This window comes from Strix uralensis, chromosome 6 (genome assembly GCF_047716275.1).
Source record: "Strix uralensis isolate ZFMK-TIS-50842 chromosome 6, bStrUra1, whole genome shotgun sequence".
NCBI classification, from domain to species: Eukaryota; Metazoa; Chordata; class Aves; order Strigiformes; family Strigidae; genus Strix; species Strix uralensis.
The window spans coordinates 16,058,034-16,202,212 of record NC_133977.1 but is presented as its reverse complement, the minus strand read 5'-3'; the positions used below and the strand labels follow the sequence as shown (position 1 = coordinate 16,202,212).

General features: G+C 45.4%; 1 protein-coding gene across 5 annotated transcripts; it reads right to left on the bottom strand.

Annotated features, from left to right (window-relative positions):
- Nucleotides 1-28,853: 28,853 nt before the first annotated feature.
- KLF7 (KLF transcription factor 7) lies at nt 28,854-94,507 on the bottom strand. 5 transcript variants are annotated; one of them, XR_012629442.1, is made up of 5 exons: nt 94,177-94,507; nt 63,453-64,065; nt 44,985-45,108; nt 32,809-38,062; nt 28,901-28,940 (listed from the first exon to the last, which is right to left on the bottom strand). XR_012629442.1 is itself a non-coding variant. In XM_074872956.1 (4 exons), the coding sequence occupies exons 1-4, from the start codon at nt 94,276-94,278 to the stop codon at nt 28,937-28,939; spliced, it is 843 nt and encodes a 280-aa protein (XP_074729057.1). In that variant the 5' UTR covers nt 94,279-94,507; the 3' UTR covers nt 28,854-28,936. The 5 variants fall into 5 exon arrangements, 2 of the variants coding, with proteins under 2 accessions (XP_074729057.1, XP_074729055.1); XR_012629444.1 differs by lacking the exon at nt 28,901-28,940 and having other exon boundaries at nt 29,918-33,095; nt 36,943-38,062; XR_012629443.1 differs by lacking the exon at nt 28,901-28,940 and having other exon boundaries at nt 29,918-37,027; nt 37,669-38,062.
- Nucleotides 94,508-144,179: the final 49,672 nt, after the last annotated feature.

The following is a 144,179-nucleotide window of genomic DNA, read 5'->3' as shown; positions in this document are numbered from 1 at the left end:
GGAAAGAGCAGGGGGGGGGAACTCTCCAAGAGGAGAGCAGAGGAAATTGAGGGTGTTTTTTGGCACACTTATGATGGAAATTGAGGAGAAGTGGGTTACAGACTGTGTGTGGGCGGGGACACAATTTCAAAGGAAACTAGACTTCATTAATTCTGCTGTTCGGTTGTATTATTGTTTTCTGTGAAAATTATGAGAATTATTAGACATCGCTGACTCAATTGCATTACCAACATGAAAAGGCCTCAACCAAACCACAAGAAGACGATGAGAAAAGAAGCTCGAATGCTGAGGAGCTGTGTAATATGTAGTCATACACAATAACAACCAGTATCAACATATAACTTACACTGCATGTTACTTAAAGTAATGTACATGCTGAAAGCCCTCAAAAATAGCACAGAACCTGCAGGGCAGTTAGAGCAAGGGTGGCACCCGCATAAATCGCTGTGTGTTTTTGGACATACCCGAGTTCAGCCAAAGGTTGTTCTGAGAGTTCTTTGATCCTTTGGGAAATTGGACAAATCAAAACACCTTATTATTGCACTGCAGCTTCCTGTGGAAGTGTTATCTCAGAACTGACCATTGCACTCTCTAGAAACACACTTGAACAACTTTCTGGTTTGTAGGAGTATGCTTAGAGCATCAGCATAAATGCTTAGAGATAAAGCAAGTGTCAGCCCTAAAAACCCACATCCTTCAGATAGAAAAGATCTCAGACAAGGCCTGTGTAAAGAAATGAGGAAGCTGCCCTTATGGAAGTGACTAAAGAGTCAGATTCTGCTTCCATTTGTGGCTTGAAAAGCAAGCGCAAGTCTGTAGAAATGGCAGGCTTTTCTTCCCATTTCAAGCCAGTCTGGGAATAAAATCTGGTTTCTGTGTGAATTTAGCTCCTGCTGAAAAGAGGACTGTCTCACTCTTCAATTGTTACAATACTGCTTTTTTAAAAGCAAGCAGAAGGCAAGGCAAGAAGGGAGTTTCGCTCTACAATTAGGAAGACCCATTAAGCACATACCCCACATCTTCACCAGGTCACAGGATGATAATCTTAAACAACTTCTGTTGAATAAGTGTCACAAGGCTCAAGGGGACTGCTAATTCCCTTTCCTACAATGACTCAGGCTGGGATTTCCCCTAGTTTTGTTATTAGCCTAGTTGCTATTTTTCCTCCTACCCATTTTGTTGCTTAGGAGACTGCTAGTCATGAAAAAAAAAACACAAACAAAACAAAATGAAAAAACCTAAGGCCCAGTCCTGTCACTATAATCCCAAGTTACAGAATGCTCTTGCCTCCTGGGATCTGCCTGCACAGAAGGAACATGGTTTGTTAGTATAAAGAGTTGCCAGGGAAGGCATTTTCCAGGCACAGCCTCCGTTTGCTTCTAAAAGCCAGGTAGTATAGATTTATTTTTTATGTTTTCAGGGCAGTAACAGAAGTTCTCCAGCAGAACAATGTAACTGGGCAATGATTTATGGGGCAGAGGGTTGGTTATATGACAGAGTCATAGAAGAGAACAATTTCTCTGTCATTACATCAGGACTGTGCAGTCCTACAATAATTACAGTTACATTCCTGTGTAAATATAGTAACAAATTCAAGGACTCCTTTTCCTGGGGAGGCTCTCCCAAGCCTATTTACACACATTCTAGTCCAGTATGAATATGGTGCCCCATAATAACTGCTGGCTCTTCTGTCCCATTTTCATCATAGAATCATAGAATGGTTTGGGTTGGAAGGGATCTTAAAGGTCATCTAGTTCCAACCCCCCTGCCATGGGCAGGGACACCTTCCACTAGACCAGGTTGCTCAAAGCCCCGTCCAACCTGGCCTTGAACACTGCCAGGGAGGGGGCAGCCACAGCTTCTCTGGGCAACTTGTGCCAGTGCCTCACCACTCTCAGAGGAAAGAATTTCTTCCTTATATCTAATCTAAATCTACCCTCTTTCAGTTTAAAACCCTTACCCTTTGTCCTATCCCTACACTCCCTGATGCAGAGTCCCTCCCCATCTTTCCTGTAGCCCCCTTTAAGTACCGGAAGGCCTCTATAGGGTCTCCCTGGAGCCTTCTCTTCTCCGGGCTGAACAACCCCAACTCTCTCAGCCTGTCCTCACAGGGGAGGTGCTCCAGCCCCTGATCATCTTCGTGGCCTCCTCTGGACCCTCTCAAGCAGGTCCATGTCCTTCTTATGTTGGGGGCCCCAGAGCTGGACACAGCACTGCAGGTGGGCTCTCAGGAGAGTGGAGTAGAGGGGGAGAATCCCCTCCCTCGACCTGCTGGCCACACTTCTCTTGATGCAGCCCAGGACACGGTTGGCTTTCTGGGCTGTGAGCGCACATTGCTGGCTCACAGTCAGTTTTCCATCCACCAACACCCAGAAGTCCTTCTCCGCAGGGCTGCTCTCAATCCACTCCTTGTCCAGCCTGTATTTGTGCTTGGGATTGCCCCGACCCATGTGCAGGACCTTGCCCTTGGCCTTGTTGAACTTCATGAGGTTTGCACGGTCACACCTTTCCAGCCTGTCCAGGTCCCTCTGGATGGCACATCCCTTCCCAGCACTGACCCCTAAGGAATGTCACTCATCACTGCTCTCCCCTTGGACACTGAGCCATTGACCACAACTCTTTGAGTGTGACCATCCAGCCAATTCCTTATCCACTGAGTGGTCCATCCATCAAATCCATGCCTCTCCAATTTAGAGACAAGGATGTCATGCAGGGCAGTGTCAAATGCTTTGCACAAGTTCAGGTAGAAGACATCAGTTACTCTTCCCTTATCCACTAGCACTGTAACCCCATCATAGAAGGTCACCAAATTTGTCAGGTATGATTTGCCCTTAGTGAAGCCAGGTTGGCTGTCACCAATGACCTCCTTATGTGCCCTAGCATATCTTCCCTATTTCTGTGCATGTGCCCTAGCATATTTTCCAGGAAGATTCACTCCATGATCTTTCTGGACACAGAGGTGAGACTGACTGGCCTGCAGCTCCCTGGGTCCTCTTTATTTCAGGAGATCTCAATCTGCTTCATAAATCTGGTCACCATAATCTTTTCCCCTTACATTTTTATCCTCCCTCCCCACCTTTCATTTTATAGAAGGTGAAACTGCAGCCGAGAGAACAGGTCAACAATAAGAGGTGCTGAAATTTGCTGGACCCTGATCCGGTCATCTAAGGGATGGATATCATTCTAAAGAGAAACTAGTTTAAAATGCTGTAAAACACTTCACACAAGCTAGAAAATGAGCCCTGCATTACAAGCCCTGTCTCTTGTTATTTTCTGCTTTCTAAAAGGACCAAATACATAATTTCTTGTTGTTGGATTAAAGCTATTTAGATTTCATCCCTCTTGAAAATTCTGATGCTTATTTTTAGGATCTCAACCACAGGTTTAAGAACTTAATGTCAAGCTCCTGTGCTTGACATGCTGAACGTGTGGGTTTCTGGCACATGTATTTAAAAAGAGATGTGTTATAAATTGGCTTCCTAGGGCCTGAGGACTTTGGAAAAAGACTTATTAAAAGACATGCGGCATTAGAGAGCAGAACACCTTCAAAAACTGCTGCTGTACAAGATGACTCATAAGGTGATACCAGCAGTTTTACTAGTAACACCAAAGGAAAATTATGTCCTAGATCAAAAACACTCAGATGTTGTGGACTTGTTCCTGGGGAAGACATATGACACGTTTTACCAGGCTTGTTTCCTCAGCTGAATAAAGTGACTGAGAAAGTAGATAATACCAGCATATTCAATGCAAGTGGTAGGCAATGAGGGGATAAGTTCTCATGTCTTGATGTTGCTCTTATTTGTAGACACTGACACATCTCCCTTGGACTTTAGGAAAGTAGGACTCACACCAATATAGCTGTCCTTAATTTTCTTCTTTCTCCCCCAATCTGTTGTTCCTGTCTCCTGCTCCTTATGACTGGTCTTTTCAGATTCCCTCTCCAGGAAGCTTCTTCATGTCTTATCATCTGTTTGCCTAAGCCAGCAGAGCAGTCTATGTAGCTCTTCACCTTTACATAACATTTGCTTACTGTCCAGCGGTATCTTTGGAAGAGCTGGCACTTTCATTGATCTATCTGAAGCACGTATGAAATGACAGACCGTTAATGCCCTTTCAAAATTACTGCCCTCCCTCTGGCAGAGGCAAGGACATAAGAGGGGCTGTATGTGAACCAAAATATATAATCAAGAAAGAACAAAGAGACAGAGGCACTTTCCCACAAGGAGAAAGCTGGTGAGGTTACATTCAAAAGATGGTAATAAGATGGTAATATGTGTTCCATCATGGAGAGACAACCTAGGCTTGAAGACTCTTAGGGAGGCTGGGAATATGCATCATGGGGTCATGACCAGCCCACCCTTCTTTTATTGTTAAGGTGGGAGGATTTATGTATCAATTTCTATTTCTGTAGCTCTTAAGACAAATACCAAGAGGTCAGGGCCATGCTGGACAAGGTATAGTGAAATTTAAAACAAAGTGCCTTTTCCACAGTGCACATACCTTGTTACCTAGACAGTATGCAGCACAAGGAGAGGGTGACACATAATGGGGAAACAAATGGGGGGCAAAGCAAGAGCCAAGCCAGGGGCACTAGAGCAGGCTTGCTGCTCAGTCACAGGCAGAGGCAAACATCCTGATTGATGTCTGCTGCAAGCTAACTGGGTCATGCTGGCTGAGGGCATGAAGAAGATTTCATTTTCAGTGCCTTCCTACTCCTGCTCCAGACAGCAGTAATAGCACAATTCAGCTTATGTGAGTTCAGAAGCCCACAGATAACTGCCTGAAGCCCCCAGCACAATCCCCTTGCCTCCATCAAGTACAGGTGCTTTAATTCCCCATCATTTCAACATGAGTGAGAACAGCTGAGTCAGATTTGCAAGTCAGGTCTTCTGGCTCCAGCTCCTGGACTTTGAGCTCTTGTCTCTTACCTCCCTCAGTTGGGAATGGCTCAGCTCAGCTGGGAACACTTCACATTCATTTTCTCCACTGATTTCCTTTGTAAACCTGTTGTGCCTCATCTCTTTAGATAATAAGCTCTTCAGCATCCTCATTATAATCTGTACATACAGCACCAAGCATGACATAGCACCAGATCCCTGCTTGGAGTGTCCATATTTTACCAAAATCTAAATGTAGCCATAGGAAAGGCAGAACTAGGAGAAACAACTCCAAGAGGTTATGTGGAGCATAAAAAGGATCAGATTTACCAGTGTCCCATTAGCTTCTGTCATGAGGAAAGGGGCAACGGCTTCTGTGGCAGCAGCTACCAGACATGTCCCTTGGTAAAGGAGGGGAGATGGTAATTGTGGTTGTTGGTAAACTGCAGGGACCAGTATATCTCACAGCAACATTCCTTTTCTATTCACTTTAGCTTCTCTTTTGACAGCTTCTAGCTTTTTTCCTTTTATTTTAATCAAATAGAAGCAGTTGGAACTGGGGCCACTTCTGAGTGCTGGATGCTGTATTTTGGAAAGCTCAGGAAATACAGTGTCACCTCCATCTTGTCTGAAAAGGATAAAAGACATCACAGACCTTACATAGGCTCCTGCATCCTTGTGGATTGTTATTGCAGGGTTAAGCCCTGTGTTTTAAAATTGAAGGAAAACTTGTATTAAAAGTGCCTTGGGCTTTTGAACTGGTTTATAAAAATAGCTGTCTGAAGAAGAAAAAAGGAAAAAAGATATCTGAAAAACAAATTCAACACCAAATAGTTTCTAGTGTGCCTATCTATTTCAACTAGTGTGATATTAATAGAACACACAGCAGGGAGTGTGAAAATAAACATATTTTCACTCACATAAAGGGACTGCCTAAATGTCTCACAAATGCAAAAATAAATAAATGGCTCCCCATGACAATCTGAAACTATATTATAGCTACAGAAACAACCCAGCTTCTTAACTGTAACCTAAAGTGTTAAATTCACTCAGTTTTATTGGAGGCCATGGACAGATTGAGTGATCAATCTCTATTACCCTGAGCTTTTTTTTTATCCCATCCTTACAGTGCCATTTTTCTTCTCACTAGACATTTCAGTTCATTTCCCTGAGCCTCCTTCAGCTTAATAGCTGAATTTCAGACTTACAGGAAAAAAAATTTCTCTCAAACTTCCAGCGGGAAGTAAGCAAGTAAGTGTGTGTTCTGCATGGGAGGGGGGAATATAGCAAAGAAAGGGGGGGGGGAAGGCAATTGTTAGCATTGCATGTGCTGTACTTAGTGGATAAAAGTTATGTATTCTACTTTCATACTGGAGGTGTTCAGGGTCGAACAGGTGCTGGCTTCAGATGCTGTGAAATCGAGGCGGGGGCTTTTTTTGTCTCCTAGAATTGGCAAACAGGTATTCCCCTAGAGAAATGGAATGAGGACATAGCAATTAACTCTCCCCCTCCTGCAATCGAAGTGCTAATCACATCCTTAGCAACTGCATGGTCACTATGGTACCAACACCATCTTTTGCTCAAATCCTTTCTGATTCATTCTCCTGGTAACTTTGGTGATGGTCAGAGCAGAGGTTACATACACTTGCTGACACTGTGCTGAATGGTTCCATCAATCTCTATTCTGCAATATTACTCTGTTGCAAATGAAAATCAGCTGGGAGGCTAGAAAGGAAGCCAGTAAGTGTCCGGGGAATCTATGCTGTTTGCTTTTCAGAAACACTGCAAATGACAAACACAATGCTTCACTACAGTCTCTCTGCTCTAATAGTCTTAAATGTGAGGCTAATGAACTTTAGCTTTCAACTCCATTGAACCTCATTATACTGTAAATACCCTTTGTGTAACATCTTCTTGTGACTCAGCTGCCAAAAACAATAAAGAAGGTATCAGAAAAGAAGGAAAAGAAAACACTATGGTCTTAAAACCCAGCCAATCGGATTCATCTTTCCACAGCAAATATTTGTCCTGGGAGAAGCAGTGACAAATTATAGAGGCTGTAATGGAAAAAAATGCTAGATGTTGAGACATTTGTGAATGCTAACAGAATCAGAAAATAGCATACAGGAAACAGACTAACAAGCTGTCCCTGATGGAGTAGCTTAGAGCGGTCACTGAATCTCTCCTGTAAGAAGTTCTATCCTATGCATTGCAAACACAAACTACTGGAAGCAGCTTTCATTCACTGAACATTTGGGGACTGAGTCACTGATCTCCTGTAACTGCTTTGAGTCCTCCAGTGACACTGAAGAGCTGGAACTCCAGGCCTCAGTGCATGAAGAAGGACTGCTGACTCCCTTGCCTCACTAGTGGTATAAAGTGGCAGAGAACTTACTCAAGACTCCAGCCCTTTATTTTCAAATCTCAATGTTTTGGTACACGGGAAAGCTAACCTTAGCATCAGTCAAGCAGAGAGAAGGAAACAAGTGTTTACAGGAAGAAGACTGAGGTTATGTAATCAAACTATATGAAGTCTATGTCATGACACCATGCAGTTAATGGGAATAAAAGAAAACATTCCCTGGGAGCATATTTTCAGCATCTCCTCAGCTGCAAGATTATGTCCTCTGATAAAGCCAGTGCTAATCTTTTTTGGAGGTAGAACAGGTGGTTGCTGTGTGGATCTAGGGTGACAAACACCTATTTTCACATGCAGGAGATAATGTTAAAATGGAAGGTATGGATACTGGGAGTTACTCATCTGGAGGGGGAGTTTCAAGTGGTACCCACTGAGAAGCAGACAAATGCATAGCTTCAGAAAGATTCGCACAGTGGACATTTTCAATAAAGTCAGCGTTTATTACATACTTCTAATTGGAGGACGTCAGTTCTCCATTTTCCTAATTGACTCCTATAACAAAGACACCCAGAGTGCTGTATACCGTTCACTGATTGCTGGGCAAACATTACTGGAGTGTCAATATTTGCTTTTTCCTAGAGCTATCATTGTCTGAGAGGGTATAAGTCATTTAGGATAATGTTCTACACTAGTGCTCTATTAAACACACATGAAAAGCATCTGGTATGCTCACTCTGTGTTTTTTTCACTTTTTGTTTTACTTTGCAGTGAAAATAACTGCTAGTCAGTTGATAGAGCCAGAAGACAAGGCAAGGCATTACAAAGGAACACACTTTTACCTGTCTTATTGGTATCCCATTACTGGGGCCTTAGGTTCAGAAAGGGGAAGAATTCAAAATATTTACCCATCTTACATTCTCAAAGCTGGTCTCTATAACCATGTGTTCCCCTAACTCCCCACCTCCTTCTACCCTGGATGCTGATGCTTTGTCTTAAACTAGAAGTCAATACCCTTTATCCCATACTATTTCCTTCAGAAGTTTGTGCAGCACCTAGCGTAATGGGCACCCTGCCCCTAATCAGTTCTTCTTGGTGCTACTATAACACAAACATACGTTTTCATGTTAGAGGTGAAGGTTCTATTTCCTGAATGGGTAAAATAAAGCCTGACTCTGTATCTGGACAGAATGAGGAGAAAAGTATATGGTGGTTTCTTGTTAAATAAGAAGAATTATTTTCTGCTCTAGCCAATGTATAATGAGGCCTTCCAGTTCTTCCAGGGGCTCATCTTTTCAAATACCACATAGATTTCTTGGTAGCCCAAGAACTTGAGTAATAATCAGTGTAGTGCAGCTGGAGAAAACCCCATACTTGCAAGTTTGGCCAGCTTACCCAAAGCCTTCACCACAAACTTTATGAAAAGTACTGCTCACTATTTACGTGAAAGTTGCAGTACACCGAGTATGGTACTTTTGATGGTGTGAATGAGCTGCACAGCTGTGGATGATACTTCAGATGATCCTAATGGCCCTTTGGTCATTCAATATACAGGTAACTGCATTTCATATAATGGTCCCCCAAGGCAGACAGAGGATCACTATGATTTCTGGCAATAAAATTCCTGGGGAGTCTCCTGCTGCTCTTGGAAAGAAGACAGAAGAAAAGTGGATTGCAAAATCCAAATGCTATGGTCTTGGCTCCGTGACACAGTCAAGAAGAGGTTGTTTGGAAGTTGACCGCATATTTTAGATCCAGAAATGCACACCACAGGACCAGAAGTTTTGAAAGGATGGCTTTGTTACCCATGGTTGTTTTGCTAACTTCAATGTTTTTCCTTCATGCTGCTCTATAATCAGGATAGAATTTGACCTTGTATATAAAAAAAATGTGCCTTTCACTGTGTGTTTAAACTACGTGATTATTCTTGTGCAAGTCAGTTGGGAAGGTGTCTAAATCCACTACACGTGTCTTTTTACATGTGCAGAAATTTGGTTTCATGAATAGGAACTCCAGGCATCTGGAGTAGATAAAAATCTATGGTAAGGATCTGAGAAGAAACTTTAGAACTTATATTTATATGAAATATTTCCAAGATCCTGCTGAATAGGAATTTATCTTTTCATTAAACTGACTATTCGGTAACTGCTGGTCAGCATAAGTCATGTTTTTCCTTTCTGCATAATCTGAAGAGAGTAAGAGCCTTTCACAGCTCCAGTAGCAGAAGATAAGTTCAAATATAAAAGCTCGTATTTTCAGCTCTCTGTACATTCTTGGAACATTCCCCAATGGATTAGCTATTTCAGTGGCCATGATAACACCACAAAGCTCCTTGCTTCCTCTTTTTTCACTTCTGATGAAACTTCCTCTAATACAGAGCAGAGCTAATGGTCCAGATGTAATCAACAAAAGCATTTACATTTCAAAATAATGAGACCCACTCAGCTGGTAACTTGTTAATTAGTTCTCAAGCATTCTCCCTTTATCCTCTTGCATTGCAGCTTCAAATAGAGGTCGAAATCCTTCCAGACAACCCTTCAAATAATAAGGGAGGTAACTTGAGCAAATGTTATCTTGGAGTACTATCTTGCTCCAGGCTCAGTTTACACCAATCTGTTGATTTCAGGAGAATTACTCCTGATTTACCTAGGGGTAAATGTCTTTATGTATCACACTGTCTTACTTTTCCTAACAAGTTTTTGCCTTCTGTTTTTGCGTGATGAATGCCTGCAAAGCAATTACACGCCTGAACTTAAGCCCTTCTGCCCCTTTATTTTTTAAAAATGCTATTCTTTCACTCTGGAGCTCCTAATACTTGAGGTCAGATTCACATTTACAGAAAAGCTATTTATACCACTTTATAATTCAGTGCCATTTTTTTTCTTGATTCTCACATGAAGGCCCTTCTACCCAGCTATACAAAGGTAGCAGAATATAAATAAGAATCAGTCCATCAATTTTTTTTCTAGCACCCAAATACTTGCAAGTGAGGATGAATGTAAAGAATCTATTCCCAATTCCTGTCCCCGTACTAATAAAATCAGTAATACATATGCTGGGTTTCAGTCTTCTCCAGCAGATTCCTTAACAACTGGAAAACTCCACCAATTAGTCCCCAACACAGGATATGATTCATCTGACCCGCTGGCAATCAGTTGCTCCAGAGCCTAGATCGATTTTGTCCTGTGATTATCAATTCTCTGGTCAGGCAGAACAGACAAGATCTTGAAGACAAGAAGACCTTTTAGGAAATAAAATCAGGATGTTCTACTCCGCACACAATTTCCTCCTATATCCCAATTTTGCAAGGCACATAAGTGTGTGCTTAACTTCAAGTACATGATTAATAACCTCTTTGTGAACAGGAAGGTTTTCCTGAACTGGAGGCTATGTCTTCTCTTCTGCAGCTCTATAGATAGGTGCTGCCTTTTTTTCTGTTTTCTTTTTCTTTCTTCTTCCCCCCCCACTTTTCCCATTCCCTCTTTTTTTTTTTTTTTTTTTTAAACATTTCCCCTGTCATACAGAATGCATCTGTGCAAAGTTCTTCTCTTACCTAAATATGATGGGTGGGCAAGGAGGTAATTATTTAAATAATAAGGTGGGGGAATAAGTTATAAAAGCAGCAGCACTTCCCAACATTTTAATAGGAATTTGTACTTCTGAACCATTTTAATTTCTCTGGAAGCCTGAGGACTAAGTACACATAAGACTGAACCTGGCTTTTTTATTGATGTCTGTCTTCTATAAATGAACTAATTAACTATGTTTCTGAAAACCATAAATTAGCTCCAAGGAGCTGCACAAATAGCAAGTAAAACAAAAGAGGAAGAAATAAAACTGCCATGTAATACTTTATGCTTCCTAAGTCTCCAGGACATCTTTTGAACATCCATCTAATTTTAAGTGTTTGTGACCATGGCAAAAAATGTTCCCACATGTGGCAAATCTGGAAAAATGTTGACAATACTTTAAAAAATATTTTAATAAATAAGTCCACGTTTTAATCAGACATTTAGAGCCTGCACGTGTTGCCTGTAAAGCCAATGCAATGATTCTTATTTTCACAGAAATGTGATCCAGCCCTAGGGTTGGCAGAAGTTGTGATTTTGGATCTGAGCTCCAAGGAAACAAAATTCTAGGAATGCAATTCATGAATTGGAGAATCTCAGATTGAGTGTATTTCACTTGAAATACTTGAAAGGAATCTAATCACTTCCTTAAAGATAATCTCATGTGCTTACAAGGCTTACTCATGAAAGTTCATTCTATCACAAGGTTTCCAGATTGATAGTCTATAGGAGGTATAAATCCTGAAGTGTCACTTGATAGCCAAACTTGTGACAAGCAGCGTACTAATTGCCTGTATCTGCAAAAAACACTCATCTGATTAAAACTCGCTGATTAAATAGATGGTTCCCTAGAAGAAAGAGAAGAACAACCAACCAGGGAAGGGAGTTAATTCAATATTTTTTCATGCTACCACTATTTCTATTCTTCCTGACTCCCTTTTCCATACTTTTAAAAAACATTCATCCTCCTAGTTGTCTATCAATAGCACAAGCATTCACAACAGATTAGCCCAGAGGGAGTCTATTCCACTTTCACTGTTCAGACAAAACTTCCATTGATATCAATGAGTTTGACCCTGGAACATGCATTTGTGGTTGACTTGTCAGAGCTCAGCTTTGTTGCCCACTTGGTGTGACACACACCATGCACTTATTTACTTAGGACCCAGAATGAGAAATGAGAGTTACAGAAAATCTGTTCTGAACTACTTTAGTTTAATTTGGATACATTGGATTCGTCAAAGAGCCAGCAAGACTAACCTAGTTATGGAATAAGAATATTAGCCATTGCAAGTCAGGCTCTGGCCAAATTATTTTTCAAATATAAATAATCTTTGCTGTGACTTTGAATATGCAGCTGGGTTGGTTTTTTTTTACTTTTGCCTGACATTTGGAGACTCTATCCCTACAAAGACTCGTGCATATGTTTGACCTAAACTTCTGTGGAGCAGCTCCTCCCTCCCTTAATTCCTTGATTTCAGCATGTGCAAGGTATAATGTTCAGCAGCTCAGGCATGTTTTGAGTCATTCTGGTCTATCATCTGTACAATGGTGTGGGAGTCTTCTGCATATATTCACAGCAGCAAGAAAACAGCTGGATTATTGCTATCAGTTTTGTGGGACGAAGATATAAAGGGGAACAGCAGAAGGAAGAATATCTTGGAAAATATTGCAGTGTAACATTAGGGTGTCAGGTGGGAAGGTAGAGAAGTCTTTAAAATGTACTGTATCTGGTTTGCGATCACTGAGTTACTCAGAAAAAAAACTCCTTGCTCAGCCTAAGGCTCTGAATATCCTTCCTCACAGCTCTATGGCTTGTTTACTAGCTTCTCTATTTGATTTTGTATTTTTGACAAGAAAATTCCCCCTTTCCAAATTTTAACATTGGCAAGCTACTTGTCGGTATGCTTCTCACCAGAGGAGGTTGCTCAGAGTTATGCTGCAGTCCCTTTTATTTACTCCTAATATATAGTTGCTTCTTGTCAGCCATTAATAGATAAATATTTTAGTATCTGGTTTTCTTCACCTACTAAAATCTTATCTATATAGATCCAATGGTGTCTTGCAGCTGCAGAGTCCCCTTCCTCCCCCTCACTCTGTGACCTAACCTGTCCTTGCTCTAGAGATTATAGTAAGTATTACAATATCCCATTGATTTTTGACACTCTCTCATTCTTCAGAAATACCCATTACGTCAAGTTCTCCTTCCACTGTCATACACTGTGCTTTCACCTGTTATTACTTTTAAGCTTGAGGTATACAGACATTGATAGTATTTATTTTTGGCCATATACCTATTTTTAAACAACTCCTCTGCCTAGCTCCCTACTTCAGAATATACCACTGTGATTTCAGTTTAGTTATCCTCAAGGTCATCCGTCATCCCTGTTCCCATCTTTTAGAACTGGATACAGAGTCAATGTGCTGATGGCGGAAAAAGAAGGTATGTGTTAATGCAGGCACATTTTTAACCAAAGACTTGACTACCCACTTCCTACCCAGTGCAGACAATGCGCTGCCTGATTCTGCATGGTGTGATGAGGTCAGAGCTGTGTGGCTGCAAACCCCTTTCCATAATTAGATCAGGGCTGCATTTTCCCTTAGAAATGTTCCCTCTTTATCATCAAGACATTTCAAAGCTCACTCTTCTTTTTTTTTTTTTTTTTTTTAAAGCAGTGGGAGAGCTGACTTTTCCTAGCGATTTTTTCCCTGTCATGAAAATGATAATGAAAAACAATTTCTACTTTGAATTTTTCTCAGCTATTCCATTACTGATCTTTCCATTGGCTCACTGGAAACTGTGAGAGAGGTTTTGATTCTTTTCTGTGGAAAGAACATGGGAAAACCTTGTTCGGCTTTTTGTAGAAAAAGAACAATTTTTCTTTTACCCAGCATTTCGCTTGCAATTCTGTATAATATTTGTTTGAAAATACATGTCCCAGTTTCCTTTTAAATTTCTTTATTCTGTTCTGCTACTGAAAAGGCTGCAGATGGAAGGGGGGAACTAGGAACTCCCTGTGTCAATCAGCTCTATTCATTCAATGGCTGTATTTATTAGTTTCATTAAAAACATATTGAGCAGCCCCAGTTCCTCAGTTCTGCACGCCTACACAATCCCGACTGCCTTGCTGTCCCCCTGTCAGTCAGTGCTCTATCCTGAGGCCTCTCTCAGCTTGAGATTCCACATGAAACATGAATCCAAAAGGATATCACATGTTTTTAGGTCTTGCTGGAAATATTTCACACAGCTTGATGGGTGGGGAAGGGGCTGGGGGTGGTTAAATGAGAAAAAAAAAAGTGCTAGAGGTGGATTGATAATTAAATTTTCTCTAAAAAAAAAAAAAAAAAAAAAAGAGAAACAGAAAGAAAATGTCTGTATAAAGCCTGGAAAATATCTCCATTGTTACTGCCATTTGGTAATCTGTGACATGAATGTATGTGTAACATCTGACCAGCATATTAGTCATAAACCATGGTTTTGTAGGAAATACAGCACACTGGGCTGTCATCATACAAAGGAGCAGTTAATAGAGAAGACTGTTAATTTGCTACATTATTAATGCTGAGGCATGGACCGGTCCCCTGCAGAAAGTGTTACGCTCTCTATATGTCTCCTCCTGTTCTTATTAAAATCAGAACTATGTGGAAGAGCTGAACCATGGCAGGAATCTGCTCCTTTTGGGGCCAAAAGAATGGGTGCCAACAGAAATATTATAATTAGATTGGCTGTCTTTTAGCACTTTTGTTGTGGGTTTTTTTTTTTTTTTAAATCTATTTTATTGTATAACAAAATAAAAAAGTTTGGCATGAATCAAAAATCTCCATACTCAGAACTGAGAATTAAGGTCGCAGTCTAAATTCTGCAGTCTAAATTTAATTTGAAAACCTGCCTAGTAGCTTTAATGGTCTTTAGATCAGACAACAGGCTACAGTTAACTTTTCAGAAAAGGGAATTTTTTTTTTTATTCAGCCCTGAAGAGTGATCCATAAAAATCTATCTGCTCAGACACACTGGAACTTAACATCTTCCTCTCTTTGAAGATGACTTCTTTTCCAAAAACATCAGATTGAATAACTGCTACCTAAATACCCTAATTTCCTTTTTCCTCCCCTATATATCTACAGACCATGAACTTTAACGCCTGCACCCTACAATTCTCCAAAAAAGGAAGAAACTGGAGTATTCACTGATGCTGCTCTCAAGCACTCCCAAGGATACATAGCATACGACCTCTTCCATACATATCTTCTTTTTTTTCTTAAGCAGGTCACAGTGCATTAGCATTGATCTCAGAGTCTTATAGAACCACGGTACATTTTTGTCTTTTATGGCAATAGAGATTCAGGGATATAGAAAAAAAAAAAATCTGCTTACTAGCAAAACAAATAATATTCTTAACAGTTACTTCCCCCCTTCAAAATGCTTGATCCTCACAATCACCCTTGACAAGAATTTTTAGTATTGCTTCCAGTTTCCAGATGAGAGAGTAAAGATGCACTGGCATCACAAAATATGTATCAGTATCACACAGCATACATCTGTATGGCCTCAGCCAAGACACAAATACATATGCTCCCTTTTACATGTCTTTGTGTGAAAAGAAACAAGTCCTACTGAGATGGAGAACTCACCCAGCTCACAAGCACACGCTTGGCCCTTCCTAGAACACAGACAGCTATTGTGTGACATATCACACAAATCCAATAAAGAACACAATGCAGGGAAGGAGGAGAACCATGGTAATGCAGTACTTTCACCTACTGTATTTGAATATCATGGTGTTGCCACTGAAGATATTACTTCATGGTTTGGCAGTCAACTAAGGAGAAGTTGGTGTTTAATAGGATATAACTTGATTGAAGGCAATGTTAACCAGGAACAACATGGTGTTATAAACAGATTAGCAGACAGGTGAGACCAGGGAAGTCAGTCTGGGACCTCTGTCTCTTTGGAATCTGGTAATCTCATTAATGCAGGTACTCCTGCGTGGTAGATAAATACTATCATTCCTGGTTTAGGGAGTTATTATGCATTGAATTCCACTTGTGAATCTGAACCAAAGTGACAGGTTTACAGTGTCACAGGAGTGTCTGGCTTGGCAGACAAGGCCAACTTAACACCACACTAGTATTAGACTCAGAAGAGCTTTGTTCCTCTCCTCCTTCCACATCGCTTAAGTATAGGGGTGGGGGTAGGAGAATGTTCTTAAGGATTGTGTTATGGTACCACCAGAAAGGTCAGGAGGGAATGTAAGAACTTGAATATCCCTAAATACATGTATAAATACATATGCATGTGTGTGGGACAACACAAAGCGGTAATCATGCTGATGGTGATTACCTGTTCACACTGACAGTTGCCAGCGCACAGAATAGATGTTAGTCTGATTCTTAACAGATGTGTATCCACCTCCACAGCTGGCGATGCTTGGCACAGCTAAAGGCAGTTATAGTCAATAAGCCTTGAATTTAAGTGGTGCAGAGACTTAGTCCTCCATTTCAAATAGTTCTTCTGGGTCAGGTGTGAGGCACAAGGCATGTGAAGGAAGAATCATAAATCTCCTTGATTTATCTAGTATGTTCACCAGCCATAATATTTCCCCAAACAAAGCAAAACCAAAAACATCATGAGCAGAAAGTGATTTTGGAATCAGACTCTTCTTGTTTTCAGCCCTATCACACTGTAAGATAATTGGCACCATAATCGAATGAAAATTACGGAGCTGAGGGTCATATCCTTCTACTGGAATAACGGATTTTTCTGAAACTATTTACAAATTCTTTTCAGAAAAATCAACACACGAAGTAAAGAAGTCATTCTGTGCCTTAGAAAAAATTGGTTGCTGTACTTATAAGGGTATTGCAACCAACAGCTACAGTTACGTGGATTTGTTTTTGGTTAAGGAGAGATGCCTTTCCCAACTTGGTGTCAAAGTCAATATGAGTCCTCTGCAGACTAGGCTGTAAATTCCTAGAATCTGGATTTAGCACAGAATTCAGTAATAACAAATGATAGTTCAAACCATCCTCCTTGGGCTTGGCTACTATCAGTAAAAACCCTCTGCTCACTGCTTATTGCTAACATTTGAACTTCTATCAAGCAGACCATCTCTACTCTCCCCATGGAAAGAGGAAACCAGCATTAGCCTTTCACAGCAGAATTACCCAGGCAAAATGTCTTACACAGATATTAACACCTTGCTGTGTGTCTGCTAGAATCATGGAGCAAGTGAATTCCATGGGAATACCATACTTGCGATTCCTATGTAGCATACAGAAGAAAAAAGGGTGCACATCACTAAAACTGAGCCAATACAAGATGAAGATATTTAGTTAAATTTACCTTAAATGTCTGCTGTGGTATAGGTACAATCTGGCACTTCCAAATCCCGATCATACAGCTCACCATACACCTCCACTAACATCTTGCTCTATTTAAAACCAAACTTCAGTTGAGGCTTTCTTTACATGTTTTGTCTTCAGTGTCCTCTTCATCCCTTTCTCTTCTGTAAAAAAAACAAAAATAAATCAAGAAGGCATTTAGATCTGAGTGTATATTTCTCTATTAAATTGACACAAACATATAGGCAATTTTCTCAGAGTTGTTGTCTTTCATCTGTTCAAGCTGCTTCCAAGCGAGCCCTTCCCTGTGTAGAAATGGGGCCCTTCTGAAGAGTGAGGGACAAGTGTCCAAACACCTTTTGACACACTGACTCACTGCCAGTGATTTCCAATTAATTAGGGACACATTCTCCCCTTGGTATGCATACAATGTAATTCCCACTAACATGAAAGGGAAAACTGCCCTCCCTAAGCTTGTCAGGCAGCAACTATCCAGGAGCTGGTCTTTTGTTCATAGGCTGAACAAAATTGCTCAGCTTGTTGATGTTTTTTAACCCTGCCCACCATAGTGGCAGTTCCTTCTGGAGCATGCACTTACCTCGCTGCCCAGCACCATCAGCCACATGCAGCAACAGGGGAAGGAAGAGGCCTGCCCAGCCTGGCAGTCATCCCAGCTACTGCTGGCACAGCCACCATTTTGAAGCTTCTGTGCCATGGCAGATATCTGAGACGCTAAGCCGGAGCAACCTGGCTGCCAGGGTCTATGTTCAGAGAGCAACACAGCTACCTTCTCACCCCACTTGCCCAATTAATTTCAGGAAACACCTGATCACAGTGACACAGCTCCCATGAGCCCATAGCTCTCTCCTCACAGCCGCTGTGGTCATCAAAAGAGCCCAACAGCAGCTGCTGGAGGGAATGGCGCTGTGTGGGAGTGCTGGAGGCATTCATACAGACAAGTAAACACACCTGGTGCCTTCTCTGGTCCTGAGGCGGACTGGCTCAGCATTGCTTATGTCTCACACCACTGAAATCTCTTACCTCTCCCCACATGATCTCCAAAAACAGTACCCATGTCTGGGCTGCCTTTGGACACCTGTTAGCCCTGAGTCATACCCAGGTGGTGTTGGGGGGGGTGTCTGACAGGGTCATACCAGCAATTTAATGGCGTGGACAACTGGGCTCTGTCCCTGTTAACTTTACTAATGGAAATGTGACCCGTGGATGCCTAGGTAGCTGGTTTATATCCACACCATGGCTTGGGAGTACAGGCATCCAGCATCACAGACGCTGAGAGAAAAGCAGATAGGGGTTATTTGCAGTCCCCACCATGAAGAACATGGTGGTGTTTTATAGTTCTTTTGTTACCAGCACTGTGAAAAGAAAACCCTCATGGTTCAGTAGAAAGCATGGCCAGCTCTGCAAGAGGGACCCCAAACAGTGAAGTATGGGATGGGGACAGAAGGGTGACAGAATCAATGTACGGGGAGAGGGTGGCATGGCTTCCACGTGCAGGGAAAGGACCCACCTGAGGGGAGGAGAACATTTCCTCCTGCACTTCCTTCATCCTTAGTGCTCCTGCTGTTGCTGCCATAATTTCCAGCTGCTCAGGCACACAGCAGGGATGGCTCTTGGAGTCAGTGCCAAAAGGTGCCTGTGGGGATAGGCCGGCTGCTGCCAGGAGACCTGAGGGGAGAGAGGCGCCATTTTGAGGGGCCCTGTGCCTCTCCTCAGGGCCTCAGCCGTGTAGCAGCCTGTGAGGTCCCCGCCTTGATCCCTGCCTCTCCGAAGGGCAGCAGACTGGTCTCGGAGGGGCAGGGAAGAGCATTTTGCCCCCTCTCTACTAACTCAGGCTGGGCTGTGCTGGGGCCCAGGCCCAGCGCCTAACTAACTTTATAGGAATGGGGCCTCTGGGCAAGGCGAGGACTATTATGGCAGTGTTCCCTTCCCGCCATCATAATGGATGCATCTGGTTGTGATGGCTGTATCCTACTCAAAGCGGATCTGGGGGAAAACAGATGACAATACAATAGCCAAGGGCTAATTTGAACAATGCGTCCACCTAACCACAGTGCTGGTCAATGTCCCAACTCAAGCCAAATTTGGAAGAAACTAACTTTTGTAGTCGCTATGTAAATATGACTATGAGTCAATTATCTCACTCCATAAGTAGCAGACAGCCCAGGGCCCGTTGAGCTCTCCTACGTGGCATCAGGCTGCACGCCAGGATCACCCCTTGAGTAGGGACACCTCTCAAGGTTACTCCTCAAGGTTGAGAGATTTCTTGCTGCAACGGATTCTCAGTAAGTGATTAAGAGCATGCTAAACTTTGAAATCTTAGCTAAGTGGTATAAAGGATCGATTGCACATACATAATCCTTTAGACATAAACCGTTGACCAAGTCTGGGACTAGGAATGGATCCAGCCGCACCTAGACTCCTCTCTAAGAAGGAGTTTAGAAGGCATGAGTGTCCATTCTGAACCTTGTGACTCAACGGGAAGGTCTCCTTGAGAGTTTTGCCTGACCCTGTCCTCTGTGCAGTAAATATCAAGTGAACCGTGCCATCAAATCTTGTTAAACCACTGTTGCATCTACTATCAAACTTTGTTAAATTGCTGGTTTATATGAATAAACATATTGCTACTTCTCTCTTACAAGTGAAGTGCATCACTACATCCACAACAAATCATAGTCAGCAGGATGGCAAGTAGTATCACCGACTATTTATGGAGGCATGGAGTGAATCTTAAATTCTCTTAAGACGAGGCTCATAGCCATTGGCGTAATTGGGAAGCCATTGAAGAGCACCTAAAAGTAACTAGTGGCCTTACAAAAGATGGAACAGGGAAAGGAGTTATCTGCATAGATACAAAATGACCACAAGCAACTCCTTACATAGGCAGATTTAATGCATGACATTGTTAACTCCAGCTGAAATGAGCTGGGACAATGCATCAGCTGAAGAACAAAACCTGAAGCCCCAGGGAGGAGATCACAAAGTAAGATCCCTGAAACAGGGAACAGAAACTACATCAAAGGTAAACAAATTTAAAAACTGGCAAACAGACTCTTGAGAAGGGAGGAATGGATTATGCAGGAATGGATTATGGAGGAATGGATTAACCCTGGGCATTCCCAGAGCCAACCTTCCAGGTCAGCCTATGGGCATTGTCTTGAGTCTGGTTTCAACTCCTCCGGTGCCAGTCCCCAGAAAGGGACATAATCCCTTCCTCCCTAGGGAAGAATTGCAGGGCATGAAACAAAAAAATGAGTAATGTCCAGACAGTGATTGGGCCTGCCTGTCATTTTAATGACAGTTTAATTCCAGTTTGTCCTCAGAGACAATTGGTGAAGTTTTTAATAAATACGGGAGCACAAATGTCCATACTAACACAATAAGGTGCTGAGAAGCTGGGTGTGCGATCCGGACAGCAAAGAGTTAAGATGAGCGTTGTGAACGGGGGAGTGTTACTGCCAAGCTGCCAAGGTCAATTGATGGCTCCCGGGCCAGAAGCACATGGAGACTACTCGCTTTGCGAGTATATTTTCATCACCATGAAAATATTTTAGGTTTGGATGTTTCAGAGGGCCGGCCCTGGCACTGCCGAGCGGCAGCGTGTGCTCCTTCGGCTCGGGCACTGGCCCCAGCCCCGGCAAACACCGGGGGCGACAGCGCGGGTACTTCGCTCAGCCCCTGCGCTCTCTGGTTCAAAAATTACCAACGTGCTGCAATATCCCATCTCTGCTGCGGCACGAAATGAAATTTCTGAAATCATAGCTGATTTGGAGAAACGACAAATTCTCTCCAGAACCCACTCCCCGTATCACTCACCTGTCTGGCCAGTTCGGAAACCGGACGGGAGGTGGCGTTTAACAATTGATTATCAGCGCCTGAGCGCCAGTACAGCCCCATTTGCTGTTCCAAACACTGTAAACTTAACAGCTACTTTGCAAGCAGATGTACACCCATGGATGGCGGCGCGAGATGTGAAGGATATGTTCTTTATGGTTCTCTTAAAGGAGGAGGATAAAGTGAAGTTTGCTTTCACTTTGGAGGGAATACAATATACCTTTAACAGACTCCCACTGGAGTATAAACATTCACCCGCAATTGTTCATGAACTTGCTGAACTTCTACAGACAGTCTCATTCCCCCAAGGTGTGAAACTGTACCAATGTATAGATGATATTCTGATTGGGGGAACTTCCCCTGAGAAGATGGGGGAAGCAGCGGCAGCAGCAGCACGGCAAACACTAAATAAAGCAGAAATTGAGATTCCACCCAGAAAATGTCAGGGACCAAGTAAAGAAGTAAAATTTTTAGGTACTTGGTTGATAGCAGGCAGTGCAGTGATTCCTTCAGATACCTCAAGAAAAATCAAAGAGCTGCAAATGCCCGATCAAGGAAGGAGCTACAACAATTAACGGGAACTTTAAGACACTGGAGAAAGCGTGTACCTGGACTTTCTATAATTTCCCATCCACTATACTCACTCTTATGGAAGGGCAAACCTGGGAGTGGAAACGAGGACATAAAAAGGTGGACAAAACTCTAACAAAGAATTAAAAACATATCAGTCACTGGCACCAGTCACCCCTGCCACCCTATTACAGCCAAATGGGGTTTCTCCAAACACTCTACTTACTGTAACCTGTTCCAAACTGGCCCTGATGGGCCAAAAAGACCTTTATTGTTTAGCTCAACTGCATTTAAAGAAACAAAACAACAATAATCTGAATGGGAAAAGGGACTTTTATCTTTAGTCCAAGCAGTTAAAACAAGTTGAGAAAATACATCAGGGACAACCCGTGCAAACTAGTGGACCATTTAATTTACTAGAAGCAATCCTAAGTGGGACTGTTTCCCCAGAAGGAATTGCACAAAAACCCTCTATCAGAAAATGGTATGCCTACCTAACAGGAGTTGCAGAAATTATGCAATTAATTGAAGGACACACTAAGATTTTCAAATTACAGCTGCCCATAAACACAGATCCTTTAGTATTACAACAGCCTTTTAAACCTTCACCCATTCTGGATGCACTGCCCCTCACTGAGGGTACAACCACAGAAAACATCTGTTTTACGGATGCTTCAGCCAAAAGGATAAATGGTAAATGGCAATATAAGGCTGTTGCATTAGATATTACCACCAGCAAACAAGTAATAGAAGAAGGTGAAGGCAGTGCACAAGTAGGAGAAATAAGAGCAGTTGTTTTGGCAGCACAGAATGGAGCAAAAATCATGTATGTAAACTCTAATGCTGTGTGGGCTTGTGCCACACAGTGGCTCTGTCAGTGGCAAACCTTGGGTTGGGAATTAAATAGATCCCAGTCTGGAGAAGCAAAGATTGGCAATTATTACTAGATATATGCAGGAAAACACCTTTCAAGATGGGATGGGTAAAAGCTCATGCTAAGGACAATCAACCATCCTCAAAGTGGAATCAAAAGGTAGATGAGCTAACTAAAATTAGGAAAATCACCTTAAATCCTGAATGGTATTGACTGGGTTACATCAAAACCTAGGCCACACAGGTAAAGATGTACTCTGCTGCACAAAGTAAAGGCTGGCCTATAAACAGAAAAACTTGTGAAACTATTTTTACAAAATGTCCCCAGTGTAGATTGAAATTACAAGCAGATCATCCTGTTAAAGAACCATCTCTACATATCAATGAAGGGAAAACTTTATGGTCTACCTGGCAAATCGATTATATAGGACCATTTAAATCCTCTGTGGGATGTCAATACATCCTCACATGGGTGGAGGCAGGCTCCAGCTTGCTTGTGGCAACTAAGTGTTGGAAAGCCAATGGGCTAAATACAGTGTGAGGGCTATTATTCTGGTTCTCAAATCTACCTACTCCTGATGTTATCCAAAGTGATAATGCCTCACATATTTTGTGTAAGAAAGCACAAGATTCAGCAAAACAAGAGGGAATTAAATGCGTGTTCCATACCCCATACTACCCTCAATCAAATGTGATGGTAGAAAGAGCTAATGTCTTATTGAAGAGGAATCTCAAACCATGTGAGACTCAATGGGATATGAGACTTGCCAAAGTACTCCATCAGGTAACTAATCTGGGATACAGACGCACTGGAAGCCGTGTAAGCCAAGCATTGTTTGCTAAAACTGAGTTTAGTGCTCCACTTACTGGGAAGAGAGAGTATCCGATGACATTACAGACAGGACAGCCTGTGATGGTCATTCTACCACCCACTGGTAATGTGCCTATGACTTTAACTAAACCTCATGGCCCACTTGCCTGGGAAGCTACCAATAGCAGTGGTGCAACACACAGAATTAGCACATGATGGATTTTTCCTTCTTTTTAACGGGGTAACCTGTTCATACTTTCTCCACCAAAACAAGTCTCTATTGTCTCTTACAGCACCCCACAGGATGGCAAATGGAAATGCTGTGTTCATGTTACTATAAAATAAGCACAACAAGAAGTGATTTAAACAAATTGAACACCCATTGCAGTCTTTACTATTAGCATTGGGAACTAACCAATGGCTCTTATCTGATATATTGCCTCAATAGGAAAGAATTAATAGAAGGGACCACCGATTGATTGTGGATGCACTTGGTGTAGTCCAAAATAATGTCTCTCTAGCTCTTAGCTGTACTCAAACTCAACTGTGAATGTAATCTATGATAGCAGCAATTATAAGAGTAGGTGAAGATGGCACCTTACCCACTGGAATTCGAAAGGGAATTTGGGATAACGCAACTACATTTGAAAAAGAATTCCAATCTTGGTGGTATTTTGTCAATTTTGCTTATGACCCCATCAACAATAAGGCCACAGCTTTTGTCTTAACAATACGTAATGCTTTGGTATACACCGTATACCAAGTCATTGCGCTAGGATTAAATCACAATGGAGCTATGCTCTATCCATTAGAACATTGAGTATGGGCTCAACAAAACAGAAACAGATGGCAAACTACTGATGTTAATGAATGCGTTATATGGGAACAACAAGGATTTATTTGTGAGAGTAACACCATCAAAGCCCAAGACATTTGTCTTGACACTGAACAAAATGTTTGTCATTTTTAAATACATCCTGATGAAGGCCCTGAAACTGTACTTGTATATATTGTGTGAGAACCCTTTGTGATTTTATGTTCGTACATAACATTATTGTAGATACAAGTACTCACTCAAATATTTGTGTTTATAACTTTACTAAAATTATGGAATGTGACTTTAATTATTGAGTTCCTGTTACATCTTATCAATTGTTATAATCTAATTATACATTGAGTCAAGATTTATTGCCTACCCCCATGGGGATGAATCTTACATTGGTAAAGAAGCTACTACAACATGATGACTTGTGTCAACTGCTAGAACACGTCCAAAACAATGGACACAAAACTCTAATCACTGTTCATCACGATACAGAAGAGATACATCATGTCTTGGAAAGAGTAAAAAAGGATGGAGAACACCATTGGTGGGAAACTCTTCTTGGATGGTCCCTGATAGCAACGGAATTTTTAAATTTCACGCTTCACCCAGTTGTGATTTTATCAACTCTAACTTTAATATGTCTATTGCTTACAATTATATTGTATATAAAAGTTTGGTACATGATAAAACAAATAATCCAACTCCAACCACCCAAAACATACAAGCCAATACATAGTAAATAGCAGTGCTTCACTACTACTTACTGTGGATCTCTTAAGTGCACAAACTACCAATATACCATTTATGGCACGGAGACTAGAGGTGATCGTACCACCACTCTATGAGGGTAAGATGAACTGACTATAGCCACAAGGTGGGGTGTGGCAGTGTGCTCCCGCCCTGTCCCCAACCTGACCTGTATTTCCCATAACCCTATTCAACTGATAACCACCAGTGGTGATCATAACGGATGCATCTGGTTGTGATGGCTGTATCCTACTCAAAGCGGATCTGGGGGAAAACAGATAACAATACAATAGCCAAGGGCTAATTTGAACAATGCGTCCACCTAACCACAGTGCTGGTCAATGTCCCAACTCAAGCCAAATTTGGAAGAAACTAACTTTTGTAGTCGCTATGTAAATATGACTATGAGTCAATTATCTCACTCCATAAGTAGCAGACAGCCCAGGGCCCGTTGAGCTCTCCTACGTGGCATCAGGCTGCACGCCAGGATCACCCCTTGAGTAGGGACACCTCTCAAGGTTACTCCTCAAGGTTGAGAGATTTCTTGCTGCAACGGATTCTCAGTAAGTGATTAAGAGCATGCTAAACTTTGAAATTTTAGCTAAGTGGTATAAAGGATCGATTGCACGTATATAGTCCTTTAGACATAAACTGTTGACCAAGTCTGGGACTAGGAATGGATCCAGCTGCACCTAGACTCCTCTCTAAGAAGGAGTTTAGAAAGCAAGGGGGTCCATTCTGAACCTTGTGACTCAACGGGAAGGTCTCCTTGAGAGTTTTGCCTGACCCTGTCCTCTGTGCAGTAAATATCAAGTGAACCGTGCCATCAAATCTTGTTAAACCACTGTTGCATCTACTATCAAACTTTGTTAAATTGCTGGTTTATATGAATAAACGTATTGCTACTTCTCTCTTACAAGTGAAGTGCATCACTACATCCATGACAACTATACTTGACAAGCACTTATGTTCCTTGGGTGTCATACCATTGACTCATCAGTACGTAGCTATATTCTCCGAGGTGCAGAGTAACCCAGCCACAATTTTATTTCTTGGGTCTCTGAACAGTGATCACTTTAGCTCCCTGTAATTCATCCTTCACAATGAAGAAAATGTAATTTATCATTTAATAATAATTTAATCATTATCAATTAATCAGTTAAATGTAAAGGGGTGATGATGGTCTTGGGCTAAGAAGGGAAATTGTCATCTGGAAGCATAAAAACCTGAAAAAGGAGAGAGATGAGGAGGTTCAGAGTGGGCTGAGAGAATTTAGGGAAATGTTTGCAAGATAAGCATCAGAAAAGAAAAGAAGAATGGAAACAGTTAAGGTTTATTAATAACACTTGGGATTTTGGCATGTTTGTGGTGATGCCTTGGAGCTAGTCATGTGATTTTACATGGAGATAAAGATCTGTAGCCAAGACCTTCCATTCTGTGCCACAGCTCATGAACCATACTTAGGTTATACTCTGGCAGCTCTTGCTGTGTCCCAGAGCATTAGGAATTGTTCTGATTAAGAGAGCTGTGTCCTCCTTCCTCTTCCAAATTACCTTCCTTGTAGCGGCTCTTTCTGCACCATCAGCTAGCCACAGTATTTCAGGGTCACAGGAAAGAGGTGGAAAGGAATGTATATTTTAGGGATCAAAATATTCACCTCAGAAGGCCAATGATCTCATCACTGAATTTTAGGAACTTGTATTTATTTTGCAGCTTTCTGTCAAAAGGGTAAGGGCAGGAAAGTTCCTGTTTCTCAGAGATCCTTCCTGAATATCCAAAAATACTTTTAAAATGGTATCACGTGACCATACTTCTCTTTACTTATGGGATTAGTACTAGTACTAGGTTTGCTAACACTAGCTAGACTGTATCCTGATGGGGAAAGTGCCTTCCGATCACTTCAGTAAATTACAAGTATTAGATTGGAACCTTGGACCAGAAGGTGTTCGTCTGTACTGGGACTCTGGTTTCTAGTCCCCACACTCCATATTATTTGGGGAACTCAAGCTGAATTTGAAGTACACCTATCCTGTTCCACACGTTTGAGATGCTTTTGTTCAGTCTGCACTCCCAAAAAGTCCAGTGGAAATCCAGCAGATAAATTTGACTGAGTTTGGAAGAGCCTCCAAAGCCCTGAGGAATTTTAAACTCAAGACTAATTAGGTAACTAAGGTACAGCACAGCTTCATCTTGCTCAGTTTTATTGCCTCTCCATCACTGAACATTAACCATCCAGAACATAAGCAGACAATGAATCTGAAACCATGTGCAGGGGTACATGAGGAAGGGTTTCTGAAAATAGGATGCGTCCGTTACGGTTTCAGACAAAAGATCTCCAGAAAACTGAAATCAATGGACAAGCCATGGACACAGAAGGCCCCTAGAAGCAATAGTTCCAATAACCCTCATCAGCTCTCAGCACCACTGAGGTACATGAGGAGGCACACGAGCTCTTAGTCAGCAGACATGGTTTGAGACTGGACCTCTGGAAAGACTTCCAGCCAGGTGGTCAGGAACTGTTCATGAAAAATTGTTTATTTTATATCAAAACTTATTGACATCTTTAAAAAATAATTAAACACAGGAGTATTACAAATATTTTTTAAAAGCACTAAAATAGCATAATTCTGGTGGCCAACCCTCACTTTCATTCACTTTTAATTCTGTTCTCATTATTTACTCTCACTAGGAAAAGGTGAGGTAAAGCCAAAAATAGAGAGGAAAGAAAAATCTACATTTCTAAGTTTCATAGGAAGCATTTTTTTTTTTCAGCTCAATTAGCTTGGAAAAGAAGATACTTAAGGAAACTAATGCAGCTGGCAAAATCTTTCTATTAGAGAGCTGCCCACCAGATAGCCACGTGTTGCAGAGTCATTCCTGGACAGTGCTGAGCTTGCTCAGTCTCCTACAGCCTGAGAAAGGGGTAAGGACACCTCAGCCCTTCTCTGCTTCAGCTGAGATGCATTTGAAGGAGAGGAACCATGTCTGAAAAGTCATGCGAAGTTTGCACATGGTGAGTTTGCATCAGATGAGCTCAACAGGATGTCATATGCAGCCTAACCCTAGAAATGAATACATTTTTCTTTTCTTTCCTTAGAGAACTCTGCACTGCATCAGTGGGAGATGCCCAAGGTGTGTGACTGTGTGTTACCTGAACAATTTCAGAAGGAAGGAGTTCTTTCACAGTACATCTTTTCCCTGGCCTCCAGCCCGGGGAAGTGTCTGACAGCTATTCCTGCAGACTATTAACCTACTTGCTTCTAAGAGGGATTGTATGATAGTAAAGAATTGTATTTTCTGAAAGTTCCTGGAAAACAAACTGGTTATATGTTGACCTGTAATTGCTAATCCTCCCTCCAATTCATGCCAGTTGAACACAGGCCAAAAAACCAGCCATGCTGCCCCAAAGTTTCCTTCAAAAAGGTTGTTCCAGAGCTCTCTGGAAGCCTCTCTCATGGGTGAAGAGCAGAGGACTAATTTATGCTAGAAGTATCTTTGTCTAGACATATAACTGTCAGAAAGCTCAAGGTAGGTGAGATGCTAAAAGCTTCCAGAGGTTTTCAAGGAAGACAGCAAGTGAAGGAACCTGGACCTTGTCTTTACAAGAAAAAAGCTATGAAGTCAAAATTCTATTTGCAGAAAGAATTCTGTGTCATACATAACTCCATTCATACCTACATCATACAAATACTTCAATCTACAACAAAGAGACCGTCTTGTCTCTTGAGTCTTGTATTTTCATTTTATGACAACTGACTGCCTCAGTCTCTCATGCTCTGTAAGAGTGACACCAAGATATCACTGCCACACTGAAGCAGCCAGAGCACTGTGCATTTTGACCACTTGGAACACAAGCCCAAAATTTTGACCTGTGCTGAGCCTTTTCCAGTGCTCAAGAGCTGTTTGTTAACATACACCCAAACACTACTGATTATGTCCATCATCAAACATCTGATACAACCTGAGTGACCAGAGCAGCCATGGGCATCACTGGGACTTTTGTCTTCCAACTTACCATGGGGCTTTCCAGAAATGCTTGGTATCACCTCAGCTCCTTTTGCATTCAACTCATCCCCTGGAGTGAGTCACCTCTGGATATGTCTCTCTTCATTAGCTATAGAGGGAGTATAAATGAGTAGGTTAGAACGGTCATTGGGCTTCTAGATGCAGATGTCAGGAGGTGAATCCTACCCTCTGCCTGCCTAACATAAACAGTCCTAGCAGGTTTCCCAACAGAGCAAGTGAGGCATGTTGTTCCAGAAATAAAAGCTAGCAAGTTGGCATCAGATGAGCCCTATAGGATGTTCACATGCAATGCCCACTGAGGTTGCTGCAGTGTGTGAGCACAAGACAGCAAAAAGCTAAAGGGATACCAGCCTGACTTGAAAAAGTAATTTCATTTTCTGCCATGACACTGCAGAGTAATTGTTCTCAGAATGACTGTTTTTACTGCCTAAATACATATTTAGTACTTGAGCATCCAGGTGGATTCAATTGTGCTTGCAATTTTGCAGACATTAAAGAAGGAGACTAAATGACTGAGGTGGGGGAAAGAGAACAATACTGCGCTCCTGCGAGACAGCCTGATACACAGACTAGAGCATAGCACTAGTGCTCAGGAGCCTCAAAGTCTAGTCCTGTTTTGACCACTGGCTGACAAATGTTTTAAAGCTAGGCATGGAAAATGCAATGCAAGTGTTCTCTGTATCTTTTACAAAAGTAATACTGGCTGAAATCTTCAACCAGTGTAAACTGTCAAATAACAGAGGTCACTGACTCCAACAGAAGCAGTATTACAAGCCAAATCTGGTCAGCTTTTAAGAATAAGAACTTTCTTCTTGAGCATCTTTTCCAAAAGCAACATGTGATACAGCATGAATATAATCAACACCTGAACTGTTATAAAATACATTAAAAAAGAAACTATTTAAATCCAAAAATGTGATTCTAATAAGCTAAAGCATACTTAGAAGTTATATACTTTATGTAAATAACTGTTTACAGAACCATAGCCTTAAACGATATTCAAAAGCCATTTCACTTTTAACAGAAGTTTTCATAAAGAAATAATATACAAGGCACACTAAACACTGTCGGGCCAAACACATTCTACTGTTTATTACACATATTACATTCTTAAATAAAAATGCGTCACATAACATTTTTGCATAGATATCTTACAATATACCAATTTAAAAAAGAATTATGAAACAGACCAGTAACAAAAATAAATTTTTTCTTCATTAATAATTTTGTAACATTAACATACCACCATCATATAATACAAATAATATTTTTAAATCTTAAGACTTTTTGTACAGCAAAAAAACTGACAAAGTAATATATTTATATATATATATATATATAAAAAGCTTAAAAAAAATAAAATGTCAAAAAAAGGCAGAACTGAGGGCTACAAGATTGGGTACTTCTGTGATATATTAGAAATACCAGAGTAGGCCTGAGAGAACGTGACCGAGGGCATCTCCAAAATGCACTTGTCAGACACATCTGGTAAAAGAAAAATTATAGTGCAAAATGAAAGTCCTTCAAGCAATGTTGTTTTTTATTTTAAATAGGGAGCATTCATACTTTTTTTTGTTGTTGCTAAAAAAAAAATCCCCCAAACAAAAGTCTAAATGTGTAGTAGAGAGCAAGAAAGGTTTCAAAGGATAAGAAAGAAAACAGGCCACTTTGCAAAGCAAGAAAAAAAATCTCAGCCTGCATTATTATTGTTTCAACTAGATGAGTAGACATGCTAAACTAAGGCCTTGTTTCTAAGAGAAAAGTTGTCACGGTTTATATGCAGTGATTTCAAAACCAGGTACTTAAATTGGTGCAAGAACCTTCCTGTAGAGGTATCTTAATTGGTTGAAGCATTTCTTACACTTCAGCTTAACTGCATAGCATGCCAATGCAAACTCAATCCAGGCAATCAAGTAATAGGTGCAGCTAAAAAGTGATTTTAACTAGACTGATATTTTAATGTAGGGCAACTTCCTGGTAGAGACATGGCCTTGGTAACATAGTAGTGTTTAAACCAGTGTTTTGATCTGCTTCCAGAATCTGACAGGCCTGGGGTTTAAAATACAGAGTGATGGGTAAAATGTATGTTGCAAAATACAAAGTAAAGATCAGCCCTTCAGCCATCAGGCCTTTCAGGGACTGCGTGTTAGCTTTTAATTTCCCCGAGAGCCCAACAATAAAGGCTAAAATTGTCACCTTTCTGTCCATTCTAGTTCACTTATAGTGTGTACATGCTAAGCCCTCATCCCCCTCCCTTCCCACCTCCCCTCCCAATCCCCAAATTTGCAGCCTACTCATTCACAGTACACAGCAACATGTATTTTCCAGCATCGTTGAAAACTTTCCTAGAGAAGCTGACATGATTCCTAAAATGCAGTGGCAACAGCAAGGGCCCTCCCTAAATCAAAGCAATAGGCACGGTTGGCTACTACAAAGTGTAAGTCAGTAGCTCAGTTTCCTCTTCTGTGTAGGTATATACAGTATACTGTTGTACATCCACACCCACAGAGATAGGGTAGAGAACCTGTTTTCTGGCAATATATAGAAGTTAGGACGAAAGCACTTAAAAAAAATCATCAACGCTTTCATTTTGAAAATCGCAAAGAGTTCCAACTTCAATTATTACACAAAAAATGCCATTAACAAGCATTAAGGAAAACTATAAAACCCTGTTTGAAAAATGACGCCTGCATTTGAAAGTTTTCAGGTAGGGAAATCCATTCTTGAGGTGATAAAGGCAGCCTACTCCCCATCTCCACATTTTTATGTATATAATTCATATATACAATTATATCATTATATATATAACTTATATAGCACAAGTGTGTCTTGGGCTTCTTCCTCTAAGGGAGGAGGAAAGTCTCAACTTTATGAGACAGATCTTAGTACCTGGTAGGCCAGATCCTACAGTGCTTACAATGCTAAATCTTGCCACTGAAGCCAGTGTAGAGCTGTGGAGGAGAAAGACTGCAGTAGTCATCCCTAAACTATTAATAAAAAGTGACACATATGTGACAAAAGGAAGAAGAATATCCAAGCTTGATCTGGAAATGATCATTCAAGAAGGCGTAGATTTAATGCTAATGAAAGACAGGCAAAATTTGTCAATGAGTAGTTCTAGTATCTTGGGAGGAAATAATTTTCATCTTTCAAGACAGAGTTAAATAGAGTTATTGTCAAGTATTGGTTTTGTTCTTGGTATGTGGGGATCTTTGCAAGTGCAATTCTATCTGAAATCAGCAAAAAGAACTTTAGAAGAGTGTTGGGTTAGAGGCATCACCCAGGATATGAAAGCTTAAAAGCAGTCTTACCGGATGGAATGACAGGATGTGCCAAGTCCTGAATGAAATCAGGAATAAAAGCCCTTGATCCATGGGTGCTGGCCTAATAACATTAAATTATTTACAAAATTTTCCTCTTTTTTTTTTTTTTTTTGATTTAAATATTTTGACACATATTAAGGGAACAGGCAGAGAAAAGGAAACACTTAAGCAAGTTGGATTTTCATCAGTTTTGTCAAAAGCACCAATTATGACCTCTTTTGTACACAGATAAACAAACTGTGTTAAATAGGAGGAGCAACCTTTATGTTGGAGACAGCTAAAAAGCTCAAATTGTCTAGGGGCAGGTAAAAATGAGGGAAAAAGCCTGATTCTGTAGATATCAGAAAGGTCACAGGTAAGATACAGTCAGTCACTGCAACTATCATATTGATCAACTCCATTTTAGCCATACACTCTAGTGTTTAGTTATCTTTTTACTCCTGAAGTTAAAACAGATCCAAAAGCAGGGACCTGGGGGGGTCCTCTTGCATTCAGGTTCTTCTTCCCCACCTGCGTTTGGTCAGTGCTTTCCACGTATTAAGTGGAAATGTGCTAGCTAAAAAACCAGTAAACCCAATTCCAAAAAGTCTGAGAAAAATAAGAATGAATGAAAGAAAAATATTTAATGTTCACCTTTGTAGAAATCTATGTTGGCTTAGATTTCAGGTCCTGGAAACCATTTCTGAGACATCACATGGGTCATTCGGGCTAGCAAACTTGTTTCCATAGTATCTGGTTGGTCCCTGCAGCTGTGACACATCTCATGGTATGATACTGCTTCAAACTGGTTTGCCAAGGGTTTTGGTTTATTTTAAGATTTCCTCCTAAGTCTCCCTCATGAAGAAACCTCATGAAGTTCTGTTCCACCAGCACAAGACTGGGAATAACTAGAACCAGTACACATTTAATCAGCGAGAGCTCTGAAATGAATCATAGAAACACAGAAAAAATAATGTTTGAAGGTACTTCTGGATGTCACCTAATTCAACCCTCTGTTTAAAAAACATTTTAGTTAGATCAGATTGCTCAGGGCCTTGTCCAAGACGTTGAAAGAATCTAGGACTTCGCTCCGTCCTTTCTCTTCTTCATTTGCCAATTTATCCCGGTAATACAATTTTTTAGATTGAGTACTGGCTATTAAAAAAGAACAACTCTAGGATAGTGAACAATACTTTGGACTCTGGAATCCCCTTTTCTGTTAGACCAATCTTTATAAAACACATGTGATATTTCAGGTTGCTTTTTATCTCTTAAGGGGAAAACCAAACAGAACAAAGATGCATTGAAGTGTTGGTTTTGTCTAAAAAGTGACTAAAATACAGCACCATGTGTCTTCATATTTGATATAGTATGACTAAAACTATACATTTTTTTAGTTTAAGGTAAACCAGCAATGATTATGTCGGAAAAACAGAATTTTGCTTGCCAGACCTCAGACTGGCAGTATAGAAAGCATATTTCTAGAAGCATATTTTTATACACAGATTTAGCAAATCTGATTAGAAAACTCTTTATACTGATGCTTCCTAAACGATTTTTCATAAGTCACTTTTCAAAATAGAATCTTGTCATAGAGTATAGCTTGTCTCAACTAGAAAATGGAAAAATCCCAAATAAATAAATTATATCAACACTGTAACATATGAAGTACATCTTGATCTGGAATATTCTGGGTTTGGTCTCTGCACTACAAGAAAATTACTGACATACTGGAGTGAGTCTAGCAGAGAGCCACCATGGAGATCAGGTTCTGGAACACACGATGGATGAAGAGAGGCTGAGAGACATGGTTCAACCTTAGGAAGAGAAGAGTAAGGGTAGATCTTACTGCTGTCTACAAATACCTAACAGAGGGCGTAGAGAAGAAGCCAGATTCGTCTTGGAGGTGCACAGTGGAAGAAGCAATGAAAACAAGTTGGAACATGAAAAACTCCTGCTTGACACATGGATTTTTAATATTTTTTTTTTTTTTTTAACCATAAAGGTGGTCAACTATTGGCCCAGCTTGCACAGAGAGGTTTAGGATTTCCATCTTTGAGGATATTTAAAACCCAGCTGGATATGGCCCTGAGCAATCAGCTCTAGTTGGAGGTTGGCCAAGATGGCCTCTGGAGGCCCCTTCCCACCTGCATGATTCTATGGTTGACTGCTCTGCTGCAAAATATTATTTAGCTATTCACAAAAACTCACATTTGCTTTAGTTGCTGCTTCTACATACGCTGTTTTGTGAGACTTGTCTCAATTTGTTCTTAACCGATAGTTCCATGGCCTTGGAAACCACAATCTGACTTTCTTATAACAGCTTCTCTTTTGCAAATAGGCATAAATCTAGCATGAAGGAAACGAGGTTAAGCTTCTCCTTTCTACAGCTGGATAACTGTTTACGGGTTTGCTTCCAAGAAGCCTTACAGAGAGGATTAGCCTTTCCTCATTAGTCTGTTTCTACTCATAGTTTACAAATAGAGGACAACTGTACAACTTCAGCAAGGAGACAAGCCCAAAAAGGATCTAGCTATAACAGATTACACAGATTTGAAGTGCACAGCTTAAAATATCTGCAAAGAAAAAAAATCTGTCATTGTAAAAAACGAATCCTGGAATGTGTCACTAATTATGCCTTTCCAAAATGGAGACTCCTTCTACAAAATACCGACTGTGGTTCAAAATTTTAGTAATGACTAAGACACTTGCATATGAGCACCCAAAAACTGAAGTCCAGAGATTGACTTAGTACACCAAGTATACAGGTGAAAAATATCTCCCTTTACAAACAGAAGAGATGGTCCCAAAGCTCAAAATTTGGCTTCAGAGTTCCAGACCTGCTACAGAGAGAGCCTGAGAAATCAGAAATCTGGTTAAGTCTCTTATCCCCCTTTTCTCTATGTTTTTTAGGCTATTTGGATCCATGATTTAGATGTAGGCCTGCCTCTACAACAAAATAATCACATATTTCAGCATGTTTTTTCCCATGGGGCCCTTGTTCTGCCATATTTGAATAAGATGTCAACAAGACCATGAATGACAACTGGAAGTAAATAAACAGTCTTGCTTGATTTTTTCCATTTTAAAGAGTCTGGTGCTTAAACTGTCACTTTATTAAGTTTTGTAGACTACTGATAGCATGTCTAAAGGCAGGTGTGTTAAGAGGTCAAAGGAGGATATTTATGCAGGTTCACAGCCAATGAATATCATAGTGGTGGGTTTGAGAGCACACACTTTAGGACACTACAGTAATGAAATTCTAGGATTCTCTTATCTGTTTTTTAGTCTAATGCACTGACTGGATGCTCTACAGTTTCACACAGCTGAGGTTTCAGTTCCCATTAGACATCTGGCAGGATGCTCTATATATTCCAACACAAATTGGATTCTAGGGCCCTCAGTCCCAGTGGAACAGCTGGGTGGAATGGCCATAAAAAGTATGCAAATACAGAAGTAGAGAAATACGAGATTGTCAGCAAGCAGTGCTCCGCAATTTTAAAATGTATACATATATATAAGCATATATATATATACACATATAGAGTATAGTTAGTTTTAAATCTTTGGAATAAACTCAGTTTTTGTTCTCTCTCTCTTTCTGTCTTTCTTTCATTTCTTTCTTTCACTCTCTCTCTTGCTCTCTCATGCTCTTATCAGAAATGTTACATCATTGTCCCTAAAAGATGGTTAGATTTTGGTCCATATTTCATGCCATATGGGCCAGACATCGTATTTCCCCCCTGTCCCCAAAGTGTTCAGTTGACAGTCACAGTGTTTTGTGAAAACTGTGAGGAAAAACAGCATCTTTTGAGTAAATTCAATCTCTCACTGGAACCAAAGGTTGCAACATGCTGAGAATTCAAGTGCCAAGGATCCCGGTGATGGCTCTTAAACATCTATCAAGTTTCTTGTTTGTTCTTTTTTCCCCTAAGAGTACAGTTTTACCTCCCAAAACATAAATTAAGGGAAATATTTAACAGTCAATGAGTCAAAACAGTCAAAGAAGGGCAGTTGGCTAATACAGTATAAAAGAGCAGCAACCATTTGTGGACCACGCGCCATTTTGTTTCATTTCTAGACACATCTTGTAGGGATGGTCCCAGAATATACAAAATATACAACCTAATGACCACCTGCCTGCTTGCATAGGCCATTTTTATGGTCCTAAATGCAGTCTTTGGAGTCAGGGCCAGTGCCAAATAGTTTCAAATGCAAGTTATGGTAAGATACATTTTTTTGTTTTTCTTTTGTAATGAAGACTTTAATCCACTTTGAGCCAACAAAATCAAATTATCAATAGGACTGAAGGATGAGCATGAGACCTCCACTTCTCCTTGACGGTTCACACAGTAGGCCAAAATGGACCTCTAAGTTAGTAATACTTTAGACCAACCATTTGGAAAAGCCCCACTGCTGTATGTAAAATCCAACCCTTCCTTCACCGTTCATACTGTTACGTTTTTCCATATAGGAGTGGGCTACAGCATCAAATTGATGAATGGAAAAGGAGGACTTTGATAATTTCTTTAAAAGGCTAATGCTGAATGAAGCCATTGTACTTGGAAGAGGTTCTCGATTTCCCACTCAGAGACTGGAGCAGGATTTTTGGCTTGGGTTATTTTGTGTGTAAGATGCTCAACAAACATTAGCTTTAAATTAAAATGTCTGCAGGTGCTCTTTACACAAACAAAAGTCTAATGTTTTAAATTGGTTAATAGAAGAACAGCAAGAAAAAGCAACATAATTCATCACTAAGTCACTGTGGGTTGTGGCTAACATGCTCACATGATGTGGAAGGAATCCTGTAGTCATGCCTGTGTGGCCAGTCCCAGACCGATATCCAGGTGAAGACAAGGAGTTCTGAAGATCACTTGTTCGTGGAGAAAAGAGAAAAATGTTTAAGCTTCCAAATAAGCTTTTAAAGTCTTTTGTTCAACAAATAAACAAGAAGTCCTAGCTATGGCAATAAGGTGAGGCCTACAGAGATATTAGGTGCTGTTTCTCAGGGATTTATCCCTTGGCTACTTAGCCGTCATGGCAGCAGCTTCCAGAATCCCTAGTGCATATGTTGTGCAATAGCCAAAACAAAAATTAAAATAAAAACAACCAACAAAAATATAGTCCTCCATGAAGTCTACATAAACTCAGGCCAAAAAGAGGATATTTGTGTCACAAGTGTCACTCCACAGTCTACTGCCATTAAGGCCACTGGTATTGACTTAAAAGGATCTCAATAGCTCAGTTCTAGGAAGAAGAACCAAAACCAAGACAGGTCAAAGTGTCTGTGAGAATTCTGACGCACTGAACATTGGGAATTCTCAGACAAAGAACAAATGAACCAAGAGGTTAATTTTGGCTACCAAACTGGGATTTGGTTTTCTAGGTCATTGTTTTCCCCCATCTATTTAAAAAGAAAGTTAGTGCTACAAATATGCAACTTCAAGACGACATATTCTCCTATTGAGTTGCACTGAGAAGCAAGTTAAATAAGCCCCTCCTACTGCCATCCACCTGCAGGGAAGCCTCCTCCGTTTTCTTTGATTTCCATTGGCAAAAAGAGGAAACAAATCCAAGAGTGATGAAGTACTGTAAGCAATTGTTCCTTCTCATTGACTTCACCTCTATACCAATTCCTCGCCTGCATCTTCTCCCATCCAGCTGGGGCAAGGCATAAAGAACCGATGTACGTACTGAAGTATAACAGGGTGCATGACTGTGAGCGTGTGGTCTCTGTACAGAGGATTACACGTGATCAAGTTCTCTTCTCCTGCAAGGTAGCGCGTTGTAACTTGAGTTCCACTTTCATCTTACAACACTTAGCTCAGATGACATCCATGTCAAGCTGACTGATATTTAGATGTGTCTCTTCATGTGGAGGGCGAGGTGATCAGACCTGGAAAAACACCTGCAAAATAAAGCAAGTGGGAAATGAAATAAATATAGGATTTTGGAATATAGGGTTCTTGCTCCTTCCTCCTTATATGCAGGAGGAAATATATATTCAAATTTAGAGACATTCTTTAGATTATCCATGGATCACCGCCAAAGTCTGTGTGATTGACCTCTGTGACCACAGATGGCCAACTATCCTGGCTCTTCAGCAGCTAAACAGACTACCCTTCTCCTTTCTCTGTTCCTCTCCCTCCCTCTTCTTTCAACTCAGTCAAACATCAGGGAAGAGTGCTCATCTATGCATCTGTAGTATAAAATCAAATATTTAGTATAAGTGTGTGTGTGTACATATAAAAAAATGAAATAAACCAAGTCATGTACTCAGCAACACCAGTTTAAAAAAACACCAGCTTTCTCAAGTGCTCAGTACCTGCAATAAACACCAAAGTACGAAGCCAGTTTTGAAAACTGAATTCTCCTTTCTAACTCCAAACTGGAAAGAAAGCTGGTTCAGAGTTTGGAAGCTGACAATCTGTCAGGCTACATATCTCTCCCTTGCTGTCTACTTGGAATCTGAGTGCTAATATGTGGATATTGATGAATGCTATCTCCCTGAAGGATGTTGAGGGAAGATAAGGTATTATGCCTATTTTGTAAAACTGAAAATTGAGCGACAGAGAAGGCAACAAGATTGTAAATCATATAAGAAGTGTGGTAAAACCAGAAAAAAATGCCAGGACTTCAGCTTTCAGCTTCTGTTCTTTATCCACAAAGTAATTTTTCTCCATTTCATATGAAAATGTAATGTTTTGACATTCTGAACATGTAGATGGATGCTGATGAGACGGACTTAGAGCAGCGACCCTAGAGAACTAGTTGAGTTTTAGGGCTGGTCTAAACATACAGTTAATTGAGAATAAGGTAGGGCATGAATTTGAAATGAAGCATCTATTCTTGATTAACTCGCTCTCTAAAGGCTTATGACTGTCTTCTTTTGAAATTACTTAATCCACTTGGGAAGTGGGTTAAGATACTCAGAATAAAATACACTTACTCGAGGAGAAGAGCAACCCCACAAAGAGTTAATCAGGAATTACTATTCTAGAACAGCTGCCCTATAGTAGACATGCTGCAGGGCACTCACAGCAGAAGGAAGAGCAGCCCAAACTCAGGCACTTCACACCACCAAGATATTGTCAGAGTGATCAGGGGAATAAGTTCTCAGGAGGACAAGTGCTTTTCTTCCCTGTCATTCAATATACACTCCATTTTATCAAGACTGCCAGTACGCAAGAATTTTTTTTCGACTTCATACCCATTAGAAATGAGATCAAAAGCACCAACCCATTTCACACTCACCATCACAGTGTCATTAAAGATATGTATGGCACCAGAGAGCAAACTGCAGGACAAGTGGGCAGTGGTTCTGGCTGCCTACCCCAAAGCCCTAAAATGGAGCCTGACTGTCAGAGCAGCAGGACTCAGGCACTCTCAGAAATTAAACTTTGACTAGATACTTCAAGTTGAGCACTAAAAAACAGGAGGTTTCCAAGTTCCCTGCAAATCTTGGCTTCCCTTCTTTCCACTCTAAGCCACAAGACACTGGCTTATTTATTTTTACTAAAAGCAAAAAACATCTATTATAAATATCACACAAACCCCCACATATCTGTTTTGAGAAAACTGTTTTTGTAGGCTCTGAGGGCAGCACAAAAAGCTACTTCCAGAACTGACTTGCCTGGAACGTCTTTTCACTGCCCCACAGACTTAGAGTATAAAAGAGCCACCGATGCTGGTATGAAGAATATCCAAATGGCTTATTATGAGAATCTGGATAGCTCATACATGGGCACCGAATGTATTTCCAAAAAAGCAGTAGTTGAGTATTACGTATTATTCAGAAAGAAAAAGGTAAAAGAGCAAATTGAACTACTCAGTAAAAAAAGCCAAAACCAAAGATAAAAAAAAGACCACTCAATCTAAAGGCAAACACCCAGAGGATAAACACCCTAAGCAGAGAAAGGTTGAGAAAGAGAAGAACTATAAAAATGAAGAGATTTAAAATAGCTAGGGATTCTTTTCTGTCCTGCTGGCAGTACTCCCCTGCATGGGCAATCTATCTGCATCTACATGCAGAGATAAGCAATCAAGATGTGCGTTTTTAAGACAAAGAAAATTTGCAAGAAGGCAACTTTTGCAAGAAAAGCCAGATACTCATCTTCTGTGGATGAGCATAGCTCTGCTCAAATCAGCTGTTCTCTACTGATTTCTAGCAGCTTACAAGGGGGTTAATACCTTCAGAGTGGCAAAAATTAAAAAAGACTTCAAAGTAGGAGGGAGGCTGCATTCCTCCAAGCTCCTACATGAAGCACTGCGAGACAGACGAGAATCTGACAATGGACACTTGGTTTTCAACACAGCAGGCTCAGCACAGCTAGAATTTTCTAGCCCTAGGGTGCCAAAATACACCCTTGGACCAACATCTCTCTGTCAGTCTAAACTGAGAAAGCAGCATGCTCTGGCTACAAGGGCTGCCAAAACAAAACAACAGCTTGAGTGGCTGCCAAAAAGACACGCACCAGCTGGCACTTCAGTCTAGGACTAGTCCTAAGACCACCACCCAAGCATGGCTTTTCCTCTCCGATTGTCTCCATTATAGATGTAAGCCAAGAAAAAGTATGCTGAGTCATAGCACAGCAAGATCTATTAAAAATATGGATTCAATACATCGTTTCACATCAGTAACCACAGTATTAGCATCTAGTATATTTTTCGGCCCTAGAATATTTTTATAGCTAATAAAATGGTACCATATTTGCTAGTTTATAGCTAATAAAATAGTATAATACTAATTCTTCACATTTTCCTGCTGACTAATTTGGTTAGTTCTATCTCTTGGTAAGGCTGGTGGATGTCAACATTTATTTTCAACAGTAAAAAAAAGAGTAAAAAAAATTTTGCAGCTAAATCACACTGTCAAAAAAAGCTATTGATCAGTGGAGACATTTTTTTCCTTCTGGGACTAGACAAAGCAGTGGAAAAAGGTCCACAGGATATGCTGTCAAGGCAAACTCCTTTCTTCACAAATTAAGAAACAGCAGGTTGCTGGTCTCTAGTGCTGTCCATGAGACAAGACCTTGCTCCACACCTCTGGTTCTACACCTTTTCCAGTTCCAGACCAGCTCTGCACTTTGTACATAGGCTCATCACAATCTTCCCCATCATCCCTCCCCCAGTCCAGCTCTTCCTAGAAAGGACAGTTTATGCTAGAATAAGATACCCTAATTCTGAAAGTCATACAGTGATGTGTGATACATAAATTCCCTGCTCCCAAACATGATTCCCTCCTTTCTCTTTTTGCTCTATCTCCTTAGCAACACAGTACTGCTCGGCACTGAAGCCTCTCCAGGAGAAAGAGGGAAGGTAGCTACGATGAGAGAAGAGAATATGTTGCTTGTCCATCTTTCTTACAGCTGTGGATTCTCCACTGTGGGATGTGTTCATTACAGCTAAATGTGCTCTTAGCTTGCTGTCAAAAAGGAAACCACGTGCACACGCGCACGCATGCAGAGCAACATATACCCCAATAGTCTGGCACTAAGTTGCCACCTCCTAAACACATATTTATGCAGAACAAGCGAGTGCCACTACCCTGTCATCCTCTCCCCCTTGGAGTGCTGAGGGCTTGCACTGTGTGAAGAACATAACCCTAGCCTGTGTTTCTGAACAGCAAAATTCCTGGGGAGTGCTATAACCAGCATATCCCTGGTGTCTGGAAGGCACTAGGGACTTGTACGCTGCTTTCCACACCACTTTAGCTGATTCTCCTTTCTCCCCTGCTGCCACCAAACCACACACCATTTGCAGTACATATGGTGCTACTCAAACCAGTGGTAGTTTGCCAGCTATAACTAACAATGTGATCCGTTGGTTACATGGTGTTGAGATAGGGCTGGGACAGCACGAGAAGAGAATCACATCTTCTTATCTCTTTTGTTTTAAAACTGACCTGTACACGAGGATATTAATACCCCTTTGATGTCAGCCAGAAGGTCAGAGACACAAACACATCTGAAAACAGCCTGGGAAGGGAATTGCAGCCAGACTGTGTGCACAACATTCCCCTTCTTTGCTATCTGAATCACCACTTTCATGCTCTGATTGCCAAGGTATGGCCTTCACCTCTCAAAAACAACAGGCATATGTTTTGTGCTATGTCGGTGTTGTTAAAAGAGCTCCAAAATGCTCCTTAAAGTTTAACAAGCCAGGATGTCTGAGAGAGTGACCACAACTCCTGTCAATAATGGTGGGTGTGATAAAGGGCAGCAGTTCAAATAAAGCAAAAACTGTTCTCCAGCTGGGAACCCTGGCTTGGGAAGGAGCATCTTTAACATTAAAAGTCTGCCTAAATAGCTAAGGACAGATTTAGGCACATGTTTCAGTGCTTGCTTGAGGTGACATCTGCAATAGGTGGTAGTAGAGAGATCTGTGAATGAGAAAAGAAGGAAAAATAGTCGTATGGCAGAATGGCCAAAAGGAGAACAGGCACTGTCACTCTATGAGCTTGCAACAACTGACTGGGAGAGTAAAGACAAATCTGTCTCCTACTTTCACACACAGATGGTATGTGCATGGACTTTAACAGTGCACAATTCCCAGCACTCTTAACTTATTAATAAATATTTTTCCTTCATCTACAGATTCAGCTGAAGAACAGAAAATGCATTAAACGATTGCAGGAATATCTCTCTTGACTGCAGTAAGTGACTTGGCTGCCAAAGAAAAAATCTAGGTAGGAAGGGATAATATGTAGAGGGAGAAGAATGAATACTTAACAAAGGGCTGAACGAGACTGAGGAGTTGAAAATATTGACTGTATTTCTTTAGATCTCTGTTAAAAATACGGTCTGTCCTGACACAAAAACCCTGGGGCTTTGTGTGTGTGTGTGTGTTTGTGGGGCCAGGATGGTTAGTTTGTTCTTCAGAGGAAAGAAAAGAGAAAGACAATGCCTTACATTCAAAACAGAGAACATAACTGTTCTCCTTCACAGAAGTGCTTATACAAAAGCAGAACTCCAGAGGTCCCTACTTGGTTTATCCTGTCCCTCATTCTGAGCAAACAAAAGATAATCCAGGGATAGAACAAAAGGTAATCCAAGAGGAAGCCCTCTGTGGGGGAAAGGGGACGGGAAAAGGGGAGACAAGGGCAGAAGAGCACTTAAGGAGATGAAGCTCTTGGACAGGCAGGATGTGAAAATGATCGAATTTCCTTCCCATAAAAGGATGGGGTCCATTGTTTATGTCCCACACATCCTCTTTCCACGCATGTTCTCGGCTGGTCTGCTGTACCCAGAGGCTTCCTAGAGCCTTTATTGTATTACAAAACGTTTGCTTATCAGAGCAGAGAACCTTAGTGCTGCATTAAAAAGATGGGTAATTTTCTTAAGCCTCTTTTAAAAATATATATAAATAGGATTAGCTGGATAACATGTTCAGATGCAAGCACATTATTTGATTACTCAATAGTGGATCCAGGTTTCACCCAGGGCACTGCCAATCTCCAGCTGGGGGGTGTGAGGGGGAGAAGTGCTCATTGTTCAATGCTGTCAGTGCTGTCAAGAGTCATTACAGGGGTAATTGGTTTTGCTCCACCCTAATTTCTTATCAATTGGGATTGGGGATGGGGAGGGTTTTCTTTTGTTTTTTTTTCTAAATTCAGAGAACCCAGCTTTCAAAAACGCTCAGCACCAAGCAAGGATGACCAGATTTTTTCAGAAGAGCTCACCATTCATTCAAGCAGCTAAAGTGATGAGGACTGCAAAAAGAAATCGGCAGTGAGTAGCGATAACCATGGCTCTCACTGGGAGCTGTGGGGTGCTCAGCTCACCAGTCAAAATTGGCCCCTCATCTCTGAGTGCCCAGAGGAGGACTGTTGCATGAGAGGCTCTTCAGGAACTCTGGCTCTGGGCACCTGTCAGGATTTTAAATCTGGACCCACACAGAATGAAGGTGCAGAGTATTTCCCACATCAAGCAGATGTCAAGGGTGAGATTTAAAACTGTAGGAAAAGATTCACTAATTAGTTGAAATGTGCATAGATCACTGATCCTACACAAAACTATGAACTATAAGATGTGCTTAAATCACTCTTGTGCTTTTGAAAATTATGCCCTTTGCTGTCTTTTATTGACTCTCCCCTGTTACATCTGGGGAAGCATGGAGTCCTGGGCTCAGTGGTAAGAGAAGACAATGATCATACAGAAATTAAGTGCTTTTTTCCTAGAGATTTTCTACAGGTTTGGGGCACTTGTGGCACAACAGCCACACACACTCCCCATGCCCCCTGTCATACACCCATGTATCTGTGAGGCCCACCGTTTTTTTGAGGCCCACCCTGGCAAAACGCAGGCAGCCAGCAGTGGTGCTTGGGGTAGTCCCTGAAGCAGAGCAAATAGAGGGAGGTCTGCCTTTGTGAGGGCACCAGACTCAGAGGACCAGGAGACGGAAAGCTGTGGAGATGCTTTGTCGAGAGGTCCATCACTGAAGTGATCCAGGGCCCTCTGGATGTCTTCTCTGCTTTACGAACATTAACAAGAGCTGCCCTATGGACTGAATCCTGTGCCTACAACAGACACTGGCAGGTTTCAGTCAGACCTACAACTGGTCCCACATCTTTCTCTGTGCTGTGGGATGGAAACAGCTTAGGCTGCTTTGGAAGTATTCCTGCTCTGCCAGCCTGCCTGGCCACTGAGGCAGACAGGACAGGGGCAGAGTGGAGGGTCCCTCCTTGACTCGGGGATCGAGGCAGTGGGACAGGATGCCAGAAGGGACCCCTCTGTCGGGAGCCAAGTCTCTTGTCTCAGGGAAGCTGGTGACTCCACGCTACTCACAAAGTCCACATGCTGCTTGAACACAGTGTTAGGAGGCTCCATTACCTGTCACAATGGTTGCATTTAAAGGGCTTTGCACCCGTGTGCTTTCTGTAATGCCTCGTGAGCTCGTCACTCCGTGCAAAACGCCACTCGCACCCTTCCCACGAGCACTTGTAAGGCTTCTCACCTGCAGAGGGGAGGAGAGAACAGTCAGCGTGGCAGCAGCATTACTGAGCACTCAGCTTGCAAGCCCTGTGTCCTCCCACCTCGCCTCTGTCCCACTCGGGCAGGTTAGCCCATCACATAATTCATGGCCAGTGTGGGATGGAAACAACTTAGGGCTTATGATGCATTGTACTAAGGGTGGATCCAGCCCAAATTTTACTGCTGCTAAAATTCTTGTACAACCTTATTTCCCATTTCTAACAAAACCAGTCAATTAATCTTCAAAGAACATCCCCAAATGTCTGTCCTGCTGTGAGGCTGAAGCCTGATTTTCAGTCAGCTTTTCAGCTCGCTCTGCCCTTGCCAGATGAATTACTGTGGTTCCTGTGAGTGGCTCTACTAACACCTGAACACACTGCAGGTGTACACCACTCTAGAGTGACCACCACCACTGCATCGCCTGCTTTACCCTGGCTCCCATTTACCCCTCACATGGCCAGACTCACATGTGTTCCCCTCAAGCTTTCATGCCTGCTGCCCCCTCGGACTGCACCTTCTTTAGTTGCTTCTGACAACAAAAACTGTTCCTCAGTTCAAGAAATTATGCATCAGGACAATGAGTGCGAAAGGAGAAATGTTTTCTTCTTTAAATCAGCTGGTCCTTCAGGCTTTTTGCACTATACCTTTATCAGCTGTAATTCTGCCCCAAAATATTAACCATACGACTGAAGGCAGTGAAACGGTGCAGTGATAAAACAGGAGAGATTCTGGTCTGCTGCATTCACATCTACCTATCTTCTAACGCAAACCAGTCTCTACAGATCAAGTCTGTCATGGTGTAACATCTGTGAAGTCATTAGCACCTTCTGATGAAGAATTCCAAGGTCTCATGCCCCCCCTTTTCTTATTCAGTGCATGTATTTGTGTGCATGCAAATTTATCATCTCCCCGCAGAACAAATGCTCCAGTGCATCTCCTCCTATATAAACTCCATGTCACTATTCCCCGCGCAGTCGGCACTGTATGGATGCATTAGAAGAGGAGAGAGTTGAGATAAAATGCAGACAAGAAATCACTTTCACTACCAAGCTTCTAAGCTGGGAATTATAAACAGAGAAGGGATTATTACTGATTTATTTTTCTTAAAATTGTTAAGAAGATGATCTTAAAAAACCCACCACTGACCAAACTGAAGTTGTAGGCTGCATGACCTCTCTATGCCAGTCACGTGAAACAATCACTTGGCCACAGCAGACAAATTTCTCAGTGCAGAAATGCAGATTTCTATATTTAACATGTCTATTCAGCAAGTAAAGGAGTGAGATCTGATTATGGGAGACCTATGTATTTCAAGGTGACAAATTGGAGAGGCCAAAAGAGCAAGAAAAGTGAAAAGGGCAAGAGAATTGCATCAAAATACATGAAAAAAGCTGTTCTATGGTGAGTGATTTTCTGCCGACTTCCTACTGCACAGGCAGCTCTCCTGCACAGTGGTCATCCACCCCAGAGAGAACAGCAGAGTGGGCTGAGACATTAAGTGGAATTGAGCCATTTTACTGGCCTCTGAGAAGTTTCTCTGGCTCAGTAGCTTAATTAAAGGATTCACTGGGGTGAAGCAACGAAGAGGGGGCAGCAGCTGGCAAGACTCTGCCAAAATATCCATTTGTCCCTCAGTCCCTGAATGCAGAAAGGCCAGTCTGGATGCCTCTGTTGTGTGCCGCAGTTCACCATGGGAAAAAGCGCAACAGGACAATGGACTGAGCCAACAATAACACCACCCCACTTAGATTGTGCCTGCCTGGTCATCTCTGCAGACTTGCCTTTTGGGTTTTTTTTTCCTTTTAATAGGATTTCTTCAGGGGGAAAAAAAAAAAAAGCAAGAAACTTCTTGTTAGGAGCCAAGTGCTGGTGTCTTGTTTCTGGGCTGCTTACTCAACTGTAGTTCAAACACTGTCACCAGTGCTGGCCCCAGACACAAGAGCTGCAGTTGCAGCGCTCTCCCTGCCCAGCCCTTGACATCCTACCTGGCACACTGTATCTGCTCTCCCCTTTGCAGAGAAAAGGGATTTCCCCAGCCCTGGTCATGTCTATGATGGCGTACCAGTTTTGTCTGAACAGTTCATGCGTTATTTTTAAGAGCTGTCAGTAAACAAGCCTCGATGATAACTCAGCTTCCTTGGTTCTCTGACGCTCTCTAGTGCTTACCTTAGAGTGGAGACAGCAAGGCAGACAAACTGCCTTGCAGTGCATGTTTGCTACACATGCTGCAAAGCGAATGCAGAAGGCAACTGCTCAGCCAAATCTGGCAGGTACAGCCAATCTGAATGATACAGTCGCCTACAGAGCAGAAGGGTGAAGGAAAAACATCCTGAGCTTTCTGTGAAACCAGGGCTATTAGGACTGAAGCCGAGTTTGGCTTGTTAACATTTGTCAAGATCTTTGAAAATGTACAGTGCTATATATAGGTTACGAGAGACAGAAATGCCAGGCATGATTACTGGTAAACCCATGGATGTCACATATCTCTGTTACTTGCTGCAGGGGCTCCTCTCTCAAGTGTTCCTGGTCTGGCCTTGCACAGCCCTGAGCTGAGTTTTGTTTTCAGATGCTTTTTCTTCGTAACCCAAGCCTCTGTTCCACAAAATGTCAGACAGTACCCCTTTGTGCTCCAGACAGCATGCTGGCATACAGTGCTCCGTGTAGCACAAGATAAATGCAAAGGAGCATGGTGACCTTTAAAGCCATGTCAGACGGCTCCTTGACCCAGAGACCTCAAAGAGGTTAGATTTCCTGCCCTCCTGCAGCTACACAAAAACATGAGAGGGCCGGAGGAGAGAGACCTCCATATCTCTGCACATGAAGACTAAGAACACAAACTGCTTATTTAATGGCTGCTTTCACCTTACCTGAAGATGAAATGAAAGCGTATCTTGCTGAGGTGCACATATGTAGGAAGCATGGGAATGGAGAAGGGGGGGAGGGTCCTCCTACCTCACTACTGGCAACGGCAGGGAGAATAAATGGGAAGGATCCTTTCCATGTGCCAGGCTGTTCTTCTGTTGTTGCAGAGGATTAGTGAGAATAAAAGGATAGATGGTGAAATCCTCCTCTGCTGAAGGCAATGGCAAAACTCCCACTCACTTCTACAGGGCCAGGATCTCCCCCTTTTTAACAAATTAATTATGAGCTTCAAAATCCAATTAAAAATAGGAACATGGAGCTGTGCTACACTGACTTTTTTCAGGCTCTAATTCCTGAAAATTAATAACCACACTTAAAACTCATGCCTGCAGGCCACTCCCAGGAAGGAGGCTCTACTCCTTAAGTCACCTTTATTCAACACAAGAATCTGTGCAGTGCTTAAACAAAGCCATAAATCCACATTTATACAAATGCACTCAGTGGAGAAGCCAATGCACATCTGAAAAGAAGCTGATACCCAGATATGCAGCTGTTAAATGCTCAGCTGTTTCAGTTCAGAATGTGCTCCACACCGTGGGGCCGGTTCAGCTTCCACACATCCACAAACGCACCTGGGAAGGGCAGGCAGCCAGCAATGCAGACATACATTCAAGCAGTGAATTATGCAATTTTCTGAGATAAGCACTAGTGTTAAAACAATGTACCATTTGCTTATGGAAAATCTTCTAGAACTGATGCAGAATAGTGGCTTTCAGCTTTTTCTGATTTTTTCCCTGGGAGGTAGAGACCACTACCTAGTGATTTCAAGCTTACCGACCACTTTCCAGTTTCCTTGGGCAGCATGTGCATCAGAGAGCAGTGCAGCGCAGGAAAGGCAAGCTGTGTGAAACAGTGGGCGTGCAGGACCCAACACCCACACCGCATGCATCTGAAGGGTGTTATTTCTGGCTAGCCGCAGCCTGGTTCTGTGGCATGAACCATAGGTTCCGTAGGTGAAGCACACCAGCTGTGCACTTGCAGAGTGCCTCCTGGGACAGGACATCCAAAACTCTGTTTGCGCTCTGGCAGGCTGAACCAAAGCACAATGAATGGGGGCAACCAGAAGACTTGCTTCACAAGGGGATGCTTGATCACCAGAAAACAGTACACAGACACATCCTTAGTTGCCTGCTGAGGATCCCTGAGAAGCAGCCTGCACATGTCTGCAAGCACACAGAGTGCTGTGCTGAAACCCACCCATCTAGAAGGACCTTATCATCAGAAAAGTTAGTGGTACAGAAACACTATTAGCCCTTCAGATGTTTTAGGGTTTCAGTCCATCGTGACTGCATACTTTTGTGAAGCAGCCTCCCTTCATTGTGGCTCTGTCCTGTGCTCCACAGCCCATTTTAATCTTTGCATATTCCTGAAACATATTTTCATAGCCTGAGACTGGGATGCTTGGGGAATAGGCTCTCTGTTCCAATTCTGTTTATGGCACCTCACACAACCTAGCTCCAAAGCACACTTCAGTACAGTCTGGCCCTCCATCCTCTTTATTTCACCCAGCCTGGTCCAATCTGGTAACTGGAGGACAAAGACCTTTGCAAATTTTCAGGAAACATGCAATAGTAAAGCTAAAATTTATGAGTCATAATAAAAATCCATCACTTCGTCAGCCCTGAAATCGGGTCACTATTCCTTTGGTGACTAAGACAAATGCAAGACATTAAATATTAGGCATCTAGTTACAAAAATAAACAGATGATTGGTATAGTTTTCTCTTGAAAACCAACAATTTATCATTTGAAAATATGAATGAGCAAGTACACAATCCCACCAACACTACCATGGCAAACACACACCAGGTTCCCAGCCAAACATGACTGATAGAGCTGGGCTAGTTCTGTGATGGAGACTCTACACTGGTCCTTGGGACTTCTCCCTCCCTTTTCCAGCCTTGGGCAGTCTTGGTGAGTTTCATCTCATGCAACTTTAGGTTTCGAAAGCCATCATCTGAAATAGCTACCTATGGCTCTTTTTCAAGTTAACGGAGAGGCAAAGGCATGTGTGGAGTGTGACACATCAGACCCCAATCAGACTAGAATTGGACGTGAATTTCTCTCCTTAGATAGTAGAGGGGGCTAGGCAAGCAGCTCAGCTGTAGGCAGCTGTATCTTTGCTCTCTCGGCACAAAAAAGAGAACATCAGATTTTCTCTCAGCACATACTTATACTGTTAATCCTATACAAGCCTTCGCAATAAATATTCCCTCACAAAACACAGTAGTGGGGATGCTGTCTCTTCTCAAAATCCAGAGACCCCCTGTCCTTGCCAACTACATCCTGCAGGCATCCTCTAGGGCCCCGGGGATATTTCTGTTGTACAAGGTGTATACCAGCATTTGCTATAGACATCTCACACTGTCTCTTTCAACAGAGAGTGATTAGTAGAAACATTAGGTTACAGGACCCAGAGGTACATAACCGAGATCAGCTGAGGACACTGTCATGATCACAAAACTATAGCACACAATGGACACTGGGCATATTATACATCTTATAGCTACATTATTTGTTGCTAGCCCCAAGGGTTAAAGAGTCACGAGTCCAGTTTCCCATAGAAATAATGAGGGTTTAAAGAAGAAGAAAATAGTATTTAGAGATCATTTGCCTTCTGCTTTGTAGATAACTTAGGGCCATGATTTTAAACTTCTATTTGCAGCCCTGCAGGCTAGAAACATTTATTACGAAATACAGAGAAAAGAGTTTGCTCTCTATTCCCTGGATTTCAAGGGCAGGGACTTTAAGAAAAATCTCCAGATTTTGGGATGTGCATGATAAGATCACTGAGTTGGCAATGTTGTGGGGTGAAATCCTGGCTCCATCAAAGTTATTGGAAAAATGCCCATTAAGGCTTGAGTTTCACCCTGTATCTTTACAGAATTAAAAGCAAACAAAGATATTGTGATTATCCATTGTACCTATTTCCTTATCCCTCCCCTGCACCCCACCTTAAATACCACACCACAAACATATGTTGATTACAGTGCACTTAGTAAAATGATCAAGTAGTTTAAGCCCCCAGTCCTGCAATGAACTTCAGAGGAGAAACACAGTCAAAATCCTTGCTAGTATCTCTCTGTGCTAAAACGTGGTACAGTCACGGGGACTCCTTTTGTTGGTATGACCGATTTAGCCAAAAATACTTGAAAAAAACCAAATCCTGTCTGTATGCACATTTTGAAGGCCATCCAAATAAGACATTTGTTGTACTATGTTTTAAGAGCTCCTTAATATCATGTTACGTAACTACACAAAACTAGCATGCAAAAGCGTCTTTAAGAAAACAACAGAAACACCATGAGTTCTAATCCATCATGAATTATTTACATATAGTTTCAGGATCCCAAAAAAAAAGTTTTATGAAAGAAACACAAAACATTTCCTTCCTTTTTAAAATCTGTGATTTAAAAACTATTCAAAATGAAACTAGTTCTAAAAGCCTCAATGTCTAAAAATATGTATTGAAAGACAGCTTTAGCTACACTTGCTCCAAGACTGGTGTTCCTGGAGAACCAGACAAACTGCAAATTACAACTGAAAAAGGAATTAAACGCAAGATTTTTTGCCTGGATTTCTCCTATAAGGAAGCTCTGGGGGCCTGAGCCGTGCAAAGAAATGTGTGAAGAATCAAGTAGCACCACTGGCTTTTTAAGAGTGTGTTTCAGTAACTTTCCTCACCACCCTTTCTGAGAAATCCTTTTGGGACCTGCTGTTCCCAGGCTAGTGACTGGGACTGTGCCAATTGCAGCGAGCAGCGGTGCCACTGTGGGACAACCCAAGGCATCCTTCAGAGGCCAGTGCTCAGGGAGATGCTGTCAGTGCAGACGCAAGTTGCTCAGAAATGCCAGAAGCCGGTGTGGTTTTCGGTGGGAAGCAGCCCCCCAGATAGCCTCGCAGAGAAACGCCAGGCAGGCATTTGTATTTGCTTTGCAGTTTATTACAAAAGTCTGCCACAGCACAATGGGATGCCTAATGAGGAACATCACATTAACAATATTTTATATTTATGTAGCACTCTTCATCTCCAAGGGTCCCTGAGAGCTTTACAAGCTACATACATGGCATACCAATGAAGCTGAGACATAATTCTTCTAATTAGCTGAACATCAACACACAGCACATGGCACAACGGAAAATGTTACCGGTCACTCCTCTCTTCCTATGGAAAGAGCTACATGATATTTAATAGAAGCATGTTGCAGAAGGACATTCAGTTTTAAGGACTCCTGAAATAATGAAACCAGACACATCTCCTTAACACCTGTGCCTGTCCTCCCTCATTACATACACACGGTCCATCAAATATGAGACACAGAAGAGGAGTAGCCCAAGACCTGCAGCTTGTTAAATATCCCTACTTTCACACTAGATTCAGCAAGTTACCATCACACAGCTCAGGCAGCTGCTCTCCTGGTGAGGTTACAGAAAAGCTAGTGAGCAGCTGCAGCTCAGCACAGAACAACATCACCCTCTTTTTAAGATTAGTAAATTCATTTATTTAGCAAAAAGGAAGGGCAGGCTATTTAATACACACATCCTCTGGAGATCAATGCTAACATTTAAGTGTATGTGCGTGCAACCCATCAACCAGTAAAACTAATTACAAAAATCAATTTCAGATACTTTCTGAGCCTTTCATTCCTCAATATACTCCTAATTGATTTTTGCTGGAGAATAGAAAGCCTAATTATTATTTTTATTATTACAAAGGAATGCAAGGGGGGGCAGTGGTCAGTCCTTAAGTGGCTCACCGATGCTTTCTACCCAAAAAAAAAGAAAAAAGAGAAAAAAGACCCAGGCATTTTATTCACAGTTTTGCCACCTGCTGGAAAGATGGAAAAGCCTTTGAAAGGGTGACAAAGCACAAGAGAAAAGCTGGCAGCAGACAGGACGGGGCAGAAAAGGAATGTGACAGGATTGTGAAATACACAATGTGAGAAGGTTGTACCTATTTTTAGACAGGCAGGGATGATCAAGTGTAAAAGCAGTACATTTCCATGAACGATGTACAGCTCCTTTCATCCAAAAAGGTCAGCAGTGCCCTTATAGAGAGATGGCTCTGATCATGTCTATATTAGAGATGGGGGAAAAGAGGTTAAGAACCGGACCCAACGTCCAATCAGTCTTTCTACAAACTTCAAACCTCTGGATTAGTCCCTAAGGGCCTTGCCAAAGCTTGTCTACCAAAGCAGTCTTTGGCATGTAGCTATTCAGGACATGAAAAGAAATGAATTGTTGCAGCATTATGTCTTACACACACACAAGCACCTAACACACATCCACAAAGCCCACTTTCCTAGCTGAAAAGCAGAGAAAAGCAAAGCATGTAGCAACATTCAAAGAAATGGAAATTTTCCATTTCTACTCTACTTAAGAGGATGCATTTAATGAATGCCCATTGCCATACATTCCAAGCACTGAAGGTGGGGAGGAACACCACACTTTATTTCCCTGGGTCTACACAAGACTCCCATTGAGAGCGATAAAGCCTTCAAAACACAGCTCCCCTTCCAAACCCCTTCTCTGCAGCTCCTCTCTGAAGGAAGCTCCTGGCTGGTGGAAAGCGGAGCCAGGGGACAGACGCCGGCGCCAGCCTGGGTGCACAACCTTCACTTCTGCCCCATTAATTGCCAGTACATCCTCCCCCAGCCCCAGGCCCTGGGGACAGCAGCAGAGCGGCAGGCCCAGGCTGGCATCCAGCAGCAACACCAGCAGCAAAACTACCCAATTAAGCCTCCAGAATAAGTGAGGGAGGGGGGAGGAAAATTTAAAAAAAAGAAAAGAAAAAAAAAGAAAAAAATAAGGATGGAGTTGCTTGGCAACGGGAGGGCAGAAGCAGCTGTGCAGCAGGTCGGGCTGGTACCCAGGCGGCAGGCTGGCCCATTAGCACCCTGCATCTCATGCATTTCGTGCCGGGGTCTCCTAGTAACAGCCTGTGCACGCCGGGCTGTTGCGCGCTTCCCCTCCTCTCCTCCTGTTTCTCCCCATCATGCGAGGCATCGCTGTTTGCCCTAATTACACATTCTCCGCTGCTTCAAGCTGCCATTACTTCAGTCCCCAGAGGAGCGGCAAGAACTTTAAAAAAAATCTCCTCTAATAAGGGCTTTTAGTTTCAGATTCAGTGGAGCTCTGCGAGCTCAAAGATGCAAGGCAAGGTAGAAACGGCAGAAGGAACAGATGAAAAAAGAAGAAAATTCAGCAGTTCATTCGGTCAGATTTTTCCAGGACCCTGAAATATATTTTTTCCCTTTGTTTTTTGTAAATTATCCCGGAGGATGAACAATGAAGACAGCCCTTTAAGGGACATGGCGCATATTTACATAATCTGGAGCAGTGTATCCAAGATGTGCTCTTCGGACACCCTCATTTTAGGACAAGAGTTTCTGAGAAATTCCAGGCAAAATATAAAGGCAAATATTCCAGAGAAAATATAAGACACATGTATCAGGGTCTAGAACTGATGAAAAAAAATTAAGAGGAATAGACACTCCCTTTTCCAAATGCTAACATTTTAAATGGTTTTCCTCTATATTTTTGCTAATGATGTGGGATTTTGCTTACTCAAACTATTACAGTTTACTATTCACCATTTACATGTCACTTCATTTCCTCCCTTTTGCTGCTGAAAAATGAGAGAAAGATGACCAAAAAAATGATGCAGACTGGCAGAGACAGCACTGGAATAAAACACAAGGGGAAAATAACATACATTCCTTTCTGTTTCCCAGTTTTGTCAACAACAAAAAGAAAAACAGAAGAAGACCCAGGATGCTTTCATTCATTCAGATATTGGATTTGATTTGGGGGTGGAGGCAGAAGGGAAATAGTGTGCTTGGGCTTAAAAAATATACTGGCAAGGTCTCCCAGTGAAGGCTGCCCTGGTGTTAGGGCAGGGCTACCTCCACGGCATCAGGCACATGATGTTTCTGAGGGAGATCCCATCCCTCCTGGTGCTTTCTCCCTGTCCTGAGGCTGGAGGTGGCAGGCTGTGCGTGGCGGCGCAGGAGCTCCTTGCTGCTTCACACTGAGCAGGGCTCAGTAAAAAGGTCTTGGCAATGCTGCTGGGGAAAACCTTGGTGAACCAAGCAGTCTGGTGTCAAGAGCACAAGGCAGTGAGTAAAGGTAACTAATTTTACTGGCTAGGAAGTTTCCTCATCTGGATTTTGGAAAAGGCACAAATGATTACCTGTCCTTAGCTCTAAGGGAGATACAAACACCCAGCTGGAAAGCACGCAGGTCATTCATGCTGCCAGATGAGTGTAACTAAAGGAGGACACTAATGTACTATGAAATTCTATTGCTGGGTGATGCTGCATCCTCGGGGAGAAAATTTTTAAAAATAAAGACGTTTTCTGTACGAAACACATTTCCTAACACACATTCAAAGACAAACAAAGCCCAGGAAAAGAATCACCTTTGGGATTCTATGGGTTTTGCAAAGAATTAATGATAAAATTGTATCACATATACCACACTCATATGAAAGTCAGTTTACAACAGATCACAGCTTAGTCCATTCAAGTTAATTCTTGTCCAGATATTCATAGATAGAAGTCTTCTACTCAAAGACTATTTGCCATTACATAGGCCAAGTTTTTAGCTAAACTTGTTACACTGAGGACAGCTTTCTTCTTCCTGCCCCTCCCTGACACACATGCCACTTCTCCTAAAAACCAAATATTTTCCCTCCAACTTCTAAAATAACAAACATAACCACACTGGAAAAAGACCAAATGTGGAAAATTTCACTCCTAAGAAGCAAAAGCTTTGCAAAGTTACAGGTGACCAACAAGAAGATGTCCAAATAGAGGTTTACACAAAATTAACCATAACACAGTACCATGCAGTTACATATTGAACAAAAGTACATACAGATGTGCATGCCTGCATTTTTATAACATTAATTTCCAAGAACTAACACAAGCTTCTAGTGCACTAATGATCGCTTATGGTCATCATAAAAAACTAGAATGACATTACAAAATTGTCCAACTGATCTATTAAGTTCTCTCTGTCAGTGGTAAGAGTCCAGAGATACGGGAGGAAGGAATAAATCCCTGCTAAGCCTCTGAATGTGCACTGCCATACAGTGAGGACACCTTTCTTTCAGTACTCAGCTGGGAATCAGCTTTTATCTTGAAAGACATGTTTGTCATCGTTAGCTTAGCTAGCATGCCTTCAAATGTTTTTTCAGCATTCAGTTTTTTGCAGTTCCAGTGTTCAGTCATGGGTTTTGAAGGCCAGACACCTTCAGGAGCAAATCTGCCCAACACAACATTTGGGTGCCTATCTACAAGTGGGGACTGCTGGGATTGCAAACTGGCCTGCAATGTTTTAACAGCTTTTAATTCTTATTCAGCCTTCTTATCATGTATAAAGCTGACCAATGGAAAGGTTTTGATCACTCTCAGAGACCTGTGGATAAAGACGGTCCCACGCACTATTTTGTCCTCCCCTTTCCCAAATGGCTGCACTAGCCTTTGAAACTGCCCTCACTTGACATCCTTGTCTCTCATTCATTTCAATCGACTGCAGCACATTACCATTCACTGCTTGACATGTGGTAACCAACTGGCTTTTGAGAGTGGTGTTAGACAGAAGTTTTCTGAAGACATAAATACACTTTCTCCAGAACTGCAGCAAAACAGAGACAATTTTATTCATGAAATCCACCCTGCATTCTCTGCATCATAAGCTTGCCCTTCAGCTATCTTTACGTACATTTTTTCAGCCATTATTCCTAATGTTAATGCAGCCCTGGCTGGTCTCCCTACCTGCAGCTGGTCTGTGCTATACGGTGGGCACCACCTATGCCATGGTGCCCATGGTTTTATTTGGGACCCCACCACCCTTGGCAGAAGCATGGACACCGCCACTGTGTTTAGGTCAGCCTCTACAAAGCCTTGCAGTTCATCTGCTCCTGCTTGCAAGTTGCTGCTGGTGGTACATAGATATGTGGGACTGTGTCCGTATGGGGTGTGAAAGGCAGGCTCTGGATTAGGAGAGATCCATCCAGGCTCCTGGCTGCTTGCCCAGATGTGACCCAGACTCAAATGCCCACTGTGCTTAGGAAGAGCCTAACCCGGCACCTGGTTTTGAGATGAAAGGTAGCGCGCTTGGCTTTTCCTGCCCAGAGCACTTCAGCTCTTCCAGCCTGCTCATGCTCTTCTCATCCAGCAAGCCCACCTTAGCCTAAAACAGCATCTCAGAGCACACATCTCTGGTTCAGGCCTGGTGTAACCTCAGATATTTCAGAAGTGCCAGTGCATTGGACAAATGGACAAGAAAATCATAGCTTCTTGTCGTTAACCTGCCATTTGTATCCAGTGTGGGACAGCAGCAACATAAAGGGAAATTGGCAGAAGACAAGTTTTTTGAGGGCTTTTTCTTCAAGTCTTTCTCTGTGATCCCTATCATTTGCCCCCTTGCTGGGTGCCTCAGGAGGTCTCAGGGGTGGATGGGTATAAAGAAAACACTGGATGACAAACTAGAGAGGGCTCCTCTGTGCCTTACCAAGGCAGTCTGCCATAACACTCAGAGGCGCCTGCACTCTCCCTCCTGCAGCTGCTGAACAGATAGCAAACATCACTTTCTAGGTCCCCCTTGTGCCAAAAATCATCTCACATGGCAAACAAACAAACAATACTTATTTACATTTTCAAACCCAAACAATAAGACTGTCCTGTGCTATTGATTTGGCAAATGACAGAGCAGAAACACAGGACAGAATTCAGGTACTGGCAACTAAGTAATGGATGAACACCACCGGTGTTTTAAATGGCAAGGGCTGCTTTTGGCAGGGCCCATCCTCCTGCCACCTGGGAGGTGCACAGAACTCATTTCCTCAGCCTAAGCTCTCGCTGTTATAATGAAGTGAGGCTCTGGCCCTCCACAGTGAAATCACAACACTCCGCTCCAAACTTGCCAAATGGCTAAAAGGCTTCTAAACCATAAAGTTTTAAAGGGCTCATGATCAGATTGGGCTTATTTTAATCAGCTTTGATAAATTCTTGTTATGTTTTTACCCAAGGAACTTCAAAAAAACACAACCCCACAACAAAACACATCTTTCCAATTTGGCAATGTAACTGTAACCCAAAACAAATTCAGTCCTGAATGAAGGTCTTCCTCACACCCCTCCTCTCTCAGTTCCCTTCCTCTCACTTCCAGTGGCAAATTCACCTCTTCCCACAGCAGCTTCAGCATCCTCCATGTCCCCTTGCCAGGTTGCAGCCCTGCACACAGAGCTGGGGACTCACTATGAAGCCATGGGTCTCTGTACAGCAAAAAATCTTGGACTTTGGCTTTCACTTCTCCTGTGCTACCTATACTGTTCTCCCAAATGCTTTTCCCTAAGTCATTATTCAAAAACTTGCATCCTGCAGAATTGGTACTGCATTTGGCTATTTGCTTTTTCTTTCTCTTCACTGCCTTTCTGTCCACGGGTGCTACCACACTAACACAATACAGCAATGCAGCTTCCTATTTGTGTGGTATCACTGACACAGATAGTCTTCATTTTCTCTGTTACTCCTTTACTTCATATTAATCTTCTTTATCTATCATCCAGCCTACTCTCCTCAATTTGGTCTTTGCTGATTATTTCCAAATTCTGGACACTTCCTCTTCTATCTCCAACACTTTGGGAAAGCTCTTCTCAGTTGTTTTAAATCCCATCTCAAAAACCTTCCTGTTCATTAACGCTCTCTCTAATACTCTTGTGTCTCATCTTTTTGTTGCAAATGTAGTAATTTGTTTTCCTGCAGGGTGGATTTGTTTGTTTTAGTTACTCTCACCCAGCACTTTGGATCAAAGAACTATATAATTTAAAATAAGATGTCCTGACAAAGTGAAACAAACTCCACTTAAATAAGTGCTATCTTAAGATCGCATGTAGACTCGTAACATCTATTTACATGGGCATTTCCCACCTGTTTAGGCTTTAGAAACCTAAATATAGATGTGAGGTGCCCAACTGCTGTTTCTCAGACTTGAGCTTAGGTTGTAACAGATCCTGGTTTTAGATGGATAAAGAAAAAACCCCAAAATCTTCTGATACTCATAAAATGAAAATCCCAGCAGAACCCCCTAAGGATAATTTTCTATCACTATCCCAAACTTAGGGTTTTTCTGGTCAGTTTATATGTGATGCTTTATCTCTGTCCAGAAAGCACCCACACCATCCTTCCCCTGTACCTTACCGCAAGGAAGGCCGATATGAATGATTTTGTCAGGAGATAGAAATCTCCTCCAGAGGTCCTTGAGCTGGGAGACACAGCCACGTCCCATGACTAATCTTTCCATAGGTCACAGGCCAGCTCACCCTTACACTTATTTGCATCCAGACACTTGCCAGCAATATCCTGTTTTCTAATTTAAGAAGCACTGATGACTATACATGGGTTTTGGCTCATTTGAATTCCTTCCCTCTCCACTCTCCATTACATTGGCAATTCATCTCCATGCATGTGTAAGGGCTGGACAAAAATTTCTGTCTCTCAAAAGAGACAAAAATGTCATTGGTTGCATTGATGTCTGCTCCATGAATAACTGTGAGAGAATATGCTAGGGCTGGATTACCGTGCCAGTCCTGGTGGCTCCTTCTTTAGATGTTTTTACCTCACCCTCGCATAGGCATCATGGTCTTTCCAAACCTACAGCCCACCTTTTCCTCCTGTTTACTGGCCCAGCCACTATTTCTCCCCAGTAGCTTCTTTGCTGCCCTCTGACAGTCAGTCCCACCACTGCTCCTAGCTCCTTTACACACCCTTCACTTCAGATGCCCCAGCTTACTTTGAATTCAGTCAAATATTTTCATTTCCCTTTCCATCCAGACAATATTTTTCCCTTTCCCTTCCAGATTAAATTCTCTCCCACACAGATGGTTGTTTTTCCCTCTCCAAAGGTCATCCAGAAGGTGGTTTCATAACCAGTTCAACCATTGATGGGCCTTACAGCGCTGTCCTGATTCTTTTATGGATGAGATGTGGGAGAGTAATGTGGGGGACACACCAAGTGCGCTGTGGGGTCTGACTGTTTCTGGGCTCCCCAGGAAAGTAAAGCCCTAAGAGAAGATTGTCTCCAATCTAGCAAGCTGCTATCAGTCTGTACTGCCTCCAGCCCAGCCTGGCTCATACACAGCAGCGAGGAACGCCAGCCAGTGTCTGTCTGGTCAGACTTACATACGAACGAAAGGAATGCAACCTCCTTCCGCCGCCTTCCACCCCCCAGCTCCCCAGCCCATGGTCTTCTTGTTTCCATACACTGCAGTAAATCCCTTTGATCCAGCAAGTGAACTTTGCACGTGCAAGTTGGGTGACCAGCCCGCAACTGCCTCCTTGCCTGTGAACCCCACACTGAGAGTTCTTTGTCTGTCAGGGCACTCACACCCTTCTACACAGAGCCTGCACTGGCAGACTGCTCTTGCATGACATACTAACAAACTACCAGCCAAAGGAAAATATCTCGCAATCATTTCAGACCCTCTGGCTCAGCCACTGACTAAGCCAAGTGGCTACTAGCCATCAGCACTGCTGGGTGCATTCGCAACCCACAGCACACTCAGCTCACAGTGTGAAAAAAACAAAGCACCGATGGAGAAAAGGGCTCCTTGTCCATAGCCCTGAAGGCATGCATGAGAAAGGAGGCAGCCCTGCCATTTATAATTCAGTCCTAAATTTCCATAGCTATTCCTCTCTGTCCCTCTCTTTTACCAGAATCAGGAGGTCCCTGAGGGGAAACCCCACTGCAGAGGTCAGTGTGAACAGATTTAATGTCTTGATTGTACCAGCTCTGATTTAAGGCATCCAACAGTCAGTGCCTTTTAGGGGAACAGAGCGCTTAAGCAACATGAAGGGGCCTGAATGACATCGTGCACTGGACTCGAATAAGCTAGTTAGATAAGCCTATCACACCCCTCCCCTCGATTCACTCTGATTGCTCCCAAGATGTAAATGTTCAAAGGTATTTAGACAATCTGCTTTCCACAGAGAAAAATGGGAGCCAGGCGCCTACCTGCTCCCAGGTTCTGCGTCAAAGATGTATTTTAACAACAAGGCTGCGTCCAGTCCTCATCGCAAAATGAAACCATGCTTTCTACATAGCTATGCACGGCTAGGATGTGGTCAGGCACAGGGTGGTTATATGGCTGCAAAGACAGGAGAGCTCCTCATCCAGGTTTGTATTCCCTCTCGTCTTTTGCCTTCCTGCTTTCCTAACAAGTTATGCTATCTGCTTGGGACTTGGTGGATGGAACCAGGAACACTCCCATAAACTAGTAAATGGTTTAGGGGCTGGTTAAACCACTGATGGTTTCCCTGGCAAGATCAGAGGCACAGCTGAACCCACTAGGTGAGGTGCTGGGAGGGGGAGGTGTGAGCACTGCACCCAGGCAGCTGCAGTCTCATCATCTGAAACAGGTCTTCCCCAGCTGCCCGCAAAGGTGGACTTGCCTTTCTCACCATGTCGAGCGGTGCTGTGGATGGGCAGACACATACATATCGATGGCACTATGTATAGTCTAAGGCTATTCAACAGAAGTATCACAGGGCCAGTGAGAAATGGATTAATTGTACAACATAAAATTTCACATGCTGATTTTACCAAGGGGAAAAGTTTTGACCTCAGATACAAAATTCATCCAGAGCTAAGTCTAGGTTCAAAAGCATGCAAAATCTTGCAAGATTTTGACTCCAAAGGGTGGAGGTGTTGAAAGAGTAGTGGGTTTTGCAAGTGTTCTCTCAGGACTCCTTGTCCACATCTTCACCTGCTGGGTGACAAAACCAGAAAAACTCCACAAGTTCACCCTTTCTCAGTGATCGTGTCACATCCCTGGTTAACTTCAGGAACAGCTGTGTGAGACCCATCACTTCCAGCTCAAGAAGGAATGCAGGGGTCACATCTGAACAGACAAGACAACCGCATCAACGGCTCTCACGCTCTGCATTTATGCCTTTACGGGAGCCCCGTCGCCTGCTGGAAGGCCTTGGCTGGGATGTCCCTGCAGCCAGCCCCGGCAGGGGCCAGCCTCACAGCGGCACTGGTGCTACGAGGAGACTCCTGACCACCTTGCTGAAGATTTTAAAATGACTGCACTACTTTCACTGGCTTTCAAATCACTGGATTACAAGTGAGGTCACTCCTGGCAAGGTGGCTATCCCCAGTAAAAGCACTAGAAAGCCCATATAAAAAGATCAAAACCAATGCCTTTTATGTCTTAATATGATTTATACTTCAGACCATGTAACTTTTACGGGGCTGCCTAGCATTTGATGGATGCAGCTCTCTTAACAACCCACACATTTGTTTGATTTACTGCACTGGTCCAACATGTTATTCTCTACCTTGCAAGAACAACCTCGCTTCTAGGAATCTGCCTGCATGATAAGATCGTGAATTAAATGTGCAGTTATCGTAAGAGACCACACATTTTACAGTAAAATTGAGAAAACTGATTACAGCAATCCCTCTGGAAACAAGAATAATCACATGATAAGACAGTGCTAATGGGAATTTATCATCTCGCATCACATGTGAAGCTTAGAACAAAGCAGCAACGCACGCAAACTGCACAGCTATTACTGCCAATGAATACCAGCCCAAAAGCTACTGAAGACTATAAACAAATGACAGGATAGTGGGGATCCTGAACAGCCAAACCTAAACCAATTCGGTATGCTTGAAGAAGCTTCCATAGTGGAGCTTATATGCAAATTAGTAAATATTACCCAAAATAACAGCCTGACATGTTTCCATACCTCTTATTCCCTCTCTACCTACACTATTCCATTCAAACTTCATGTCATTCTTTCACTTATTCTCACTGTATTTTATCACCTGAGAAGTCCAAGATCGTGAGTATCTCAAGGTTGCGTGCATCTGCGTACCTACATGTCTGCATCTACCCACGTGCTCTCTCATGCACACATTATTCCTAAACTGCATATCTCAGATCTGAAATACATTTTCTCTTCCCCCATACAAAAGGCAACAAAAAACCACCCATGCTATTTTCTATCCGAAGCAATTAACACTTGACTAAAATTAACATTTTTAAAGTTGTCTTGGGGAAGCGAGTGCTGAAATCCCAAACTGGCATGCCTGCAGTTTTAAGATGAATGATACATCTACATCCCTTAGGCATCCTAAAATTACTCTGTGTCAAGCCCTGTAAGACATATGAAACCCCAACAGGTTAACGATAGATGGTGAACTCCTCTGTTCTATTGAATAATGGGTACATTTGCTGGCCTACCATATTTTTCCACTGCCCTGTTTCTTAGATAGAAGCTTAGACTTTCAGAGAGATTTTTTTTTTTTTCTTTTCTAATTGACAATAAAAGGAGATGGTTACGGTTAGGTGGCAGGAGGACAAGATGAGAGAAGCATCCTACACAAGTACCTGTATGAGTCCTCTGGTGAGCCTTTAAGTGGGAGCTCTTTGTATAAACCTTCCGGCACCCATTAAACTGACAGCGATGAACCCTCTTCTTGTTTTCTGGGGATGCTTCTGCCCCTGTACCTCCTTGTTCACTGTCACTTTGTCCGCTTTTTATCGTCCCCGCAGTTGCTGTTGCTACACCCACTTTCACAGAGCTGAGTGAAGTTTTCTTGGCCACCAATTTCAACGTCACTGTGCCATCCACCGCTGAGAGAGTTTGTGAGGTCTTTACCAGGTGGCGGCTGAGCTCCGGAGAGGAAGGGGGCGTTAATGAGGTTACTGCATTGAGTTGGGCCTGGTTGACGGCTGTGTAGCCTTCTGTGGAAGAGCTGGTGGACTGCAAGCTGAGGCACGTCTCAGACAGCAGCTTGTCCCGTGAGAGGATAATGTCCATGTTGGCGTTTTTGTCACATGTACTCGTCTCCACTGGTAAAAGGATGGGGTCCAGCCGTCGGATATTGTCCTCTGCATCTGGGGCTGAGGAGGCATGAAGGAAGCAGTCCAAATCCTCACCAAAAGTCTCAGAGATCTTCCGCGGTTCAGTCTGAAGGTATCGCTCCAACTCCAGGCATGTCTGCAGGAGGGGAAGGGAGAGGGGAGGAAGAGAAACCACAGTTAGAGAGAGATTACAGTATAGCTCCCACCTAGGGCAGGAGAACAATGTGGTCCAGAGCCATTCAGAGACAGCACTCGTGCACACGAGCACCTTCTCGCATGATGGTCACATTCTGGGAGACGTGAGGATTTGGCACCTGTTTGATGCTGCTCCGAGGCAGAGTGTGGGAATATCCATGTGCAGTAGCAGATATTATGGTAGAAGTGAAGATATGACAACGAGAAAGTATCCACTACATTTCCATGGAAGTCCGTACATTGTCCCACGGATACCAGGCCCTTTCCAGTTTTAAGTGTAATCTGGCCAACAGTTACTTCCATATGAAACTATCCTAACAGTCCCATCACCTGGCCACGTACAAACAAAAAGTCACCTCTCCAAAGAACTGCTTCCTCTTCCTTCACAAACATTAACTTTCACTCCAAATTTAACTCAGCATAGCTGGCTGGGGCCCAATCTGTTCCTAAAACAGCACAATTCTGAAGCGTAGCGTTTTAAGATAGGAGACAGAGAAAAACTTCCAGTGACACCACAGCTTGTTTAAAGGGCCTGAGAGAAGGAAAGATGTGACAGAAAAAAGGGACCTACTGTCAGTTTTAGAGGGTTTTTGGCACATCTGGTCAAATGGGGCTTCTCCTGTGTACAGGACACCAGACTTGCACTCAAACACACACACCTTATTAAAAAGTAGGTGAAGTTAGAGTCAAAGACGCTGCCACATAAAAACACATTCCTGCATCTCCACAGTGGTGATCATCAGCACAAGGATGGGGTGAGCCTCCTACTTAAATGTACCTTATTATGAGGTGCCCTGAGCTAGCCCCAATAAAGCCTACAGGCACCATCACGCTGCCGTGTTCTCCATAACCAACATTATAAACTTTTACTGTTTATAGAAAACCGTTTGCTGTACTTTCAGGAGCTTTTAATGGAGTTTATTAGTGCTATTTTTCATTTCTCGCTGCCTGAAAGGCTAGCTGGTTTAATACCACCACTGCGATTTTACAGGACTTGCGGAGAAAGAGACATTCTAACTAATACTTTTTAAAAACCTCTAAAAAATATGCCTCAGAGAACACTTCTAGAGATATTACGAAAGGGATTTTAGGCAAAAATTTTCAGACTGTGTATGCGCTGGTGACCCAACTACGTCTCAACCCGGAGAGTCCAGCATTTGATCAAGAAACAAAAGCTTTGTATGACGAGAGACAGAGACTCTTGCCTTCTGGGTATAAAGGTCCCATCAACAGGAGTGTAAAGAGGCCCCATTCATAGGTCTCGAGGAGCTGCCAGAGAATTCAAGATTATTGCTTTCAATCTACCCAGGAAGAAGGACTGCTGGTTCCAGATACAGTCAGGTGGGATGACTTTCAAAGTTCACAACAGAATTTGCCAGATCATTATCTGTTGTTTCTTTTTAAAATAATAGCTGATTATAGACCTGAGCTGTAGAGATGGACTTGGACAAAAAGCAATGGAACAGCAATATATGCAAGTGAGACATGCTATACTTCAGTGTGTAGGTTATTTTCAGAGGCATGACACTGTATCTATGATGTGTCTGCAAACAGGCCCAGCGGTGGAACATTTAGCAGTTAATACTTGCCTTAAGCAACCTTTTTGTTTTCTTTTTAAAGTGCATTTCTGGGACCATGAGGAATGGCTTTAGCTGGGGATCTGGTCTGTCCTCAGATGAATCCTAACAGGTTCTGGGAGCAGCTTTCCAACATGCCCCATAGTCTTTCAGGAATAACCCCCACCACCAGCAATGGCGATGCTTTTGAATTCCCCACACCATGTAATTTGGGTTTTCTGGCCCACTCAGCCTTCACCCAGTGGGGTAGAAACAGGTTTAAGGGCCTAATAAATAAAAGGCTTCCAAAGGAAAGAGCAAGTATAATCACAAATTAGGGGTGGAAAGGGGAAAAAAAATAAGAGAGACAGGGACTCAGGGCCATTAAATATGATGACAGTGACATGAAATTTCAATTGCTGTGGGATCAGAAAGCTGTGTGCTGGCTCCGGGCTGCCCATGGAGGCGAGGCAAGCAGGAGGTGCTGCTCCTTTAAGGCATCACTACCCCACGACAACAATAGTGGGCCTGACAGTTTTTTCCAGCTTCACCATTAATTTTCCATAAAGAGCAGTTTCTCGATGAGCCCTTTTCAGGCAAAGCCTGATGCTTCAGAAACCTGTAATTATTCCTGGCTCCCCCCTCCCGCAGCCATTGCACCTGTGCCATTTCAAGACACCAGCTGGTCATGTCTTGCCTTCTGCCTCTGAAATCCAAAACCAGTGGATCAAGCCCATCTCCCCATAGAGGGGGGAAAAAAACAACTCAAAGAAACAATATAATGCAGTCCCTCCCTCCCGCCCCCCTCAGCCTCTCCACCAAGTCAATAGGGGGGAAGAGCCTAGCAACGCTGAGCCAGAAAAGCCCTCCACCTAATCTGCATGGCAGACAAAGCCTGGCGAGGGGTTACGGCCAGAGTCCTTCCTTTACCCCCTGCCAGGGCCCTACCTGCTGCTGCATTTGCCAGAGTAGGCAGTTGCCGGCAGAAACAAAGCGTCTTTCCCCATATGCACTTCCCACCTTCTGCCAAGTACCTTACGCGACCTTCCCTCCTCCTGGCCCAAATCACCCAGGGAGTAGTGAGGCAGGGTTTTGAAACCAGCCTGCTTTCTTCACTCCTGCCCTGGCGAGACAGTTTTTAGGCCAACTAAGCCCATCCCCTTGTCGTGAGCTCTGACTGGAGAAACCAGTCAGGCTGAGACCACCAAGGTCCCCAGTCCAGCCCAGTGGACCATCAGGAAGGGCAGGAGAGTTCTTTGGTCTCCATTCCCATTCCCACAAAGTTGTTTGCCAGTGAGCACATCAAAAACTATCAAACTATCCCACACTATTTTGTGGGAGCAGGATATTAACCACTATCCACAGAGATATGAACCCAAACTGCTGGATTCAGGTAATGGTGAACTCCTGTAGGTCTCCTACTTCCACTACCAGCCTGGTAGGATAATGGTCCAAGGATACCTAAGACAGGAGCAAGTTGCTCTTGCCATGTTCTTGTCAAAGTTTTGCTGGATGTCCAGCTTCTCCTTAATCACTCATGCAAGAGAGGGGGAGCTTTGTGTAATGGCTGTAATACATGCCACATGTGACATTAAGTCTGACTACCCTTTGGTTGCTATGTTGCAGGCAATTTGGTGGGTATTAAACTTTCTTACATAGTGCCTGTAGGATTTACATTAATAAAGACTTCAAAAATTGCAGTGGGAAGAGGAAGATGGCTCCCTTCAGGAACACAAGAAGATCCATAAGATTGCTGTTTGCTGTCAAGCTGGTTTTGCAGGCTAGGGATAAAAAGTGACCTAGTAGTTCAACCCATCTGCCCTGATTAACAAGGGTCATTCTCTTTGCACCTTGCTCCTCAATTTAGCCAGTTACAAGAAATGATGATTCATGGCTGACAAATAATAGTATGTGACTTTGTGAGACCCCACGTACTTGCAGAAAGCCAGCTAGAAAAGGATGGCAGTCTAGCATGTGGACAATCCCGACAAGGTCTCGGTCTGATTTTTCAGTTTTGGATACAATTGCAAAAAGGCTCACTTTCCCAGCAGAGGCACATTTCCATCACCTGCAAGAAACACTGTGTGTTTCCTGCCTACACACTAATAACTCATAACATCTCTTCACTCCCCACATTATACTATCATCTCAGTCCTCTGGGGCACATATAGCAGCAGAATACATGTAAACTGCACACCATGACACTTCCACATGCAGCACCAGATCCTTCAGACAGTACAAGACAGCCACTGGAGCACTGTCCTATGCCTGCTAAGGACGTACTTGTTAGTCCTTTCAGAGTTTGCAGTAGCACTGATCCAAGGAAATTCAGCATTCAGTACGTCTGTCAATTCAGAAAGGTATGACCTCTAATCTACCTGTATTCTTACCTCTGGAGCTCATGTAAAGCTCATCTACTGACAGTAAAGGTTATTTATGAAACACATTGAGTATGCTCACCACTATGAAATACAGTTCAAGAGAAACCCAGCCTGCGCCTCTGATAGTAGAGATGTGATACATGTTTACCATTTTCAGCAGAACTTAGCACTCACCTAATTCCACCGCCAGCAGAAATCAAGACAGTTTTGCTACTAACTGCAACAGCAAGACAAACCCCAGCCTTTCCAATCCCTCCCAGACTTGCAGATGCTCAGCTTGGCTCAGACAGCCTATATTTCAGGGTGCTTGTCGGCTGTCCAGGTTAAAGTGCAACCCAGAACATTCAAAATCCAGATATGAAGGACCTGGAGTCACCGCTCATGATGCTGATGTTTGACTTCATCACCCTCCCCCAGAGAGCAACCAGCATGAAGACTCCAGCTGGGATCACCACCGGCATCAATGTGCCAAGCCTCAAGGCAGTGTAGGTACCTGACGTCTCTGTCTCCCCTTTAGAGAATGATGGGGGAAAGACGTGCCCATAGTCCAGGGGCCTTTGCAGGGACACAAGTTTGGGTTCAGGTCCAGACAGCTCTAGAAAACGTAATTCCAACTGATGACCCAAAATGAACTCTCAGTTGTCAGGGTATTAACTCTAAACTTGCTCCAATGAATTCCAAAGAACTGGTCTCGATTGGCAGCCATGTTGTGTATCAGAATTTGACCCAGACAGACAGGCTCTTGAAGAATCAGAGGTCGCTTCAGAAGCACCTGCCTATGTTGTGAAGTCTTTACAGCACTCCTGGGCACTTCACACAGCTAAAGACAGAACGATGTGGCAACAGTAAAGTTCTGCCAAAGGTAAAACAAAGCCCAAACACTTACAATGATTTTAAGACAGAAAGTCAAGGAAAACACCTTATCAACATGTTCACTGGGTTCCTCTGTTTTATTGATGCTGAAGTATTTTATAACATCTTGATTTGGAATTTTTCTAGCAGATCATGGGAAGTTCTTATCTGGAAGTGCTAGTTACTTCTAAGTGGCATTTTACTGCAGATATAATTGGACATCAAGCACCGATCTTGGAAGTTATCCAAAACCTAATTAAGAAGTTGGATACTCAGATCAGGCTGTGACAGAGAATGAAAATGCCGAATGTGGTTGACAAGCAGGTCTGATCTACCAGCTCTGTTTATAATACTTGAAAGGATTCTCTTTGCAGCATAATTTATACGAGCAAAGCAGAATTATACATGCAATAGTGAAGGTCAAATTCCAATCATCATTATTTCCCCATTGCTTTCCACTTGCAGGTAAAAAAGGGGCCTCATCTCTAACTTTAAATAATTGTGAAATTCTCAAGACTGCAAAAGAAGAGAAAGCATCCTCAACCTGAAGACAACCCAAAACAATAATTCTAAGGTCAGTGCCACTGCAGTTCACTCAAGCTCAGAGCAAACAGCAGCACCAGGTCCAGTGCCCACTGTCAGTATTTTGTTCTTCAGCAGAACAGCGAAGGCTTTGAGCTACGGTGACACTTGCATTGCTGATGCCAGAAGCACATACTGAACTGGATGTTGTAAGGCAGCCCTGAAGTTAAGAGGAATAAGAGATTCAAAACTCACCTGCCTTCCCTGAAATGCCACGCTATTTTTGTCCTTAACCCTAAAACAAGGTTTGGAAGATGCATCTTCTTCCCACTGACAAAAGCCTTTATTACTTCCTGAACAACAACAAAACCCAATACTCTTGTCCATCTATTCCAAGACTGTCATCTGTTCCCACCCAGCTGCCAAAACCTCCAGCTTTTCCTCTTGGCAACTTTTACTGGGCAGTTGCTAGTTGTCAAAAAGCTGCAGCGCATCAGAATCTTAACATTTGGGACAGCATAAAATAAACACTATTTTAGTATTAAAATAAGTAGTTTTGCAAAATACACTTGGGAAAACAGCAGTCTGAAATGAATGAATAGTAAGAAGAAGTTTCAGGCAATAGCAAATCATTTCTATTGCGAAGAATTTAAGACAAAACTCCTAGTCATGTGCTAGCACATCTTGCCTAGGTGTTGTATAGTTCATTGAAAAAAAAGACAGCTAACACCGCTTTTCAGGTACAACAATAAGACACTTAATGACAGCTAACTCGTGGTAAATATCTGTATGCATGTTCTTAATCCCTTGTATATATGAAGCTAATCAAGTTAACTTTGCTTAACAAACAGGCTTTTGCCAAGAGCAAAAAGCAGGCACACACACAGCCAGCAAAGATCATCTGATACACAAATACTGGTTTTCCTGTGGTAACTTCACCATATGCCTGAGCCATCAGGCTAGTCCTGTCTAACACTGACTGAATGGATCTCACCAGCCACCAGAGTCTGCAATGGACAAGTCTATTAACTCTTGACTACACTACACAGGACTCAAGCCTCTGTCTGCAAATTTCTTCAATATAATAATGGCCTGTGCCCATTCTCCCCCTTGGTCTCAGCCCAAAGAATGAACCTTTAAAAAAATGTATTTAGCCAAATCAGCCCATTCACTGTTATTCATACACAGCAGCACTCTCAGTGAACACTCTCCTACCAATGACCCAGATGGTTTTCTCCCGGGATGTTCTCCACAGCATTTTTCTTCAGAGCATAAAAGATGCCAAAATCAGAAGCCTCAATCACATTCAGCAAGGATGCATTTTAATGTAAAAAGTTCTGCAGATTTACTTAAAGGACAGAATCACTACCTTCATATAAACACAAGCCATTTTCATGTTGCTCTGGGGCACAGTGTAACCAGGGTTATCAAAGACTGTGATCAGACTCTAAAGCTCAAAGGATCAAAACCAATTTTGCCATATATTAGCAATTTGCACCAGCAGAAATGGGTGGTAAAACAAATATCTCAAACAGAAAAAAAGTATGAACACATAACTCTAACCAAGGAGTCAAAATCAAGATTTGTTCCAAACAGTGATAATGAAATATATCATCTCTAACAAATATTCTTTTAAATGGACAAGGCACATTTGTTCACTACAAATCTGTGGTGTTTGGGCTCTAAGCATAGAGAATTTCAGTGCACTGGTGGTGAGATATTGAACAAAAGACTGCAGCTAAGCATGGCTGAATTTGATAGGCATCTCGATAAAAAAAAAAGGATGAAAGAAATCTGCAAACACTGAACCAGAGCTTTGGAGGGCTTTTGTTGTTTTTTGACTGTTTAATAAAGATAGAAAAAATATCTGCAACCAGTCACAACAACAAAAAATAGCATCAATGTCAGCAAAGGATTAAGGATAGCCAAATCAAGAATTCAAAAGCGCAGGCAGCCCATTGTACTAGTATCAAAATATGATAAAACCCATGTGTGCTTGTACACCAGCACATGCCCTGCATGCTGTCATGCAGTCCAGATGGCAAGTAGCCATACAATGACCAGTTGAGAAATTATACATACGTAACATAAGTATGTTTCAAAAACTTTCTGAAGAGATCATTTATTTATATAACAACCTTGGATGGCTTTGAGTGAGCTGGCTAGTAGCCCTCACTGCAAACTTTTCTCCAAACTTCATCACGTGTATATTTAACCTATTGTCGTCCGGTTTGGAAGCAGCTTTAATTTAGCATTATAAATAGCAAAAAGGCACAATTAGCTCCTTGAATTGCCAGTCCTAGCTCCCACTGAAATCAAAGGAGCAGGTTCAAAGCATGCCCCAGAGTGTGGTAAACTTCTCACAGGAAATGGATATGCAAGAGCAAATGCTGACGGCTGTGGAATGTACAAAGCAGAGCAATATTTTAGGTCTCGATCCTCAATTAAGATTCATCCTTACAAAGTATTGCAGTGGGGTTACACAGCAGAATTGGATTCCTTGTAATTACTCTGGATAGGATCATGAATGAAAAAACGTACTCTTTAGAGATGTTTCATTAACATCCAGAGATAGCTTAACATTTCCTCCTCAGCAGCTGACACAAATGTATATACCAGTTGTGTTCGTGCACTCTCAGGCAACAGCATATTTGTAAGCACAATTCTTCACAATTAGCTTATTAAATCAAACCTGGAGATGTGATCAATACACTCAATACATGGTACATTTCATAAGAGTCCTGCGTTGTGAGTCATCTCTTCTGCTCTGACCTAAAAACATATTAAACAAGGGGATGCATAACACTGAGGTCTTAACCCAAAAATGTGCAATTCCTCATCTTGACTTTGCGTGATCAACATTTTTGTGCTGGGACTACTGTATCTACCCTGTACATGATGCCCATTCATTATCACATCTCATGGCTCAAAAAACCTTTTGTATGTTCCCTTTTGTATTATTTTTGGCTGTGGGGACGAAGAGGTGGGGACCTGTCTGGGAAACAGGAAGCAGGAGGAAGGAGGGGAATGTGTTGTAGAGTAAGGGCAGAACAAAAAAGAATAAAAGAGCATTTATACCATGTCTAAATGATAATAAACATATAGGACCAAAGTCTGCCTCCAGCCATGCAGGGAACAGTGGGCTGTTTGGCTGAAGTTTAAACTTTAATGTGAGCACAGCAACTGTCCAAGCACATTTACAAAAAGCCATTTGCTGCTTTTTTGATTTTTTTTTTTTTTTTTTTAAATCATTTGGGCAACTTGTTGTCTTACTAAAGCAAGAAGATGCATGTAGTACTGTGATAAATATGCCAGTCTGGGCAAGAAAAAGAGAAGACAACAGACTTGAGTTTCACTGTTGCACTGAGGAAAAAACCCTCAAGATTAGAAACAAAGCCATGGGAAGCACAACCGGATTCTCAGCTGGGGTAAATCAGCACAGAGCAGCCCTGATTTCATGGTTCCTGTTTACATCAGCTGAGAGCCTTGCCAACACTCAAACTCCATGAAATTCTGCTCTTGATTAGTGCCATTTAACTCTGTGGCTTACATGAAGCAGAATTTGACATGTTCTTTGACGGCTGGAGATGGTTATTTTATATTACAAATCTTGTCTACTTTATTAGGAACAATGTGACCCAAATGAAAAAATGGCAAGAATTTAAAAACACCACCAACTGCAGACATTCTGATACATGGATTTGTTTCTTTTTTCCTTTTTTTTTTTTTATTTTTGTTAAATCTGGGTAGTCTATATGGAGGTATTCACAAACTGGTTTCTGCCACTTCTAGGTCAGAGTTTTCATCATCTATGCACAGAAACAACAGCCCTCACACTTCAATGTCCCACTGTAGGTAAACTTGCCTCTCACTCAAAATGCAGGTGCCCTCCAAAGGATGCTCCCTTATAGCCAAGGGTGTTTTTCCATTGCTTTTCTTTTCTAGGGATTTTGTTCAGCCTCAAATCTCACAGGCAGTGCACCTGGGCTGCTACATACCCTCATAAAAGCAGCACATCCTCTTTAGAAGCAATTTTCTAGAGCACATAGGTAAAGCGCCTGTCACTATTGGCCCAACCACTCAGCAGCAACCCAGGCAGCTGCGCACAGGCATCTGAGGAGACCTGTATCCCCAAAGTGAATTAGATCAAACAAAAAGGAGATCTGGCAGGGCCTTTTGTGGACATCATTAGCAACTCAAGGTGTGCTGTCAGAACTGGATAAGGCACTATTCCCTCCTCATGAAAGGATCACGAGATCAGCCTCGTGTCAGCACGGTTTCCAGCAGGCTGTATGGCTACTGGCGGCAGCATGGCACGGGAAGCCAGGAGATCCCATTAAGAGCCCAGCCATTTATTGACTTGAGAAAGCTCGGCAGGTCAGATCACCAGCTGCTCAGAGTCAGCACACCTCTGCGAGCCAATTTACACAACCACGGCTCTCACGCTGGCTCACTTTCTTCGGTCTGTTGACTGTGGACACCCACCCAGTTGTTATGGATTTTAATACGCTGCAGTATGAAAGTGCTATTTCAGGACAAAGTTATTAATAGCAAAGCAGCCAGAAAATAGCTTAGAAGGAATGCAATGTCTTGGTATTCCTGGAAGATATGACAACTTCCCAGCATTCAGGTAGCCACCATGGTTAATTCAAGATGTTTCTGTGCACAACACTGTCTTTTGTTAGATTTGCCAACTATATGATAAGCCATCATGACATGCCTTCATAAAAATGCCCTGTGTGGGTACCTGCAGACTCCCAAGTCTTCAGAGACTACAATGTAGAAAGGCCCAAAGGGTGGTACTTTGCTACTCTAATCAGGCTGGTGAAAAGCAGAGGCTGGGTGCTGTGAGGAAGCATCAGCGGAAACAGAGGCCACAAGTTCTACTCTTCCTGAAGGAGGTGGAGGATAGGACAGGACCTGTTTGAGCCCTGCTCAGAAACCTGTCTGACTCCAGGACCTCAGAGAGGATCTCCTTTTCAGCCTCTCTTCCCTGTAAGCACCCACTCCTTTCCTTGTTTAGCAACACTCTTAGGCTGGAGCCTCACAGTCAAGGCAAGTCACTGTCCCTTTTCATGCTCTCTCTTAAACCTTCTCTTTCTCCTGGCAAAATACCCCTGGAAATGTATTGGAGAATACTGTGCAAAAACACCAGACCCTGCCTCAAGTTTATGTTGGCAACTTTCCCCCTAAAATTAATTGGGAGGGTTCCCAAATTAATTCCAGCTACATCACTGAACACAACACTCAGCACCACCTTGCGGAGATGATACCAGGCAAATGCATGTCTCCACTGGCAAGGCTTTTAACATCCTGTCTGCCTGCACCCGTGCTGCTGAGAGGTTCTCCGTGAGGCCTTCTGAGGCCTTCGGCTTTCTGGCCCCATCCCTAAGTATCTTCCTTGAACAAACCAAATGAAACTCGATACTGTGTCTTTCCCTGAGACGAAAAGGCCCAAATGATGATGACTGGAATTGGAAGATGTCACGTTCACCGCACTACAGCCTTACCCATTAAACCGTCGTAGACAGCTTGAGCTCACTACCAAACATGCACTGCAGGGAACTGCAGTCCCTCAACACTCGCCAGAAAGGAAACAAACAAAACCTACTCACCAACAAGGAAAAGAGGAAACATACTGTGGTCATTACAATTCCAACAGTGAACATGTTATCTGGCATATTTCCAACTCAGACGTTTAAAAAATGTAGTTAGTTTACCTTAAGTGTCCTATTTTCCCCGATTTCCCTTTTGCACTCTATTTAAGCCTATATAGCATCTCCCGAGATAAGCCTGCCTTTGTGGGTTGGCTGTATACCACTCCTTCCCTCTATTGTCTTTCTGAGATGGGATGGAAGTCTCCAATGTCACGGCTTGGAAGGCTGCGTCCAGGCTCTCTTGGCTTGGTTTGTGGGAAGGGGAAGAGCGGGAACTGAGGAAGGACAGCCTCTCCCACTGCAGGAGGGGTTCCTCTTCCTCATGGTACAACCAATCCTCCCTGACATTTTGTTTATCATCAAAACTGCTTAACTAAAGCTGTTTTAAGTAGCCCACAAAGGCGGAGTCTGTTGCCAGTGCCCAAACACTTCAGACCTCTGTCACCATGCTTTGGTACAATCTCTGCAATAGCTGAACACAAACATTATGTTCTCCCAAGTGCAAATTATAGCTTTCAGGAGCTGCAATTTTATTTTGGTTATAAACATACAAAGGTAACCCTTATGATGGGAGAGGAGGAGCCACATGAGAGACCACAGGCTGAGCCTCTGCTTTGCAGGGATCATTCCTGGGAGCATTTTGGTGCTTTGCCTCCAGCCAGCTCCATTTCCCAAGCGGTTGTGCTTCCCAAGTGGTTGCATGATATGAGAACTGTACTGAGAGTCAAAATGCCGTGTGGCAGGGGCTGCTGGTAGGATCTGCTTCAGACGCAGCAGTCCAGGAACTGGGACTCAGAAAGGGAGAGCAATGCACTCATACCATGCTTCTTTAGCAATAGCCGGCACTATTGGCAGCCTACACATTCAGGACACAATTTTTCAGGCATGACTCGTGACTTGGTTGCCACCCTGAGTCCCTGCAGAATACATCGCAGCACTTCTGAACACGTGGGCTCTGCTCTGAGCACCGCAGAGGTGCTCCCACCATCACCAGAGCAAGGTTCAGGGGTTTTCCTCCATTTCCAATTTCTGTAACCATTCCCTTCTCTGCAGATGTCCCAGCACTACCCAGCACCGAGCTCGCGACACCTGTCAAAGAAGCATGATGTCAAATTGCCCCTGCAAGCCCCTGAGTGCCCCTAGGCATTTCAGTCCTCCTGTCAAGCCTGCTAATGTGTCCCTTCCCTGTCACGAGTAATGGTGCATTCCTGGAAGCAAAAACTGCATTAAAAGTCTTCTTTGCATGAGAGCTAAGAGCTTTCTTTGCCTCATACCATTTTTACTCATAAATATAATATCAAGGTGATCGTGTTCTTCTCAGACTACTCAGAGTGTTCTGTAAGTAAAACCTGCAATTGGCAAGTTATCAGATGGAAAAATAAAAGCCACATTTGGTTTCTCCCTACACTTAAAAATGACCATGTGCAGTCTCTGAAACAGACCGATCTTTTTAACAAGGTCATGAATAACAGCCGGGGGGGGGGTGAACAAAACCACCCTGCACATGTTTTCCCTTCTACGCTGCTTTCTTACTGATGTTTTGCTCACTTTCTAAGCAAAGAGGAAGCCTCTCCTGTTCCCGTCACCCTGTGTTTATCCACATTCCAGCAGCCAGTGGCTGCTCCTCAGGGCACTCTCCAAGGGCAAACAACTGGATCTCGCCACAGTGCATTTTGGAACTTGAGACACATCCAGCTCTGAGTGGGAGTGAGGTGGGAGCCGTGAGAGCAGAAATGATAGAGGCAGCGGATGGTGGGACACCATGAAATCTTTTGAAAGCATTGCTCCTGCAGGCTAAGACAAAACACACAACACACCCTTCACCTAGTGAAAGGACTAGAAAATGCACTTTAGGAGGCACAGCCTTAGGAGTCTGAATAAATCCTCCCAGATGTCCCTGGTGACAAAGCAGTCCAATCTGATCAATACAGCAGCATTATTAACACTGCGCTATCTTACATGAGGATAGGCATATGTTCTTGCCTCTGCTGAGCTTGGGGGAAGGGGTGCAAGCTCCTACAGCAATTCACAGGAGAAACGTCTCTCTCAAAATCATTAAGATTGCACAAAGAATCTCTTACCTATTTCCATGCAAGCTGCTTTTTGGGAGAGCTCTGCTTCATTAGTATTGATCAAGCTCAGGTGGAATCCCAGAAATAGCATGTGCTTTACGGTTTTCTCAAAAAGAAATTTTGTTTTTAACGACTTTAAGATCCCTATCTTCAGGCTTTTTTCTGCAGCAATGAAGACGCTTCCTTTTGGGGGCTGGGTACAGACACATCAATGTAGGTGGTTAACAACAGAAGGTAGGACTTCTATGATTAGCAAATTTTGTAAAATTATTATGAGGGTTAGGGGTTAAGTGCATTTGGATTCAAGCAGAAGTAATGATAGTAAAAGGGTATATATCGCTGCTGCTCCTGAGCCTCAGCCAAAGTCGTGGCCTTTCTGTGTTTGGCTCTTGACAAACACAGCTACAGACAATCCTGGTGAGTAACTTGGGAATTGGCAAGAGAATGGAAGGGGAAGAAAAACAGTCCTAGCTAATCACCTGCTTAATCACAGCCAGCAAATCTGAGAATTTTGTTAAAACTAGGTCCTGTGTGTGCCTCGTGACAAGTTTGAAGAAGGCTAGAGAGGTACCACCCCTATGCCAGGTGACTCAGTGTGGGAGAAAACATAGCAGAGAAGCTAAAGGCTGAGTGGTAAATACTGACGACGTGGGGGGAAGGACTGACTGTAATAATAAACACAAGACCAGCAAATGGCCTTTAAAACCAGGAGAAAGACCTTCTTACCCACAAAGAGAGGTGTGTCATCCATTGCTGGAAAGAAAAACCACCACAGAAATGCTGTATCAGCACCAGCCATCTTTCTCTAGCACTCAGCTGGGACAACACATTGTCAGAAAAGGTGAAAATGACAGACTCGCTCCCCCTCTGCAAGGAAGAAATCCTGCCATGAATCCCCTCTGCCACCTCTCCACTAAGAAACACCGAGACTATCAAAGCCAAACCCCGCACCAGGGAGGTGAAATGCTGAGTTTGAGCACACTAGGCCACCTCCACGCTGTGTCTGCTAAGCGTTTCTCACCAGAGAAGTGTGGTGCTGCTCCAGAGCTGCTGGCACAAAGTCCTCCCAGAAAGGGGTGCTGCAAAAGTGTCTAGACAGACTAAAATTAAAAAGAACAAATTATATGACACTGCCCACTGTCTGCAAACCAGGGCCAGATTCTCAGAGGGAGGAGTAAATCGCTAGCACTATAATCGTAGCTAGTGGAGTCATCTTAATTTACACTAAGCAAGGATCTGGCCCAGAAAAATATTCCTGTCAAGTTTGCAGCCAAAAATTCCTCCGCTAGACCACATTCCACCAGTTAAACTGCCAGGGAAGACAATTGCAGAAAGAATTTAATTAAAATGGAGATCAGGGAACTGGTATCCTTTTCAAGCTCTGCTCTCGACTTCCTCTCTCCAACAACTGAGCTCTTGGGTGTCCCAGTTTCCCAGCCTGTAAAATGGGCACGCTACAGCTTCCCTGCTCTCTAAGGGCAATGGCTGTGAAGCATCTATCTGTTCAAAGCCCAACCATCAAATCAAACAGACATCTGAATGCTCTGAACTTCTGGGTCTTGGATGAAAGGGTATGTATTTTTCTCTGCTGAAACAGCTCTGTCACTGCTCTTGCAAAATTTGAGCTTCAGAAAGGCAACTTGCAAGTCTTGCTTCCAAGACTGTAGACGTCAGGTCCTCTGACTTATCGGGGTACTGCTGAGGATTGTTGCTGCTCCAGACTGCACAAATTTGCCAGCACAGTCCCCGGTACTGAAATAGAGGTAGGCACAGAGAGTACTGCTTTTCCACAATTTTCTCATTCATATTTTACTTCTGAACTTTGACTTTTGTACTGATTAACATCTGGATGGACAGTGGATTTTCTGCACACCCCTCTGTTTCAAACTCTTACAGGAAGTCATTAGATGGAAGAATACACCCAGGATGTAGTCTAGTGCAATCACACCATCAAGTCATAAGGATGGTGCCATGTGGTGCCTCATTGTAGCAGCTCCTTTCTTCGTCTTCACTCCTTAACTTCTGTTAAAACATTTGGCTTTTTACATGCTGGTCTGCAGGATCATTAGCAATAGAACATGGTTTAGGATCTGCTTTTTTACAGTGCTTGCGTTCCATGCAAAAACCCCTCAGATACCCACAACTTAAGAGCTTGCTGAATAAAGAGGAGAAAGATGACAGTTCCTCTGAAAAGTTTTTTTTTTACTGCTGCCCACAGCCAGCTGTACACCTCATTGCTATCTGGCAAGGCCCCACTGTTTTGTTATAACCCCAGCAGACCCTGTATGGAGAAATCAGCTTTCCTCCTGCACAGGAAGGAAAGGGAATCACCCATCTTCTGAACCACCAGGAAAATATTTCTTTGCCGTACAAGCAGCCCAAGCTGACTCAAAGGAGCAGAGACGGTTAAAAGCAGTACAGTGGACAAACACAGCAGGAAGGTCCAGAGCCTGGGGTGACCTGCCAAGCAAACTGAAGAGCGCCTTGCAGTTCAGAGCAGCTAACGCTGCCCCTGGCTCATGCCTGAGCTCCTTTGCCTTACACTAGCAGCTTTGGCAAATCCTCCTTTAAGGCAGTGGGGTCAGGGTGGCTGGGAGCCACCCTGCTCAGGGCTACCACTGCCACCCACTTCGGTGGGTTGTGGCTCGGGGTGGGGGGGACCCTCCAGAGGGACGTTTCAGGCTGGCCTGCTCCCTACCCTCATCGGAGCAGCTCCCTTTGCTGAAGAGAAGGGCAGAGGTGTGCTGGGTGTGCACCGAAATTCAAGCGGCCTTTCCCCTTTAACCATGATCCAAGTTAAACACCCACCTCACATCCATCAACCACAAAACCTGTGGTCTTCAACTAACTAACTAACCAGCATATACTGTTTCCCAAACAAAGGGCAGCAACTCACAGCAACCCTGCTCTTCCCCATACTAATACCACCACATGATTTTCAACTCCATGGTTGTACTTGTGTTTTTAGGCTCTTCAGAATGCTGAGACCTTCCACAACTCACTGTCAATAGCGAGCACTCAGAACCAGCTACCATCAAGTCATCAGCACCAATTTGACTTCATCCCGTTTAAAGTCTGATCTGATTTGTTAAACAAACAAACAAAAATTTGGCATCAATTTTTTTGTTTCCATTTACTCTGATGGATTGCAGCCCTCACTATTTAAAAACATGCTTAATAAAAACAAATCAGAAAACTAAGGAAACTGATAAAAAGCTTTCACTGTGAAGAAAAGCAGGGAAAAGGGCTTAAGGAGGAAATGCTACATTTTTTTGTGATGCCAGCAAAGAGAAGCAGTATATAAAGAAAACTACGCAGTGGCAGGGAATAAATCCTTGAGATTGAATTTGGAAAAAGACAAATTAATACATTTATGGAAGAAACAGCAACACACCATGCACACTCAATACAAAGCAGAGATCCAGTAAGACTGAAAAAAGACCTAGAACAGATAAGACACAGAGAAGACCAATATAGCTTTGAGGACACATTCTTAGCATCTGATATACAGGAAAATTGGAAGGAACACAGAGATGGAAAGTATAACAAAATTGAAAGGGACATGCACATTTATTACTATTTATCACGTCTGTTCCGCAGTCAGTGTTATAATCTCCAGTCAATGAGCAGGGGTCTCATTTCACATTTAGATAAAAATCCTTGAAAGAGTTAATATAGATAAAGATGGGAAAAAGCGTCACAGACTGTGCAGCTATGAACAGGGTGAACCCAAACAAAGCACTGGACTTGCTCATGGAGAAGAGACAGAATATGGGAGGGGGAGGAATTAGATTCAGGTAGGAGAAAGAACAGCCTGTTAGACATTCCTCCTCTAAATTAGGTTTTAGCACATGCTTCCAAGGAAAGCAGGGCCTCATGCTAGGTGGATTTCAAATGAGACTGGAAAGCACCACCAAGGCATACACTACGAAATGGCACCTGGGCACAAGAAATTCATGATCTAACAGTGCTAATTTCCGAGCTTATTTGTTTCTGGACCAGATCTGCTTATATGCACAGTTTATTGTTGCTGGATGAAGGCAGTGACCAAAAATGCCTTTTCATCATGCGCACTAGGCTCCTGAAACTCATTTGCCTTCAAAATTAGCCAGTAAGACCCCCTTCCTGAACACAAGGTCTTCCCTGACCCTTCTCTAACCTTAGAAGCCCAGCTGCAATCAGAATGTGGCCCCACACCCTCAACGTGACATGACAGGACAGGACATGGACTTGCTTTTGATTCTAGTCAGAGCAGGAGGAAGCCCTCACCTCCACAAACCTGGTCTCTCCTCCGAGACACATTTTCAACCTGACACGCAGTACGCGTGTGATGGATTCTCAAAATGAAATGTGTCTGATGACCTGTAAGTGCACACACAAGGACCTTTCATGACTCACATTTACACTACAGCTTTTTGACACCATTAAAACAGAGCAAAAAGGTCTCAAAGAGGACTGACTTACAGAAGTGGATTTTAAGGTCAAAAAGGGCCATTCTGATAATTTAATCTGAACCCTGGACAACACAGCCCACTGAATTACACAAAGGGCTCCTTTAGATGCTCATTTACACCCATTTCAGGTTGGTTTCCACTGCTGGATATGAAAGCCCGAGGGTAAATCGGAATGGGATCCTTCCTTCTTCCCATGGACTGAGACTGTTCAGAAACCGCTCTCATCTGTCTTCATTTCACACATGGGTAATACTGTCCTGGGGGAAGTAATGCCCACACCAGACATCAACCTACCTTGCAGTGTTGGGGAGAGCACATTTAGCGCATAGAAACATCTTCTCATTCCCTCCCACCCCCACATTTTCTTCATTTGAAAAACCAATGAAAACAAATCATGCTACATCCTTTGTTTTATAGAGGGCAGCTCAGGACCTCCCACTCTTTCATGGAAAGAAAATCTCTTTCCGGTACAGCTTCCATTATTTATTAGCTGAATGGGGGGGGGGGGGAGAAATGGTATTTATAGGATGCCTAAGGGCATGCTCACTATAAACCAGAAATAAGCCAATATAGCTAGAGCACAACTTAGTGGCCTATTGCGCAACATTTTGAAAAATGTACTCTCTCATTATGGCACTTGAGAATATCTCCTCCCCCCAACACCAGTGGAAATACATTTATGAGAACCATAGAGCAGGAATATTGTTTCAACCAAATCATTAAAATGGGTGTACTGTTTTCTGCCCACATCCTGATATTTATTCCACATCCTGACAAGACCTGGGATTTGTATAGACAGTTCTCCTGCAAGGTATCAAGTGACTTCGTGGACACTGGGGCCAGGGTAAATCCACGTATTGCCACTGTGACTGGCAGCTCTGCATTAGTTTGCATCAGCCCAGGATCTGACTCACTCACTGATCTGAAATCCCCAACATGATATGGGTACTATTCTTCCTATTTACAAAGAGAAAAAGCATTCAGAACTGGATGTCAAAGGTTTCCTTGACCTTTTCCACTTAAACATAAAGAAATGGGAAGGAGACAGAAATTCCCATCTTATACCACAGTGCAACAACATCTGACCAGAGATGCAGCTTGCTCAAACAAAACACTGACTGAATTACAAGGCCTTGCAGCCAGTATAGCTCTCACTGCACAAAGATAATCCATGTAAGACAGCCCCAGTGAGGAGAAGTCTTTGACCTCGGGCATCCACTCAGTGTCCAGCTCAACAGACACTCCAGACTTGGAAGATGAGTATTCAGCATTTTCTAAAAGTCACATGCGCTGGAGGTATTCGGGAGTAAGAAACCACCCACGCCTAGTTTCCCTTGCTTTCCCTCAAATGTGTTCTTCAAAGAAATGTAACACGAATTTCTCATGTCAGAAAAAGAAAGCCCAATGCAGCCTTTGTAGGGGTCTGTGCACCTACTGGTATTCTTCTCAGCACTGAGAAACTATGCTGGGAAGTCACCCATTTACCAAGTCCTTCACACCAGAAAGTAACTCTGCACTGGCATTCTTCTGTTCTCCCTCAAACAACTGGGGCTTATTCACGTTTTAAACAAACCACCAAAGCTCAGAAAGCCCAGGATGAACTAGGCACAGTCAGTAAAGAGAATTTAAACTGAGTACCCTGAAACTCATTTGCCAGCATCCAAGAAAGATTAATAAAGGAGTCACTCTCGGAAAACACAAAACTGTCTTGAGTGAGCAGAAAATCAGTGCTGCCTGAAGAGAGAGCATGAGCTTTGCAGTCAATTCAGAAGTACAAGGTGGTGCCATGGGACCAGGCTGTTCTGGAGGCATGTGAACTGAGCAGAGCAAGGCCCCTGCATTACCTTCTTTAACCCCCAAATCACCACTGCTCCTGAGGCACTGATTCAAGCAAACATCTTCATCCAGGTAAGCACTGGAGACAGAGATTTCAGCCTGCACCTGGAAGGTTTTCATACTGTAATCAGTGGAAGAAACAGCAAAGCTCTTCCTGACCTTAACTGTACAATCAAACACCAAAAGACTCATTCCCTCTAGAAAAAAACCTCACAGATTAAACCAGGCCCTTCTATTTTCAAACATCATATACAACAACCTTTCTTTTCACTTTAAAAACACAGGAGAGCTAAAGGATGTGCCGATAAGTCTACACTGTTTTCCTGCAGCAGACAGTAGGAAACTACCCCAGGTGACATCCACTTACTCTGAAATTCTCAAACCTGCAGGAGAAGCATCTTACAAGCTCTTTCACTGGGTCAAGTCAGCACTCACAGCAGTCTGACTCTTATTCCAAGATACTGGAGACCTTCGAAACTGTAAGTGCTTCCTTCCTCTGGTCTGATCAGACAGAAATACCCCTTACTCTCACTATTTGACTGCAACCCCCACCACTCTTTCACATGTTTCTTAAAGCCCCAAATCTCAGACACTTCTGGTTACATCAGAAACAGCTTTCTCAGCTCCAAAACTAAGCTCCTGGTTTCCTTGATTGTGCAGGAAAGCCTACAAACATGACTTTACACTATCCCAAAAGATCAGAAACCAAACACGCCTTGCTAAGAACCTGATGTACAGCAACCTTCGGGTGTTCATAACCACTCTGAGGTGCCAGTGCAGCTTATGAACAGCTGGAGGAGGGCTGTGACACCACCAGAGTGAACTGGGACAGCAGCACCAGATAGAGACAGAAAAGAGGTATTTTGCCCAAAATGACTATTCTCAAAGCAGTCAGACCAGTGCCCTTTACTTCTCCCTTATTATTTTAAAATGTGGACAAATTTAAAAATTAAAAAGCAACAGACTCCGAAGTTCATCCCCATCTCATCTAGTCACTAATGAGGGAGGTTTCTTTTCACTGGCACCAATTTTCCATTGAGCAGGAAACGCAGCCTCTCCACTGTCCACGTGTCGGAAACAAAGCCACTTTTGGCCTGATGCTTTCCATATGAAACACCAGCTCCCATCCTTCTTCTCCCCTCTCCCTTCCTCCTTTCCGTACTTTATTACTCACACGGCAGCTGTAGTAGCTTGCAGATGAGTGGAATGTTTTCTTCAGAGCAGCATAAATCTTCCAGGCTGACAGGGGAGGCCAGAAGAAAGAAGAGAAAAAAAACAACCCCCAAACCAGGATTATTTAGTACTTTTCACCAGCTCGAAGCAGGCAGCAAGCTCTGCAGGGCTGGCACCCTTCAAACCGCTGTGCAGCCACAGAAAAAGAACGAAACCCCTGAGCCTTCACCTCACCCTGCACCCTGGGATGTGGGGCACCTAGACCAGCAGTAAGCCAGAGGTGCCAAGGGAGGGTGTGCACCCTGACACCTCATCAACAAACCAGCTCAGCACCTCACTATCAGCAGCTGAGCAGAGGAGAGAGGAGTGACCAGAAGTTGTGAGGAGCCAAGAAAAATGTGTGATTTGTGCATCTCATACATCAACATGCCTTGCCAGACCCTTGCCTAGAGGGAGGGAGAGCAGGCACCCAGGTTAGAGACCAGAAGTATACACACATCGCTTACAGTATCACATAGGGTTGTGGCTGTGGTTCTCAAAAGATGCAAGAGAGTCACAGGATGCAGAGCGTCTGGATACCATTTACTAGCCAAATTGCTAATAGCTGGGAAAAATTAATAGAGTTTCAGGGGCACAAGCCCTGAAACAGAAGGCTAAAATTGACAACAAAGATGTTAGCTAAACCAAGTCTCTCACACTGAAAACAGGGCCAGGCTCTCATGAAAACTTCTAGCAAGCAGAACTGCTTGAAATATTTCTACCAGACATTCCCCCAGCAAATTATATTTTTGTCCAATCTAAAGTGTTTCATTGGAATATATTGGTTTTGGAGTCACCATATCATCCACTGAAATTTCACACATCCAAGATGTAATCTGGAAGGGCAGACCTAAAACAAGCAAAGCAGCAACTCAAATCCAGGTCTCTAACATCACACCTAAGTGCTGTGATGTGGCCACTCTCCATTTTGGGTGTAAAAAGAAGCAGAGAGCAGCACCTCTCACCCCTTCTACTCTTCCACCCACTGAACATTTTTGACTATGGCCTTTCCTCGCTGGAACCTTTGTTTTCCATCCAGCCCTGGTGGAGAATAAAGCCAGGCAATTAAAGGCAGTCCCCTCCTTCACCCCAGCAGCACAAAGCAATTCAGCGCAATGCTGATTCCCCTCCTGGGCTGGAGTGAAGACAAGTCAGCAGAAATTGCAAACATTTACAAACCCAAGAACTGTCCTCATGCCTGAAAGTGAACTTTGCCCACTCGAGAGTCAGAATTAAAACCAAATGCCTAACAGCATAGTAGCCTATTAGTAGTGAAAGCATTTTTAAAATCTAATTTACTTGTCATGCCGCATGCATTTTTCCTCACCGCACAATCCAAGCAAACAGTCATTTTCACTTTGATTTCCAGTCACTTCACTTCAGTCGCATGGGAAGAATGCTGCAGCGCAAGAGCTACATAGGCAGCAGGTAGGCAAGACAATCCTGTCCAAAAAACACAAAGCCTGCTTCCAGGGCTTTTTTAATTATATAGATGGAGATACTTCCATTGATTGCAGTTTCTGTCAGAACATGTCGGTTTACAAAGGTCTGTCGTGGTCAGATGTCAACACCATGCCAGTGTCCCTTTAAAACTGACCTTGGGAGGCTGCAGGTTTAAGGGCAGGATTTGTAAATCAGGACATGTCTCAGAAGAGCCTCTCACAAGCCAGTGTCCTTCTCTGTCACATCCTTCCCCATCAATCACACTGTGTCCCAAGCTCACCTGTGTCACTGCCTACTTCTCTATCCCTTGCAGAGTAGGACCTGTTGACCCCCATGTATGATTTAAACCCGAGCTTTGCACTCAGGTCCACAATGCTGGGAAATAACCAAGAGGATTAGGACATGTGAGACATGGTCTATAAGCACCATGTTCAAAAACATTACGACCCTTAAATAAGTTTGCCTACTGGACCTTCAGCAACCATTAATACACAGTCTGCGCATAAATGACTCAGACTCTTTAGTGTATGTCGTAAAGCATACCACATGCATCTTAACAATTCTCCAATCAATAACACATGTAATGAATACACAGTTGCACTGAGAGGAAATGCTCTGGATTGGAAAGGATCCTTCATGTGTAAGAACAGGGAGAGAATGGGTACCTGCTTTAAAAGGATTAAGAGCATCAGAGCAGCTTAACATATCAGAGATGATATATTAAACCTTTTAATCAAAAATAATCCCATCCCTTCCTGCCCAATCTTCCTCCAACCAACCCCAACACCTGTTAAAAACCTAGAGAAGGGGTCAATTAGTACTATGCACAGGTTGTCTCAAAGACAACACAGACCTTTGGGCAGGGGGATTTAAGCTTACCTTTTGGATCCTTATTTTCACTTTTTCAGAGAGGCAATGCCGCACCCCACAGAGGGCTCCCTGCGCAGGAGCTGTCCTGTGCTTTCAGCACCTGCCGGCTGGCGTGGCAGGATCTGGGCCGGCAGCTTCAGCAGGGCTGGCTGCCCGTCTCCCCATAGCCCAGCGCAACCCTCTCCTACCCCAGCCCTGCAAACCCGTAATACGAATCCTCGCAGCAGCCCTATGAGAACAGAAGAGCTGCCAACTCATCTTGTAACTGAAGAACTGAGAAGCAAAGGTGTGGTGTCCTGATTAAATCCAAGATGTCTAACTATCTTTGAGCATAAAGGCTGAAATGATTTCTTCCAAGAAGGGAAATGAGACATGAACCCTGCTCTCACAGGGAGCCTAACAACCTGAACGGCCAGGCAGCCTTCCTCACCAGCTGCTGCCAGAGCAGGGATGGCAAATACAGCCTGGTGAACACAGTGATACGTGAGCTTTTAATGATGTACACACCTCTCTCTGTACTGCCAGCTCTCAAAATGCCACAATAGTGGCATTTTCTTAATGCTGCTGGAATTAAGTAAGCCTTGAAAACCCCAGGTTTTTTTATTTCTGAGACTAAAAGACAATAAAACAAATCTTCAGTGGCTCAGAAGCAAGGAAAGTAAAAAGAACATCAAACTAAAAAATAAGAAGTCTGTGATTTTAAGGACAATCTCAGTGTCTTGGGAATCAAGCACATGATTTTTTAACTTAAAGTGGCAATGCTGGGAAGGAGACACAGCCAAGAGAGTACCAAACTTAGGCACCCAAAACACATGTAGCGCCTATCAAGACTGAATCCAATGGAAGAAAACTTGGACGGTCTCAAATACAACAGCATCAAGCTGGGGAATATACCTGTGTAACATCTGTACTCCAAACCTGCTCTCTACCCAGGAAAATTTGGGAGGAGGGGAGGCTCTTTCCCTGGCAGGTTTCTTTTGTTTGTTTGCTACAGAACCAGCTGAAGCCTGCAGTTCAAGTGAATCCAGATTCATCTAGACCAAGGCAGAGCAGCCATAGTACAAAGAGGACCTGTGGGGAGAAGAAATTCAGTAATTCAGGTGGGTGATTCCTGCAACTTGACCCTGAAAGACACCACAAAAATGACACTCCCAACTCCTGAGTGTTGCTGGGAGTTTGGAAGTGGTGGAGGCATTGTAGATGAATACGTAGGGGAATGGGCAGCAGGCACTTCAGAGTCCAGGGAAACAGAAAGGAAAGTAAGAGGGACTCAGCACCATTCTTGAAAACACCTTTATTAACTCTCCAGAATTCAGGTTTACCATCAGAAAGGAAAACCGCCACCAATTACATTACCTGTGAATAACTTTTTATGAGGTTTTGAGCGTGGTGATCAAAAGCCTACATTCTTTCTTCCCCTCTGCAGAATGTGACAAACTTGATAGGAGATGAGGTGTACTATTACCCCATTGCTTAATGTACTGAACGCCAATGCTGCTCAGCCAGTGAGCAAAATCCCTTTGTTTTATAAGGACAGTTGCAAACGAGGTTCATATGCAGCTACAGAGTCAAACAGAAGCAGCTCCCTTCTCACTCCCCCATAACATGTTTCCCAATGCAGAATGGAGAAGCAACACACTGGATGTTTCTCAGCAGAGACTCATTTGACAAGACCTCAAAAAATACGACAACATCCAGATGATACCCTTTGCCTCCACCCTGGAGAGCTTAAGTGTGAAATTACTGCGTGGAACTGCAGACCTTCTGCCGTTTCCACATGGAAGTATCACATTGCAGACTACCTATATACCATCACTTTTATATAGCTTACTCTAATCTATGCATTGCTTATTCAACAGGTCATACAGAAACGTGTGGGCTTGGGGGAGGGGAGGTTAAAGCATCGCAAACAAATAAGAGAAAATATTTTCTAGCTGAGTACCCACATTATGATTGTGCATTGCTTAAAGGTATTCACTCCATTTCAAAATCACTTGACACAAGTCACAGACATAATCAGCTATTTAAGACCTGTAATGTGGATTGTGGGGCTCTACGTTTTCATAATGCCAAGAAATAATCACTTATAATAACAAATGCTGTAATTAAGGAATCATGAAACAGTAGGGACAGCAATTTCAAGTCTGTCTTTTCTCTCTTTCTCCATCTCATTCTATATGGTGATAAGAGCATGCTTTCGGCACATGGAGCAAGCAGAGAGCCTGCAGGTATAAATGGACTGGCGCTTAGAGTCTGAAATACACTGCATTACACATGTGGCTGTTCTTGGAAGTCAACCATTTCTGCAAGTTATTCTCAAGAGGCATGATGTACTATAAGCACTTAAGAAATGTGTTACACTGTGACTGGAACCAAGATGAAATAGCAATATTAAAAGAGATGGTTTAGTTTATGTAGTGGCCAACTATGCCATTAAACTAGAACAATGGAGACGATGGGGAGGCGGGAATGTTCTCCAGTGTGATTTATTCCTTTCCAGTAGCAGTGGAAATTTTTCCTGTAGGCCTGAAAATGACCCTGTCTGCCAAATAGAAGTCAGCATTAAGATGTAAGAGTTCTGCTAGATTAGTCACCTTGGGATACTCTGCTCTCACACAGCACAGTGATCCTAAAGCGCTTTGCCAGAACAGGTCAAAACTCAGCCTCCCAGCCCAGCAACGACCATGCTGCTGTCAGTCACTTCAGAAAGGGGCAAACTGAGACTTGAAGACTTGATTAAAAATATGCAAAGAAGGCTCTACGACAGAGTCAAGAGTGAAACAAAGGCTTCCTTGATCCTATGCTTTACAGGAAACATGCATCTCCCTTGGAAGGATCATTGTTTGCTGCAGCTGAGAGCAACCGGGTCAGCCAAGGAAAGAGGAAATGTTATCAGGCAATGGTTATCAGGCAAATGATATAATGCTATTGCCACTTCTGCCAGCCAATTAGACCTGTTCTGCCCAATGACACACGTGGGAAAGGTTAGCTCTTTTAGAATAAGCCCTGGTTTGGAAGCGAAGTCCTGCTGATTTTATACACCTGTATCAGCTGCACACACGGTGACCCTGTGCATCTACCTGCTCTCTGTGCTCCTGTGCTCTGAAATTATGAGAATGACCATGCTAGAGGCTGTCCTATGGCCCACACAAAATACACAGAGCGCCCCAAAATGTCTCCTGATCAGACCCCTTCTCCACACAAGGATGGTGAGTCCAGAGTCCTCCAAGGGGCCTATGGAGAATAATAGGGATGGCTTGAAATGTTACCCCTAAGAAGACACATATCTGACTACAAAAGATGCCTTCTGCACACTGATCTTTTAATGATCCCCCAAGTGACATTGTGAAGGCCCAGGAGGAAGAACAGGCTGAAGCCCCACGTCCAGCCCTTTTCAATTCTCAGCCCTGCTCTTCCCCTCTCTGCAGCCTGGCACACTGAGAGTGGGACCACGTGCAGCTGCACGGGCTACGCTCCTCACAGTTGCCTCCCTCAGAGACAGCCTCCTACCCACTTCCTTCCTCTGCAGAGTAACAAGGCACTCTTCGGCCTTGTGCTGTCTCTCCAGCAGTCTGGTTCCAATCTCAGGGATGCCACATCAGACGGCTTCACCTGAGCAATGGCGTACGTGGCCAGAGGTACTCCCGCTGCACCACAGCAGCCACACAGGTGCTGACATCTCCCCCCGCCCTGGTCCTGAACTGCAGAGTCAGCTCGCAGGGACAGAGAGCAACTAGGACGGTTCAATCAGAGCCAGGATGAAGCATCAGGCAGGAACACACAGATGCTGAGATACCAGTTGGCTGACGTACAGCGAACGCCTCATTTTCCAGTGCACAGAGCCCACCTCTTCCTTTAATCTCTTTCAGTGCCGTGGCAGCTCAACACTGCTGGAAAAGCTAAACAAAGACTAAACAAAGTTCTCTCTCTCCTGATGAAGTTGTGCTATGAATTACTCATTAGATCCTGACCTCCCCACTCCAAGAAAAAACCCTCCTCAGCTCAAAAGTGTTTTGCCTGAAGGAGTACACCCAAAGCTGACATAGTGAAGCTAAACTTTTGCTGCCTAAAAACCAAGCCCTCCCTTCCCAACATGTGTTTTAAAAGAACGTGAAACACATCATGGATTCAGTTCCAGCTTCCACTTCAGGTATTTCCACTTTTAAATGTAAACTGTGTCCAGGGCAGAGTGAGGGGTTTTTTGTTTGCATTTTTTCCTCCTAAAAAAGAAACCTACACAAGACAATGACAATCTCTTCCTACACAAAATCTGTTTGTTTTGTATATATTACTCAGTTGGTCTCATTCAACTCCAATGCTAATTGTCAAAAGAACAGATACCAAACTTGCTCACATTTCTCTTGCAGTGGGAAGGAAAAAAGGGAGAGATCAGCTGATCAGCAAGCATTTAGTAACCTGCCTGTGCTGTCAGTGCCCTCTATGAGCGATGGGTGTTTCACAATCGGAAATATGAGCAACTGCCCCAGCTGTGTAGTCCTCAGCCAGCAGCTACAAAAGTGTGGTCCAGACTCAGGAGAAAAGGAAGACAGGACTGTGTCAACACCTTCAACCCAAGGTGTCCTCTGATTTTCAGTGGGGCAAGTGCATCTTTTATGGAATCACAGCAGACACCACTTCTAGGAGCAGGAACTGGCACTCTCCACATCAAGCACTAGTAGCTGCTAATCTCAAAACAACTGGAGCTCACAACGTGGTAAGGAAGCCTACTCTCGACCCACACAACTACGTCCCCCCTTTTAAGAGGCTGAAGTAATCTCCTGGGGCGCTGCTTTGCTGCTGGGAGGAGCACCGCTCTGGAGCCTCTGTGGAGCTTGGGTATGGCACCAGAGCTCTTCATGGGAGCAGAGGCAAGACCCATTCAAGTGTTTTCACTCAAAATTAAAGCTGCTGCTTCCCAATTCTGATACTTCCCACAGGGATCAGGCACTGCCCTGTCAGTCCTCTTCCCTGGGGTCTCGACTGCAGCCTGACAGTTTGATGGGATACCTCTGGAAACACACATACATGCACACACACCCCTGGCCCCAAACTTGCTATGGTTTGCCTAAAATAAATAAATCCCCAACTACATTTGAAAGTGATTCAGAGGAATGAAATTGGGGTCTCTGTGTCAGTGGGTCTGCCAAGCCTGCGTGACAGCATGCTCTGTACAGCCAGCTTCATCTGCTCCCACCACTGAGAGATCAGTTTTGCTGCCTGTTGTTTGCAAGGAGAGTCCACGCAGCAACAGGGGAATAACAACAAACTGTAAATACAGGATGTATTATGAAACATCAGGCATTGGTTGGATGATTTGAGGGGAAATAAGAGAAAATGTAATAAATTATTTTCAATTTCTCTTTTCAAACATATGTGGAGAATCAGTGGGGTTTAACCAGGAGAGTGTGAGTTTAAATTTCACAATAGTAACAGTGGGCTTGGGTAGCTACATTTTACTGTTTAAAACAAACTGCTGCTCTTCCACGCATAAAAGAAGGCAGCAGGAGACAGAGTATCACACACAGTACTGCCTAAAGCATGCTGGCTATGTCAACAGATTATCTCGCTTTGGACTGTCTGGACTGTTACTAATACGCAACTGAATATGCAACTGATCCAACAATAACGATGCTATGAAATGAATTTTTAAAATTAAATTATATTAACCTCTTCAGTTTAATTAGCATGTTAAAAATATAAAAGGAAAGCAGATGTGACCATCATGGATGTGCGATCTGAATATTAATAACAGAAAGCATCCCCTCCCCCTCGGAGGATAAAGCAAAGTTGGATCGGTCATTTTGCAAATGCAATCTTGAATGTGTTCATACTGTTGCTATCAATAAACCTCTCGTGTGTGTGCATATACACACACAAAGCTGAAGCCAAAACAATTTTACTAGGCTAAACCTTTAAAGATCCAGCCCCGGTCCAGCTGGATGACAATGCTACAGCCCGAGTGCTCCCCTGAAGCCCTACCATGCACATTTCTCCCCACACACACTTCTAAGGAAAAATTAAATGAACATCACAAGCTGTCACTCACTGGAGACCTAATACATGCTACCCTTACACTAGCCAAGACCAAGGTGAACGCTGGCAAGATGAAATCCAGTGGCTCGTTATTCTTACACCGATAGTGCCACGAGTCCGTGCGCTGCATTAGCGCCACATGTCATCCTAGCCACACTCCACTATTCCTACCCACCAGTGGATTTTTTTTTTTCTTTTAAAGAGACACTAGTTTCCAGAATTTCAGCTGGCATATCACCTCTGCCAGAAAAATCACATCAAGAAACAGGATTGTCTCAGTGTCCTGCCGTAACGAGGAATCCTGTCTTTTCTTTCCCCTCAGTATCCCAGCTGATAACTATTTATATCTATGCATTTGGGCTCATAGTTCATTTTATACAACTCTCTTCTCTGTAACCTACTCTTCTCCTTGGTCTTATTTATTCACAATACCAGTCATCATTTTAATGCATTCGTAATACTTGATTTCCATCTTTATCCTAATTCTGTATGTATATTAACCCTACGATGCCTCAAAACATGCTGGTTTACTGGAACCAGCCTAAAGCGTCATTGTTTTAAGATACAGCAAGAGTGTGTGTTTCTTCCCACCTTCTAAAAAAAAAGAAAAAAAGAATGAAAAATAAGTCACCTCCCTAGTTACAGAATTTACCCTAAAAGCTTTTGTTACTGCTTCCACACACCTGCCCACCCCCGAACTGTGATTTAAGCTACGATTTTTATTGACATATACTAATTACCTGAAAATAAGAATGATCTATTCCGTTTCCACCAGCTGCCAGTTGTCAGCACTGGCTGGAAGTGATCAGCCTTGTTTAAAAGAACAACAACAACAAAAAAAAATCTAAGCTCAAAAATAAAAATAGTAGTCATCATAAAAACAAAACCCTAAAGAATGCCACCGGATCTCAGGTGCTGCCGGGCTTGCTCAGAAAGGACTGAAGGCAGACAGATTTGAATGGACTGCTCAGTTTGTCATGGCAAAAAATACAGAGATTTAAAGGTCTACCCACGCGGAAAAAAAAAAAAAAAAAAAAAAAGAACCACCAAAAAAACCCAACCCTGAATTAAAGAACAAAAATAAAATAAAGTCAGAAATGCAGCCCCAATACATCGACTGTCTGCGTTTAAGAGATTTACAGGAGTAATATTTAAATGATTCACCTGCTGCCAGTTTTCCTCCAAGGATGGCAAAGCTGAGAAGTAGCCGGTGTCGTGGACAAGCTGGAGTTCCTGGAATATACTATAACTAGCCAAGACATCCATGCTGCTGCTGAGCAAGACCCTTTCTTTCTGCTTTTGTGTGTGTTTGTTTGCTCGGGTGGGGGGTTGTTTTTGATCATAAAAAAAAAAAGGAGGAGGAAAATCAACCAATGATAGATCCAGCGTCCCCTTGGCTTTGTTTTGTTTCAGTCACACTTTAAAAAAAGAGAGAGAGAGAGAGAGAGAATCAGCGCGGAGGGACAGCGAGGGCCGGGGGCCGGGCCGAGGAGGACGAGAGGCGCCGGCGCGCACGGAGCACCCCGCGGCCGCCGCACCGGGGCACGTCCCCGCCGCCGCGCACCGCGCAGCCCCGCGCCACGGCCATGCGCGCTCGCGCCCGCGCTCCCCGCCCCCTCCCCTCTTTATTTTCGGGAGACCACATTCCCCCCCACCCCCCTCCCCGTTTTCCTCTCACCCTCCCTAGGCAAACCCGGCCCGGCCCCCCCCCCGCCGGCCGCCGCCGCCTCACGGCCGCCCCGCCCCCGGCCCCCCTCAGCGCGCAGCCGCGCGGCCCACTCAGGCAGCGCGTGACCATGTAGGGTAAACGGCGGGGCGGGGGGGGCGGGCCCGCGGCGCGCCTGAAGTCACGGCCGCCCAATGGCGACGCAGCTCAGGGCGCGGGGGGCGGTGCCGGGCCGCCGCCGGCGGTGCCGATTGGCCAGCAGCGCGGCTCCCGCCTCCTCCGCGCGGCCCGCGAGGCGGTGCGCGGCGAGCTATTTTTAGGGCGCTATATAAGGCAGCGGCGGGGCGCGCGGCAGCGGCAGAGCGCGCCGTGTTGAGGGGCGGTGCGGGGGACAGCGCTCCGGCCCGGCCGCGGGTGCTGGTTTCGGTGGAAAGCCGCCGCTCTTGAGAGGCGGGGTGGCTGCGGCTGCCGCTACTGCCCCTCGCCCCGCTGTGAGCGCTGGAGGGATGGAAGGGGCAGCGCACCTGGTGCCCGCCGGGCAGCCTGCCCTGCCCTGCCCAGCCGTTCCCAGCCCAGCCGTTCCCGCGCGGTGCGCAGCCCCGTGCTGCTCTCCCGCCACTAGCGCTTGGGTCCCCAGGGCCTGAGGGTGGCCAGGCCGAGAAAAACACTTTTTTTTTTCTCGGTCACAGATGGCTGGGAAAAGATGCGCAGTTGATGAGGGTGTTGGAAGGAGACAGAGTGGGAATATACCCTGAGCAGGAGCAGCCAGCATAAGGAGCATGTGCTCGGTGCCTCTGTGCAGAGACCACAGCAACCCAGCTTCTGAGGCACGGGCGGTGCTCAGTGTTCATCCAGCCAGGCTATCTCCAGAATTGCTCATGGGCTTATTAAGACATTTTTGGTGGTATTTAACCAGGCTTAGCTGTGAGCTGAGCCCACTTTGAGTGCTAGTTTGGGTTGGCTAATAAGCTGTTTGACCTTAAATGGTTAGTGTGGTGCAGAGCTTCCCCAGAATTGCCCTGGCACTTGGCACAGTTGCATTTCTGCTTTTGGAAGGATTGCAGAACTGAGTGTGCTCATTTAAAGATGATGGGGGGAGAGTCCAGTAGTAGATGAAATATGTTCTCTGTTGCTCTCAAAGGGCCCTGTAGTCCCATCAGTTGCATTGCCAGGGCCATATCTAGCCAGCGGGCTGCTGGACAAACATCCCCCGGTGCCCTTTTATGGTGGGTGGTTGGCTGTCTGAGTTGGACTGGGTATCGGGGCAAGCAGATGCTGCCAGGGGTTGTTAAACTATCTGGTTTTAGAGCAGTTGCATCACACTTTTCTTGCCTTAAGTGACTAAGATGTCTCTACTTGCTGTTGTCTTCCTTCTGCAACCAGGTAAGAGTGCCTGGGCCTGGGGTCAGCTGCTGTAAATGGGGGCGATGCCACTAGGACACACATGTCTCACCCCAGGTGTCCCACTCAGATTGATGTGAAAGTATGAGGCAACAAAACTCATCAGTGCTAATTAGTTCATGGTATGTTTTCTTTCTTGGTGAGGAAGACAAATAGCCTTTTCTAAGATCGGGTCCATGTTAACAATTTTGAAAGTCATGTTTGAAGAAAGCTGCTCACAATGAACATCTAAAGAAAGCCCAGATAATAGCTGCACCAAGCCCAAATTCTTGTAGCTGCCAGCAAGCAACACTGCTGCAACTTTAGAATGAAGCAGAGTAAGCACCACACTGTAGTTTCAGAAGTCAAAATCTAGAGGGAAGGGGAGAAATGAAGCTGTTGCTGAAGGAACTGCAGTAATTGGGAGAGACTGGACATAGGCAGTTTTCTCAAATAAATGGTCTCACCTCTGCAAAAATACTTTTTGTTTGGGTGCTTGCACTGCAGAAGCAACAGGATGGCTCATGGGAGCTGTTGCTCAGGCTTTGACCCTAAGGCTGCAGGTCTGGAGGGTCAGTGGGCAGCTCACTTGAAGATGGCTGTCTCCTGTGAGCTGCTTGTGAAAACAATGCCTGTTTCCCAGCCTTCACCTAGGGAGCTGTAAGTTGTCTCAAACAGGACCATCTCCAGCACCTTTAGCTTAGCAGAAAAGCTAGGTGTGAGGCTGGATGTGAATAATAAACTGTTCTTTCTCATAAATATACCCATAAATGTGTAAATGTATGTGCTAGTGGAAAGATGAGTGGAAAGGTTAGCGCAGCGAGCACTGCTGGAGAGGTCTTACAGACCGTCGTTACCAATTCCAAGCATGCCTCAATCTGGCAAAGTGACACCTTTCCTGGACACCTTGGGAAGAGAAAACTTAGACAGGGGAGGAGAGAGCTGGACTAAGGTGGTTAGATCTGGAAAGCAGCAGCACTTGAGTATCGTAACACAGCTCCCGTACCAAGTGGGTTATGCAAGAAATACCCATTTCAGAGAAAGCTTTCAATAAGCATTTATCCTTAAGAGCTTGTCAGAACAAGGCCATACGCATATGCAGAGGCTTTTTCTGACCTAAGCAAGGAAATAAAGGACAAAAGCAGCAAAGATTTATGGTACAAGCTACTTAAATATACATTTTTGTCTTCAAATTCTGTAATTTGTGGCTAAAAATCATTTTGGTGCAATACTTCTGGCCTTGTTTAGCATAACTACCACTTTAATATGTAGAAGGTTTAGTGCTCTGATGTCCAAGCTCCCCTCTAACATTGGCATAAGAGGATACCTAGCCTATGCAAGTGCTCATGCTTTGGTTTGTTGCAAAGCTCGGTGTATACAGGCAGCCAAGGAGTCCCCTCTGCCATAACAGTCACCTCTGCTTGCTACTGAGTAGCTCTCATTTAAATCGATTAAAATCTTTCTACTTGTCTGTCTTATCTTGAACTTTCTGCTGAACACATGTCCTGCAGGAACAGCCACTTTTCCACCCTGAGGGTGAAGGTTGTTCTCAGCTGTGGAGCTCAGCTGCTTTACACCAGCGAAGAGCCCAGCCTGTGTCCAGGTCGCACTGTAACTGATGGCCAGGTCCAGTGAGCAGATGCTGGTCTGCTGCTCTGGCTGGCTTCAGGAGGAATTGTGTCTGAGGGCAGGATTTTGGCTGTGAGCCTTGAGGTGAAGAGCTGGGCTACAGATCTGGCCGCTTGCCTGAATGGTTTCCAGGCAGACATTGCATTTTTATTGTCTTGGATATTGTGCTTTGGAGGTCAGTTGAGAGAGCAGAATGGGGTTGTCACTTGGCAGAAGTAGAAAAGTCTAGGCAAAAAATGAATGTGGTGATACGCTGGGTATAATGCTGTTGATCCAGCACCTGAGGTAGCATCTACCTGTGCTAACCCAGAGGTAACCGATGGTAATTTCTGCCAAGCTCTCTTTTGTTTCCCAGGCTGTACTGACCTTACTCTTGGCAGATAGCCACATTGCCTGCTCCAGCCCAACCACACCACCCATCACAGAGAGCAACGCAATCAGACGTGGAGGAGGAGCAATACCTCCCCACTGCTACACAGCTGGGCTCAAGGGCACAGAGGACTACACAAAAATTCAGGCAAAGGGTGCAGGCTGGACTGGGAGGGAGTAAGGATGGGCATTTCAGCCATAGCTCAGATTTGTCTCGTAATGGACAAAGAGAAAATCCTGGACGGGGAGAGGATTTTTTAGGCCAGGCCCAAACTTCATCATTCCTGTGACTTGCCAAAATGTAGGGAAGATGCAGGGATGTGGTATGGCTGGTTGTTCAACAGTGCTGAAGGGTCTTGGCACCTGGGAAAAGGGAAGGGGTTGTATTTTTGGCAGTAAGGGGCAATGGGAGTAGTTAGTCCTCATGAAAGGAAAGAAAACATTTCCTTGTTCTTTCTGCTCTTCTAGAGAAAGAGGAGAGGTGACTGCACTGTTTCCTGGGAAGAGCTTGAACTTCTCATTGCCTGCCCCAGGACCTCTGGCCACAACCTCTCTACCCTCTCCAAGTTGGGAGTGCAGAATTGCCCCCTGCATTTGCCTGGGTCTCTGCAAGCCACTGGTGTGCACAGAATCACAATTTTGATCACTCTGTTTGTTTTCCCTTTTGATATTTCCAGCCCTGCTGCCCCCAGGAGCAATGGTGAGGGGTGCATAGTGGGGACCCAACAGGGAAAGCTGATTTGCAGAGGACTTTGGGGTGTAGAGTTTGTGTTTCATTGCTCTGGTTTGGGCAGTGACAAGGTGTCGTAAAGCCATCCAGGTAGTGTATCAATTTGTAGTTTAAACATTTCACTGGATACATTCCCTTTGGTACCAATGAAACAGCTACACTGAGATCCCCTGTACGCAGCTCATGATGCAGTTTTAAAGCCCGTGGTCTTCTCCATAGTAAACACATGTACCTTCTCTAGATGTCTGGACTATGAGTTTCTTCTACCATCACATCTGCATGTTAGGCTGCCAGCTGCATCTCTTCATTTCTCCACCTCAAATCGTGAGTTAGTACAGTTGCTTAAAACCTGCAACAGGGAGGTTCAGAGGTGTTGGTTCTTCAGTCAGTGTCCCTCCTGGAGAGGAAGAGGTTGGTAGCATTGAGGTTGTCACTGGTTGTAAAGCCTTGCAAAGAGCAAAGGGGAGGAAGAGCACTGAGAAGCCCACTGGAGCGTCCTTGGATTTGCAGCTGCACCCTTTCCAGGAGTGGCTGCAGAAGGCTATTGCTGGGGCAGTGGAGGACTTGTGGTGGTCGTTCATGGCCAGGTGGCATGGCTGGAAAGAGGCTGCCAGAGGTGCTGCGGGAAAACTCAAAACCTGCCCTGCTGTTCAGAGTTGCCACTTCCTGATACCCAAATGTGTCTGTGCAGCTGTGTCCGTGTCCACGGTTGATGAGAACCAAAATCCCAACAAACATCAAGCAGCCAAAAGAGAGACAACTTTCTTTCCCAGCGTGAAGCATCTCTGTGCAGGTGCTGGACAACTCCTGTTCCCCGTCTGGTTGAATACCTTCTACCCTCCCAACCTCTCACCTCCTCAGACCTCAGTTTCCTGGAGAAAGGCTTCTACTGTTGGCCCTACATCCTCCTGTCTCTGCACAGCAGCATTTCAGTGACCTGGAGGGTAGTTCAGCATTTCATGCTTCCTTCTGGCAGGTGCAGCCCAGAAACGGCATCCCAAGGGCATGGAGTGTCTCCATCTTGGGGACCGGCATGGCTGCTAGCATCCTGCTGTAGCTCAGTTATCACCCTTGACAGCACTTGGCTCTGCCTGGGTGGGACATGCTGTGAAGCAGGGTGGGGGCATCTCTGTGCTGGGCCTGCATGGGTGGAGGTGCCTTCTGGCCTCCAGTGAGCCACAAGCCGCTCCCCAGATCTGCAGCAACAGAAAGGGGAACCAGAGCATGGCACAGAAGGTTCCCATGCTTCCTCTCCTTCCTCAAAACAGGCACCATTTGGCTCCCCTTCCCTTTCAAATCAATGCCCTGCAGCCATTGCAATGGGTTTAATTGCAGGGCACCTAATGAGCACTCTCCAGGATTAGGGATGAATGGGTTTAACCCATAATCATAGCTTAGGGCATCCCAAAGTCTCGGTGGACTGTGCAAGCTGATCACTAGCCAGATACAGAAGATGTTTGGTGGGAAAGCAGGACATGCCATCCCAAGGTGGAAACATTATCCAGCTCATCCCTCTGGACTGAGACAAAAAACAAAGCCTGATGCTTCAAGGGAAGGTTAGAAATCATAGCTGAAGGGGCCTGGTCCGGATCTGGCCTAGAGGCTTTTGACCCCACATCCTGAAAAGGCACGGAGCACACACAGCACGTAACAGTATTGAGTTTCCACTTTGGGGAACGAGTCTTCATCTGCTGTGGTTTGTTCATGTGCTCTAGGGTTTTCATATTTCTTGTAATCATTTGTATCTTATGGCTGTGGCTGTTTGCATTTAGATTGGTCTCTGTCTCCCAGTTTTCAAAGCCAGAATGCAAAGCAGTGCTGTCCGGGAGAGCACTGCAGTTATGCTCAGAGCAGTATGGTGATGGGTCAAAGCTTCCAGAGGCAGCTAGGTACAACTCCAGTGTTACCAGTGGGACATGTGATATCCTTTGGGTCCTACTGAGAGCTCTGAACCCATCTGGACCTAACCACTTCCTCTGCTGTCTTTTAAGTCCCTTGCTTCTGCCCAAAGTGATCTGTATGTTTCTGAACCTCTTGGCAAGGGCAGTTATCATTGCTATTCTGTTGGTGTTCAGCATCTGACATAAACAGTCTCTGATCATATTAGTAGGCTCTCAGGTACTTCTACAGTACAAATAATAAATAATAATGAGCTTTAAGGAAGACCTCTGAGTCTCGGGCTCAGGCTGGACTCCTGAGGCTTCCACCTGGGACGGCCACTTTATAGACCCTCCTGGGCTGCTGCTGCTGGCAGTGCAGCAGTGCTGCTGGAGGGTGGCCTGGGAATGGGGTCCCAGCAGCCTTGGGAGATGCTCTGCAGCTGTCTGAAGACATAAGACACTTTTGTATTGTGTCTCTGGGTTGGTGGCCTTTTAATGAACAAACTGGATCACACTTGGGTAATTTATAGGAAACCTTACAACAGCATAGAATGATACTGGCATGGTTCAGCAGATGGTAACCACGGACTGGCTTGTGTTATTACACACATTACTTGGGACAAAGCATTGGTTTGTCTTGGCTTTAGCCAGCAAGAACCCTTTTAAGAAGAGCTGGCATCACAGCACTGGTAGCACATGCAGCAAGGGGGGCTTGCTGTGCACGGCTCTTCTGCAGCGCCACAGCAAACACTTGCAGCACTTGGTGCCTGCAGAAAGGAGAGGGCTCTCCAGATAGCAGGGGTTAGAGCAGCATCATTGCGTTTTGTTCCCTAGACTTCACAGATGAAGGAAATGCAGTGCATTGAAAGCAAAGCCTGTCTTTGGCTGTAAGCTGCAAGACTCATACTGTGCTGCTTTCACATCCTCTTGGTGGTTTCTCTCTTAGTCCCGTTCCTTATTAGAAGCTGCTGAAGACATGGCTCTCACAGTCAAGCATGAATGTGTGAATTAATAAGGAAATGCTGGAGTGCAGGGAAGCAAATTGAGGCTCCGAGCTCACCTGCCAGAGTGAGTTGTGCTGGGTGTGTGCGGGTGTCCTGGCGGTGCTTGCCTGCTGCTTTTCATGTTCCCCAACATAAGTGCATGAAGAATAAAATACCTGACTTGGCACAAGCACACACATACCCCACAGCAGTGGCCAGGCTTCATACAAAGAGACTAGTGCCAAACTCAGCTGCAGACCACAGTCCCTGCTCTGGTTTATCAGTGGGGCTCTGCTGGCGTGGCACAGGGGCATCATCTGGGTATCGCAGCATTTCCTCCTCCACAGAGCATCTCTTCAGGGATTCCTGTTGTATGAAAAAGACGGAAACAGCTTTTCCCTTGGGCAGCCCCTTTCCATCCCAACATCAGCTGCACCTCCAGGGCTTCTCCCTTTCTTAACCCTCACCCTGCTTGAAGACAGACCTTTGAACAAGGCCCTGCAGACATAGTCTGTAAAAAAAATTGCTCACAACCAGGCTCTCCTGGGGGCTCAGCCCTCGTCTGCTGGGCAGCTGTGGACTGCTGAAAGGAAAATGGATGTTGTTCAAGAGGGAGAGTCGATATCTGGGCCTCTCTCCCACCACAGTCTTTGTTCCTTGGCTTTGATTTCCCTTGAGGGTCTACATGGCTCTGTCTATAGTGTGAACAGCACTTGATAAGCATCTCATACCCATTCAGCCCATGTTGCACACTGCATCACTGTATCAAATGGATACCTGGCTGCTGGTGGAAAGGCAGTAGCACCGAGAGTGCTTCATTCTTCCAGGGGTGTTGGTTGCACAACACAAGAGCTCACAGGTTAAATGCAAGAGAGACAAAGCTTAGCCCAAAGTCACAAAGCAAGTCAGAACCCAGAATAAACACCGTATCCTCTTAAATTGCAGATTAATGTGCAGGGACTGGCCTGTAGCTATCGTACCTGCTCCCTCAGAGCCCTCTGTGGCTGGAGAAGGCTCCTGGCTGCCCACCTCGATTTGAGACTTGTGGGAGCTCGGCTGAGCTATCCTTTCCTCTGGGCCAGTGCTCAGCAGGGTAGCCAGCAGTTTGTCATCGCTGCCCTTTCTACCCGTAGCAGTTCCTGCCACCAGTGAGTAATTGGCTGTTACTATTAAAGCCATGGGAAATGTTATGAGATTATTTTATAAGGGGTGGGAGAAATAATTTTATAAAGTGGAGGTCACCAACACAGCCTCCCTTCTCCTCTTTAACGGGAGGTAAACACCTGCAGAAGCCATGCTGGTAGGTTCTTTCCAAGGAAAGAAATGAAGAGGTCATGCAGGTGAAAAATGGTAGGCAAGGAGATCAGAGTCTTGTTCTGCAACCTTGTGCCTTGAGACCTGGTTTGTGGGTGGCCAAGGGCAGAGGTGCTGGGTGACATCATTCCTGCCAGAGCTTTGCCAAGCAGAAGGCAGGTGCCTGTTGTAGCTGATGGACCCCTGCTGATTTCTGAAACCAGGAGTTGAGAGGTGGAGATGTATAGCCTTGAAGGAGCAAAGGAAGAGGGAGACACGTATCTTTCCAGAAACTCTTGCAGATTCTTGGAAGCAGGCAAGCAGGCTCAGTGGCTACCTCGGTCTCTGACATCACTTCTTCTCCATGGCAACACACAAAGACATCACTGGGTTTTTGGCAGGGGAGTCACAAGGGCTTGGATGGGTAATGTACAGCGCTGCCTTGCCCTTGCTGTCAGTACAGTTCTGTTGGGGAATGAGCCCTCTCCTATTCAGATGAGAAGAAAAAGCCCCAGACACAAACTTCCCACCCTTTGGCTCCTCCACCCTGGGTAGACCCTGATTTACCAGGGGCCACCCAAGGAGATTGACTGTGGGGGCTGAACCTCTGCCCTCTTGCATTTTTCAAGTGTGTAGTCATGCTGCAGAGAGTGCCCTGAGAAGCCATGACTCATCTCTTTCTGGGCAGAGCCACTACAGCCTGCATACTTTTTTTAATCATTTTTATGAACCTATTTGCTGAATTCTGCACAAATTCGGGTGTGGTTTTTATAAGTTACCATGATGAGGGTTAGCAGACTATTCCTGCAAAAACTTTCACCCAGCACTTGTAGTGTTAAGTGGGACCATGACTTCATAAACTGGCAGGATTGCTAGTGCCCTGCCAAAACTGGGGATTCACAGGCCTTCTCTTTAAGGAAAGTGACTGCTGCAGGAACTCACTCTGGGTCCCTTTGAAGTCAGTGGCAAATTTCCCATTGGCTTAAGTAGGAACATGTGTTTCAAGAAATGAATAATATGAAACTTGAAAAGTGAGGAGCAGTATGATCAGAGCACGGCCTGGTTTGACCTGGACACTCAGCTTGTGTTTTACTGCTACGTCTGCCTCCATCTCTCAGTTGTACAGTAAGCAGTATAAGTTTGATTTGTGTTGAAGAGAGCTATGTACTATTATTAGTAACCTACATTATTAGCATTAATTGGATTAGGACTGACAAACTATGGAGGTTTCTTTGGTTTCTACTGGTAATTTCCACTTTAAATTGGGCTTGGACAGAGTATGTGTCAGGGCACATGGCCCCTGTATTTGTCATGCATGCTTTGTTCCTGCTTTGGACAAGCTGGTAGAAAAATCTAGGAATACAAAATAAAGTGGTCTTTGGAAAGAAAACCTTAAATACAGGCTTGTTGAAGCAGCTGGTGTTTTCTCGTTCAGACCAGAGTAGACAGTTAATAAAATTACATTGATGTTACTGTGATGAGTTGGTCCTTATGGCTGACATGATGCATGTCCCCAGACATATTGCTCAGTGGCTGCAGGAAACTGGGTGAAGATCCCCCAAAATGGGCAGGCACGGTGGGAGAGTTTCAATACAATGTGGTCCTCAGCTTAGCCCATGTGGTCACCCCATGTGTTTATGCAGGACCAACACAGACCTTGGTTGCTGCAGCACCAGGAGGCAGTGCTGGGGTCTCTACCAGGTCTAAGTTGCCTAAATGTTTGTTTTAATGAAAGCCACCAGTCATAATATCAGAGATTTATAAAAGAGTGCAGAGGCAGTTTGTAGAGCAGGGCTGCAGCTGTGTGGTCATGGTGCAGCGTACCAGGGAGCTCAGCAGTGCTTTTCAGAGCATGTTGCTGGAGGCGTCTCCATGCAGGACTGCAGAAGCGTTGTGCCCGTGCCCATGCCTGCGGCAGGCAGCTGCAGCTACCCAGCCTCAGAAGGGCACCAGTTGCCACGGGTCCAACTGTGTGGGGAACCTCTGCAAGGCGAGCCCCAGCCTGTGCAGCAAGCACCAGCACAGTCCTCACCGTCCAGGTGACCATGGTGACACGGCCAGGGGCTCCCGTCCCCTCAGCACCCACCGCCTGAGGGCCACATCCTTCCCACTAGACCAACGGGAGTCTGGAGGGGCATCGCTATTTGTCTTGCCATTGATAGCAGGACAAATGCTTATTGAAACAATTGCCTCTAATAGCTCAGGAAAGGCCGTTATGGTCTGCCTGGGCAGTGATCTACAGATAATGGCTCCCTCCGAGATTTCCTCACTGTCCTGCAATCCTCACACCAGGTGTGTTAAAGTTGACCTGCAAAGAAAAATGTTTTTATTTTCCCTCTGTGTTTTCTTCTTCTTTTTTTTTTTTTTTAAATAAAATTCCTTGTAGAGTTTTATGAAATACCACTGTTACTGATGCATTGCTCATTGCTTCTTAGTGGTAGCACCAAAGGGTGAGCCTTGCTTTTTGTGGAGTGGGGAGACAATTTGCTTATATTTTACCTTAGAAACAGGGGGACTGTTGAGTCCAGCCTCCACTGAGCAGAGGGAGTGTGTGGGTCTCAGACAGAGTGTCTGAATCCTTAACCAGAGGGACAGAGGTGCCAAGTGTGACCAGAGGCACCTGCTCTCCCAAGCCCTTCAGCAGGAGTGGCTGCAAAGCTCTCCAGCAGAAGTGAATTTTCATCCGAAGAACATGCAGCTTTTTTTGAAATTGAGGCATTTTGAGAGAATGTGCCAGTCTGGACATAATTTTCAACAGGAAAGTCAAAGTGAATCATTTGGGCTTTTCTGTTTTGTTTTGATAATGGTGAAATGCCTTGTTTTGACAGAGACAGAATTGTCATTTCCATGATGCAAAAATGTTTTACTTTCACCTCATTTTACTACATTTTCTGCTAGCTATAAATACACTGTTCATAACAGTTATTAATTTATCATTATCTTTTTCTAAATTATATTTAATACTGTATGTAATTTTTGATCTATGAGGTTTTGTTTTGACATCTAAGCCAAGTGTCTTTTAATTTTAGTCAAATGAAACAAAATTAAATTAAGATGCCAAGGCAAAACAATTCACTGTTTATTGAAATTAAATATTTTCTTGGTTTTGAATTAATTTATTGGGTTTTTTTCTCATTTTTCCACTTCCTGATGGGGAATGCAACTATATTCTAGGTGTGAGGCTGTGGAAAGCAGCAGTTTCAGCATGCTCTTGGGCACTCAAGCTAAATCAGTGCTAGCAATTAAAAAGCAAGCAAGCAGGTTAAAACAGTATGAGCAAAAATAATTTCCCTTTTCAGTTAATGAGGTTTCACGTGGAAGAAGAAAGAGAGTATAGAAGGCTTTGGTGTGACCTGTTGTGTAGCTCTTATCAGCAGTAGTGCCTAGGAAGTGACTGTAGGATGTCTGTGCTAGCAGTTCCCATTTCATCAGCTCCCAGGCTGGAGTTTATGATGTTGTACCTAGAAGCAGTGGGGAAGCTGGTATGGCTTCCCGAGCTAGAGGGCAATACTTCCACCTCGCACAAACCTCTACCTTTGGGTGCTGGGGTTTCTGTTATCAGTGTCGCTGACTTGTTGTATGATGCTTTTACATTGGACTGTGATAATGGCACTATTACATCACACTTTGAAATGCTTTTTATTGACCTAATATGAATATTATTGTCATCGTTTATTACGGGGAAGTATCTCATAGTAATTGAAATACAATATGGTGCCATTAATCACTCTGAATACGAATTGCTAACTTTAAACTGTTCATAGTGTATTAAATGCTCCTCTAACCATAAAAGAATTTGACTTGCAGTCAGATAGTTTACAGATGGCCGGTGTTTAGGATTCACGGTGATTGACATTTATGTGGTGGTGTTCACGTGCTTGTGTTCCTGAACAACGTATTTTCTTTGGGGTTTCTGTGAAGGTGTTGGGACTTGCAGCTTTCAGGTTCCCTGATACAGAGGTGTAAAGGAATGCAAACTGCAGGCATGACCACCATCTGTTTAACAACACCTCCATTGCAAACCCGAGATATGCATGAGAGTCTGAAACACCCGGTGGGCTGTGTACAATAAGCTGTCCTCCTAAAACATCGCTGGCCTTCTTTCCTCAAGATGCCTGGTGAAGGAAAGTAGTAAAAAAGAGAAAGAAACTCAAATAATGAGGTTTTAGGCAGGGACTGTTGCAATAAAGCCCATTTTCTTTAACGGGATGCTTTTCTAAATTCTCTCTCCTGCATTACTTAGAAAAGAAAGCAGTTCCCACTTTTAAAAATAATTTTCAATGCAAAATTAGTCCACCTACCAAAAAGGAAAAAATAATTTAAGCTGATATTATAGTAAAACTATAACAGTGCCGTCCACAGTGCTCTGGTCAGCTGTGATAAATCCATTCCAGATCTGCCCAGCTTCTGACCTCTCCTTACCTCCTGCACCCAGAGAAGCGAGCAAAAGCCTTCAGGAGCAGCTCCAGCCCAGCTCCCATCTGCCAGGGGTAACAAAGCCCTCTGCACTCAGTGCCCCTCAATTTCGGCAAGAAGCATCAGGTGCTGGTGTCAGGCCATGTCCATCCCTGCTGCCTGTGGCACAAGCCCCGTTTGTGCCCAGTGCCACTGCAGCACTTGCAAGGATGCGGCTGGGGGCTGTGTGCCGGGCAGCTGTGTGCACTGACCACGCGTGCATGCACGGCACGGCACGGCACGGCACTGCCTGGCCGGGAGTGGGGTGGGTTGGACAAAATGCAGTATTTTAGAAAGCTCAAACATTTGCTGCTGCAGCGGCTGTGAGAAGCACTGCTATTAAACCACTTACAGGAGCCTCACTTTTTACTGCCTCGTTTTAAAAGCGTACTTCAATGGCATTCACAGGAGGGGAGAAGATGTGTAAGGTCATTTCGCAGGGCACATGTTTAAAGATTTTCCACGAAGAGCAGATCAAGGTCTTTCTTCTGGGGAGGGAGGGGCTTTTTCTTTTTTAGCTGGAGCTTTTATTGTCAATATGTATTTTTAATAAAAGGGAAGCGATAGAAGCGGTAGCAGGTGACAGAGCCCGCTGCTGTTCAGCTGCTGACATTTATAAGACAATGCCAACATCTCTTCAAAACAGACGCTTGCTTGCCACTACTCTATCGATGTACACATTTATTTTATAACCGACAGCAGCGAATTGAAAATGATAATGCATGAAGAAATCCCAGAGGCACAGCCTGGCAGTTTTGCAATGAAGCCTCTTTGCCTTTGGCATCATCTGGGGGCTAACGGTCCTGGATGAGTCAGTATGAAACAGCACGGGCTGCTCTCTCATACGTACTCCATGCTTGCTCCTTTTTCCCATTTCTGGTGACACCAGCTGTGTATATCTTAATCATATTGGTGCATTTATATTTCTTTCTCAATTATCTGAAAACAAACCTGGGCAGTTATATGGCAAGTGATGGCTGGAGAGCATTGGTCAGCTGTGAGGTTGTGTAACGTGGTGACCACCAGAGAAGTGAAAAATAAGTATACTAGAGGCTATAAAAGAGGAGAGGTAACCTTCTGAAAAGCATATTGGAGCAGAATAAATTTAGTGTACAGGCTCAACATAGAATGAGGGGCAAATGAATGGCGGGTGCTGATCTGCAGGCTTCAGCCCCTGTGTCACCAGCTCAGACCCCAGGTCTTTGCTAGGGGAGTACTTAGGTGCCATGGGACTCACAATGAAAGCCCCATGCGTAAGCGCTTCCTTTAGCTGGCCCTTAAGTGCCTCCTGGGTTGAGGAGGAGGAGGAGGAAGACTGATCGTGCTAGGTTAGAGCCCAGCCCTGCAATCAGCTCTCCATCGAGCATTTTTAGTTGTGTAAGAATAGTCCGCATGGCAGCAGGCTGACTTTCACTCTGGGAGGAAAGCTTATTCCTGGGGCATGTCTCGTAGGATGCTCCTTACCGCAAGGAAATCAATACGGCAATATTATGATAACATTACACACGAGCTTTTATTTCTGGATAAAAAATTAAAATAAAAAATACACCATATCTATTGATTCTTTGAATTTACATATTTGGATATATATGTTTGATGTCTGCCTTCTGCATGCAGCTGTTTGCCAAACGTGACAGGTTTTGTTTTTTAAACCTGGGGGCAAGTTCTGCCCTGTGCATTTAAAATAAGATTTCTCTGAATTATTGAATATGTCAATAAATAAAGCAGAGGAAGCAGGCAGGGAAAAACCCAGAGGTCCTTGGTGAAAGGAAGTTGTAGATGCTGGTAATAGAATCTCACAACAGAAAAAAGAGGAAAAAAAAGGGCAACTTAAAAAAATGGAAGGGACAAAGAGTCAAATTGAGTATCTCTGCTCTGTTTTTTTCTGGGTTTGATGGTAATTACTAGCTTGGCCCTGGACTGCATTTCTTGTTTTTCTGTGAGTTTAATTCTACCTCATGGTAGAGGGTGAAGGATAAGAGAAACATTTAAATAAATGTCACAGTGAAGGGAAGAGACGTCTGAGATGTGTGGGTGTAGGAGATGTCCATGGGATGGGGGAGACGGATCCCAGTCTGTGAGAGTCCCAGAGGAGCTGCCAGCACCCAGGCACAAGGAGGGACTGTGCTGGGGAAGCCCAAGGGACTGTTGAAGAGGAGGGGACACACACGTGGCCGGTGGCAGGGCTGGGGGCTGCCTGTGAGCGCCTCGGCCCTGGCCCCCTCGGCCCCCCACCCCGCCAGCTCCTGGGAAAGATGATGAATAAAACATTGCATTTTACCGAACATGTGTCATCCCAGCCCCAAAATTATAAAGTCCCTTACGTTCCTCTCAAGAGATCTTGCATGAACAACCATTTAAATGAGTGTTACATTATTTACAAGTTTCACTATTATTAAATTAATGTTACATTCATTGGGGCTTTTGTTTTGTTTTGTTTTCAAGGCAGAGCTGTAATTTGAGCAACATATTCATCAAGTCTGAAATGGTGGCTCCAATTATTTTAACATTCATTTGCCCATTCAGCTTCCTCTGCATCTGCTGGTTTCCTCCCCACAACAGCGTGTCAAAGCCGGGGATGCGTTTGTGCTGCTCGGCAGCAAAACCACCATGAGGGAGGCGATGGAACATGTTCAATCCTGATGCGGCCAAGGCCAGCAGAGCTCGTCTGCGGGGGCAATAAGATGTCGGTTGCAAAGGCAGCATGTCCCCATGTGCGGATTTCTTTTCTCCTCTGACAAACCCCTCCTGGTGTCAGGCCATATGAAGATGGGGCTAGCAACTTCTTAAATTCAGGCAGGGTAATGAAAAAAGGCTCCCATCGATTTGCTGGCACGGGAGCCTCAGTACAGCAGTTGTGTGCGTGTTTTGTAGCAGGCGTCGTCGAGGTGAGCGTGGGCTAATTGGTTCAAATCTGAAAGGATGCTCTCGAGTGCTGGGTAAGCAACCATAACAAAGCATCAGCCATTCAGCAAGTGCTGAAAATAAGCCAGAATAGCTAAAAAAATGTTTCATTATTTATTTTAATGCTGGAAGTGTAAGCTTTCCTGACATGATCGTAAAATCTTATCATTTATTAATGTTCCTTGCTTTGAGGCTGCATCCCATACCAACCCCAGCCTTCTGCCATTCCTGCCGTCTTCAGCCCAGTTCTGCAGCTGTGCCCTGCGAGGTGGCTGCCTGCGCTGCTGCCCATCCAACAGCGGGTGCCAGGACTCCCCTCTGCCCAGCCATGGGCTCTCATAGGGCACTGGTGGGGAAGGAGTGGGCTTTAAAAAACAAAATTCAATAACCATGGTTTCTTTTTCCTTTGTCTGCTTTCTCAGCCTCAAGTGAGATTCACCTGAGCTTTTCCCTGCAACCACAAGAGCTAATGACATGCTTTAGTTTTTTTATATATTTTTTTTTTCTTTCCCAGATGAGACAGGAGGATCTCATCTGATTATTTACCTGCAAAAGCTGGGGCCTCTGGGGTAGGCACAACCCAAACATCACAGGGGTCCCCATAACACCATGCGAGGAGATGGTCCTGATATGCGAGCATCCTTGTAGGTCCATGCTGACGTCTGTGGGACAAGCTCTGGGAACTGTTGGGGACCCTAGTTTTGTGTCTTCTCCAGCACATTCTCTGGGGTTTCTCCACTGCTGTGGCAGTGTGGGAGCTCTGGGGCCACATTCCTCAGAGACCAGCTGGAGCATGAGTAGGGTGCATGGCCGGGGGGAGGAGAAGCGGGAGAGACAGGATGGCAGCACTCAGAAAGATAATGAAATGTGGCCCTGGAAAGACCCTCAGCGACTGCTCCTTGGATGTGCCTGCGCTCTGTTCATTAATCTGTGATAATTAGACTTATTTGCAGAGGTTAACAGTGGTGGCATGTAGTAATTAACCACTCATTCCCCACCGAACAACTCGTAAAGCTTCTCACATGCCATGGGTCCAGCTGCAGGTAGTTTTGGTGCTGGTGGGTCCCGGTGCCAGGAGGTCGGGGACTCCCTTCTAGGGGGAGACGTCCCCCAAACTCCCTGTCTGTCCTGGACCCACTGCAAGGACAGGCTGCAGGAGGGGGCAGGAGGAAAACAAATCAGTACCCCTCTGCTGTTTGCCCCTCTCCCCTCCCACCCTGCCTTGCTGGCCAGCTGGGAGCTGTAATTTCCCCAGGACAGGGGCAATATTGCCCCGGTGCCTGCAGGGCTGCTGCTGCGGCAGGTATTTTGGCAGGGCAGGTGGGAAGGGACCAATGTGCCCCTCAGTTTTGCAGGGCATTAGATATGTCATTAGAGCCACCGAGCACCAGCTCCACAGCGGGTCCTGCCAGCCAGTGTCAGCAGAGCCGTGCTCAGCTTGACCAGTTTAGGGGTTGGGGAAGATGGAGCAGAAGGGTGGATTTTGGACAAGATCCCCCCCTCCCCTTTCATCCCTTATCCCCCTCTCTACCCCCACACCCCCCTAGCGAAACCAAGCTAATTAGTCAAAGAGATGAGGATAGGCCAGGCGGGGAGAAGCCCCGTTGCGTGTCCTATATTAGTAACTCACGTGGGAGTAGCCAGATTGGAAGGAGATTGAAAGGGAAAATTGTAGGTGTACGACGGAAGATAAGTGGGCTAAGCCTTTCCCCGGGCCCCGCGTGCCTGGCTCCTGACATGAAAATGATGTCATCCTTCTCCGTGGCCAGCCAGCCGCCCCGCATCAGCCCCCCGCAGCGTGATGGCCAGCGGGATGCTGCTCAGAGGGTTTCAGCCCTGTGAATAAATGATGAGCCACTGGTGGGAGGGAGGCAGAGCGGGTGCCTCAGGATGCATTAAAGCAATTAGCTGGGAGCAAGGAGGGAGCGACACTGGTTTCAGCCCCCAGAAAAGTTGCATGGGCAGCTGCGCGGGGGGAGCCGCAGGCAGGGGGGCAGCCAGGGACAGGCGTTTCAATAGACGCCGACTGTATCCGTGTTTCTTGGGCTGCCTGCCCCAGCTGCTGTGGGGAGCAGGGGCTTTGTCCTGCTCCTGCCCGTCCAGCCCCAGCTGCTGCCACCCCCACATCAGGTGGAAGGGCTCCACTTGCCAAAATACAGCCGTGGTCTCCATGGGTTGAGTTGCTTTGGAGGTCACAAGGCCTGAATCTTCCCTCCCTTACGTGGGGTTTATCACAGGTAACTTCTCTTCCCAGAAAGCTGCTGTGTGCCAACACCAGCCCTTCTGCCTCAGTGGTTAGAAATCCTCCCTGCTGCCCTGACCTGCAAAATCCAGTCCCATCCCAGAGCCCAGTTTTCTGGGGTCCCCAATGTTTGACTTTTGGATGAGGACTTTTGGAGTGGGCATCACAGAAACACATGTGATGGCTCTGCAGCACATCCATTAGAAAATGTCTTAAACAAAGGAGCATGCCTTCTGCTGCAGGAGGCAGCAGCGTGGCAGGTGATTTTCTGGCTCACTAAGGGGGCAAAGTCAAGTATTTAGGGCCCCATGCAGTGATTTCTGCTCCCCTATCCGTGACCGGTGGCAGACCCCTCCAGCGAGGAGAAGCATCGCACCGGCTGGCAGAGCGCTGTCCTGCCACTCCAGTGGAGCCAGTGGGTATTTGCAACTAGCGCCTTCACCCTGGACTTGGGAGTTTGCTTCAGTTATCAATCAGGCAAGTGCAGCTGGTGGCTGGGGAACCTGCAAGACCCAAATCATCCCCACAGAGATCTTCAGCCTTTGCCGGCGGCGGGTGCAGCAGCGGGGCTGCGTATGGTCCATGGCTTTGGGAGGGCAGGGGCTGCCCGCTCTGCCCAGCGTCCCAGCAACTGCCTGTCCCTCTTGCTGGCTGATGCTGGCAGTTTTCAGTTCCCACGCTGATGGCAGGTCAGGTGACAAGTCCAGTCCTTGGCTCTGTCAAACCTACTTTCCTGACCTACTTTTATTTCACTCTGGAGTGGTGGAGTAATGCCCGGCATGTGCCCTGTGCTAGTGGCACTGCTGCATGCAGGATGGCTCTGCTCCTGCTGACTGGGAGGGCACCTCAGCAGTAAAAGCTTCCAGGAAAAAAGACCACAGGAAGAATAAAAACATTTCCTCACAGGTTGAAAGTCTTCAGCCAGGTGATTCAGTGAACCATGGCTTCACTGAAGTCAGTCACTCCTTGTATGCCCACTTCTCCTTGGTGGTGGTGGTGAGCAGAAAAGGCAGTGCCCAGCAGGCTCCAGGCCTTGGAAAGAGAAAACCATGGTGAGGGGAAATACCTCTGCTGCCAATCTCTACCTTCACAAAGAGACTTTTTCTTGCACCTGGGAAAAATCATGTGGGGAAAAATGTCTTTTCTCATGACTTCAGGGCTGGTTTTGCTGGTGCGTGGTCCTGTATCTCTCCCTCTCCTCTCTTTTCCTCAGCCCCTTCCCCAGCTTGCTCTCGTGCTTCCTCACAGCCATCCCTTGCAGCTTTTCTGTCTGCCTGTTCTTCTTGCCCCGGGACATCTTCACAGTCACATCCCATCACCTTTGCTGCACCAGCTCCCATTGAATCTCTCAGGCAGTGTAGGTGTTGATGCTGCTTTGTGTGTCTGTGGTTTGCCTATTCTGTTTATTGTTTCAACCCTTTGGGACAGCAAATGAGTTCATCAACGACTTCATCCCAAGAGACAGGATACAAGAACCTCCACTGGTCTAACGCACAGCTTTGCTGGTGCACAGGCTTTCCAGTTCACAGGATATGCCGTTGTATCCAGAAATTAAAAGCAAAAAATCCTTCTGAGTTAGACCAAAACTTAAAAACTGTCTAGATTTCCCCTCAACTGGCAGAATGTTATGAGTGAATCTGGGAGGCTCCTCAAATCCTGGCTCTGGGCAGACCCACCAGGAGGCCAGGCATGTCCTTGCAGATCTTTTTTTTTTGGTTCAGTGAGAGTTCATTGAACAGGAGATGAAACATTTCAGGCTGGCATTTGTCAGTGAATTTCTGACTAGCTGCAAAAATGAATGCTTGCATCTGAAGGAAAAACATAGATAGGCACATCTGTATGATGGGAATTAGCATTTGGTCAGGAGGACAGTTCTCTCCCAGCTTGCTGGCAGTGCTTGGTGTTCCTGCAGTCCAGGATCTCCTCTTATCACCTGTCTCAGCAAAAAAGATGATGCAGATCCCAGCACACACAGCCCTAATGCAAGACCAAAGTGCCATGCTAGTGCTGGCTCGGCAGAAAGGAGCACATGCCGACGCCTTATCTGCGTGCCTCCAGCTTGGGGGTCTCCATTCAGGTGCTGGCCCAGTGTGGCGTGGCTCCGTCTGCAGGCTCTCAAGAGCTTTGTTTGGGTACTGCAGCTCTGCTGTGGCTGTAAAGCTCTGCCGCTGCGTAGCAGCTGGTGCTACTGTATTTTAATAGTAATTTGGATGAGGGCAAATTTGTTTGGAGGTGGCACTATGAGACAATCTAACACCTTATTGTAGCAGCGAGCAAGTTTGAAGAACTCTGGAAATTATGCCAAATGATAAAAACACAGTTTGAGGGTTAACTGGAGACCTTCCTCTGAGCCGCACTTCATCCCCTTCCTGAAGCCCATCTACACATCCACCCAGGCGTGCTCAGCACACACAGAGGGCAATCATGTTTCTGGAAATGTTACTGGTGACCTCAGTTTTCTGAGGTCTGAACACATAACAGAACATTTGCATTTTTTTCTTCCATCTCTTGCTCCCTTTTTTATTTTTTTTTAGAGCCAAGTGGACCATAAGAACAATAGTAACCACATTGGAACAGCAAAGGAAACATTTTGCAACGTGAATCCTGACAATACAAACCCATCTTCTGAGCCACAGTTCTAAAGAGTGATTTTCTGTAAAAAGATAGAAATAATGCCAAACAAAACCTGTTCCTTTGTGAGGCCCACAGAATGAAAATGAGTCCAGTGTTTCAATTTTTATTTCATGAAAACAGCTTCCCCATTTTCCAACCAGCTATTGCAAAAGGATTTGCCATTAGTAACAGAAGAAGCTTCACATCTGGTCAGGGTTTCACCATCAGACAAAGGGGAGGACGTCAGCAAGGCATTAAATGTAGATAATGGATTATCAACAGGGAGAACAGACCTTCGGGGGAGTGGGTGTGGGGAGGGACAAGGGGATGGGGCATCGTGAGGCACAAAGGCAGTGAAGTGAGACATCTGGGAGGGCTGTGAATAGCTCTAGGGGGGCTTCTGCTCCCTCCTTGGGCGGCTGTGGCTGATCCTCCAATGCCTCCCAGACGTGGCAGTCAGGAGGGAAATCAAATATTAACTGGTTCCTGCTCCCAACCTGTGTGAGGAAGAAGACGAATGAAGCAGGAGGGAGACTGGTGAAGCCAGGAGAATGGTAGGAAGCCATGCAGAAGCCAAACACTAAATTATTAGTGAGCATGAGTAGCAAAGCTTTCAAAGGCAGCTTTGACAGAGACACTAGCAAAATCCCCAGGGTAAGGAAGAGCTTTTGTTGAAATTAGTGTAAGACCCAAGAAGCAGCTTTGGTGGATTCGGAGAGCAGCCCTGGAATGGAAGAGGGTGAGCAGGAAGGAGCCAGGAGACAATGAAATGCCTGGAAGCAGCAGCAGGGAGACCTAGCAGAGCTGAACAAATCCAGGAAGGAGGAAGATTAGCAGTTAATTACGCTACCGTCCTGCCCAGGAACCTCCAACCTGGAGCAGGACCCCAGGCCCGTGGCAAGCCCAGAGCCAAAGCCAGCAGCCTAGGCAGCGGGTGCTGGGAAGCCGTGCCCAGAGGAGCAGCAGCTCATGCAGAGCACCGGGAGCAGTGGGGCCAGAGCACCAGCAAAGGCTTTGCCTGTCCCAGGGCGTGGGGATCGTGCCACAAGTCCAGCTCTGAGCTCCTCTCCTGGCTGAATCCTGACTCTGGACGGGTGTCTCATGACTCCCCCCTGCTCCATTCCCCTCCCTTTGTGCCCTCCTTCCCAGGGGAAGACAGCCAGGGCAGAGAGGCGGTACGGGCCCCCTGCGCACTGCGGCTGGCGTGGTGTCTCCCCAGGCAGCGGGGGACGGGAGTGCACTGAGCCCCAGAGTCTCCAGCACCGGGGTGACAGGCGGTCCTGCTGCTGGGGGACAGCAGAAGTGAGCACCAGGCATATGGACACATGCCTCTTTGGGGACGCTGCCTTGCTTGGAGAGGAGCGCTCCCTTTCCACGGAGCACTGGTGCTGGGCTCCCCAGTGCAGGTCAGGGCCCTTCCCAGACACCTGCTGCCCCTCTGGCAGCGCAGGGGATGGGCTGGTGACCCAGCAGCCTCTGGAGCCTTTGAGTGAGGGAGAGCCCAGAGAGGCGCTTGTATAAGCTGAAAACAGGAGAGCAGGAGCCAGAGCCAGGAGACCCAGAGCATGGGGAGGGCAAGCTGGGGAGGAGACGCAATGGGCGATGAAGGAATTTCTTTCTGTCTGCAGACCTTCACCTTGTCTCTGACAGTGTAGTAAGGACCGAGACTGGGAGAGAGATGCTTAGATGCCCAACAGAAAGGAGAGACGACAGCCTGAACTGGTGGTTATTTGGCATTTGCAGTATTGCCTCAGAGACATCTTTGGGATCATGGGGTCTCTCCAGTGTCTCCCACAGTGCAAATGCCAACCAGAGCTGGTCCTGTAGCATCTCAGTCCCACTCAGTCTCCAGGTATCAGCAGAGCCTGGTGGCAGTAACCTTGTCCCCTCGGGAAACCATGCTGGAAAGAAAGATATGGAGGGATGGTGGGTGATGCTTGAGGAGCTGGGCAGAGGAAGCACCATCTTCTCAAGCAACAGCTGAAGCTCTCAGGCCAGGGAGCGTGCCAGGTCCGCTGCCCACACCAGGAGCCCTGGGGTCACGGGTTAAGGTGGTGGATGGGGCGGCCAGCTAAGGTGAGTGAATTTGGATAAGCTCCATCCCTGGAGGACTCCACCAGGACCACTGTGGACCTGCATCCCGCTCTGTCCTCACCCGCTGCCGGCAGAAGCAGCACAGTTTAAAAGCAGCTTTGGCTTCGCCTCCTCTGAAAGATGGGCCCCGGTCCAAATCCTGCTGACGTCAAGAGGAGCCTGGCCCCGGCAGAGCCTGCTCAAGATGGTTTTGGTCTGGTGAGAGCTCATCAGTCACACCAGAGCTCCAGAAACCCCAAACAAAGGGTGGTGCAACCCTAAGTATTTGTATGGCCCCGTTGCCATAGTGTCCAGGAACATCAGGCTTTAAACATAGCCATCCTCACAGCAGCCTGGAGAGGGAGGGATGCATGTCTGGGTTCCAGGCAGGAGAATGGAGGCACAGAGGCCATAAATCACTTGCCTGCGGCTGAAGGGAAGGCGGGCTTGTGGGCTGTGCACCTCCCAAGGCACAAGGCAGGCCAGTCCATCCCAGCCCTTGCTTCCCCCATGCTTGCAAGTGTCAACAAAAGGCCAACATCAGAGTCTTCTGTTGCTGAAGGTCACTTTGGTGTCTGTCTGGTCCTTGTGTGGACGTAGTGGCCACAGCTCACCAGTGCCACAGCATGGGGCAAAAAGAGCCATCACTGTACTTGCTGGAGGACAGGAGCATGGAAGGGGGAACAACAGTCTGTAAATAAGCTATGGCAGCAGCTTACCAGGTCTGGAGTCTGGTTTTGGAGAAGGCCCAAGCATACTGCTTTGAACATCAGGCATGCAGCATAGACTGAAGGGAGGCTGCCTGACCCAGGCGAGACGGGTGGCTGGAGGACACAGGGAAGGGAGCCACGGGCTGTAAAAGGAGCTACTGCAAAGATCAGGCTGTCTTATTTTGCAGAGATTGGGCTTGCAATGCTAATGCTCTTGGTACCTTTCCAGCGGTGTAGGAAACAGAGGGATTTGCAGGAGCGTCCGGTGGGTGTGACTCAGCACAGACAGAGCTGCAGCAGCATCCCCAGCCCTGCACCACTGCCCTCCTCCTGCCTGCCAGCACGCCTGGCACGCTCCACCCAGAGGCAAGCACTTAAGGGCTGGCAGTAGCCTTGGCCCAGCAGCAAGGACTGGAAAAGGTGGGGGCATCACAAGGGAAACCTCAATGCATCAAAGAGTGGTGTCAGTCTCATGGGGAGTCGATTTCTGTTAGTGATTAAATTCCCTGAGTGTTTTTACTGTCGACTGTATAGGCATACACCCGGGGTCAGAAATTACCCCAGCTCTTGACAGTGGCTCTGGAAATAAGAGAAAGGTGAGAGGAGAGGGGTGGGGGAGTCTCTGCAGGGGTGACAGGGATACGGCTCCAAGGACACACACACAGATTGAGACAAAAGCCTGCACAAAGATGTACAGGCTTCACACCAGCAGCCTCCTACAGGAGGACAGCCACAAATCCTGACCCAAAACGGGGTGCAGAGGGTGGCTATGCTGAGGAAGGGATGTGCTCACAGGAGGACCACACTCACCTTCACCCATAGCTCGCTGAAGAGCAAAGAGCCCTGTGCAGCCAGGACAGCCCTGGGGGCACCTGTGGCCTGGGGCTGGGTTTTTCTTATTTGGGTTGCTGTCTTGTAGGTATCTTTTCTGTATGACAAAAGTCCTGGAGGGGAAAAGCTATTAAAGATTTTTTCCTGTTTGCTGTTTTAGCTGATGGAAGTGATAGTCAATATGTTTTGCTGAAGCAGATGGAAGATGAGGCCATGGAAAGCGTACCATAGCAGGGGGAAGGATGCCTAGGCCTTAACAAAGACTTTCTATCCAAAATGTCAGTTGTCCGTTGAAATTAAGTGATGTTAATAACAAAACAAACAGAAACACCGGACAGCAAACAGCCTGCTCTGGTCACCTCTCAGCAGCTCAGCTCACATTGTTATTTCTGTATCCACACCATATGTGAGTCCTTTTGCCTCCCAGAGTCTTGAGGTAAAGCAAGGATCCACATTTCTAATGCCAAAAAGTAGTCTTACAAAAATAACTACTTCCAGGTCTTTTTATTCAGCACAGGGAAGCAAACACTGGGCATGAGCCCAAATTGTACTTTCCTTTGTGGGTCACCTTTAAGAATTGAACAAATGGAGGATCTTAACATTAAAATAGAATATGACTGGAAACTTCATCAGTGACTGAACTCCCCTTGGCATGCCTCCGACCCTCCCTGCCGGCTGTGCTCCCTGGGACACAGAAAACCAGGAGCTTCACGAAGCAATATTGTCCGGGAATCTGCACCAGCCGCTGGGAGAGGGGTCCAGGCATCCGCTCGTCATGCCGGATGCGCTGTGCTTCTGAGATACACCCTGACCTTTACAAGGCAGGGCCTTTGGGGGTTAGGAAAATCCCGGCCTGGCTGAGGGAAAATCCTTGCTCAGAAAGAACTTTTGCAGAGGCACCATCCTCACTGCAGGGCTCCTGCACCAGCCAGTGCCCCTCAGCAGCCACAGCCACCAGGGAGAAAGCGGGGATGGGGAGAGGGCTCTTGGAAAGGGATGTACAGCGAGAGAACAGCCTTCCAACCCCACCCACCCCTTTTCCTGTCAGTGATGGGGAAGATCTGCCGATGACCTCTGGGGCTGCTGTGTACCTCCTGGGCGCCTGTGCCCACCGGCAGTTCAGCAAGCAGGTCAGCAGGCAGCTCCCTCCCTACACCACCCACTCTCCAGTAACTGAAAACCTGCTGAAACAGCTCGTTGTCAGTGTCTCTCCAGGCACTGGAGGTTGAGCTCAGGCTGAGCAGCCACTCAGAGGGGAAGGGAAACCGGAACCACTCCCGCAGTGCAGCTGGGACCGGAGGGGCTGCCCGGGCATCTTCCGGCTGGTGCCAGTAGATGTGGTTCCTCCCTAGTGCCACATCTCATCCCTTCATATGAAGGATGTGGCTTTTTCCCTGCATATTTCAAGCCACACCATTGCAAACTAGGACATCAGGGATGTTTCTTACCACAGGAGTTGGAGAGAGAGGCCTTTTGCCTCCCAGCTGATGGTGGTGGGAAACGGTCCTTGGGCAGTGGCCCTTTGGGCACCTGTGGGAAGGGGCTCAGTGGCCTGAGCTCACCTCTCAGCTTTTGCCACCTTTTTCATCTTGTGCTGCAGTAGCAACCAGAGCCCTCATCTTAAATCCCAAGCAGGGAAGATTATAGTGTCCTGCAGATTGGATGAAACTAGGCAATGAGAGGGGAGAGACCTGCTTAGTGCCCCGGCTCACTGTGCATCAGCCCTGCTGCCACCCTCCACTGGCATGAACCCCTGTATCCCCTTGCAGGCTGTGCAGGGGGGCCTTTCCTCGATTTTCTCCCTGACTTCTGCCCGTACTCCCAACACCAGTCTCCTCTCCTCCTTGACCCCCCCTCCTCTTACCGTCCCCTCCAACTCATGTCCCAGGGCTGGACAAACCACATGCCTCCTGCCCTTGCTAGCAGCTGCAGCTTTCCCTGGCAACTGTGTCATGCCCTCATCCAGAGAGCGTGTTAAATAACTCCTGGACGTACCCAGATTTATAACTTAATCGGCTGGTTGTAAAAAGTTATTTCCCTTTTCAGCCCTTGTGCAATAGGCTTGCCCCTCCTCTCCTCGTTTATCTGTTACTATGAATATTTGATGGTTGACTGTAACAAGAAGTTTAAATACCTAAATTTATTCTCCAGTACAGGCACACTGGCTGCCCTGCTGATGACAAGGAGCTGCACAGCAGCCTGGGGTGGGGGGGGCGCTGGGGGGATGCTCAGGGCTATGGGGGACCAGGAAGACCCCACATGCTAGTGTGGGCTGATGAATGAGACCCTGCAAAGGCACAGGCAGTGGCTGGGCTTCAGGAAGGCTTGGTGAGGAGAGGAGATGGCACTGCTCCCAGCATCACCCCTGCTGCTGCCCTTGTGCCTTGGTGGCTCTTCCTTTCCTTCCTCTGCTTTCCTGTCCCCCCATGTGTCCCCTTCCCTGCAGGAGGATGAGGGGCTCACAGCATCGTCCCCGTACGGCAAGTCAGCCATCAGTCTCACTCAGGCCAGCTGCCAACTCTGCAGATAGATGGCCACTGTGGTCAGGGCTACGGTCTTGTGTCAGGGCTGGCTGGCTCTGAAACCCAACGTGAGCCACAAGAACAAAAGACCCATGTACCCGCTCCTCACTGGCTTGGCAGCTTGAGTGCCCAGATTTGCATGGATGTTCTCTCCCAGCAGGTCCAGCCCACTCAGGCGTTGCCCATGTTAACACGTCTCTTGGCAGTGCCGCCACATTTTCTCCTCATCCCCGCAAGGCACACGCCAAGCCCAGACAGCCCCCACAGAGCGACACAAGCCCAGTCCCGAATTCAGCACCTCCCCTCACACGCGCTGCACATGGAGACAGGTTTCGCTGAGATCTAAGAGCATCCAGCTGACTCCATCCAGAATCATTACTGGCACCTAGGAGAAAAATATCACATCAAATTGGTGGGAATTCAGCTTGGTTTTTCTCCCGTTCCTGGCTCCCTTCCAGGGGAGAAGAGCAAAGCCAGACCTGCCTGCCCCTGCCCACACAAACCTGCCCTCACTCTTGTGCCAGTCAGTGAAGACTGAGTGGAGGGCATTAGAAATACAGTGGCTCTTTACTACCATCCGTCATGCTGTTATTGGGAAAACAGCTCGTAGCCAAAATAACAGAGAAAAATGCCCTCTGGAGCGGCGCATCTTGCACACCTCGTACCACCTCATGTTGCTATAATTTGTCAGGGGACAAGAGGTCCTGCAGGAGCCCAGCCTGTCCCCGTGTGCAGGGACTTGCAGCTTGCACTGCTGCCGCCTGCTCTGAGCATGGCATGGAGGCTTCCAGGGCATAAATAATTCAAGAGCCATGAAGAGGATTTCTGCCCCCCTTCCTCCCTTCCCTGGCTTATAACAAATGTTAATTTAATCAATCGGCAGTAAATCTGGCTGGTTGCTGACTCATGGCAGACGGTGCCCCTGCGGGCTGTAACAGCAGCTTCCCTCCCTCCTTCGGAGACAAACAATGCAGGAGCCCGCTTCCTTGTTTTCACCTTTTCCCTCTTTTCCTTCAGTTAGTACCAAACAGGGACAACTACAAAATACATGCAAGGCTGCAGGCAGAGGTGCCGAGCTGGCAGCAGGAAGCCCTGGCTGCTGGAGACCAGCTTCTGCGTGGCCCTGGCTGTACATAATTTGAGGCTAATGAGTCCACAAGGCGCACGAGGTTAAAAAGTGCAGCACTGGCACCACCGGCAATGCCGGTATTTACTGGCACCAAGGGGCAGCTGCAATATCCGAAAGCCTGGTGGGTGATGTTGTCCATGTGAATGGAGCAGCTTACCATGCTGGTGACCCTGTGCTTCCGAGCTGGAGGGAGCAGGACCCTACCAGGAGTCTGCCCCCCACCCTGCTCCACATTCCGCACACTCCCGGCCGGGCAGGTGGGAGCAGGACAAGGCTGAGGGCACCAAGGCTTTGGGGAGCATGGGACAGGCAGTGTTTCAGCAAGGGGATTGGTTTTAACAGGGGAATTACTTGCTGGTCTGGTGCCTGCTCACCCGAATATGGGTCTTACTCCATGTCTGGTTGAGGAGGTCATTTAGAAATGGGAAGAGGGAGAGGGGCAAATCTCCCCGTGATGGGTTTAGCACCAACATGTGGCTACTGGAGGGCGTTAGTCTCTTGGGCTGACAGACAAAGAGGAAACCAGGAAGACAAAACTGTCTGGAAACAAATATAAAAGTTCCAATTACTGCTAAAACAAGCTCACTTTTTTTCACTTTTATCAGTCTCCAGTAATGTTTTGACCTGTGTAACAGCGGGACAAGGAGGATGCAATGAGACCAAATTGGAGATTGTATGTTGAAATGTTTTCCTAAATGAAAATTGGTTTACAGTGAAATGGATTCTTTTTCTGCTTGAACATGTCCATTTTTGCTTACAAAAAAAAAATCAATGACAGCTTAAAAAAATTAAAACACTTATTTGAAAGTTTATTGAGGAAAAAAAAAAAGAAAAGCCCTTCCCTGATGAATGTACTGTTTTCATCAGATAAAACCTATTAATATTAGCTAGAAAGCTTTTACTTAGTGGGTTAAAAAAAATTACTCCAGTGGCCTTTTTTTGCTGAGATCAAGAGCAATATGTTTAATATCTGTTACAGCCTCTGTCAGGAGACTACCTCCTGCCTTGGCAGGGGATACAGTCAATTATCTAATAGGTCCTTCCCACGGTGGAACGTCAGGCTGCCGCGGTGCTGTGGGGGCCAGAGGGGATGAAAACAAGGGTGCTGGTGGTGCCCCGCTATAGCTGCTGCAAAGGGGGGGCATGTGTCAGTGGTCCTGCAGGGTGCTGCTCCCCCTGGCACCACCACTGGGACCTGCTTCCCCTCGAGGAGGACCAAGACCTCCTGTTTTGAAACACGCAGCGGAAACCAATTGCAGATGGGAGCACCTAACTTTGGGATTTTCTGCAAAAATAAGGTGTGAATCCTAAACTCCCAGCAAAGGGTTTGGCTTTGGCCAGTTTTAGATCAAGATTCCCAATACAGCTTTTAGTGAAGGAAAATATCTTTATTCTGCATCTATTTTTCTGTGTTTCCTCTCCACCTTGTGCCAGGCACCTGCTCACCATTTTTTACAGACTTGTTCCTAAAATGCATTTGCAGCTTCGGCCCAGATTCAATGTCTTGCACAGACTGTACAGCAGAAACCTCCTCTCCTGGCCTTAGTTTTCCCTCTGTGTGTTGGTCCTCACCTCCCTGGGGAAGCGATAGTGTCTTTTCTATGTTGAGTACCATCCAGCCCAGGACCAGCAGATAATTAGCAATGGAAAACAACACCACAACTGTTCTTTGGATGTCACTTACCTTGAAATGGGAAGCTGACAGGAGCTGTGAATCAGCAGTGCTTGCTGTGGAGAGTGCTCTTTCAATAAATTGATTTCATATTGCACAGCTCCCTAAATAGTGTGTAGTTTTTGCTCACGAATCTTTGATTTGGGTAATCAGCAGGATTATCTGCTGTGGCATGTCTTGGAGCTCTTGGAAATGAAAGGAATTATACAAGTGTATTAATATGTTACAACATATATTTGCCAGCGGCTCCTGCCCAGCGCAGGCCCTGGCACCCAGCACAGGGAACACTGGCACTGCTCCCAGCACCTCCAGCATCTCCCTCCTTCCCTGAAGGGTCCACAGCCACACAACATTACAGTTACTCTGTGCCAGGTGAGACTGCTGCTGTAATCCCTCTGAGCGTTACCTGGACTGTTTCTCTTCCCAGCTATAGGAGGAATCAACGTCCCTTCCTTGAAGAGCCTCACGTCAATGCCACCAAACCAAAGAATAACCCAGGTAATAGGAAGGAACATCCTGACCTCCGGTTCTGTTTGTTTCTTTGATGCAACTTGAACTTCTGCAGCACCGCCATAGGGCACATCAGAACAACACCATCCCCGTTTGCACAACACAGGTGGGTTTTCCCTGTCCCTGTCCAGCTGCTAATCATTATTAGCCAATGGTTTGTTTTAAGGAGACTCAACTCTGGGCTCCAGAGCATGTTTTAATGCATTTTAAATTGCCCGGTGCTTGCAGTTGGTTTCCCTGTCCTCCAACATGATGGTTTCCAGGGCAAGTGTCACCCATAGAAGCAGCATGTCTTTTCTAGCCCTATGTGTGGCCATGGTGTTGTGGAGTAACTAGTCCCTTCTCCACAGATGAAAACCGCTCCTGAGGCAAAGCACATGCATGACATGGTTTCTGTGTGATTTTAAAAACCTGCTTTTAAATCTGCTTGTAGAAACCTTGGATTTCTGCTAGACCACGATGCTCTGGAGGGGAGCTGCATGGCAATTAAAATGCTACCGTTGTGCTGTTTCAATTAGAGGTCCTCTTAATTGCCAAGTCTTCAAGGTTTTTAAACTAGCCTCTGGTGAAAGACTGCAGCAATGTGCAGAGATAGATTGTATTCACATGTCATCTCATATGCCAGCAACCATCGAAACAGCTACTCCACTGCAACCACATCAGGCTATCACGGCTTGCTTCTTTATTTCTTTTGTCACTGTTGTTCATTACCAAAGAGCTCGGCTGCTGTTCAATAAAGCACTTAATGCCTTGCTTCATTTGCAGTGAAGTCAATTCCCTTTTGCTGTGCTGCAGCATGTCTACATTAAGGATTCGCGTGGAAAGCACACCAGATCAACGCTTCTGTTGCTCCTCCCAGTCTAGGCAAGCTGGAAGTGATGCTTTACTTCTCAAACCACTTCAGAGAGCAGAGCTGCTTAAAAAAAAGTCTGCATATTTCACATGACTTCTCAAAAATATCCTTATTTAATTGAATTTGTTCGTACTCAAAATTAGGATAAGCGCTTTTATACAGATTCTTACATTTATTTGACCAGTTAACATTATGACCATTAACACTATGATACTGTCATCCCAAAACTTGGTTTAAATGTTGACCTTCCTTTTTTGGGGCATTCCCACTTTAAAATGAAAGAGGTGCCATGTTTCCACACCTGTGCATCCTCAGCATTGCTGCTGCTGCTTTTTTCCAGGGTCCTGTATGGGGAGAGCCAGGTTCCATGGGCTACCTGGCCTCTGCCATGCCAGCATTGCCAGAGGATGGCTCTCCTGACAGACGGCAGCCCACGGGAAACACCGTCTGGTGCAAGACTGAACAGGAGGGAAAAGGGGAGAGAAGCCACAGATAAATTATGACGAGGTGCAGCCGTGACACAGGCAACACCTTGCTGCTGGCCCTACTGCGGCTCCCAGCACATCCCTCAGCAGCGTATGAGGAAGCTTCTCTTGGTCAGGTCTGATCCTGGTGCTGTTGCAGAGCCCTTTCCTGGATGGAGCAGCCACCTAAAACAGGACAGTGCCTGGTGCAGGTGGCAAAACAGAGAGTTTGTTGCTCTCTCTCATTTCAGTCACTGCCTCAGTAATGCCTGTGAGCCTGCCAGCCTTCTACCTGGGGAAGTTCTGTCATCCGTTATGGGGATGGATGGCCAGTTATCCACTGGCCTTCCCGTCCCTCGCACAGCTCTCTATTCTGGCAGTAGTTGTACCACGGATGTCAAACACCTCTATTAAAAATAAATAACCCCAGATTTCTTCATCTCAGCTGTGAAAAGGGACAAAGGAAAGCACCCTCCTTTGGTGCTTTTGGTGGTGCCTCTATGCCACCACCTGTCAGTACATCATTTCTAAAGGGGCATGTATCTCTGGGGGATGCGCTTTGGGGAGAAAGAGAGCTGGACTGGTCTGGATGACTGGAGGAAAATTATTTCCACATCCACAGAGGTTACTGCCTGCCTGGGAAGTGGGTACGGAAAGGAATCAGTGTAGAGATCCTTGCAGCTCATCGCATGCAGAGAGAACTGGTGTGGGAGGAAGAGGAAGGAAGTTTGCAGAGATGAATTTGGGGAGGCTGATTTAAATAAATCCCACAGAAGGGTTTTCTCACAGGAAATATATTTATTGGATCAAGAAGCCAATAAACTGAGCAGATGATCCTTATCAAGGCTTCTGTGCTCAGGAGGAGCGGGGCCAAAGGCAGCTGTGATAATAACACGTATGACCTCAGTGATGATTTGCTTTGAGTGAAGTACGGAAATTTTAGATACTTCTCAGATGCCTTGTCATTCAGCCACTCTCCTTGCTATAAAAAGGGCTAATTGATGCAAACCACATTTTTTCCACCAGCATGTGCCAAAGCAGCCAGTATATTGTGCACACACAAAACAACAACCAGGCTTTCGCATGGCTTGAATTAGATGGATGACAAGAGCTACCAGGGGGAGTCAATTAAACTGCAACCTTGGAGTCAAACTTGCAGATTTTATAACAGTGCCTAGTAAATAATGGGTACTTGCACATCTCCTTTCACTGAGAGGCACTAGCATATGTCTTTGAATATGTTCTCCTGGTAATTGCACAGGGAGCATACACATTTGGTCCTGTTGTCTACTATGAATAATGCATAGTGAGGAGGGGGGAGACAAAAGTGCCGAGCTGCTCGTTTTTAGATGGACTTTTTTATCATTGTTATTTAGATGTCACAGCCATTATCCTAAAGAATTGTTCGTCTCCTTTGTCACTGCAAAAGTGCACTTATTTAGGGGGGGGGGGGGAAGAAAAACAAACGGACTAAAGCTAATCTGAGATTATCCATGCAAATTGGCAGCTGAGATTCAGATGTGAAAATCTACCCCTGATAAAAATGACTAAGAGGATTTCTGCTGAATTTTGGTTTTCTCCTGACTCACTAATCCATGCTGGGGGAAAATCCTTCCCGTCTGGTCTTGTTTAGGTTAAGTAACATTAATAATCTTAAACTGAGGACAGCAGGTATTGGGATCCATTTTACGCGCATGCTGCTGCTGACTGACGATGCGCTGCTCACAAAGTGGAGGCTTTGCTTCTCCCCTCAGTATTTCCCACATTCACCTCAAATCAAAATGGTTAGTCAGCACAGCCAGCTCCTTTGCTTTCAACCTGCTGGGGATTTTTTCTTAAAACTCCCACTCAAAAGGCAGAGTCAATTCAAAACCCAGGAAGCCTAAAGGCTAAGCAAGCTGCCCGGGGAAAATACAAAGAGTATGTGTTTGCAGGCTGAGTTCTGAATATCTTGTAGGAGCCAGAGCTCCAGCTGTGTCTGGATTATACCTTCACAGTATTAGCACGCAATGGGAGCATCTTTCGGAGATGTCACCGTGCCGGCTCTGCCCAGTGCCAGCAGCCGTGGCAGTGAGGATGCAGTGATGCCTCCCAGCCACACAAGCTGTTCAGGTTGCCATTTCCAAGGAAAATTCAATGCCAGTTTAAAATCCAGCTTGCTAGTTAGGTATTTACTGTACACTAGTTTGCATTGTACATAATACAATATGAGAGTTATCTCCATCAGTAGTGGTTAAACTTGTGCAAATGCATTTAAAACATCTGAGATAGATGTTGCACATGCTGATGCTCCTGTATCCAGTATTCAATCATTTGTCCCTTGTAACCACCTTTAACTGCATCTTTATGTCACATGCAATACAAATTGCTTGCTTCTGTTCAGTTATGCTATAGTGGATTGTAACTTATTAATACAAAGTCCGTTTTTTTCGTGTGATAAACCTGCTTGAAGCCCTTTGGGGATTCTGAACAGCGTGTGCTGAGGTGCAGCTCCCAGTGGAGCTTTGCTCAGGGTTTAGGACAAATACACACCAGCAGCCATGGCTCTTAAAATATTGCTTAGGACAGCTCAGCACACAGGGGTGCTGGACCAAAACCACCGGTTCCCTCCCTTGTAAAAGGACTGAGGGTGCCGTGTGGATCTGGGTGTGGGCAGAGGATGGTCTTATTGTGGGACCTGGTGGCAGGCTGTGGAGGGAGAGGAAGATGCTCACACCAAACACCAACCAAGCACCCAAACAGGGGGGATACATGGCACCATGGGTCTAGGAGAGCTTCCCTGGCGTGGGGCCAGGAGCAAAGGCCAGAGCAGCCTCCCCAGATCACCACCAGACCCCCTTGGATACCCATCCCAGCCATGCAGCACAGGGGCTGGGAAGGAGGGAAACAGCCATTTGTGTTTTTTTCTTGTATTTTTCTTGTATTTTCAAGGGGGTTTGGGTCTGCTTGCTTTTAATTTCATTAAAATCCCAGATATTTGGACACGTTCCATGGCTGACTGAAAAATGAGGGGGCTGGAAAGGATTATGTGAAAAAGTTGTCAACATATTCCTCTTCCCACACTCTGCTCTTCCCCCAAAGTGCCCTGAAAATTCCAAAAATGTCAATCAATAATAATTAGCCCATCAGACACAAGTGAGAAAATTCAGGCCTGGGAGCCACCACATTCGCCCCCCTGCCAACACTGCTGTGGCGCGCTGTGAAGCCGGCGGGTACTGCTGCCAGCCTCGAAGCCTCACTGGGGCGTGGGAGGATTTGGACGCATCCGCGGCCTTGGTGCCAGCTCTGGGCACTGGCAGCCTTGGCAGCAGCAGTCGTTTCTTCGGATGCTCGTGGCCCACAGGGATGTGGACGCTGCAGGGCGGTGCAGACGTGCCCCTGGGGACCCAGGCTCCCATGGCAGGGACCCACAGGGGCAGGCTTGTGTCTGGGCAGCTGGAGGAGGATGGCAGCCCCCCGCCTGCAGCTTGCTTCCCTGCATGCCCCGGGGATGTGGTCCGGCAGCCAACATTAGCAGCCAGACAAAGATACAGTCAGGAACTGTCTTGCTTGGACAACCTGGAGATGTCAGGGCTGCATTTCACCTGCTTCCATAAGCACAGTAGTTGACGCAGCAGCATTTTTTAATCCCACAGTTAGATTTCAGGACAAGTTAGTTCAGGACAAGACAGTTAGTTTTCAGGAAAAACTTAGAAGGAACTGCCAAGGCTCGTGCCAAAGACATTTGGGAGTGAAAGAGCATTTCTGCCCCCCTGTTGGCAAGTGCAGACCCCACCACTTGCTATTAATCACACACTGGTGGTGCCTGGCTCCAGTACAGGTTTTTTTTCTCTATAGAAGTTCCCCCAAACTAATGAATGACATTTAGCTAAGGCGTTTCAGAGGCCTGAATGCACCCAGGAAAGAGTCCCTGAGCAGAAGGGCTCTGCTCTGCCAGAAGGAGCAGGGGGCACTCTGGGTTCAAAGACTGCTTCATGTGTTTTAACATTTAGATGCCTGGAAAAAGCCTCTGTTTTCTGTAGGAAAGCTGCCATTTTATTGTCATCATTAGATTTATGAACACAAAAAATATGGTCCAGCTTACAGGTTCAACTCTTTCAACAGTCACGTTTTACCTGGCAGCAAATAGGTAAAATGCCTTTAGCCTTCCTCTGTCGTGGTGGGATTTCACTGGATTTTGGACTCTCACAGTGACTCTTGCTCATATTTGGTGGGTGCATTGCTCAGCTGCGAGGGGACACAGGGCTTCCAGTTTCTGATGGATGTAAGGAGCTAAAAACCGCCCTGTTTTCCAAACAAAAGCCAGCATGCACACACGTGAGCACATCCCCACACACAGCATCTCTGCAAATGATGCAACCGCTGCTGGAAATGCATCAGGGCCCCGGAGGGAGCTGCCAGCGACTGGTGCTCCTGGAGGCTGTTGTCTCCAGGTCTCCGCAGCAGCAAGACGCCGTGGTTGGATCACCGTGCTTGGGGGACGTTGCAAAATCAGGACAAGCGGTGTAACTAGTGGGGAAGCTGATATATTTCACTTTGAGGACTCAGAGAAGGCTTTCATGAGATTTTAATTATCCTGTGTTTTAATTACTGATCAATTGGTCCCCCAGTGAAGCAAGATTACCAAAAAGGGGGTTTCAGGACAGAGTAAAGACCATCTGCATCTCTCCGGGAGTTAGTTGCTCAAGGCATATTCAGTAGGGCTGTTCCCTGTGCTCTAAAATACAGACAGTATGGAAAGGAACTCAGTTCATTACTAAACACACTGCAGGCACCAGTGCATCAGGAGGGATGCCTTTAGCCTTCAGCATATTTCCCATCTCCTAGGACCCTCCGTCATCACTATTCAGAGGCAAAGATTGCATGGCCAGCAGCGACCTCCCTTTCACAGAGCTTGGGCTACCCTGAGCCCCAGTGCTGACACACAGACCTTCCCCACCTCTCTCCCTTTCTGTACCTCCCACCACTCTCCTTGCACCTCCTCCCTCCCCCCCTCATCCCCTTTGCTGCCCCTCTTTGCCGACAAGGAACCCTGTCCCCCGGCAGTGCCACAGTCTGGAACCTGCCACAGCCACACAGAGACTTTGGTTTTTCAGGGGGATCAGCCCAGCTTGCCCACATGTATGTGCTGAGGGCAAGGCAAAAAGCCCATCACCCGCAGAGGAACCATTGGTACCTGCCCTGCCGGGGGACCGAGGCCCTGTCCCCGAGGACACTGCCAGGGCTGTGCTGGGGGCTGCTGGAGGGGTCAGGCACCACGTGCAGCCACACACCTGCACCCGCGATGCTGCCCAGGGCAGAGAGAAGCAGTTGAGCACCTGTGCCCAGCATACAGTGCTCAGGACAGTCAGATGGACAGATGGATAGGTACAGCATCCCAAAACCTCCTTGTCCCACAGGCAGTAAAGGCAGCCGGAGCGCTTACGCTTTGGCAAGGGCAGAATGGTGAAATTGTCATACAACAACCCATTTTGGACATCACATGGAAAGGTGGGAAAGAGGGGACAGGGTGAAACTGGTTCATTTATTCCCAACACCCCCACACGCCCCTGTCCTCCCCTGCTCCGGGGCCGGTGTTGCCCAGTGGGGTCTGGTGCCAGGTCACATCCTGCACCCTGGAGACGCTGGGCCACCACCCTGCCCTGCGGCTTCCCCCTGCACACAGGGAGGCACGCACTTCGGTTTAGCAGCACAAGGAATCCCACCGGGGCTAATTATAACTCCTAGGATTTTATCAACAATTAGCTCAGCATGGATGGTCACATATCTACACAGTGCAAGCTGTTATTATGGGCTGGGCTGGTAATAATGCTGTCTACTGATTTTCCCTAGCATTTCCCATTATAAAACCTTGCTTTTGGTCACTCACAGTGTTGCCAAACTTTTAACCATTTAGGCAGAAATTCTCCATCCCAATAATCTGCCTCCAAGGGTTTTTTTATGTCTGGAAAGATTTAATTCAGGCTTAGAGAAAGAAATTGCTTTGCTCATGGAAAGTGCACTCTGGTTGTCGGCAGCTCTGGGCTTTCTGTACTTTGGCTTTGGCAACTGGATACTTTGCAAATGTGGTTTTTAGCGCACGTAGCCCATGTAACTCACTACTGAGCAACCTCAGGGGTCAGAGGGACTTCATTTTGTTCCCTGACAGGCCAGGAGGTGGTCACAGCATCATGTCACCGTGGCTTCTGGCTTGTTGCTACTCTCTGGAGCTGCCAGCACTTGAAATTTGCTGCCACTAACTGCCGTTAATGCCCAGATGACTTTTTCCAACACAGTCTATACAGAGAGAGACCCAGCGCTGCAGTTCAGTGTTTATATCTCGCACGGGTCCATACATACTGCTAGCGCAGGAGAAAATGCTGGCAAGGATGCCACCTCTGTAAGAGTAACGAGGCACATGGGCACCATAGGAGTTGTGCAGCAAAGCCCAGTAGTGTCAGGGCAGAGCAGCTCCGTCCAGGGGGTCCCCAGTGGTCCCTGGATGATGGGACCGGCTGAACCGCGGGGATGAGAGAAGCCTGAGCAGGGAGGGTGGGATGAGCGTCCCCGGGGGAGTCGCCTCCCCTGAAAGGCATCGGGGAGGAAGAGGAGGGTTTGGGCTGAGCAGAGGTGAAGGGCAGTGCATTTCTCGGCACCACATCACTACAGACACCTCCGGGGGGAGCAAAGGGGTGAAGACACAGAGAAAACTAGGACAGAAAGGGGAAGAGCTGATGGGGGAGAGCTAGCAAGGAATGAAAGGACAGGGTGGAGACATAGGGCTGGCAGGATGATTAGCACCAGATGGCAGGTATCAATTATTTACCATTTATGTACAATAAAAAAATACACTTTAACGATGGGAAGAGCACAAAACAAGCTTAATAGCAATTCAAAAACATATGGAAATAAAATGCGGCAATTTAAGGGGTTGTAATAAATGTGCATCGTTGGTTGTAATGCCCCTGCAAGAATTACAAATGTTAAGCCTTAGTGAATTACACTTAAAAATAAATGTAACATAAAAAAGAAATTAGGTACACAAATAACTTTACATTCAGGCATTTATAAAAGAAAATCTGTTTGCAGCAGCTAATTAGAAAAAGGGCTCTAATGAGACTCACTTTTCTTTACCTTAGAGACAATGCGTTAAACGTGGATATAGGTATGGTGGGTGCTATTAAAACTCAACTTCTTTAACTTTCCAGTGATTTCAGAAATAAGGTATCTCTTTTCCAGAGACAGGAGCTGAAATTGTGGTGCCGTTAAAGCTCTGCCGTGTCTGGAGAGGCCATCTGTACCTCTCTGCAGTTGCCCGGATGCTGGCACTGTCTTCCTTTAGCATTACCACTATTACTCAATAGCTGTATCAATAAATTAATGTTGACTGGTGGGAAAAGAGGTGACTACCTTGAACTTGAAATGTGGAACTCCCGGTGAAGATCCTGCATTGCTGTAAGTAGTATTTTTTGTTTTACTGTAGGATGGGTACCATTTGCGTTGAAAGAATGATCTTATCACAGTGAACAGTGCCAGTGTCACCCAAGTGATGCACTTCGGGTAAAGCAGTATGTCAGAAACAAAACAAGGAGGTCAAAACAGATTACTCATTTCTAGTGAATTAGAAACTTTCCAGCAAAATATCAAACTGATCACTTTCCACAGAGCATTTACTTTTCACAGAACAGTGCTTTCCAACAGCACTGTAAAATGAGGGCAAATCAGCAGTGCTCTTTGGTCTGCTCCCCCCACCCCAAATTACGGGCAACAACTTTGAAGTTCTCCACAAATGATGTTTCACTGGGCAGAGGCCTGGGGAAGGTTTGGTCTTCACTTAAATTGCATTTTCCCCCCTCCTTTGCTAAGGAGCACTGGTAGTAATGGGAGCAATTGCTGAAAGGGGCCGGCCTCATGCCCTGCAGTTTCTGTTGCAGAAAATTGTGTGGAGAAGGGGGAGATGTCCCACAGAGGCTGTGGGCAGCAATGCCAATGGGCAGGGTGCTGGGCAGGGCGGCTGCTCCCAGCCTGAGGAAGCCTTGCCAGGTGAGGTGGCAGCAGCAGGGCTGAGGGACACCAGTGTGGGCCACAACCCAGCCACATGGATGGAGCAGGGAGACACCGCTTGCCCCAGAGTTCTTGCATTCGCCTGGCTCGCCAGCATCGCTTCCATATTTTTAAATATTTAATCTTTGCAGCCCGGTTGCCATGGGAACCTTCACGCAGAAATCTGGACTTTGGGTTAATCAGAAGGATTCTTCCCACGGCTGGGCAGGAGCTAGATTTTCCCCCATTGCAGTGCCAGCACAGCGCCGTCCCTCGCCGAAGGGGTTAGCTCTGCCCTGCACACACCCAAGGGTCTTTCAGTATCAGCTCCTAATACGCTGTCACCGAGGTCTTGGGAAATCCCCTCCTTAACACTCAAATAATTCCTACTGGAAGTCATGGGATGCTTCAGCATACTTACTGTGGAAAAAGATCTTTTCCACAAGCATTCTAGGAAATGACTGTGACACCCAGTCAGACTCCATGGGCTGGCCCTCACTCCCCCTGCACACGCCACTGGGCTTTTAGTGCACGGCAAGAGAGCCGAGGCCACGAGCTGCCTTTCGCCTGTCAGGGGAAAAGGGCTCCAAATTCTCATCGCCAGTTGAAGGCGATCATTCCCTTGCTCATTTCAACACCTCTGCAAGCCATGGGAACTCAGGCTGGGAACAGAGAATAAAGCACACAGGTTAACAGCAGGGCTCAGCCTCTCCAATTTGGCCAGTATACACCAGTGTGTGTGAAAAGACAAGCCCACTTAGGAATTTCATAGTCCTTTCACAGACCACCTTTTTTGTGTGTGTTTATTTTGTGGTTTGTGGTGGAAAGTGCTCAGCGTGCTGCAGAGCATGAGCAGCCCCACGTTGTGCACGCTGGCAATGAGATGCTTGCCTTGACTTGAGTCCCCTCCAGCAGACTCCTGCTCCCACACGACTCCCGTAATTCATCCTCCAGCCGAGCTACTGGAAACCACAGTCTGACCAAAATACAGACTTCATATCCCATACAGCTGTCCTGGTTACTCCCCTGGTTCATCAACTGCAGGAGGTGCCCAGGAGTGCAAGATGCTGGCAGAAACACAGCAGTGGCCACAGCCACGCTGCCAGCAGCACGAGGGGTCATGGAGCAGAAACCAGCGTCACACAGAGTGTTTTACTGCTTGTAATGACTGGGGCACATGTTAGCCAGATTGTTCTTATGGCCTCACTCTGAGCTTTTTGTTTGGCATGGAGGGGTTTTTACATTACTAAGCCCTAATTGGGAGCAAATCAGTGGCTTTTGCCTTGCTTTTCCGGCCACTTTCCCCTTGTGTCACCTGGGGAAGGCAAGGTACCCAGTGCTCCCAACCCCTGCCAGAAGCAGGGAGGAGGAAAGAGCTCCCTCTGCATGGCCAGCACCACTCCTTCCTTTTCTTCTATTTTTAGATGTCTCCTCCCACTCTTGTTTAAACATTTTACCTAGATCCATAATATTTGCCAGCTGGGGGTAGTAATGCTGGTTCCCAAGGTGCCTGCAGCATTTACACAAAATTAGGCAATGGAAGAAAACCATCTCAGCAATTATGTGAGAGATGATGGTGAGCCAAAAAGAAAAATGTATGGAAAAGATGTGCTCTCCTGCCAACAAGTTAGGGCTAAATTACAGAGTCTGGGAGTCTTCAAATAAGTTAAACATTGTATTACAAATTTAGTTTCAATTAACAAATGAAATAGGAAAACAAGCTCACTGCGTAGCAGCTACCACATGAGGGGAGGAATTTTGCAGTGATGACCTTTTCTTCTGTCACCAAATGATACCATTAAAAAACCACCCAAAATTAAAACAATTTCCTCAGCAGCCACACTTTGCAGCCCTCCTCTGCTCTGAGCTGGTCCAGGGGCCAGGGCTGGCTGGCAGCCGGTGGAAGTCGCATGAGCTTCTCCCAGATGCTCTGCAACCCTACCTGAGCCTTGGCACATGCTGGTTATTCCGTGACCTCCATGCCTCCCAGCCAGGGCCAAGATCCAGTCATGCTCAGCTCCGCTCTGGCTGCTTGCAGGCACACTGGCTGTGGGGAGCGGGCTTGGGGCAAAAAGCATCCCACCAAGGGACTGCAGGTTGGGTGCTGTGGCCACTGGGAGCAGGTCCGCCCCGCCACATCCCCTCCAACAGTGTTTCTGCAAACAACCCGCTGCCGACTGCCCTTTTTTATTACTTTACAGCACAGTTTTTCCTCGAATTTTATGGCATTTCATTAAAGCCGCCAGAAGGTGATACTGCCCCCTTTCCAGAAGTGAAATAAATTCAAGTTTTATCGCTTCTGGAAATGCTGGAACAGCTGTCAGGACATTTGATGGATTTTCTCAATTACAGGACTTGTGGAGCATTTTATACTTACATCCGCACCTAAGTCTAATATACTGTACTAGATGTTTGTTCCCTCCCCCGCCTCTTATCTCTTTGCATCTCCCTCCCTAATAATGGTCAACTTGTTATTTTTCGCTTAATTCCTTTTTTTACTGTAGCCTTTTTTCCTCCCCAATAATCATCTAGCGTTTTCTTTTATTTCCCAATAACGCTTAACTTTTCTGTAAAAGCAGGTGGTGACCCCAGAGATGGTTAGTCCCCCCATGGTGGCTTAATCGAGAGTCCCCCCACATCCTGGCAGCTTTCAGATTGGGGGAGAGAGAGGCTGAGTGAGGAGGACTGAGTCTATGGGCTGCCCTGTGCCTTCTGGGCACAATTTTCTTGGAAATAAATCCCCTCTCTACCTCCTCCTTGAATTCAGAGCTTCCTGGTGCAGGCAGCATCCCAAATGCAGGGACCCGTCCCCATCCGCAGGTCCCCCTGTCAGGGCCGGGAGTGCAGGAGGCAGCCCTCAGCCGTCTGCACCTTCTCCTAAAGACGTCCCTGACAGATGAACACTGATTTCCCAGTGCTCCCAAGGGAGCCCTTCTCATCTGGGCTGTTCCAGAGACTGTTTTCCAAGTGTTCTATATGAAATCATTTCTCAGGCTCTTCTCTGCCCCGTCGTGTACCTGACAGGCTGTATCAGCTCACGCACTGTCACAATCACATCCCGTATTGATGGAGGCATTTCTCCATGTTGCGTTTTTTGGTGAGGATGCCCCACTGAGCCCTGGGGATTAATGGAGAGATGTATTTTACCAGGGTGAAATTATCTTGGCTCACCAATAAAATGCATGAGGATGCCAAATTACACCCTTCCCTTCTCTTTGACTGTAATCCAAAGTGGAGCAGCAGCTCAGGGTCTGCAGCTCCCCAAGTCAGTGAGCAGTGAAGGGGTTTGGATGGGAACATTCCCTTACAGGGAGCAGCGTCCTCCCCCCAAAGTGAGGAGAGGGCTGACGGCAGCAGTGCAAAGCACCAGTGAAAAAAGCTGCTGCTGCTTTGCACCACTTGAAACAAGCATTTTAAATTGGTGCCTTTCTCTGAGGCACAGGGAGAGGAAATGCTGCAGAAGTGAGTGTCCCAGCACTGCGTCTACCACTAGAAAAAGTTGCAATGGTCAAAAAATCACACGTATATTTTGAGAGTTGTGTTATTTAACCCAAAACTTTGTCTCTCTGAGAAGATGGAGGCAGCCAGGGGGAAGGAGGAGATGTCCACTCCCTGTAGGATCAGGAGTGAAATAAAGTTGAGATGAAGCCGTAACCCATCCTAGAGGAGGTCCAGCATTTGTACCCTCTTGTTGCTGAGATCAGGCACTGCCTGCGTTTCCCACCTACCCCCACCCCCAACCCGTGAGAGCTGACAGAGAGGTCTGAAGGAGCAGCTCCATGAAGAACACCACAGATCCTCAGCAAATTTCCACAAGCCAAGGTGTGATCCCAGATTTATTCAAATTAGAACAATTAAGGCAATTAAAGGCAAAGAAGTGCTTGGAGAAGGGGGGAAACTACTACCAAACAGAATTGCTATTACAGTCTATCAAACTGACACAAAAAGATTAAAAAGCTGATTTACATTTAAAAAAAAAAAAGAAGAAAAAAAAAGTAGCGTTCCCTAAAATAGATAATGCATCCTGCTGAGAAAATCACTCCACACATAAAAGAGAAGCAAAGGTGATTATATATAACAAAACTAATCTTCTCTATTGCTTTAATCACCTCAGACCGTTTCACCTGCTTATTTGGAAACTGTTAACCCAAGGAAAAAATTATTGTGAGAACATCCTCATTTCCAGCACTGCGCTCGAATGGGCTTGTTTTCCTAAACATCCATCCCCGGAGTCTTTAACAACGGCCATTGCTCTGCAAGATAAATGTTTGCTTAAGACTATTCTGTAGTTAATACATATATTCATGACTTGAGCACGATGCAGCAAGGGAAGAGGGTGCCAGCAAGCCATGAGCGACCCGCCAGGGTCGCGGCAGGAGTCTGTCCTGCGACTTCCAGCAGCCAGCAGTAAATTTTGCCCAAATTTTAGGGGAGCATAGCATGGGGGCCTGGTGGGTGGCCAGGGCATAGGGTGCACAAAGGCAGCCCTGCACATTTTCTTTCCAAAATCCTGGCTCATGAGGTCAGGATGGAGCTTACCAGCAGCAATGAGCAAGACAAGGGCGTCTGTGGGATGAGCAAGATGAGGGGTGATTGTCTTTCCTTTCATAGGGCGTCTTCCATCCCAGCAGCTCTGGAAGCAATTTGTGTGCCAAAACCGCCATCGCTGGGACCCTGCAGCTGGTCAGCAGCTCATACCCACGCCCTATAGCATGTCAGCACCAGAGACAGAGAGCAGTGCGTATCGTGAATATTAAGAGAGGCTTTACGTTGGTAGAGTGGATTTACCCCCTCAGTGCTGTCAGCTGGGGTCAGTCTGGTGGAGCGGTGCACGCGTGCACACGTGTGCCCCAGCCTTCCAGTCCGTAGCGTTTATCAGCGGCTGCCACCTCTCCACTGCCAGCAAGAGAGGGAGCGCCTCGCCGGGCTGCAGGGACCTTAACAAACGTCCACAACGATGAATGTGTTGGCCCTCTGCCATTTGTGCATGGTTATCTCAATATTAATCGTATTTGATACTGAGACGCAACACCTCTTTTGCTAAACCAGACATAGTACATTAAGCGCTGATTCTTTCTTTGCCTGAGTGGTAGCTTGTGAGACTTTATAGACGGTTTATTTTTATATGTCACAGCTTTGATCCAAAGCTCGCTGAAACCCACAGAAACCCACCAGCATGGGAGGTTTTGTGTCAGAGCTACAGCAAGTAAATAAACACACGGAGAGGAGGCTTTCAAGCAGCAGCAGCCTGGGCTGGCACCAGGCACTGCTGCCATCACTGGCAGCTCCATGTTGCAGCGGTGAATTTTTGCAGGTCTCCATAACTCACCCCAAACGCCTCGCTCGTTTTTCTTACAAATGCAGTTTCACCATGATCTCCAAATTCAGGGCTGGCATGAGTGATACTTGTTATCCTGGGATGTCAGCAAGGACAAGTAAAAAAATTCCCTCTTCAAGTTACTGATATACGAATTGGTGTAGGCAGGAAATATGTGTGCTGCCCTTTCAGAGACTAATTACCTCCAAAACCCGGGATGTTCAGAAGAGGGGAAGACATTGAGTCCAGGCGCATGGAGGGAGCAGGAGGACAGCGACCATTCTCCTCCTAGCCATAAGCCATAAGAAATCAAATTAGAGGGACAAAAAGCCAGTTATAGATCCATTTTGCAACGCCAGCTGACATGGCTTCCATTTGTGACTCGCTGGGTGACATTACTTATCCTGAGTGCTCCTCTGACAATATAAGCACTTAATGTGAAGACATGTGTAAAATTACAGCAAAATGAATGAAACCCAGGAAATTATATAAAGTTTATGGTGTTGCTTTTTTTTTTTTTTCCCCTTTTTTTGAGGCCTCTTCTCAATTTCTGCCTTCTAAATGACTATCTGGGCAATGCATCAGCTGACAGTGCCTTCCCGGAGCAATGGGCTCTTCTGCTCTTGATGCATCTGAGCAACTGGAAATTAATACCGGCATGCACTGAACAGCGAATAGACCTTCATGTTGATGAGGCAAATCCTGCAGCACTTAAAAGCAAGCTATGCTGAAGTATCCCATGTATCTCCATCTTCAAAGTGCAACACACTTATGGAAATTGCAGATGCTGTGGTGCTATTTGTCTGGAAGGGGACATTACAGATGACATATGAACCTGATTTCTCAACCAGATGAGGTCCGTGAGAGGATTAAGGAAACATCTATAAATTAAGATGCAGAATAAAGTTCCTGCTGTCTTCCTTGGTCTCTCTCTTGTTGACTTGAGAGTCAAGGGCTCACGACTGCATACTTGGCAGAACACCAGGCATCCCTCCCTTGACTACCGCTATAAAACAGGCAGATCTCATGCTGCAATCCCTCTTTGGTAGAGCAGGCAAAACCCCAGTGCCCAGGGCTGTTGGCAGTGTCCCCTCCCCAGCCACCTGCAGCCAGCCCCTTGGCAATCAGCCCCTGTGAGGAAAGCATCCGGCATGCAAAATGCGTATTTATCTAAAAAATGTTTCTCTTTTTCTAGCTGTGCACTGCAAACCCACGTGGTGCCCATTCCTGAAAGCCATTGGATGTAGCAATGTCTGAGAGCACAAGCAAGCAGGCAGCTTGTGGGCCTGGGTGTACAGCCCGTGGTCCCTGCACCAGATGGGGATCTCTAGAAAAAGTTATCACCTCAGTTCAAGACCCACATGGAAATTTCTGGGCTTCTTCAGTGTTCTTTGTGCATGAAATAGTGTTAAATGCAAGGGAAGAAAAGTTCATCTTTCTCTGCAGTGACCCCAGGAGCAATGTAATTAAACCCATATCACAGCCCCAATTGCAGCCCCTCTCGCAACTGTGCTTCCCAAGGAGACAAAATGCAGTAGGGGAAACCAAATTCCTGCTGCCATCTTCAGCTCTGCCCTGATAATGCATGTTCATCGGGGCTGTGCAGGGGCAGCCATGCTGGGGTAACCCACACCCCTCCCAGTACCTCCCACAGGCAGACCCCATGCTGGCTGCACTCTGGAAGAGCGCCCAGCACTGTGCTGGGAGTGGGCGCTGGCTGTCGAGCCAGGGACCTGTGCTGGATGGACACCACCTCAAAATCAGTGCCCAAGAAATAAGTATCTAAAGTCCCAAGATGTTTGTATGACTCTTATAGAGCATTCACAGTGACAGAGCAAATGGGAAAGCATCAAAATATTTTGATCTTGCTTCAAAACAGATTTTTTTGTGGTTGCACTGGATATAGATGGATTTTTTACAAAGGGTGAAATAATTCCAAGCCATGAGGGTCTGTACCAGCCAAACAATCTGGACTGATCTGAATTATATCATTTCCCTGACTTGGTCAGAAAATGCACTGTTTGTATGACTCCACAGACTGCATAAGAGAAAACACACAGTAAGAAATTACTCTTTTCTTTACGAGCACAGATCTAGGTGGATAAGGTCAAAGGTAGGAAGGCAAATAAAGGGAACAGAGGTAACCAGGTCTGACTGAGGTTACAGCAGATGCAATTGCTGGTACTTGTGTTTGGTTGAAGCAGACTGTCAGCCAGTGCTATCCCCTCGGGACAGTACTGTCAGCACAAGGAGTTAGGGAGGAGCAAGAGGTGAAGGATCAAGAGGTGAAGGAGCTTGCCCCTGTCTTTAGGGCCTCACCTTTCCTGACTGCAGTGGAAGCAGGGCAGCAGGTGCCCAGCTGAGACCAAGCCCCAGAAAGCATCCCAGGAGCATTCAGGCTGCACTAGCAGCATGAGTCACCTCACAGAAGCCGGCTGCAATCCATTTTCCTTTTTGTCAGCACAGTCTGCTCCACAGGAACAAGGAAAATCTCCAAACCTGGAACATAAAAAAGGCATCAAGCAAACACACAAAAGTATTTCCATTTGTTTCATTGCAGATAACGGGTGGCAGCTACCATTTCAAGATCAAGTCTTGCTCTGCTGAAGACCTCCAGCTGACACATCACCAGTCATTTACGACCTGCCATTAAACATATACAGTCATTATAGCTCTTTTCTCTGCTAGTTGCAGCCTCAGGACTTTTTGCTTAGGCTGCACATAAGTTCTTGTTTGAAAGATTTAAAAGGAGAAAAAAAAATAACAATCTTGGTCTCTCAGAGGCTGTCTCAGTGCTCGGGAGGGAGATGGTGCCAGTGCCCCAGCAGGGCAGCAGCCCCATCGTGCTCAGCACTGTGCATGGTGTTCACACGGGCATTTCAAGGGGGAGCAGGGCAGTGTGCCCTGGCACAGAGCCCCCGGCTCAGGGGGTGCTCAGGAAGGTGTGCCCCCAGCCGCCCCACACCCTAGCCAGGCTCCTCCAGCCCCAGGAACAGGGGCAGCTGTGGGAAGGGTGGGGGAAGCAGGGTCCTGCCTCTGCCTGGGCTCTGTCTTTCTGTGGCAGGTTGACCCTGTCTGGATATCTGGTGCCCACCAAGCTGCTCTATCACTCCCCTTCTCAACTGGACAGGGGAGGGAAAATACTATGAAAGGCTTGTGGGTCAAGATAAGGAGAGAGAGCTCACTCACCAATTACTGTCATGGGCAAAACACGTTGACTTGGGGAAATTAATTTAATTTATTGCCAATCAAATCAGAGCAGGGTAATGAGAAATAAAACCAAATCTTAAAATGCCTTTCCCCAAACCCTGCCTTCTTCCTGGGCTCAACTTCACTCCTGATTTCTCTACCTCCTCCCCCTGATCAGTGCAGAGGGATGGGGAATGGGGTTGTGGTCAGTTCATCACCCATTGTCTCTGCTGCTCCTTCCTCCTCAGGGGGAGAACTCCTCACACTCTTCCCCTACTCCAGTGTGGAGTGTCTCCCATGGGAGACAGTCCTCCATGAACTGCTCCAACATGGGTCCTTCCTATAGGCTGCAGCTCTTCACAAACTGCTCTAGTGTGGGTCTTTTCCACATGTCCTTTCCACAGGGTGCAGCCCTTCAGGAACAGACTGCTCCAGGATGGGTCTCCCAGGGGGTCACAAATCCTGCCAGCAAAACCACCAGTGTGGGCTCTTCTCCCCATGAGGTCACAGGTCCTGCCAGGAGCTTGCTCCAGTGCGGGCTTCCCACAGGGTCACAGCCTCCTTTGGGCACCCACCTGCTCCAGCATGGGGTCCCCCACAGGCTGCAGGTGGGTATCTGCTGCACCATAGACCTCCACGGGCTGCAGAGGAACAGCCTGCCTCACCATGGGCTGCACCAGGGGCTGCAGGGGAATCTCTGCTCCAGGGCCTGGAACACCTCCTCCACCTCCTTCTTCACTGACCTTGGTGTCTGCAGAGTTGTTTATCTCACATCTTCTCACTCCTCTCTCCTGGATGCTGTTGTGCAGCAGGTTTTTTTCCCCTTCTTAAATATATTGTCATAGAGGCACTAGCACTGTCGCTGATGGACTTTGGCCTTGGCCAGTGGCGGGTCTGTCTTGGAGCCGGCTGGCCTTGGCTCCACTGGACACAGGGAAAGTTTCTGGCAGCTTCTCACAGAAGTCACCCTTGTAGCCCACCTGCTACCAAAACCTTGCCAAAAGCAAGACCAGATATGCAGGGAAAGGTGATACCTTCCGTTGGACCCACTGCTGCAGTAAAAGCTGACGGAGGAGTTTTGGCACTGCTGGTGTCCCACAGGCCACTTGACAGCCACCCCTGCCCCACACTGCACAGCATCATGGAGAAGTTCTTGGCCCAAAGTCTGCCTGGTTTTTCCAACTGCATCCTTCGTTCAGATCAGAAATACCACCTCTCCCTACAAACCTTTCATCACTTGATATACCTTCCCACAGAGATGATATGAGAGGAATGATGGGGAAAGAAATGATCAAAGAACATTATTATCAGGATTTTTGGCAGCTGAGCTCTCATTCCAAATGTAGGCATGGCAGACACTGCTCTGAAGCACTGACGGGTTCATGGCTGTGTAGCAGCCCACGCAGGGTGAGGTGCCCTTAGCAAGCAGGGATCCAGCACAAAGAAATCAGTGCTGGGAAAAAAAAAACCTTCCCCCGCAAGGTGTCTGACCTGGGGTAGTTCATGTGAGCTAGTTTAACAGAGCAGACACCATCATCTGAATTTTAACTTGGTTAAATAACCGGCATCCAGCCCAGCACCCTCTGCAGATGAAGCTAACCCCAGGTTATCTGGACTTCACAGCTGTTTAACCTGAGGTTATTCCTCTTGGACTGAGGTCAGCATGCTCTAATAGAGCGCTGGTGCTGTGCTTATGGAAACAGCATGTTTCTGTTAACCAGGAGTTAGTGC

What these genes read in the sequence shown, in the direction of transcription:
- KLF7 (XM_074872954.1), bottom strand. Translation starts at nt 94,278, where the DNA reads ATGGATGTCTTGGCTAGTTATAGTATATTCCAGGAACTCCAGCTTGTC. An exon ending in TGGAGGAAAACTGGCAGCAG is followed by an intron (nt 64,066 to 94,176) that starts GTGAATCATTTA and finishes CCCCTCCTGCAG; the next exon opens with ACATGCCTGGAGTTGGAGCG. An exon ending in AAATGCAACCATTGTGACAG is followed by an intron (nt 38,063 to 44,984) that starts GTAATGGAGCCT and finishes TTTATTTTGCAG; the next exon opens with GTGTTTTTCCAGGTCTGATC.